At 37.4% G+C, this 144,179-nt stretch overlaps 7 protein-coding genes and 1 pseudogene across 7 annotated transcripts; 2 read left to right on the top strand and 6 right to left on the bottom strand.

The window, feature by feature from the left end:
* Window positions 1–1,058, top strand: part of LOC121369976 — an 11,277-nt pseudogene extending 10,219 nt beyond the window's left edge.
* Window positions 1,059–4,214: 3,156 nt separating this feature from the next.
* LOC121369975 (probable beta-D-xylosidase 2) lies at window positions 4,215–13,451 on the bottom strand. The gene is made up of 7 exons (XM_041495058.1): window positions 13,161–13,451; window positions 11,996–12,146; window positions 8,150–8,314; window positions 7,817–8,000; window positions 6,197–6,286; window positions 5,544–5,755; window positions 4,215–4,765 (listed from the first exon to the last, which is right to left on the bottom strand). The coding sequence occupies exons 1-7, from the start codon at window positions 13,430–13,432 to the stop codon at window positions 4,514–4,516; spliced, it is 1,326 nt and encodes a 441-aa protein (XP_041350992.1). The 5' UTR covers window positions 13,433–13,451; the 3' UTR covers window positions 4,215–4,513.
* Window positions 13,452–16,278: 2,827 nt separating this feature from the next.
* On the bottom strand, window positions 16,279–36,334 carry LOC121371022 (probable beta-D-xylosidase 5). Its single transcript, XM_041496632.1, has 12 exons — window positions 35,936–36,334; window positions 31,829–31,988; window positions 31,085–31,255; window positions 29,852–29,943; window positions 29,227–29,453; window positions 28,347–28,600; window positions 26,940–27,162; window positions 26,225–26,314; window positions 25,506–25,717; window positions 24,416–24,616; window positions 17,100–17,274; window positions 16,279–16,525 (listed from the first exon to the last, which is right to left on the bottom strand). The coding sequence occupies exons 1-12, from the start codon at window positions 36,232–36,234 to the stop codon at window positions 16,410–16,412; spliced, it is 2,220 nt and encodes a 739-aa protein (XP_041352566.1). The 5' UTR covers window positions 36,235–36,334; the 3' UTR covers window positions 16,279–16,409.
* Window positions 36,335–40,475: 4,141 nt separating this feature from the next.
* On the bottom strand, window positions 40,476–61,017 carry LOC121371021 (probable beta-D-xylosidase 5). The gene is made up of 12 exons (XM_041496630.1): window positions 60,593–61,017; window positions 53,678–53,837; window positions 52,498–52,668; window positions 50,581–50,672; window positions 49,952–50,178; window positions 49,003–49,256; window positions 47,687–47,909; window positions 46,824–46,913; window positions 43,679–43,890; window positions 42,901–43,101; window positions 41,412–41,586; window positions 40,476–40,750 (listed from the first exon to the last, which is right to left on the bottom strand). Exons 1-12 carry the CDS (start codon window positions 60,889–60,891, stop codon window positions 40,635–40,637), a joined length of 2,220 nt encoding a protein of 739 aa, XP_041352564.1. The 5' UTR covers window positions 60,892–61,017; the 3' UTR covers window positions 40,476–40,634.
* A 1,989-nt stretch (window positions 61,018–63,006) lies between these two features.
* LOC121371020 (probable beta-D-xylosidase 7) lies at window positions 63,007–85,301 on the bottom strand. The gene is made up of 12 exons (XM_041496629.1): window positions 84,911–85,301; window positions 79,323–79,482; window positions 78,610–78,780; window positions 76,996–77,087; window positions 74,812–75,038; window positions 73,229–73,482; window positions 72,537–72,759; window positions 71,262–71,351; window positions 70,844–71,055; window positions 69,284–69,484; window positions 67,692–67,866; window positions 63,007–63,143 (listed from the first exon to the last, which is right to left on the bottom strand). Exons 1-12 carry the CDS (start codon window positions 85,231–85,233, stop codon window positions 63,028–63,030), a joined length of 2,244 nt encoding a protein of 747 aa, XP_041352563.1. The 5' UTR covers window positions 85,234–85,301; the 3' UTR covers window positions 63,007–63,027.
* A 7,054-nt stretch (window positions 85,302–92,355) lies between these two features.
* On the top strand, window positions 92,356–97,784 carry LOC121371019. The gene is made up of 5 exons (XM_041496628.1): window positions 92,356–92,449; window positions 93,396–93,544; window positions 94,279–94,383; window positions 96,078–96,218; window positions 96,941–97,784. Exons 1-5 carry the CDS (start codon window positions 92,447–92,449, stop codon window positions 97,230–97,232), a joined length of 690 nt encoding a protein of 229 aa, XP_041352562.1. The 5' UTR covers window positions 92,356–92,446; the 3' UTR covers window positions 97,233–97,784.
* A 6,032-nt stretch (window positions 97,785–103,816) lies between these two features.
* LOC121371017 lies at window positions 103,817–107,937 on the bottom strand. The gene is made up of 5 exons (XM_041496626.1): window positions 107,918–107,937; window positions 106,877–107,133; window positions 106,280–106,381; window positions 105,212–105,367; window positions 103,817–104,357 (listed from the first exon to the last, which is right to left on the bottom strand). Exons 2-5 carry the CDS (start codon window positions 107,071–107,073, stop codon window positions 104,177–104,179), a joined length of 636 nt encoding a protein of 211 aa, XP_041352560.1. The 5' UTR covers window positions 107,074–107,133; window positions 107,918–107,937; the 3' UTR covers window positions 103,817–104,176.
* Window positions 107,938–114,905: 6,968 nt separating this feature from the next.
* LOC121369974 (organic cation transporter protein-like) lies at window positions 114,906–132,920 on the bottom strand. Its single transcript, XM_041495057.1, has 9 exons — window positions 132,528–132,920; window positions 123,635–123,738; window positions 122,910–123,064; window positions 120,070–120,238; window positions 119,473–119,697; window positions 119,078–119,301; window positions 118,634–118,742; window positions 117,815–118,021; window positions 114,906–115,275 (listed from the first exon to the last, which is right to left on the bottom strand). Exons 1-9 carry the CDS (start codon window positions 132,918–132,920, stop codon window positions 115,203–115,205), a joined length of 1,659 nt encoding a protein of 552 aa, XP_041350991.1. The 3' UTR covers window positions 114,906–115,202.
* Between the last annotated feature and the right edge of the window lie 11,259 nt (window positions 132,921–144,179).

Genomic DNA, 144,179 nt, shown 5'->3' with positions numbered 1-144,179 from the left:
TTAGGCACAGGCAAGACCATTGTTTACTATGCCTGTGGTACATATATTTAACGAGAGTAGCCTCCCCTCCATTAGCCCATGTGCTTAGGAGTCTGGATAATTGAAATTGCAGGTGGCGAAGTATCAATTTTATTTCCTTAAATCCTGTCACAGAGGCTGTTCTCTTCATGTCAGGTAGTATATAGCACCTACTGTTAATAATTTAGTCAGTGCTTGGCTTTATATTTGTATTGTCACCAATGTATAATCAATAGTGTCAGATACCTACACATCACGTATTATTATATTGTAGGTAGTCCAGGTCTACATCTGGTGGTACAACGCATCTGTGCCTGTTCCCCAGTTACAACTGGTTTAAGTCGATCGAGTCAGAATTACCAGAGGGAAATCTGTCGATGTAGAGTTTACCATCCCAGCTGAGAGACTGGCGGTAAGGCACGATGGAACGGGATGGGTCATAGAAGAAGGTATGTAACGAACTTGATGTGGATGTTTAGGTAGTAGTAGTAGTAACAAAAATATCAATTTGATTCTTTTCATATATAGTTTATTTCATTTAATAATTTCAATGCATACAGAAAACACAACTTTCATACTAGAAGGTTACTTGTAAATATAGGCTTCATGCGCGGTCAGTTTGGGATCGATCCCCGTCGGTGGGCCCATTGGGCTATTTCTCGTCCCAGCCAGTGCTCCCGATTGGCCGTGTTATGTGCTATCCTGTCTTTGGGATGGTACATATAAAACATCTTTTGCTACTAATGGAAAAATTTAGCGGGTGCTTTAGTGATGTCGTTAAACAAATATTTTTTTTATAATAATCATTTTATTTTTGATAAAACATTTTAGGTTCCTATGGAATCTCAGGCGGTGGACAACAACCCAACCAGACGGTGAAAGTCAGTTCTAACGTACTTATCGGAGAGTTCCAAGTGGTTGGAACAGCCATCTTGGGAATGTCCTAAAATGTGGACGAAACCTGTTCAGATGAAGTCCTTCAAAAGCGAGTAGCGAAAGGCCATGAAATCACTTTGTTAACGTCTGGAAAAACATGTAAATATTTTGATTAGGTAACTAAATCAGATGCTAATCAGATTACTTTGGTTTTTGTCTACATGAAGTGTTGAAGGGTTGTGAACAACATGTGCATCCAGCTTCTGAGCCTGTGTTAATAAAACATTTAGAGTCCAGACTCAATCTCTAAAGACGTCACACGCATACAATTTGTATGGCGTTGTCATGCCATGTCATGCTACTAGAGTCTCGAGTCTAGACTCTAAAAGGTTTATAAGCACAAGGCCAGGTATCAAAGCATGCAGCAATAGTGTTCCTTTTGGGTTGTGAAAGAATGTAGCTTGAACGAAACAAAATAGAACTGCGTTTAGATCGGACCGATAATTAAATTCCATAAATTAAACATCATAACGTAGCCCGAGCATGTACACCTTTCTCGTATTGATCTCCACAGATCAGAAGATCAAGCCCTTTGAATCGTTGATCAAATACTGGCACAGAAGCGAAAGGTCGTCGGTGATCTCTTACCTTTTACGTGTCACATCTGAAGTTGAACAATCCACACCTGTCTCTACTGTAACAATATTTGCGTCCCCGTCTCCTATCACAGTCTTTATGCACTTTCTGCTTCAGCAAGCTGATAGACGATTGCATGCCTTTGCTCTGTATGAGGAAATGTTCTTTCTTTGATTTCAAAGGCATGGTAGCAGTAAAAGGCACCAATGGACCAACGGTACCTTGTGTTCTTTTTAGGTGTGTTATATCTTTAATAGAGGTGTCCTAGCATGTATCCATCGAATACTACGACAGGATTTGTTTATCCGTGTATTTAACATATGTGTCACAAGACTTGGTGTCCTCGTATATATGTATCATCTTTCTTCGAGCGTAGCCTGTGCGTCAGTGATCAAACCTGATAAATTGGTTCCTTAATAAATTGCACTGGCTGATTCACTTAGTGATGCCAGTTGTCTTTTCTGTTAACCTTGCTATATGTTTGAAAAGGAGAAACATCTTATCTAAACTTAAGCATCTAAGACAGTATGGAGCTCTTTTTCTCTGGTTAGATTTTGTCCTATTTTGGATATATTACTTGGATGCTTCGGTTGCTTTTTGCCAAACTGTATATTTACTAAACTAATTTATTGGTTTTCAATATCGCCATATACTGATTTGTGGCTTTGCAATTTTTAATATTTGAGAAACATCTTGCTCGTGACGTAATTTATTTGTGCAAATGAATTTTATCTTTAGAGCAGGAGAGGTATCCATCCTTCGAGCGTTAGGTACTCTCTCTCTCTCTCGCTCTCTCTCTCTCTCTCTCTCTCTCTCTCTCTCTCTCTCTCTCTCTCTCTCTCTGCGTATCTCTTGTTTTCTCCCTCGCCCCCCCCCCCCCCTCTCTCTCTCTCTCTCTCTCTCTCTGCGTATCTCTTGTTTTCTCCCTCGCCCCCCCCCCCTCTCTCTCTCTCTGTCTCTCTCTCTCTCTCTCTCTCTCTCTCTCTCTCTCTCTCTCTCTCTCTCTCTCTCTCTCTCTCTCTCTCTCTCTCTCTCTCTCTCTCTCTCTCTCTCAGTAACCCCTGAATATTAACTATTAATCCCTGTCCTAGAGAAACAACCCGGATAGCCGAAGTGTGCTCAGGAGAGCGATCTTGAACCGTGATAAATTCTCAGATATAAACACGAAGATGAAATGAATAATTGAACATGCCAAAACACAAATGCAGATAAACGCTTTTCATACACGATTACTCATATGTCGGACTACATAAACAAGGTCAAGATAACTTTATCATTAGTTTTATTTTGACAATGTTGCTTCATTATTTACAAATTTAAAAGAATATTCGAATGAGTTTACCCAGTACTTACAAAACAACACTTTAGTTCACAATATGCTGATCCTATGTTAGGACATCCCTAGAACTGCTGTTCCGATGACTTTAAACTCTGAAACAATTACATTAGAATCGATCATCACTTTCTGGTTGGGTTGTTGTCCACCGCCTGATATTCCACACATACCTGGAATAAAAATAATAAATAAATAAACGGATGTAGAAGACAAATTTTGTTTGTAGAATTTATTAGACAGTAATGAAACTAGCACAGCCATCATAAATGACCACTTCTTTACTCATAGGATGACCAGACACATGTAAGATTGGCTAAAATGGATAATTTAAGCAACACATTGTAAGTTAATGGGGATTACTGCAATTGCCTAAACTATTTTACACTGCTTAATAACTAGGGCCAGGGGCTTTAAGACAAGGCCACATTCACGGTTGTTAAGATCTTAATTTTATGTAGCCAATAATTACCTATATAAAATATTACGTGCATATGTAGTTCATCGGTTGGCATCAGTCTTAAACGGCAAACTTCATTCTACTCCAGTAATAAGAATATTCACTCCTATGTATTTCATAACTAACATTTTGTACAATATATTTACATACCTTCTTCTATGACCCATCCTGTTCCATCGTGCCACACTGCCAGTCTCTGGGCTGGGAACGTAAACTTTACATTTACATATTTCGCTTTGGTAATTCTGACTCGATCGACATATACCAATTGTAACGGGGGGACAGGGACAGATGCATTGTACAACCAGATGTAGATCTGGACTATCTAAAATATAATACGTGATGTGTCATACGTTGTGTACCTTAAAGAAGAGGCAGCAATACGTGCCACCAAATGTAGATTTGGACTACCTAAAATGATGTCTATGATGTGTACCTTGATGAGGTAGCAATACGTTCTGTGCCACTAGACGCAGATTTGGACTACCTTATATATAATAATAATAGGTGACGTGTCTTTTTTTGTGTGTACCATGATGAGGTAAGGTACATTTTCTGCCACCAGGCCTGGTGCCTATAAAACGTTTAGAGTCTAGACTCGGGACTCTAATAGAGTCTGAGACACTAGTGTCATAACGACGTCATACAAATTGCATGCGTGTGTTATCATTTGAGATTGGAAATGGAAATGTTATATTTAACGACGCACTCAGCACATTTTATTTACGGTTATACGGAGTCGGACATTTGAGATTGAGTCTGGACTCTAAAAAAAGTTTTATAAGCACGGGCCCAGATGTACATTTGGACTACCTGAAATATAATAATACATGACATGTCTTATGTTGTGTACCTTTATGAATTAGCGATACGTTTTGTCCACTGCCTAGGTACAGCTGAGTTTTACCACGGGGTGCAAGTCTGAACTATATAGAATATAACAATAGGTAATATTTACTTTACTATATGTAAGTAAGTTATGATGTATGATGTTCACATAGACAATTTCTTAACAAGTGATTGATTATAGACTGTCAAAACGTAAAGTTTGAAACAACTTCAAGAAACAATTTCTAAACGTGAGCTATGCTACATCAAAATAATAACTAAGGATTATATTTGTCACCATTACGTTGTGAACCTTGTGGATTTCGTGGGATTCTCATTAGAAACATCAGTTTACATTGACGTTATGTTGTACACTTACCACGTGATAAACAAACTCTATTCTCTGTCCTCACCTCGTCAGCGTCATATTTCCCAGAATTCTGAACGACGATCTCTCCAGAAACGTCCTCTCCATCTTTCACTCTAATCGGAGTTATCATCTCGGTGTATTCGAAGCTTGTATAGGACAAACCGAATCCAAATGGGTAGTAGACCTCTCCTTTAAAATAGCGATACGTCTTTCCTTCCATCGTATAGTCTGTCATAAGCGGTACCTGGGGGGAAAGCAATTATAGTCTGTAAGATTGTTTTATACTTTAAGAATGTGAAGTAAAAACAAAACAAACCTTTAAGTCAATCTGTTATGCTTTTACCATAACATCGAAAGTACAATGCTTACACCCTGGGAGATAGAAAGAGACTGAGATGGAAAGCAGAGGGAAGGGATATTGAACAGAGTACACTGAACTAATGGAAACGGGAACCGAGACTCTCTTTAAGTGCTCTTATCAACGTCCGTCCACATCACGACTTTTGATCTACCTGTCATGGGTAATTGGGTTAATGGTGTAAAGGGTAAAATTGGAATCCATCAATGTCGAGTTATCCTACGATTATACTCGACAATTGATCGGTTTCGGTCTACCTATGTGATGATCGATTATAACAATCCATAATCGTTTGTGCGGGAAACTAATTGTTCCTCCAGTTTAAATGATGGAATTGATATAAACATGCTCAAGTTGGTGTTTGTTTTCATATGTACATAAAGAAACATTTTATCAAATATTTACTAAATGTAAAATTAACAACTTGCAGGATCTATTCCGGTAAACACGACAATAGGTGTATGGTGGTTGTAATTCAAATCCTATGTATTTTTAACCAATTGTGTAATCGAACGTTGATTGGTTGGCGCAAACCGATGATAACCAATGGTCGATAATGAAATTTCAACCAATTCCCAAGACTACCTACGATACGTCTTCAAGTTTATTGTAGTTATCTACCAATCGTAAATATGGACTAAAATTACGGAAACCCAGTACTGACGTCATCGATGTATTTGGGCCACGTGTTGGGGAGTCTTCCGGCCGGGACGTCGCCATCTTGTTGGCTGGTGAGAATTCTCCCCATCGCCTCGCCAGTCGCCTGAGCCGGGAAGAACACTTCAAACATGGCGCTGACGTCGTCGTTATTGTAGGCCCAAGTTAAGTTCATAGGTCCGGCGTTGAACAGAAACACGACCAGTGGTGCTCCTTTACCTGTGGTGATAAGTCCATTTTAATAAAGTAACCGAACAAAAATTCGCATACGTTCAATGCATAAAGGCCAGCGATGAACCATATGTGAATTCGCGGAAGACTTTCTGAAGAGGTGGGGGTGGAAAACGCTACGTAGAACCGTTTTTAACGGCTTAAGTCTTTAAGCAAGAAAATCAAAAACAACAACAACAAAAACCCCCAGCAAAAAACCCAGCAAAAAACCCCAAATAAACCTACACGGTAAAGCATACATTTTGACACTAATATTTCTGCTATATATATGCTGTCACCTTTTTGCATCTGTATGTCAATGATGCTATATGCTTTTGATTTTTATCTTTATCCTTCACTCTGAGAAAATCGATTCCTTCTTTATTTTTATTTATTTACTAACTACTTACTTACTTACTTACTTACTTACTTACTTACTTACTTATTTACCGTATTTGACAGCGTATTGAATCACTTGAAGTTGTTTTCCTGGCCATTCTAGATCAGCCCGATCATGTCCTTCTCGTTCCAGAATTGGACCTTAAATGCGTTAATAAATTCACAAAATAAGAATTGTTTTGAGTGACTGACAAAGTGCCACTTAGTTTCAAGCACATCGATTGAAAGAACTGGATATTGTATATAAAACATAACTGAGACATTTTCGTCGAGGAGGGTGTAGATATGACTTAAAACTTAATATACACTTTCAATGACAGAAGATATTTTTATTCCGGTTACTAGTCCTTAAGTTTTCTGTCATAGCGGATACCATAGGACATGACAAGTATAGATATATTGCACTAATTAGAGCAAGATGTTTTGAAGCAAGTCCCATCATTCAGCAACTGTATAATTGTTTTGTCCTTTTAATTGTAAATTCCACCAAATGTTTCTTTTAAATTACCCGAGAAAACCGAAGGCAATATGCATTTAATTGCGTCAATACTTCTGCTTCCTGTAGTTTTGTGACTAAGTATTCGACCCCGTTCGGGTTTATATTTCTTAAAATACGAAACAATTAATAATGTGAATGTAAGAGTTAGCCCCACTAGCCCTGATTCCACTAGCCCTGGTTCCACTAGCCCCAGATTGTCAGTCATATTGGCTGTTACTGCCACCGGTTGTCATCCCCATTATAAACAAACTAAATCAAATAAGTAATTACAAAAATGAATATAGTTAAATAAATGTTTTATTCGATAGTGTTTATGGTAATAGCACTGTAATAGCACTTTAATAATACATTTAAAACATGACATTTCAAAACCATATAAACAATGCAACATACGTCATAGCACTGACACATTTAGCAACTGATTGTTCAACACTTCTTATCCATCACATGACCAATGGCACATTTGCAACATTCATATATAGAGGTCCCTACTAATTATGTATTGACAGTAATAGTGATATTAAAACAACACATGTTTATAGATAACGGAATTGTATGAAGAGGATTAACGCACAGCGAGCATATTAAAACAACACATGTGTATAGATAAAGGAATTGTACGAAGAGGATTAAGTAAGTACTCCACGTTTTCAATTGAGGCATTAAAAGGGTATCTCATCTATTGTGTCTACCTAATCAGTAAAACAAGACATGTTTATTTATTAATAGTTTATATGTACTGGGGAGTAGTCTAAAGAAATGGAACATCCATGGCAGCCATTAATTGGTCATTTTTCAGGGCTAGTGGTACCAGGGCTAGTGAAATCAGGGATAGTGGGATGATCCCGAATGTATGTCCTAGTGATCTAAGCCTTCCAATCACGACCTAATATAGTTTATCAGGAAAGTGTGTTTATCTAATACACATTCACTTGCAATTTGAAAATGAAGAAACGGGAGGTATATTTCCATCCCTGTAATCTAAACCATCAGAGCACTCCCACAAAAGGGTATACATTTGCAAAAGCTAAACCATAAGTGGCCAAATTTACAAATCCTGTATATATCTTACACGCGTGTAACTACATGTATTTACAATGCTTAAATACCTGCGTTAAAAAAAATACAGACTTCATAAATTTAGTCCAAGGTGCATGTATTCATGACCAAACACGCAAATATGACATCAGCTCCAGTAACTGTCTTCTCAATCTCAGCTGAATTGTACTTGGTACAGGCATTAGAGTCACAACCAGGAGCATAGCTGAACTCTTTGCCAAGTTGACCCAAGCTCTGTAAAGGCGTCGTCGTCACCGATGGATCAATAGTCGGCGTTTTTTTCTCCAAATTGCTGTTCTGTGTTATTAACCATTGGACCAATAATCTGTGATACAAACGTACAGGATATTCTAACAGAAAATACAATTCAATCTATCATTGTTTTTCGGATGTAACGGCCTACAAAAGGATCTCCTGGGAATATGTGGTTATTCTATAGATGAAACATCTGTTAGAGTTTCAAGGAAGCATCCAGGACTTCGCCAAAATCTCCTATCGAAGTGTTTACAGCCAGCATTGACCCGGATGAACCTGGAGTTGTTTCCCTGGAGACCCTTCACGAAACTTTGTGCTAACATTCCACTCAGAATAGGATCTTCACCGTAGGTTTCCTCAGAAAGAAAAACACATTCAAATAAATGCATTGAGGCAGTCAATTTTCCTGAGACCCGATCCCTACACATGTGATCCTAGATAATACTTCATGTCAACAGGCCCGGGGATAACCCTGCATACTTGTGCTCATAGAATAATATAGTGCTCTGTGTTTTCCTGTTCTAATATTAATTAATTTGCTGTTCATTTACGTCATATATATATATATATATATATATATATATATATATATATATATATATATATATATATATATATATATATATATATATATATATGTCGATTTTATTGTCTTTATGTAGATTTTTCGAAGTCTTTTGATAATATTAATCATATATTACTTTTGAAAAGTCTTGCTGAAGTTGGAATATGTGGTAAATATTTATTTGTAATTTAATCAGACCGGCCTCGGTGGCGTCGTGGCAGGCCATCGGTCTACAGGCTGGTAGGTACTGGGTTCGGATCCCAGTCGAGGCACGGGATTTTTAATCCAGATACCAACTCCAAACCCTGAGTGAGTGCTCCGCAAGGCTCAATGGGTAGGTGTAAACCACTTGCACCGACCAGTGATCCATAACTGGTTCAACAAAGGCCATGGTTTGTGCTATCCTGCCTGTGGGAAGCGCAAATAAAAGATCCCTTGCTGCCAATCGGAAGAGTAGCCCATGTAGTGGCGACAGTGGGTTTCCTCTCAAAATCTGTGTGGTCCTTAACCATTGTCACGGGGACCCTACAATACCCGTAACTGGATGAAACACGATTATCCAAATATCTCTCCTAACTGTATATCTATTAGATCTCTCTGTATCGAGCAGTATTTACCCGAGTGGCTCGTCTAGGTATGATCAGAGATAAGATCTTATATAAAGTATATGTAATATAGCACGTTTAGTTCACTAAAAAACACAACAAAAACACAATACACTTTGGAATCTGTATTAACCTACGCTGACAAATGTACTGCCGCAGTAGTTAATTAACAACAACAAATAATAACAACCCAGAACTGATCACTTAATTAGTTAATCTCTAGGTGTCTAGTTTACACAATATGCTAATCACTTCACCGTGACACAACACCCACACGTGTGATAATTGAGAAACGCTGCCAGGGGAACTTAATAAATAAAGGAATTTCAACTCTATTCCTAACTGGTTAATTTTTAATTAACCCTTACTACTCGTTCCGTAACGTGTGATAATTGAGAAACGCTTCCAGGAGAACTTAATTAATAAAGGAATTACAACTCTATTCCTGACTGGTTAATTTTTAATTAACCCTTAACTACTCATTTAGTAACCTTGTAACACAGAATTAATACTGGTACCTATCACAATAAAGACAATAACCTACAGTTTACCTAGGTCCTCTAGGATGACTGGTTAAGCTTTTTATAATTATTTAGGACAGTGAGCCTACAGATTACTGCCTCAGATGACCGGCAGCACCGTCTAAATAATATTGGTATAATACAGTATTAAAATATTTAGTCACATCAATCACATCAAGGTTATACACAGAGCAGAAAATATATATTTACCAAAGTCCAGTCTGAACTAATATAGATCGTTCAGTGGACAGACAGCGATCCCCTGGAGCCTTCCTATGTTTCTCCCCGATATATCTAAAATCCTAGCTATTTATTCAAAACTCTCAGAGACAGCGAATATCGCCTGGGGGCACAACGCGGTACCTCACCTATCATGTGGATTTTCCACAGCCACCATGCCGGCATATTTTTCTCTGATCGTCAGACTGGCTGTCGCCATTCCGCGAGCAATCCCCTGGTCATAAACAGCACTAGCGGAGTTATTACGTAACTACTGGCCACATGGCTCCGCACCTGGGCTGGGTGTGTATTAGAAGTACAGCTCGACCCTCTAAAACAATTAATATCGCCACAGGCGAAAATAAATTAAGAGCATGTACCGTCACAACCATGTGTCTGACGCCATATAACCGTAAATAAAATGTGTTGAGTGTGTCGTTAAATAAAACACTTCTTTCTTGTAATTTAATCAATGCATACTAAACTAAGTGCTTGTGTAAGAAAATCAAATGACTTATCAGACTATTTTCATTGTAATATCGGTACCCGGCAAGGATGTATATTGAGTCCACAAATATTCATTATTTTTATTAATAGGCTTGTAAAACTATGGAAGAGTGTGGTGGACAAGGTGTTTTTATTTCAAATGATTTTAAATCATTATATGCTCTTATGTTTGCTGATAATGTATCATCTGTTTCTGACACCCCCTAACAGCTACAAAAGAAAATTAGTGCATTAGAAGTGTTTTGTAAGAAATGGAGATCCTCTCAAGAAATATGCTTTTTAATAGAAACAGTATAGAGGTTGTCTCATATTATAAATATTTAGGTATTGTGTTTACATCAAAACTAATATGGACTAAAACCCAAACTTGTGCTATATATAGATATCAAAAGAAATATGGTGATATTCCCTGTAAATATCAATTTAAGATATTAGATGATATGGTAACTCCAGTTTTATGTTATGGTTCAGAAGTGTGGGGTACTTGTTACTGTAAAATTATTGAAGATGTTCAGATTAAAATGTGTAAATGTTTTGTTGTTTTTTTAATTAGGGAAAAACACCAGTAGTTTTATGGTTTTAGGTAAATATGACAGAGTTCCTTTACAGATTATTTACACTACTATAGCTAATAAGTATTGGTGTAGACTATTACAACTGAATGAAAATCGGCTTCCCCGTAAATGTTATAAAATGTTTCGGACACCGGACTAACATGGGTGTCTTTTTAGATCAGGATTTGGCTATGTTTGGATAGCTGAGAATGTTGGAGATGCAAAATTGTTTATAGTTTAATTTAGACAACGATTATGTAATAATCTTCAACAAAATTGGTGTAGTTCTGTTACTAATCTATCTTATACTTTTTATTATAAGCATTATAAGTCGTTGTTTAATGTAGAACTTTACCTCACTTATCAAATCCCTGTATATCTTAGAATAATATATACAATATTTAGATGTAGTAACTTTAGACTTGCTGTTGACCAAGCAATATATAACAACAAAGTCTACACTGAAAGACTGTTCTTATTGCCTGGATCATAGATTACGTTACACTGAAGATGAAATCCATATTTTTCTTGTATATAAGCGTTATGATGTATTAAGAGATCACCATATTTCTATGGAACAGTTACCTCATCCATCACCCGAGATTCGACGAATCTCTCGGAAAAAGGATGATGTAACGTTTAACGTGCACCACACAATTACGATTTAGCTCGGATCTGAAACCGAGGAGCGTTCACACTGCGACATCTAGACCGAGCTAAACTTAAGTCCGAGATGGATCGATGTTTTCTGGTCGAACTAAATTAGTCCGGGTTAAACTAGTCCTTACCAATTTAGACTTGAAAAACTGTTAGTGTGAACGCGACAATAATGACATCTGAAAATTTGGATGTATTATTTAATGTATGTCTATATCTTTATAATGTGCAAAAAATTTAGAAATACTTCAATATTTAAATATATAGCTATAGTATATCTATAGTAAACTGTCCAAATGTTAGCTACTCAAAAATGTATAACACTTTCTGACAGTATTATGGGCCAATAGCCTTTATACTGAATACATACATACATACATACATACATATATTATATATGTATAAATACCTGGTTTCGACCCCAACTGGGATCTCGCATGATGTTAACAACGGGGCTAATTCCCCTGTGGTCTCCATAAAGCCCGTGTTTCATGTAGTCGTTAAACTTCGCACGGACCTCTATACCGGTAGCTTCAGCCACACTAAATACGATCGAAGGGCTGCAAGACGAAGGTGGAACTCTGTCCGTTTATTTAGTATTTTACTTGGAAGGCGTCTCGGTCGAGATTTGGCGGATGGGAGGATCTGCAGTTTACAGTGTTGCTGCTGATCTCGTCGTCAACGTTTTCACAGTAATGTGTACATTTATATAACTACTGAGAGACTGGCAGATGACATAATATTGAGCGATATGCAACAGAATATATCACTATGCAATACAGATGTTGGTGATGAGTTCCTTATGGTTTTAATTGTCCATCTTTATATGTCTAGAAAACACTATATTATATACCTAGATATTACACACAACGACTAGTTATTTTGTAGAAGTAAAAATATATGCTAATTATACTGTATAAATATACACAAATTGTTATGTTGGGGATGGGTCATATGGATGTTAAATATATAATATATTAATAATGTATTATGTCCAATACTGTATTGGGCATAATATATTATTAATATATTATACCACTACAGAACACAGAAAACATTTTATGAATTGCTTGTTTATATATTTCCTCTTTATATATTTTCAATTCAGTTTTTGAAGAATGAAATTCTTCTGTTGTCTTATTGTTACATTTTATACAAGGTATTGTTTTATTTAACGACGCACTCAACACATTTTATTTACGGTTATATGGCGTCGGACATATGCTTAAGGACCACACAGACATTGAGAGAGGAAACCCGCTGTCAACACTTCATGGGCTACTCTTTTTCGATTGGCAGGAAGAGATTTTTATATGCACCATCCCACAGACAAGATATCACATAACACGGCCTTTGATATACCAGTCGTGGAGCGAGAAATAACCCAATTGGCCCACCGACAGGGATCGACCCCAGACCGACCGCGCATCAAGCGAACGCTTTACCATTGGGCTACGTCCCACCCCTGTTTATGAACCACCAAAATTTACATAGGGTTACGTATCCCCCCCCCCCCCCCCCTCATCCCCCCACTACTAAACCAATAGATCCATGCCTGAACGAAATTAAAATACCTGAACGTTGCCGCTAGACCAATGGCTTGTGGGAAGGAAGTGGCGTTCCCGGCATCTACGTCACCACGTAGACACTCCGTGTTCCAGGAATACGGCTTGATGCCAAGACGAGTGATAGCCGGGGCTGGTCCTCCCTTGGGTCCCCTTCCTCCACAAGACATCTGTTCTTTAATTTCCTCCATGGTGAGTCGACTCACTAAGTCGTCTACTCTGTCGTTCCATGGCAGTGATATATTACGGAATGGGTAGTCAGAGATAGTTGTAGCTGACATCAACGCTGTTGTTATAATTATCTCCATGGAGTTTATAAACTGACGATCAAAAGAAAGTATACCAATTATTTTTTCAAAGTATTAAAAACAACACAAAACACAAGTTGATGCAAATATTATATTTTGAAAGTATACTAATTTGGCGATAAATAAACATGAGTATACTAAATAAAACCCATAACATGATAATATCACAGTTCACAATAGCACTAGGGGTGAAATGTGCGATTTCATAAAGGACCACTCATAACGAAGGTGAATAAATTTGTCCACAAAGAACATGTTTCAATAGCGTTATGTCCACCATGTGCAAGTATGCAAGCATGGACCCGACGTCGGACAGATTTCCGTCAATGACAATAAGGTCTGTCCGCTGCTGGCCACAGATACCGCCCCAAACCATCACAGATCCACCACCAAACGGTTCAGTCTCCTGAACACAGCACGGAGCTGTTCTCTCTCCTGCACGTCGGTATATCCGAGTCCTGCCATCAGCTCTGAATAACTGGAACCTGCTCTCATCAGAAAATAGTACACGTTGCCAGTTCTGATGTTGCCAACGTTGAAACTGACGTGCCCAACGTAAACGTCGAAGTCGATGTTGCCTCGTCAATGTCATCCCTCTGAATGGTCAATAGGCCCTGATACCATGCTGTCGTAGTCGACGACGTACAGTGTGATGACTGATGACATGTCCAAGGCCAGTCGCTGCAGATGGCGTCATAGTGAGGAATCTGTTACGTAAGTGTAAGATGCGGAGATGGCGGTCCTCGTTGACTGTTGTGACGCCGGCTCTTCCACTTCATGGTCTGTCTGCAGTCCTGCCAGTCACCCTGTAACGCTGTATCAACCTGGTGATCGTCAGTTTTGTGCAATTCAGGATTCTTGCCACATGGGCATAATTCGCACCCACCTGCACCATACCAATAGCTCTCTCTCTATCTTTCTTCGGCTGTTAGCCTTGCCATGTTCTCTGGTGTTTTACTGTTGACTGAGGCATGTTCTAAGTAATGGCACCCTTTTTTACACCCTTATGTGCACGAGTATCATGTTTCTCGTACAGTATAAATTTGATGAATAAACTCATTTTGCACGTGCGGCATCGCCCAAACGCAGCAATGTGCGACTATTCGTCATTAATTGCATTATAACGAACAATACTGGCACCTATCTAACCTTCCATAAACGTGTATTGTGTTTATTTATAATAAAAATAATTGGTATGCTTTCTTTTGATCGTCAGTATATGTATGCCGATTACGTGAAACATTCAGTGATATTATTCTCGGCCAACCATTACAATACCAACATACGAGATGTATATTTGAAACGAGAACAGGTGGCGAGTCTCAACCACCATTAGTTCTGACTATAAACGTGAAATGCCATCTGACAACATACAGAGTCGAGACTGAGAAATAGTTCAGATGTGTTGTACTGTGCTTTCAGATAAGATAAACACTGCGACATATTAATTAAGTTCATTCACATAGCGTTAAAACAGTTAAAGTTTGATTTTTGTTCAATGACACCACTAGAGCACATTAAGTAATCAATCATCGGCTATTGGATGTCAAATACTTGATAATTCTGACATATAGTCTTAGATAGGAAACCCGCTACATTTCTCCATTAGTAGCAAGAGATCTTTATATGCACCATCCCACAGACAGGATAACTCCTTTTGGTGAAAATCTTTAACATTTCAACTATGGACTTGATGGTTGTAGATTGTGCTCACCAGTGGAGCAGGATATGCTGACCTTTCGCGAACACCTGATATCATCACTTGTTTACAGTGAGTCATGAGTGCATGCCATCACAACTATATCCTGTGCAAGTTTTATTTGGGTTTGGGAATGGCAGTTCTCTTTCAAGCGATGCAGGAGGGATGAAATATCCTGTTACGGATCTCCTAAGGGAGTGGCGGTCCTCCTAAGGACGAGCAACTGATAGTGGATCATGAAAGAAATCTAGACTTTGCCTTTCGACTCTGCATTGTGCAGGAATACGATTTTGTCACGGAATACGATTTTGTCATTCAGATTTATACATGGCCGGCCCAATAAACATTCTGCAGCATGTCTATACTTGAAGGGCTTATGGTATCAGTTAAAGGGACATTCCTGAGTTTGCTGCAATATGTTATCGACTAACAGAGACTTTTTAACGATTGTAATTACATATCAAACATATTTTTCTGCATAAAATATTAGTGGCTGTATATTAAACGTGTTTCTGATCGTTCTACTATTTGTAATAGGTTAAATTTCATTTTATGTTCTAAAATATATTTTCTCGTACATACGAAATTATTTGAAGACAAATCCAGTTTGGGCTTCTTACAAATATTAAGACGGCCAGAAAAACATTGAATATACAGACACCGATATTCTAAACAAGAAAATATATTTAATATGTAAGCTTAATCGTAGAAATATTTTATTTTTCGGAAACATCTTACAATGCAGCAAACTCAGGAATGTCCCTTTAAATATCAAAGCCCGCCTGAGTTAGGTCACGTCAGTATTAAACTGATCACTTTACACACTTGTTTTTAATATACGTCCACTTGCATGCCAAAGAAATATGTCTACAAACGAAAGCATTTCATACAATATTACCCTTTAGCCTGCATAAATAAAGTTAAAGTTTTGTTTAATGACACCAATAGAGCACTATGATTGATTAATTATCGGCTATTAGATGTCAAACCCGCTACATTGTTTCATTAGCAGTAAGGGATCTTTTATATGCACCATCCTACAGACAGTATAGCACATACCACGATATACAAGTCGTGGTGCACTGGCTTAATGAGACAAATAAAGAAAAAGCAAGACAAATTAATAATTAGTTTTATTTAGACAATATTACATTATTATTTACAAATTCAAAGGAAAGCATGCTTTAGTGAGAACAATAATTATAATATACCCGCACGCGTTTACCTAGCAGTTTGCTGATCTTATGTTAGTTAAGACATGCCTAGAAACGCTGTTCCGATCACTTGAAACTCTGAGGTAAGTACATTAGAATCAACTTTCACTTTCTGGTTGGGTTGTTGTCCACCGCCTGATATTCCATACATACCTGCAATAAAAGACCAACATAGAAGACAAAAGTAATTCTTGTGGAAGTTTAAACAGTCATTTTTGAAACTAGCCCCGGGCATCATAAATGATCACCTATTTACTTAATGTTATGAAACACAAACAAGTTTTATTCATCTCCTCTAAAATCAAGTTGATAGCTTTTCCAAAAGGTAATATTAATAAATAAAATTTATTATAAATAGTTTGAAATATGTGTTCACGTTTTGATGGCAGGTTCACAATCACATGGACATTTAGTATAATTTATTTTTGCCATTAATTAACACACACACTCTCTCTCTCTCTCTCTCTCTCTCTCTCTCTCTCTCTCTCTCTCTCTCTCTCTCTCTCTCTCTCTCTCTCTCTCTCTCTCTCTCTCTCTCTCTCTCTGCGAATGCAGACATGTACCTATATAAAACAATACGTGCATTATTTTGTGTGGTCGTGATATGTTGATCTGTGGTAGAAACCAGACGAAAGCTCACAATGAACTTCTTGTTGATCCAACAATTATTAATGTTCACCAATGCATATATATACATTTGCTAACTAGCATTCAGTACAATGCATACCTTCTTCTATTACCCATCCTGTTCCATCGTGCCACACCGCCAGTCTCTCAGCTGGGACAGTAAACTTGACATTTGCAGATGTCTCTCTAGTGATTCTGACTCGGTCAACATATACCAGTTGTAACTGGGGGACAGGCACAGATGATTTTTGCCACCAGATGTAGATTTGGACAACCTAGAATATAACAATACGTGATGTCTTATGATGGATAACCTGGGTGAGTGGGAGGGGGTGTAGAGGTGCTTTATACCACTAGATGTCGATCTGTCAATATGTGATGTGTCTCAAAATGTATACCAATTTGATTAAAATCAACTCCACTCATCTATAGCTGATTTCAATCAGATTGGAGAAATTATCGGGAGCCTTACTTTGTGCCACAAAATATAGACCTGGGTCCAATTTCAAAAATCGTTTTGCCTAGTTTTGCACGTAAGAATAAATCTACAACTAACCAGATTAGCAGTACAACATATGTAGGTTAGAATTCATATACTAGTATTTCATTTTCATTTGTCCTTGCAGTGTTCCGTATTCTGTAATGATGTCATTTTCTGAGTGAAACAGACGCCAAACACGTGTAAACATAAGACCGATATAATGTTAGCAGCAGACGTAAACTTACGTATGATGCGTTGTGAAATTTGCTCCTTGGTTACCTTTAATCGGTAAGTGTGTGCTAAGCATTAGACTCGTAGCCAATTAGACGTATGGCCTGTTGTGAGTTTTACTCGGCCAATAAAAAAGAACGGAAGTATTATTACTGCTTTTACGTGCGAACATACAAGCTCCATACTCGTACGATGTAACCTGTAAACTATCAACTCAAGTTATAAATACGTGTATGAGGAACGCATCTAGAAACAAACATTCGGAGAGTAAAAAAACCCAATACATATACCAGTCTCAACACATTTTCGTATCTCCTAAATTCAAGGGACATAACTCTGTGAAAAACGGTAAATCGCCATGAAAGTCAAACTTGTTCTGTAACGGAACATGATAAAGCTATACACAAAATATCAGCTTAATATCTTACGGCATTGCAAAAACAAGGTCCGGATAACAAATTTTCGTATCTTCTAAATTCAAGGACCATAACTCCGCGAAAAAATGGGCAAATCGCCTTCAAAGTCAAACTTCATCTGTAATTGTATAGGATAAAGCTATACACAAAATTCCAGCTCAATATCACAAGATATTGGTGACAAAAAACATGCACAAAACTATATGTGGGACAGACGGACAGACAGACAGACAGACAGACAGACGGTGATGAAACCTATAGGAGAAGCCACGGTGACGTCACATGTTTTGATCACGTGGTACCGCGTGAGCGCTGGTAGGCAAGAAACCAGTTGACAATACTGGCATTAGTAGTAATGAACAATCGAATGTTTTTCCGTCAATTAAATCAGTGTAGACTAGTTTTGATGAATGGTATTTTGTCATGGTAATTTCATACGTTGTTGTTAGATGCACAAGTCACTGTAATAAGGATTATGAAATTAGTTTCATCAAATACAGTGGAAGCGAAACGTTGAACAGTTAAAGCTGACAATCAACTTTGCCCATCCAACAACGGAGATCGTCATTTTATACAAGGTTTGTTGTATGTTATTCATTCGTAATACTAATACACGTCAGTATTTATTGAAATGAAAATTGAAAAGATAATAAAATAAAAAATAATAATAATAAAAGCCCCCACCAAACTGACATGGAAACAAAGATAGATACTCTGTGAACAGTAGGCCTACCCAGTCAGTCGACAAACAACGTTTTATGTAACTTTTTGTTTGTATTGACAGATCCATTAGTGGGTAAAACAAAAATCTGAATATATTTTATATTGTATTATGCCATAAAATATGTAGGTGGCTGGAGTATTTATATTTTTAATTAAATAACAGGGAGCTGTGCGTGTGTGTGTGCAATCAAGCATATATATATTGTTTCATATGAAAATGGTTCTGAAATATTTCCATTTATTAATTATATTATATGTTAATTATAATGTTTTACTTTTTTTTTATTGAAGAAGTGATCCACAGGTGTATTTGTAATGTGTAAGTTGATTTTTTAATAATAAAATAAAAGGTATAAACATTTCAGGGTGGGATATCAGATGTATTAAATCATTTGTTTGGGATTAAAAATAAATAAATACTAATAATAAAACTGGATATTGATCCACAAGTTGGTGATAGCCACCATATTTTATTAAAAACATAAATTATGTTACATGCATTTATTATATAAGTTATCTGAATTTGTTTGCAGCAAATAAAGAAAGAAAAGGGGAGCTGATTGTATTTATAAGTATTATTGTCATCAGTGACAGATGTCAATATGTCTTCACAAATACATTTATGTGTATTCAAATATTTCAATAATATTCAATATACACAATATAAAACTTTCATACTTATATATCATAGAAATTTACCAATTTTCTTATTTTTTTCTAGGTATCAGTGATCCCGGTTTATGGACAAAAAGAGAACTGGCAACTCTTGGGTGAAAAATGGGCCTTTCACGATGAATTAAGGGCGTTCAAGTTTTAGGGTGAATTAAGGGATGCTAAGGAGAACACTGGTATTAGATTCAGCGATTCTTTTCTACAGTATCTCCTGTTTCTGTGCATAAGAAGGATACCAGAACCTTTTTCACTGACTTTCCAAAGTACCATATGCAATATTATTGGGGCTATTCAGTATGTGATGATGACATTGATAACACTTGGATTTAATCTTTTTTTACCAGGATCTCTATTTTCTAATAAAAACAGACTTTACAAAATCAATAAAATTATATCGAGAAACAATAGACAACACATATTTATTATTTTCTTTTTCTATTATCATTATAAACCAATGATCAAATGATATTTGCATTGTGTTAATGTGTGTCTTACATTAAAACATTGTATTGTTACCATTTACAGTAATTTGTTGTTTTAACTGGTTTATTAATCAGGTTGAAAGTGATAGCCTTTGAAACTGTGCCTCTTGTCAAAGGTAACTGACACTGTTTTAGATTTGAAAGGAAGGAATCTTTTATTTAACAATGCACTCAAGTCATTTTAATTACGGATATATAGAGTCGGACATGTTTAGGGATCACACAGATAATATTAGGGAGGAAACCTGCTGCTGTCACACAATGGATTACTCTTTCCGATTAACAATAAGGGACCTTTTATATGCATCAGCCCACAGACAGGATAATAAATAGTGTAGCCTTTGTTACACCAGTTGTAGAGCACTGGCTGGAATGAGAAACAGCCCTATAGGACCACCAACAGGAATCAATCCTAGATCGACTGCGTATTAAACTATGTCCTGGCCTGCATGGGATTAGGCAATTAAAATATTAATGACAATTTTTATGTATATATATATATATAAAATAATGCTACAAAATGTTCTGAAGATGGAACCACAAAGGTGAGGGACCAAGTAAATTTGAGATGTATCCAGTTTAAAAGGCTAAGTTCTGTACTAATATTTAAAAAGGGACACTGTAGCTAGAGGGAGCAATGTATGTGTGGTCATGGAACATGTATGGAAACTAAATTTAGGTTCCTCCATTTTAATACAATGTGTTAATATGTATCCGATATCAGCAAGTTTAAGGAATAAAAAAGGACTTGATAAAATTAATAGTTTTAAAGTTTTTGTAAAGTTTTCTAATAAGATACTTGCTTAAATTTATTGTTGATGAAAAGCCTTACAAATGAACCAGTAGACAAGTCTGATGTGTTATATATATATAACTACTGTCTATATATTGTCTACTGGTTGTTCATTTGTAACAAATGTTTATATATATATATATATATATATATATATATATATATATATATATATATATGTGTGTGTGTGTGTGTGTGTATGTGTATGTGTACATATATATGTATATGTATATGTACATACATACATACATATATACATATATATATACATGTATATATACATGTATATATACATGTATATATACACATATATATATATATATGGGTTATTTAAAATTGTTTAAAGAAATAATTTCCTTTAACAAAGTGTAGGCCAATTATTTCTTTTAAACAGTTTTAAATAAAAAATATAGGCCTACTCGTTTTATTTTATTATTTTTATTTGTGTGTGCGCGCGCTCGTTTGTAATGCTTTACTTGAAATATGGACCAGACGCTTTAAAAATACATGGACTAAAAATATTTATTCAGGTGAAAAGAAAAAGAAAAAAAAGGAAGTTTGCTATAGTTTTGAACTCGGTCAATCGTCAAATTTTATGGGTGGAAAGAGTACATGCGTCTCCTCCATACAGGAGCTATGTAGAATAGCGTTCCCGTGCTACAAGCGGTAATTTAAGCACGTGTTGGCCATTCTTTGCTATTCACGCTACGCTAGTTCGCTTTGTTACTAATGGCCATTATGATAGACTTCTGCCTACCAGATGCGCGCGCATGTTGATACATGACGTCACTTCCCTAAACACATGGCTTCTCCTATAGTTGGGCTCTTTACTACGATGCACCTTCTCAAGGCCTATTCCTTAACGAGGTTATGTAGCTTGTTTGTATGAATGACCCAAAGAGCTATACCAGTGAGAGCTTCGCGACCGGCTCCGTGTATGGTTGATCATCCAGTCGGGATTGAGGGGTAGATACTAATCAATGTCAAAGACGGCTCAGCTGGGCCAAACTACTTATTGAGAAGAGTCCAAACCAACTCGAAGCATTCACAAATAGGACAGACCATGATGCATCAAATTGTAAACCAAGTTACCAAGATCCTTTGTCATCCATCTATGAGAAAGATTTGATACGTTTTTAAAGGAAACATGTCACGTAAACCATATTTGGCACCAACCATGTACAATTAATTATAAATTGAATCACCTAAAAAAAAAAATTATAAAAAATTAATTACTTAAAATATCTCCATAAAAGAACCCCAGATACGAGCTCTTAGCGGAAATTGCCGATCTTTAATGAGCAGGGCAATCACGAGGTCCGTGACGTCAGAGACGCGTCGCTTGATCTGAAACCTTACACTTAAAAGCATTAGTCCGTACCACTCATAAAGAATCTAAGACTTGCACAGCTTACCAAAACAATGAGTGTTCGTTCGCAAAACGTTTTGCCGTATCAATATGAGCTGTTAGTAAATGAAGAAAGACACACATTTACTTACAACAGTGATACTGAAGAAAAAACGGATAGCGAGTCGGAGGGTGGAGAAACTGATGGTGCCAGACCAGACCGGTCGACCAATTTACAGCCCGGAGACAAAACCAAAACTCGGATGCTAATGCCGAGGTGTATACTGTTCATATTTAGCATAAAGATACACCTCGATATGATGTATTTAAATATATAAAAAATATAAATGTAGGACAAACATTTTTGGGGTTTTTTAAAAAGAAAATGTCGCATTTTTTATGTTCGGGCTGTACATAATGAAATCTGTATGCACAGTGTAAACAAACGCTCTAATTTACGACAAGGCGCTTCACTTTCATTAACCTGGCTTGTAAAACAACATAAATGACTTGAGAGTATAATCAACTTTTAAACTAAATATATTTCTATTTGCATCAATAGAACGAAATGGGGTTATAGTATTTTTCTCTCATAAAAAAAAGTAGCATATTATTAGGCCTATTGGTAGGGTGCGTTAGAGTAAAAACGACCACTCACGATACCCAAGTGATAATTTTCTTTTCTTTGGTACTACGTAATTGGTCAGTTTTGTAATTTTAGATGGGAAAGTCTACTTAATCAAGGGTTTTACAGCATTATTTACAGTAATGAAGCAGGGCGGCTGATAATGTCTATTAACATTGTACTATAGTCGCGACAGGTTACGCCACAATACCCTGTGATCTTAAAAAAACTGGCACGTATTTTGTACGTATGTCTAGACCGTGGTAATCACTTACCTGGTCGATACCCTGCAATATACACCTGCCAATCAGGAATCACATGTGCAGGCCACGGAAAGAAAGGACCAATTAACTAAAACAACACTCCGATTCTCAAGTCAGCCCGTGGATGAAACATAATAGTTATTTCGACACCGACAGTAGTGGGTTTTTTTTGTATTGAACTTCGTGTTGCTTTGGGGCTTCGGGCGATGAGGAACGTTTTTGTGACGTATTCCGCCCGAAGATTAAAAACATTATTTAAAATTATTATTGTTTTCTACACGTTTTTTAAAAACATATTTAAATACATCGTACTGAGATATATCCTCATGCCAAATCCCATGTTTGTATATGCCATATTTAATTACTTATTGACGTTTCCTTCTTCGGACGGTGAATACAGATTTTGTTATGTAGGCCTACAGCCCTAACATGAAAAATCGTTTTTTTTTCCAAAAAAATAAATAAATAACAAATTCTACATTTTTGTTTTAACATATATAAATACATTATGCTGAGGTGTATCTTTGTGCCAAATATGTACAATGTACACCTCGGCATTCGCAACCGAGTACTGTTTTTGTCTCCGGGTAACGTTCGGGCTCCGGGCTGTACTTAGGCTGACACCAAAGTACTATGCGGTGTTGGTGTCCCATCTTTTCTTTTGCGATAAATATACACGCGTCTTTCTTCGGATACAATCCTTTGGAAAACCATAAAAAGACAATGCCGATCGTTTAAACTGTTTATTTTTACACCCAAAGGCCGCGCAGTACGGCACTGTTGGACTGAAAAGATCGTAAGCCCCTTACTCCATATATAAACAGTTAACAACAATGGAAGAGTACAGCGGCTCTGACGTCACTTCCCTTTTTTTCCGAACGCTCACGAAGAAATATGCATAAATCGTACTTTGATACTGATTAGCGTAATTTCTTCATTTTAAGTTAACTACACGTATTTTATTGTTATAAAGTTATTTGTATATTATTTTTATATCATTTTTCTTTTAAAATGAGCTATAATATGGTCTCGTGTCATGTTTCCTTTAAACAACTCGTTGTAAGATAAATGGAATCATCTAGACATCTTTCTTCGAGTTCAATGTGCTTGGCGAACTCTTGTTTCACTGAATACTTGTTGCTTCTGAAAAAGATGCCTTAGCCCTAGATACATATAGGTTATTTCACTAACACTATACTAGCCTAGCAACTATTAGCAAAGAAACATCTCTCTCTCTCTCTCTCTCTCTCTCTCTCTCTCTCTCTCTCTCTCTCTCTCTCTCTCTCTCTCTCTCTCTCTCTCTCTCTCTCTCTCTCTCTCTCTCTCTCTCTTCTCTCTCTCTCTCTCTCTCTCTCTCTCTCTCTCTCTCTCTCTGTCTTCACCTCGTCAGCGTCATATTTCCCAGAATTCCGAACGACGATCTCTCCAGAAACGTCGTCTCCAGCTTTCACTCTAATCGGAGTTGTCATCTCGGTGTATTCAAAGCTTGTATAGGACAAACCGAATCCAAATGGGTAGTAGACCTCTCCTTTAAAATAGCGATACGTCCTTCCTTCCATCGTATAGTCTGTTATAGGAGGTACCTATTGTGAGTAAAAAAAAGAGGACATTATGTAAGAGTGTTTTATATTCTAAAAATGTAATAATAACTTCGGTCCACTTATTATATGGTGCATATGTGCATGTTCATTAGAATATGGTGTGCCTGTTCAGTTTATTCGGTCTGTTAGGCCAAGTGAACACTATATGAAAGATTTGTTATTGGCGAAAGACTAAGAATGTATCTATAATATGCAATGCAACAGTTTTCAATGCTTCTTCTCCTCTCTTGATCTGCACTGCCGATATCATACCCGTTGGTCCACCTCATGTAGATATTTTTTGCACACGGCGACAGTGAATATAGTCTCGGCTACCGAGAGCTGGCTATATACATGGCGATCCTATTTTGGTAGGAAAGCCCATTATAATGTCACAACATCATATTCAACTTTCCCAGTCCCCAGTGAGGAGTTGGAGATCCTTGACCATGTCTACGTTTCCCAGGATTCTACGATCATGCCCTCTAACCGCACGAGCTACGCCTGTACTGACTCAGGTTGGCACTATTTCGTCTTTATTAATAATATTGAAGCTTGATAGCACGCATGTAAAGCACGTTGATATCAAAATCACACATTCCCTGAGATATGGTAGTGTTTATCACGACTTTTTATATATCACTCTACCACTCTATTGTGGCTATGTCTCCAGTCTTAAATTTATAACTAGGCCCATCTTCACTTGCACGATCACACATGAATAGCTATGGAAATTGATTATCATACAAGACTGCGGTAATGTTCATAACAAATGTATGATGGTATAGCTTTTAACTGCATGTTTTGTCTTCTAAACAAATATATCAAGTTTGTTGTAATAGTCTACCATTCGGAATTATAAAACTACATTTAAACAAAACCCAGTACTGACGTCATCGATGTATTTGGGCCACGTGTTGGGGAGTCTTCCGGCCGGGACGTCGCCATCTTGTTGGTTGGTGAGAATTCTCCTCATCGCCTCGCCAGTCGCCTGAGCCGGGAAGAACACTTCAAACATGGCGTTCACGTCGTTGTTGCTGTAGACCCAAGTTAAGTTCAGAGGTCCGGCGTTGAACAGAAACACGACCAGTGGTGCTCCTTTACCTGTGGTGACAAGTCCACGATAATAAGACAACCGAATAACACTGTTCAGTGGACAACATGTCGTATAATTCCAAGGCATGAAACCACAAAGACCAGCTAGGAACTGTAATGAACGTCCGACGAATGAACAATAGCTTCTAAAATCTTACTTATAGGACTCAGATTTTATCGAGGTATGATTAAAGATTATTACAGATTACACAATACATTTGATGTATCTAGTTTAACAATATTTTATATATTATTTCTGATGTATATTGTTACTCTTCTGTCTTCTTATTTTAACTGATGCTATATGCTTCTGGGTGGGTTTTTTTCATACTTTAAAACTATTTTGTCTTGCAGTCTAAGCTCCCTCTTTCCTGATTTATTAATTTATTCATTCGTTCGTTCCTTCGTTCGTTCGTTCGTTCGTTCATTCATTCATTCATTCATTCATTCATTCATTCATTCATCCATCCATTCATTCATTCATTCATCCATCCATCCATCAATGCATTCGTTTACCGTATTTAACAGCGTCTTGAATGACTTGAAGTTGTTTTCCTGGCCATTCTAAGTCAGCCCGATCATGCCCTTCTCGTTCCAGAATTTGTCCTTAAATAAAGTTTTCAAAAATATTTATATAAATTTCATAGAGTTCATATTTTTTGGAGTGATTTAAAAAAAACACTAATTAATTTCAAGCACATCGATTTACCGAAATTGATATATATTTATAGAACATAACTAGCTGGCTTCCCTCAAAATGGGAATAATATGATTAACTTAAATTAATATACATACATTCTCAATGACACAAGGAATATTTTAATCAGGCTACTAGTTTTTGAGGTGATGTTGGGTTTTTTCATATCGGTTAGGATATGGTCTGTGTTTAATGTATTACAGCTGTTCCACGTTTTTAATTGTAAATACCACGAAATGCGTCACTTAAAATACCGAAAAGAACCAAAGCATTACGAACCACTCATTTTATTTCGTCAATATTTAAGTAGTAAGTGAGCATTTTCGTTTTATTCCGTAAAACAAATTTCTTCTGGTGTATGTCCTTATGGTCTAATCTTTTCTATCATAATTTCACTTGAAAATGAAGACACGGGTGGTAGCTTTCCTTTACAGCAATGCAAATCACTCCCACAAAGGCATATCAATTTGCAAACTTTGTCTGTATTCATCACCTAAAGTGTCTCGTATTTTGTTTTTAAATAGCAGGGCGTACCTGTTCCCAGACATGCAACTATGACATCAGCTCCAGTAACTGTCTTCTCAATCTCGGCTGAATAGTACTTGGTGCAGGCATTAGAGTCACAACCAGGAGCGTAGCTGAACTCTTTGCCAAGTTCCTTCAGTCCTTGTAAAGGCGTCGTTGTCACCGATAGATCGATAGTCGGGGTATAGTCACCAAACAGCTGTTCGGTGTTATTGGCCATTGGACCAATAATCTATGATACAAATGTTATTACAGAAGATAAATATACTAGTTTACTAAAAACAATTATTTACGGGCTATATTAGACATTGTGGTCAGGGTGTTTGCTGTTGTAATATCTTAGCACATTTTAATCACAGATGATTTTTAAATGTCTTAATAAATTTTGATCAATGTTAACAATGAAATAAATGCAAGCTTTGTTTGCGTTGTAAAATTAAAGCAAATGCAACTTGTACCATAAAGAGAAATGCCGAAAATATCTTCTATCTTAATTGATTTTTTTGTTCAGTATCTAAATCGATTTAACCTAACTCCGTAGCAGCTTGATTAAAGTATCTAGTTTAAAGAAGGTGGGTCCTGAAGTGCGTTCACAATTCAGTGGGAAGGTGTAAAACCATTATATACTGACGTCTTGTTTGAATAACTACTAATCATCTAACACTCACTTAGTCCGTGTCCAAATATGTTGAACTACAGTTAACCTGTCTTGAAAATAGGCAATGAAATATTTTAAAAAACCCAGTTTAAAACAAAGTTATTCTACATTATATATCTGCTATCAATTCGCACCAATGCCTTATATGTAGCTCGTGTTACAGATGGTTCTGATTGGATTCTCTCGACGTAATCGTAATCGAAGTCCGTTACAGCAAAAGGGAACCGACGAATTGGCTTATATGTTATAAGATTATATGTCAGAATTGCCAAATGTTTGACATCCAATAGCCGATGATTAATAAATCAATGTGTTCTTGTGGTGTCATTAAACAAAACAAACTTCAACTTTAACTTTATTTATTTATGCAGGCTAAAGGATAATACTGTTTGAAATGCTTTCATTCGTAGACATATTTCGTTGGCATGCAAGTGGACGTATATTAAAACCAAGTGTGTAAAGTGATCTATTTGATACTGACATTACTCGTGCAAACAGAGCCATAAAAGAGCCTTATTTTTGAGTAGGTGGTCACGGAAAGGTAACATTTGTCCTCATGGCTTGAAATAATCATTGGCATGACAGCATCAAAAATGCGTGCGAAAAACAAAAGGGTGCGAAAGTGGTGTCGTTGAACAAAATAAACGTTTTGTTGGGTCATTTCGTAGATAAACACCCGTGCGACTCTATCTTTACAATGATAATATTCTACAAATATAATCAAACTATTTCAAATCCCGATCGCTCGTGATACTCACGGCTATTTTATTATATACGGATTTCTTGAGCGGAAGAAACCCATTCTTGTTTTGCAGTAAGACAAATGACTGCATGGCTGCTTTAAGAGACAGTTCCTGGTGCGCTTTGCTCTGTAAGACTGACAGATCCAGTTTGGTGTATGGATTGTCGTCGGGTGGATCAAACTCCCCCAGCCTCATCCTCGTGTAGAACAGCGGCTTGACGCGATCTCGAACTACGTCTTCAGTCAGCATACCTTGTTTGATGGCGTCAACTGTCATTGAAAAAATAAGTCATCATACACTAACAGTATGTATGGTACATAGGTAAAACAATAATCAAATTTGAGCTGTACATAAGGAAAAAAATCAGTTATCTGGCATCAACTGTACAGAAGAAAACAGTTATTATTCGTCATCCGTACAGGAGAAAATCATTCATCCTACATCAACTGCACATAGGAAATATATTCATCATACTTCAACTGTAGGTAGGAAACGAAAAACACTCATCACATATTAACTCACTGTATGTAGGAAAAACAGTCATTACACGCATTAATGCGTTATATTGTAGATAGGACAGACAGCCATAAACTCAAGACCAAGGAATCAGAAGGCACCAGCTATGAACACGAAACATTGTCCTCAAGGAATGACTACAGATAGGAAATGTAGACTTGAAACATGAACAATAGATTGGAAAAAACAAACATTAATTTATATTTAATTGTACTTTATTACTATTTGTAAATATTTGTTGTTTTTGTTTTGTTTTTATGGGTTTTTTTTATGTTTCTTGTTTTTGTTTAGCTGTTGGTGTCATTGTTTTTGTTGCTTTTGTTTAAAAAAAAAACAATTTTGTTAAATGTACATTAATTTAGTTCACTAATGTATTTACGCATTGCATAGTACACAGGATCCGCAGCATTGGACGACAGCTCGAGGTTGCAGCCAGCTTTGATGCACGCCGCTGCCGTCTCGGCAGATGTGTTCAGGTAGTGGTGCCGGGTGATGATGTTCTCAATGGCTGACTCATCGCTGATGATGTAGCCAGAAAAATTCCATTCGTCTCGCAGAATTTTGGTCAAAAGCTTGTCATTAGCACAGGAAGGTACTCCATTTATTCTGTGTATATAAAAAGAAATGTAAAAATATATTTAGGACATAGAGACAGACATATACATACAGACAAACACACGTACAGTCACACGTATATCTACAGGCATACATGTATAATGAATGAACGAATGAATGAAAGAACTATGTATGTAGAAATTAACAGAAATATAGGTGAACACGTGGAAAGAAAAATATATAATTGTAACCATTATTCATACCGGCCCTGCTATTTAGACGAATGAATTGATACGAGGTCACTACATGAATTAATATTATACAGGTAATTAGAAAGATTATGACGTCTTCTGCCCAAGAAAAATAGGTTACATGCTGTTTCTATTTCTGAAGCAGAAGAAATGGTGTCATTACGTTTTGTAACTTCACACCAGATTGTATGTAATTACCTGTTGTAACTACACATCAGATTGTATGACCCGGCCTTAACACACGCCTTGAACTGTGGTAAGAACGTCATCCTCCAGTCACGTTCAGACACCTGTACATACAAACAGTGGCACGCATAAATCAGCAACATCATCTAACAGAAACAGCAGTACAGATATGTTGATCAATGCGTTAAACTTTAGGGTATTGTAATTGTCATCTACTTTTATACATAAGCATACAAAATGGGGTGGAGTGGGGGGCAGAGGGGCAACTGCCCCCACCCCTGCTGGAGCAAATCTACTCATTCGGGCAAAAATTATAGTGACATTCGGGCAAAAGGATCTGGCCTGAACACTTTTCACCATCATTCTGTCGTATGAATTTTACTTATTGAATGCATGAATTTGCATTTCTAGTTTTCGAAATTTTTTGACCAGGGAGAACTATCAATGCTCATTCCCACCCATGCCGAAACACATCCATACCTGTAAGACTCATTTGTGTAATCACCATTGGTCTTACGTTTCCATGTGTTACCGTATTGGTAAAAGATGTTAAGTGTGTGTTGCAAGTGTGTCGTCCGCGTGTAGCAGGCAAAACAGGCAGATGCCAGCATCCAAAAAGGTGGCGAAATCGCCAATGACAGTGGAATTCAGTACAGTTTTGACTAAGAAGATACGTTTCCAGGTCATTTAAGTAAAGAGAAAATAGAACAGGTGACAAATGTTCACCTTGTCGCACTCCGATGTCATATGAAAAAAAGTTACGAGTGAAAGAATGATACAGGATTAAGAATTATTGGGATACAGAGGAGTATAATAACATTCTATGACTCTTACTGTCCGAGAATGTGCATTAAAGGGACATTCCCGAGTTTGCTGCAATTTTTAAGATGTTATCGATTAACAGAGACTTTTTAACGATTGCAATTACATATCAAGTATATATTTCTGCATAAAATATTAGTGGCTGTATATTAAACGTGTTTCTGATCGTTCTAATATTTGTACTAGGTTAAATTTCATTTTATTTCCTAAAATATAATTTTTCGTACGTATGAAATAATTTGAAGACAAAATCCAGTTTGGTCTTTTTACAAATATTAAGATGTCCAGAAACACATTGAATATACAGACACTGATATTCTAAACAAGAAAATATATTTAATATGTAAGTTTAATCGTAGAACTATTTTATTAGTCGGAAACATCTTACAATGCAGCATACTCAGGAATGTCCCTTTAACAAACCTTGGCATCAAACGAGAACCTAGACACAGGAATATCTTCGGGTCCCCCGTGCACGTCGAAGTGTTTACAGCCGGCATTGGCCCGGATGAACCTGGAGTTGTTTCCCTGGAGACCCTTCACGAAGTGTTCTGCTAATATTCCACTCAGGATAGGATCTTCACCGTACGTTTCCTCAGAAATAACAAAAGATTCAAAATGAATGCTTTGAGACAGTGATCAATGTTGCCAGACCAATTTCCCCCGATAATCAAGCCTACATAAGTGACCCTGGATACATACATGCCTGGAGTCCAGTGTTCGTAGAATAATGAGCCTATGCTCACTTTTATATATTTTGTCTAATTCAAGATTGTGTCCAATTTATTTACGATCATTCAGCCATTAAATATATTGGGAATGTATGACGAAACCATTAAATAACAGTTAACGGACTGTGCTACTAAGACTATATTTTATCCTATTGTTTTATAAATATAATGTTAGCATTGCACATGTATGGATGCTCAATAGTTTCAATACTGATGATAATGGAACACACGAACATAGGCAGTTATTTTTATGGGGTTAGGTTGCATAATATCCAGAATTGGGAAGGACAGTCCCTCCGTACCCACATTCCCTTCCGACGTCGGTGATAAACTAGTTAATTCTATATTTTTTATGTTTTTGTTCGATTTAAAAAATCGAAATTCTCTTAGTCAGAAATACCACACTGTATGGAAAAAGAGGGATTTCTATAAATACCTGGTTGCGACCCCATCTGGGATCCCGCATGATATTGATGACTGGACTGAAGCAGCTAATTCCCCTGTGGTCTCCATATAGCCCGTGTTTCATGTAGTCGTTAAACTTCGCACGGACCTCTATACCGGTGGCTTCAGCCACACTGAAGACTAGCGAAGGGCTGCAAGAAGAAGGCGGAAATATGACCATTGATTTACTTGTATTCTGGGAAGATGTCTCGGATGTGGTGATAGTGAATAGGGAGATCTGTAATTTGTGGTATTGCTGCTGCTGCTGCTGCTGCTACTGCAGCTGCTGCTGTTTATGGTATAGTTATTGCTGTATATTCATGCTAGGCTCGAAAGATCTAATCTCCTCGGTGGATCCATTTCTGTTTTCTTTTCTGAATGTATAATCACATACAGATCCTGCACTCACAGATCTTTTATATTTTCAAATATTAATGGGGATGGGGTGGTGGCGAGTAAATGCGTACGTTTGTTATCAGCTGAACGATTCTGTATTTTGGCACCTCGTGACAATTCAACAGCATGGATTTCTTAAAGGTACTCAAAAATATGTTTCATCAAAATTATGGCCCGCGTACCAAACGATCTCATCAAGCCACTGTTTTGAGCTTCTAAAGATATTAGAACAACCACGAACAAGAGTCCCGTTCTCCCTAACAAATGTTTATTAAAACATTCAGCTTAGGATAAAGAAAGAAAAAGAAAATTTAAAATATGTTTTGGAAGAATGTATTAAATACTAATAGTTGGATTTTATTTCAACAAAAATTAACATTTCAAAATGAAGAAGAAATTCTAAGTTTGAACATTTGGAATAATAGTAATATACTAGAAAACCTATATTATATAAGAATTTCACTGAAAAAGCGTTATATTTTTATATGATTTACTAGATAGCCAAGGGCAGTTTATGGATTATAATACTTTTAATACAAAATATAATATACGATAATTTTTTTTTAGAATATGCCTCTTTAATGTGTGCAATCAAATTATTTATACGAAACAAAACAAATTTAAATAAACAAACATACGAAGTGTCTAAACATCCAGTATTTCCTTCAACAATAAAGCTTCTTGCGAAAAACAAATCGGAAAGTAGAGAAATATATAAAGTACTGAATAATGCTACTGTAGTTCCTACATCACAATTAAAATATTCTCGTGAAGGATGCTGTTTTCCGACTTCAAAACGGGCAAAGTATTATAGTCTGCCATTCATGATTTTGAAAGTCCCAACTCGACTATGGTTTCAGTACCACATTTTACATAGGATTATACCAACAAATTAGTTTTTATATAAAATAAAGTGCATTGCTTCCAGTACTTGTAACTTTTGTAATCAGCAACCAGAAACATTGTAACACTTGTTTTATGATTGTCCTAAGTCAGTGAACTTTAGAAAACTATAGAACAATGGTTACAGCAAAAAGACGAACATATTCAGCTTGATATAAGTATGGTTCTATTCGGAAGCATACATACAAATCATAAATTTGTGAATTGGCTTATTGTCAATGTAAAGCATTATATATATATATATATATATATATATATATATATATATATATATATATATATATATATATATATATATATATATATATATATACTGACACACAATGAAAACGCAAAACATGTTTTTCAATATTTAGTTGTGATTAATGAAAAATATATTTATTGGACTTAAAATAACAATTTATGAGACGAAGTCATTGATTGGTACTTTTGTCTGGGTTTTAATCCTGGTTTTGTTCTCGTTACACATACAATAGCAGAAACACACAAAATGGTGTGAAATGCGTTCACTACATGCTCAATCATGCTACATGCAATGCACGTGAAATGCCAGTATGTGGACACATAAAAGTCACGTAACGGTGTCATATTCCTCGTCACATTAAGAATGCCACGACTCAGAGAAGAACAAAGGGAGCGAGCGTTGGGCATGGTTCAAGGGGGGACTTCGCAAAGCCAAGTTGCTAGGACCTTCAGAGTCCATCCATCAACTATTGGACGACTTGTTGAACGTCATCAACAAACCGGGAGTGTCCGTGATCGACCTCGACCTGGTCAACGTCCCGTTATGACCCCACGCCAAGATCGGCAGATTCGACGACACCACCTCCGTGACCGGTTCAGAACTGAAACGATGACAGCAAGCAACACGATAGGACGTCATGGAAGGCCTATCCATCCGATGACGGTCATCCGTCGACTCAGAACGGCTGCACTCAGATGCAGACGCCCGTACAACGGTAACATCATGACACCGCGACATCGTGCTGCGAGACTACAGTTTGCTCTCCAGAATGGTAATCATCCACCAGCCTTTTACCGGAGCATTGTTTTCTCAGATGGGTCCCGTTTCTCTGTCTCCTTTGCCGATGGAAGAGTACATGTCTACAGGAGACTCCGTGAACGGTACGCTGACGGATGTGAGAGGGAACGTGATCGGTTTGGCGGCGGTTGTCTGATGGTATGGGGGGCAATCAACTGTGATTTCAGGAGTGATCTCATCATTGTCCACGATGCCCTTACAGCCCAGCGTTATGTTGACGTTATTCTAAGACCAGTTCTCCAGCCACTTTTGCGCCGTCAGCGAAGACCAGGAGGTCCCCTTCTCTTTCAACAAGACAATGCCCGTCCACATACTGCAAGAATTACCCAGGCAGTCCTGCAACAAGCCGGTATCACCTTTATGAACTGGCCCGCCGTTTCACCGGATTTGAACCCAATTGAACACATGTGGGATGAGTTAGGACGGCGTGTACGTCACCGCCAGCCACCACCGCGTAACGTCGTTGAGCTTGCACAGACGTTGCAGGAGTGGAGGAACATTCCTGTGGCTTATTTGAGATGTTTGTGCCAATCATTTCCCCGTCGTCTTCATGCATTCTCACGGGCCAATGATGGACACACCAGATACTGACCTTGATATGGGGGGGGGGGGGGGGGGGGTTTGAACTTTTCGATTACGAATGCAACTCGATTACTGATGTCAACTGACCATGTTTCCATGTGAATGTATCTCATGAATACCAGTCATTAATGTCATATTACATTATCCATTAATTCATTAATAGTTTGTCGTTATTTGCAATGAAAAGTTGTTTTTGCAATTTCATTGTGTGTCAGTATATATATATATATATATATATATATATATATATATATATATATATATATATATATATATATCGAAACTTCAAAAGAATATATTTCATATAACTGGAATTTAAAAATGTAATTACAGGTAAATTACATAAAGAGAAATACATACTCTATAAAAACTGTTCACATAAAGAGTTTGATTAAAACTGGGCACCTTGGCAAAGATGTCTAGAAAGTTAAACTTAGCCGTAATATTTAAAAATAACTCCAATATAAGACACATACTGGGTTTTTTTGTAACCTAAAAGCCAATAACGTTTGTTTTCTACATCTGGAATATGGATTTTTCTTTTCTTCTTTTCTCTCTGTCTAGCTGTTTCAATTAACGAGTAATTTTATTGAATGCACTTTATATTTATGTATCTATTGTAACCCTGACATTATTAATATATAAATATTTGGGGCAATAAATATTTAAAATAAAAACGTTTATTAAAACTATTTTATTTATTGTTATAAATATTAGAGTTTCAGGCACGGCGGGACAGTGGGAGGCTAGGGGATCTCTAGCCCCTTCAATATTTCTGTATCAAAAATACTATTGATAGTAAATGTTAAGGAAGAGATGAATTTTACTTATAGAATGCAGGAAATGGCATTTCAGGACATCTAGATTTTACGAAGGAGCATACCCCCAAGCCACCCTGTCAGCATCCCCCCCCCCACCCCTCCACACACACACAATGTCTACTTGCTTCCGCCGTGCCTATATTTTAGGGTCAGAGTTGCGATTAGGTTTCATTCACGATAACCAACATAATTTTCATATTTCAAATATCACAAAGCAAATTCAATACCCCAAAGTGGTGGTGGAGGACGGGAGGAACCTCTAAGCAAGACATATATTAATATTTCAACAAGAAACTTTAATCAAGAACTACCATACAGTGTCTTAGAGGACTACGACTATGTGCCTTTAAAATACCTGAAAGTTGCAGCTAGACCAATGGCTTGTGGGAAGGAAGTAGCGTTTCCGGCTCCTACGTCACCTCGCAAACACTCAGTGTTCCAGGAATACGGCTTGATACCAAGACGAGGGATAGCCGGGGCTGGTCCCCCGTTTGGACCCGCCCCTCCACGCGACATCTGTTCTTTAATTTCCTCCATGGTGAGCCGACTCACTAAGTCATTTACTCTGTCTTTCCATGGCAGTGATGTGTTACGGAATGGGTAGTCAGAGACAGTTGTAGCTGACATCAACGCTATTGTTAAGAAAACCTCCATGGAATTTATAATTGTGTCTTACGTGAAAATGTTTCCGGATATTCTCGGCGAAATGTTACAACACCAACCCACCAACGAGATATAGGCCTATATTGTGAAACTGGAACAGGTGATATGAGTCACGTGACTACTCGATGATATTTTTAACTTGAACTGCTAGCTGCTAGTATACACATCTAGAGTCGAGAAATAACTCAGGTGTAGCTGTATTGTTTGCAGATAAGATAAAATAAACCATACGAAATCTAGATCCATGTACATCGTGTGGCATGCGAGTGATACGTGCGTCCTTGAGTTGTGGTGCGGCCGAACGCAGACGGTCATAAGTTTATTCTAATTCATAAGCGTACGAGACAGGGTGTTCAGGGAACTGCCCCCCCCCCCCCCCCCCTCATCCCTAATACTAGAGTAAAGTCTCAAATTCGGGCAAATATGATAAATATATTCGGGATAAATGTGCTAACCTGAGGCCTTTTCACTATGTATTTTATTTACATCATTGTACCCACAACATTAGTTGTAATTCATGTAAAAATAAAATGCGTAGTGATTGGTAATGATAACATGACAAAATATTGTTATCCACATTCCGGCATTTGCACTGAATCGGGCAAAAACCAGCCTACACCACCACTCCCCACACGTGAGCCTATGACACCCCCGCTCCCACCTGTGCTGGAGCAAATCCTCAAACTGGGGCAAAACCATAGAGATATTCGGCCAAATGAGCTGGCCTGAAAGCTTTTCACCATATAGTGCAATCATTCTACCCTCAATATTAATTGTAGGCCTACATGTATAAATGCGTAATGATTTTTTGTAACCCTGTATAACTGTTATACAGTAATGTTATTATGAATAACCGGCCTCGGTGGTGTCGTTGCTAAGCCATCGGACATAAGTCTGGTAGGTACAGGGTTCGCAGCTCGGTACCGGCTCCCACCCAGAGCGAGTTTTAACGACTCAATGAGTAGGTGTAAGGCAACTACACACTATTTTCTCTCACTAACCACTAACAACTAACACACTGTCCCAGACAGACAGCCATTTTCGTTTGATTCGGGTAAATATCGACCTGCCCCACTACAGTGGGAGCCCGTATGCATATGTTTTCTATACTACATTGGTCATTGCGACATATAGTCTTAGAGCGGAAACCCGGGGGGGGGGGGGGGGGGGGGGGGGGGGGGGGGGCTTGATTGCAAGCTTTGAATCGCTGCTGGAGTTTCGCGTCGCGTACACCGGGTCACGGGCAACCGTGACTTTGGTGTACGGCGACTCGGACTCGCAGAAGAGGAAGGGAAGAGGACGGAGGAAGAAGAAACGTGCGCCAGGAGCGGCTCAGAGGCGAACAAAACTGGCGGCTCAACCGCCAGCGGCGGTCCCTTCTGAGTCGCCGCCCCCGGCTCGGCCCAAGACGAAAGGACCAGCTCATCCGGACCCGCCGTCAAAACCGAGGGATGCTCTCAACGCGCCGATGTGCGAGACGCCCGCAGACGGACCTCCATCTCCCTCTACGCCACCGCCTACACGTAACTGGCCACTGTCACCAGTCTTGCCAGTTCGGAAGGCGGCGGTCCGGGCAGGAGCCGTTGCGAAGAGGAAGGCCGTCGCTCAGCCGAGCGACCAGCCTGACAAGGCAAGGCCTCCGCCTTCACAGGAACCGTCCCCCTTCGACTCGGAAGCCGTCTGGAAAGTTCAGATCGGGAAAATCAGGTCCGGCTTCCTGAAGTTCGTGCAGGGGGACACCTCGGATCCGGCATTACTGATGGGCGGACTAGTGGAACCAGAGCTGAAACAACTGCCTGATGGAAGCGCTTACGAGCTACACACCATCAAGTCTACAGCCGGCAAGACGGGGTTGGTACTAACTCAGCGCCGAGAAGGAGTCTACCGACAAGCGGTCCTAGTTAGAGAGATGGATAGCCATACCATCCACAGGATAGTCAAGGCCCTTTTCGGCAACGACTACCGGAGTGTTATAACCATCCTCGCCGACCAGAGATGGAAGCACTTTATCCCCGCCTTTGACGGTTCTCCGCTCATTAGTTCACCCTAACGGCCTTAACAAGGCCACTCACGTGGACATATAGATTGGACTTTAAACATTTAGACCTTCGTTCAAAATTTTATGTCGAAATTACTTTTTTTTAAAATATTATTAAATAGTCCGATCCCCTCTTCTTTCTCTTATTTATTTTTGGACTGTCCTTCTAAAATGCTCCAAATTATGTAAATATTCGGCCGAGCAGTCAATTCTTCTTTTTTTTTTGGCTTGTAATTTTTTTCTTATTTTTTAAAAATTATTCTATTAACCTTTTTACTAATTGCTATTTTCAAAATTCTGCCCATTTTCAACACTAACCCCCCAAACCCCCCCCCCCCCCCACCACCACACACACATCCAGAGTCAGGCCACCGATCTTATCGGAGGTCGGACTCGGGATGGGCGCGTTCGAAACCCTAGTGGTATATGGGCACGTTAAACTAGTTATCATCATCATCAAACCACTGGCATGATTTTGCAAGTAAGGTTTTGATTGGTCGAACGAAAGGTCATCTGGACATGAGCTCCAACGGGCTGTTGTTAGATCCACATGTAATAGTGGAGCTAATTTTAATTAGATTGGTTCTTCTATTAGTTTGTCCGATATTTGCTTTGCAGATTAGAAACAATTTAAGTTTTGTTCCATCTCTGTCACTGTACCGACAAACTGGTATACCTTAAGTCGTGGTTTGTGCTGTTCTGTCTAAGAAAACCTAGGTATAAAATCCCTTGTTGCTTTTCGGTAGAAGAAATCTATTTGAGTATAAAATCCCTTGTTGCTTTTTGGTAGAAGAAATCTATTTGAGTATAAAATCCTTTGTTGCTTTTTGGTAGAAGAAATCTATTTGAGTATAAAATCCCTTGTTGCTTTTCGGTAGAAGAAATCTATTTGAGTATAAAATCCCTTGTTGCTTTTCGGTAGAAGAAATCTATTTGAGTATAAAATGCCGTGTTGCTTTTTGGTAGAAGAAATCTATTTGAGTATAAAATCCCTTGTTGCTTTTCGGTAGAAGAAATCTATTTGAGTATAAAATGCCGTGTTGCTTTTCGGTAGAAGAAATCTATTTGAGTATAAAATCCCTTGTTGCTTTTTGGTAGAAGAAATCTATTTGAGTATAAAATGCCGTGTTGCTTTTCGGTAGAAGAAATCTATTTGAGTATAAAATCCCTTGTTGCTTTTCGGTAGAAGAAATCTATTTGAGTATAAAATGGCTTGATTACTTTTCGGTAAAAGAAATCTATTTGAGTATAAAATCCCTTGTTGCTTTTCGGTAGAAGAAATCTATTTGAGTATAAAATGGCTTGATTACTTTTCGGTAAAAGAAATCTATTTGAGTATAAAATCCCTTGTTGCTTTTCGGTAGAAGAAATCTATTTGACTATGTTGCGACAGCGTGCTTCCTCTAAAGTGTTGCAAACAACAATTGCAAAACACAACAGACACATCACCACCTGGGTTGCGTTCAGCCAGACCGAACAGAAAAACGTCCGCTACACTGGTTTATACGCTTCCCGTTAAACCAAATGGCTACGTCGGAAACCAATCAAATAGTTCGCGAACATTAGCGAAACGTTCGCTGGCTGAACTTAGGGCTGGTTGTCAACAACCCGTCTTCAATCTATGCAGACAGAAAACAAACAAACAAACAAACAAACAAAGCATTATATTTAGCTTCTGGTTTATTTGACTAACCAAAACATTTCCATTTCCAAAAGAGGGAGACATTAAAATTATATTTTCATACATTTCCAGGATATTTAGTTAATCGTGTATGGAGGACTTCAAGATATTTCGCCATTTGAACAGGTTTCGTTCACATTTTAGGACATTCCCAAGAAGGCTGTTCCAGTAACTATGAACTCTCCGGTAATCACGTTAGAAATGACCTTCACCTTCTGGTTCGGTTGTTGTCCACCACAGGAGATACCATAAGAACCTCATAAAAACCAAAACACCAAACAATGTTCGCAAGCAACCATTGTAAAACACAACAGACACTGGGCTGCATTCAGCCAGACCAAGCGGAAAGACGTCCACTAGACTGGTTTATGCGCTTCACGTTAAACCAAAATGGCCAAGTCGGAAACCAATCAAGTAGTTCGCGAACATTAGCGTTTCGCTGGCTGAACTTAGGGCTGGTTGTCAACAACCCTTCTTCAATCTATGCAGACAAAAAACTAACAAACAAAGCAATATTTTTAGCTTCTGATTTATTTACCTAACAAAAACATTTTCATTTCCACAAGAGGACGACATTAAAGATACATACTCATACAAATTTCAGGATATTTAGCTAATTGTTTATGGAGGTCTTCAAAACGTCTTGTCATTGGACCAGGTTTCGTCCACATTTTAGGACATTCCCAAGAAGGCTGTTCCAGTAACTGTGAACTCTCCGGTAATCACGTTAGAATTGACCTTCACCTTCTGGTTCGGTTGTTGTCCACCACAGGAGATACCATAAGAACCTGATAAAAACCAAAACTAGACATGCTACACCAAACGATTAAAGGTGCATTCTTACACGTCGTTTATTATATACATTGACAAAAAAATATAAACAAAAAAACCAACAGCAACGACAACAAAAACAGACTTTAAAAAACACCTTGAAAACACACACACAAAGAAAAAAAAAACGTATACAAATATTACACCATCTAGTAACACAGAACATGTTGAATTTGAAAAGTATATACTTAGTTTTTCATACCTTTTATATCTAGTTAAAGAATTTATAATTCCTTGAGAAGCTTTTATTAATTTCTGACACACGCAAATACACACAAATACACACACACACTCAAATACACAAAACACGCACACAAACACACACACAAATACACACACACAAATACACGCACACACTCAAATACACAAAACATGCACACAAACACACACACAAATACACACACACTAAAATATACAAAACGCACACAAACACACATACAAATACACACAAAGCACACAAACACAAACATGCACGCGCGCACACACACAGGCACACATACACACACACAAATACACAAAACACACACAAACGCGCACTCACTCACACACACCAAAAACGTTTCCTTTTGCCTTCAAATACTGCCACAGGACCTATTCCCCACCAAGTACGTTACATACCTTCTTCTATGACCCATCCCACTGCATCGTACCACACCGCCAATCTCTCCGCTGGGATGGTAAACTTTACTTCTACATATGTCCATTTGGTAATTCTGACTCGATCGACATAAACCAGTTGTAACTGAGGAACAGTAACAGATACTTTTGGCCACCAGATGTAGACCTGGACTACCTACAATATACCAGCATGTGATGTTCTGCTTACTAAATCGCTATTATCAACTTTAATAAAATATAGCTGTTTATTTTCAAATCGCTGAACACACTGAAGAAGTATTTGCAATAGCCGATTTAATATGTACAAACAATAAGATATTAATTGCTTATCGAAGAACAAGGTTAAGATCAACTAGATTTTCATGGGTAACATCATTAGTTGGTTACTGCCCAAAGTATAACGCTGCATTTAAAAATAGATCACTGACAAAACAAAGATGACCAAAATAAATAAATATAATATAATAATTAAAGTTTGTTTTGTTTAACGACACCACTAGAGCACATTGATTAATTAATCATCGGCTATTGGATGTCAAACATTTGGTAATTCTGACTCGTAATCATCAGAGGAAAGCCGCTACGTATACTACGAAATGCAGTATGTCATACAAAATGGTGGCTTGGCTTCCGAAGACGTGATGACATCTCATGGGCGTACATAGGGGGGGGGGGGGGGGGGGGGGGGTCGAAATCGCTTTTTTTTTTAATTTAATATATCTGACTTTGATATCTGACATTATTATATTTACTCAACATAGAAATATATGCCCAATATCTCTGCAATCTATTTTGGAACCCCCCTTTTCAAAATCCTATGTTTTGGAACCTCCCTTTTCAAAATCCTATGTACGCCCATGCATCTGGGTCCTAATTCACTAAACTCTCGCAACTCTACGATATCGCAGTATGACTTGCAAAGAGGATGCTATGATGCTTAAAAGAGCTTTGTGAATTAGGCCCCTGATTGGCGTAACCTGCTCAGTCAGAGACACCATTCAGGAAAACAGCTTTAATAAAGTTTAATGTATTTTTTTCATCAAAGTCATGAACATATTTATATATAAATGTCAAAATCATAATTTCAGTTATCATTATGTCATAAGTCTGTCGAAATCGTCCCAAGTTAACGAGGCTTAATATGATTGTTAGTAGCGTGCAACGCTTATTGAAGCACGTTTAATATACTTTCGTATACGTGAAAATGCTGTAGTATTTGGTGTGCTCGACGCCGTTTTACCAAAGAATCTTACCACTAAGATCACCTTAAGCGCATAAGGTAGCTACGCACTTACGTTGATCTTAGGACTAAGACTGCTTCGTAAAGCGGGACCCTGTATCGTGTGGTGTGTGTATATCCTGCATTGTGATAGAAACGCCAAATCAGTTGTAAGTTAATTTTTCAACTTTAACAAAAATCCCGAGCGCCATGATTTTCTTATGCTAAGCACTTAAAAGTATCTTTATTAATATTCCTGTCTTTTCTTACCTCATCAGCGTCATAGTCCCCAGTGTTTTCAACCGCGATCTCCACAGACATGTTCTGCCCGGCCTTCACGAGAACGGGATATATCATAGCAACGTATTTAAAGGTTGTATACGACAAGCCGAAGCCAAATGGGTAGTAGACCTCTCCTTTAAAATAGCGATACGTCCTTCCTTCCATCGTGTAGTCTGTGATAGGGGGTACCTGTACCAATTAATAAAGTTAGGTACCGGTAAGTCGAATGATTCGTGGAACCAATAACATACGAATTATATCAATTTTAAGCTGTTTTGTCTTTTACAAATATTGTTTTATAAATACAACAGTGACGTACGAAGGTGCCGGGGGGGGGGGAGGGGGGGGAGGGACACACACACATATACACGCCCCGTTGACCCTTCTCCCCCGCTTCTTACGCCAGTATACAATATGTAAAAATATAATAACTTTTCATTTAACTTTGTCATTGTATATCATATGTAATGTTTATGCAGAAACCAAAGTACCCCCCCCCCCCCCCCATTAAAGTACTACATGATCGATTGCCTATATAGATTCATATAATTTGAATTCTGTTAACGAGAGCAATGATATCATGGACAGAATATTGAATTTTGAATCTGCTGCTTCGTGGTAATCGAGAACATACCAGATTAAAGGTTTGAACAATTTCTAGCCAACCTCTTTTAATTATATGACAAAAACAAACAACAACAACCCACCCCACAAACAAACAAACAACCCCAAACAAATAAACAAACAAACAAAACCCAGTACTGACGTCATCGATGTATTTGGGCCACGTGTTGGGAAGTCTTCCGGCCGGGACATCGCCATCTTGTTGGTTGGTGAGAATTCTCCTCATCGCCTCGCCAGTCGCCTGAGCCGGGAAGAACACTTCAAACATGGCGCTGACGTCGTCGTTATTGTAGGCCCAAGTTAAGTTCATAGGTCCGGCGTTGAACAGAAACACGATCAGTGGTGCTCCTTTACCTGTGGTGAGAAGTCCACTTTAATAAGACAACCGAAGAAAACGTCGTATAAACCCAAGGCATAAAACCACTGATTACAGTTATCTTCCCATTTGGTTGTCCGGAAATTTGTCCGCGCAAGTAGTCTGCTGTTTGACGATGATTATTTCATGGCAGACAGCTTTCAAGTGGCAACTATTTGACTGAAATTGACAGGGGAGAGCATGTAGTTTGTAAACATGTGTAACTTGTTGACATTGAAAACTTGTTTGTGGCAATTCTGGCCCATGCAAAAGTAATGTTTTTTGTGTAAAATGGGTGTACTCAGGCCAGGTGTTTGTTAAAACCAATACCCTGTGAGAAAGAGCTGGACAACAGGGGTTGCCCTTTTCAGGATATGTTTCCCCCAGATATTAATAAAGATGTTATAGCCACTAAGGCTATATAGAAACATATAGTGTAATTAATTTTGGGGTGTGGCCTGATATAGTTCACACATTACACCGGTTAAATGCTTCATTGTGTTGAATGTATTATAGCTAGTGAGGTGAAATTACATAGACTGATTGTGAATGCCACAAGGAATATGAAAACTAATTTATTTATTTTCTAAATATTAGTGTAAATGTTTGTTTTTTTGTTTTTTTTATTAAAAATTAAAATTAAAATGTTTAATTTTTACATTTCAATATCCTCCAAAATAGCATAAAATGACCTCTGATGTTACTACATGTTGTTGCAATATTGTTTAACAGTTTTGAGATAATAAGTTGGTAAAAAAGAGCAAAAGTTGAATTTTGTTGGTCAATATTGAGATTTAATTTCTTTTTTTAATATTGTCTTTTAATAAGTTTCTCAATTATTGCAATTGGACATGTAATAATACTGACTTGGGCATATTTGTATATAATTATTGTTTTATTTAATGCATTGGTTTTATTTGTTTTCATGTAATTAATGATTTTATTTCCACAAACAGGTAATGAATTACAACAGATTGGGTACCTTTCATTATTTTATTCTTGTAATATAATAATAACAAGTTGATTACTATTTTCAGGTATCTTGGCTTGTTATAAATTGCACAAGCATGTATGACACCTTGCACAACTTAGTAACAATGGCACTATCACCCATGCGCCGCTCCTGTCCTATTGTTTCTAGCTTGGGTACAGTGTAAGCTGATGTGGTTTTAGTTTTCTTATCTGAAGTGACAGCTTACTACAGTTTACTGTTTTCTTAAATACTGGTGTACGTCTGGTATTGTGTTCCACATCATATTTTGCTCTTCTAGAGTTAACACTTCATGTTGCTTAATTTATTGAAGATATCCACTGAGAAGATTTAAGGTTAGTTATAGTTAGATTATTTATATTTTGGCTACACTTTAATAACATTTATTTGAATGTATATGTAACTGACTAAATAATGCTTTATAATAAGTAATTATTATATTTTTCTGTATAACTTTATAAACTGTACAGTGTAATATTAATTCTTGTTAATTCAGTAATTTGATTAATCTAAATCTAAATATGTGATAACCATAATTTGGTATGAATGCAATGTGTGCTAGTGTACGTTTGTGGTGGTGAACACTTTGTTGTATTTTATTATATATTTTATGAGACATAACCTGTCTGCGTGGTTTTTTATTATTGTAATTGTTTTATGCAAATACGTCAATCCTTTAAGTGTCAACCAGTTCCATTAAACCCTGGTGTCACATACTTGGTATGTAACACATTTGTACATGTATTTTTATAATATAATTCTTAGTTCAGGACATATGTATGTATTTTACATGATTGAGAATATCTTGTGTATTGTGATTCGTTATAATGAAGACATATGTTAAATCATTTATTTGGACATGTGAGTGATAATATATATTATGTATGTGTGTATTATAACTATGTCTGTTATAATCATAAGACATATTGTGTATTATGCATTAATTATATGTCATGTCATGTTAAATACTATAATTTAAATGATCGAATATTATGTATTGTGTATCCTGAGATTTATATATGCATAATGTATGTACTGTTTAATATGGTGTATACCAAAGTAAAATCTGTAGGGCATATTTATATTAATTGCATTTGTATGGGCTGTTTTGCCTTTTACCAAGTGGCTACATGTCTAACATAGTAAATGAAGTAGATTCAGTAAATATAGCATGTCACAATTGAATCTGAGGCCTATAATGTCTAATTTTTCCTCAAATAAGTGTATAAAATGTTTGCAAATGGCCCAGAGTTTGCTGTTTGACTGTGATTATTTCATGGCAGACAGCTTTTGACTGAAGTTGACAGTGGAGAGCATGTAGTTTGTAAACATTTGTAACTTGTTGACATTGAACACTTGTTTGTGGTAATTCTGGCCCATGCAAAAATAGTGCTTTTTGTGTAAAATGGGTGTACTCCGTCCAAGTTTAGTGGGTGTGTTTATTTAAACCAATATCCTGGGAGAAAGAGCTGTACAACAGGGGTTGTCCTGTTCAGGGTACGTTTCCCCTAGGCAGGCAAAGGTACATACAAAAATCCATGGGCCTGCTAATATTACTAAAAATGTTATAGCCACTAAAGCTATATATAAACATATAGCGTCATTAATTGTTGTCTGTGTAATGGACGTCCACCGAATGAACAATAGCTTGTAAAATCTTCCTTATTGGACTCAGATTTTATCGAGGTATGCTTAAAGATTATTACAGATTACACAATAAATTTAATGTATCTAGTTTAACAATATTTTATATTATTTCTGATGTATATATTGTTACTATATGCTTCTGGGGTTTGTTTCATACTTTAAAACAATTTTGTCTTGCAGCCTAAGCTCCCTCTTTTATAATTCATTAATTTATTCATTCGTTCATCCATTGATCCATTCATTCATTCATTCATTCATCCATCCATCCATTCATCCATCAATGCATTCGTTTACCGTATTTGACAGCGTCTTGAATGACTTGAAGTTGTTTTCCTGGCCATTCTAAGTCAGCCCGATCATGCCCTTCCCGTTCCAGAATTTGTCCTTAAATAAATAGTTTTCAAACAGATTTATATATATATATTTCAAAGAGAAGATATTTTCTGGAATGGTCTACAAAACACTAATGCATTTCAAGCACATCGATTTACCTAAATGTATATATTTTTTGGCAGAACATAACTACTAGCTGGCTTCCCTCGAGAAAGGAGTAATATAACAGTCGTCTAAGCATTTTGTCTTTCATAATTTATTTATTCATAGATCCCCTGTTCACAAAGTCTCACACTCCCAGGGAAGAGCGTTAATGGTGTACAAAATAGAAAACCTGACAGTGTGATCATAACACTGACATGCACTAATGCTTGATCAAAATACAGAGCTTGAAAGGTAGACGTTAAATATTACCAGAACAGCAACATTGAAGTTAAAAAAGGAATGCAGCAATAACGTAATTATTATTACATTTAGAGTATAATAGGGGGAAATACTACTCCAATATACACAAGAACATGTACCTTGAAATAAAACTATCCCTAGTTTAGAGACTATGAATTCTTCAGGTGAGGCAATCTAGGCAGGTCTAAGAATTCTAGCAAGTAACGATGCACCATGCTAACGGCCAATCAAATATAAATGTATTTTAAACAGGAAGTTATATTTATATAATACAAATTCACTTGAAAATGAAGACACGGGTGGTAGCTTTCCTTTAGAGCAAGGTAAACCACTCCCATAAAAGCATATCAATTTGCAAATGATGTCTGTATTCATCACCAAAAGTGTCTCATATTTTGTTTTTAAATAGCAGGGCGTACCTGTTCCCAGACATGCAAATATGACATCAGCTCCAGTAACTGTCTTCTCAATCTCGGCTGAATAGTACTTGGTGCAGGCATTAGAGTCACAACCAGGAGCGTAGCTGAACTCTTTGCCAAGTTCCTTCAGTCCTTGTAAAGGCGTCGTCGTCACTGATGGATCGATAGTCGGGGTATAGTCGCCAAACAGCTGTTCAATGTTATTGGCCATTGGACCAATAATCTATGATACAAATGTTATTACGGAAGATAAATATACACGTATACTCAAAACAATTATTTAAGGGTTATATTAGACATTTTGGTCTGGGTTTTTTATCTTAGCATATTTTAATCACATTTTAATACATTTTGATCAATGTTAACAGTGAAACAATAGCAAGCTTTGTTCGGTTTGTAAAACAAAAAGCAAATGCAACTTGTACCATAAAGAGCAATGCCGAAAATACCTTCTATCTTAATTTTGTTTTTATTCAGTATGTAAATCGATTTAACTTAACTCGGTGGCGTCTTGATTATATCATCTGGTTTAATGAAGGTGGGTCCTCGATTCGTTTACAAATATACCAGCTTGAACTCGAAGTGCGTTCACAATTAAGTTGGAAGGTGTAAAACTATTATATACTGACTTCTTGTTTGAATAACTACTAATCATCTAACACTCACTTAGTCCGTGTCCAAATATGTTGAACTACAGTTAACCTGTCTTGAAAATACGCAATGAAATATTAAAAACCCCCCAGTTTAAAACAAAGTTATTCTGCATTATATATCTGCTATCATTTCAGACCAATGCCTTGTACGTAGTTCGTGTTACAGTCAGTTCCTGTTGGATTCTATCAACGTAATCGTAATCTCCAAAGTCCGTTACGGCAAAAGAGAACCAATGGATTGGCACACACACAAACACATACACATACGCACACGCACACATACGCACACAGACATATATATATATATGTGTGTGTGTGTGTGTGTGTGTGTGTGTGTGTGTGTGTGTGTGTGTGTGAGTGAGTGTGTGTGTGTGTAATTAATGGTTACTGTCTTAAGCTATGCTCTCTAAGACTATATGTCAAAATTACCAAAAGTTTGACATCCAATAGCTGTTGATAAATAAATCAATGTGCTCTAGTGGTGTCATTAAATAAAAACAAACTTCAACTTTAACTTGAGCTTCAACTTTAAGTAGTGTCATTAAATAAAGCAATCGTTTTGTTGGGTCATTCTGTAAATGGACGCCCGTGCGATCCTATCTTTACAATGATAATATTCTACAAATATAACTATTTAAAATCCCGATTGTTGGTGATACTCACGGCTATTTTGTCATACACTGTTTTCTTGAGCGGAAGAAACCCATTCTTGTTTTGCAGTAAGACAAATGACTGCATGGCTGCTTTAAGAGACAGTTCCTGGTGCGCTTTGCTCTGTAAGACTGACAGATCCAGTTTGGTGTATGGATTGTCGTCGGGTGGATCAAACTCCCCCAGCCTCATCCTCGTGTAGAACAGTGGCTTGACGCGATCTCGAACTACGTCTTCAGTCAGCAAACCTTGTTTGATGGCGTCAACTGTACATGGAAAAATAAGTCATCATACACCAACAGTATGTATGGTACATAGGTAAAACAATAATCAAATTTGAGCTGTACATCTGAAAAAAAATCAGTTATTTTACATCATCTGTACAGAAGAACACAGTTATTATGCATCATCCGTGCAGGAGAAAAACATTCATCCTACATCAACTTCACATAGGAAAAATATTCATCATACATCAACTGTAAGTAGGAAACGAATAACAGTCATGACATATCAACTCGCTGTATATAGGAAAAACAGTCATTATACGAATCAATGTATTATGTTGTAGACATGACAGACAGCCATAACCTCAAGATGAAGGAACCAGAAGGCACCAGCTATGGACATGAAACATTGTCCTCAAGGAATGACTACAGATAGGAAATGTAGACTTGAAACAAACATCAACAACAGATTGCAGAAAACAAACATTAATTTATATATTTAATTGTACTTTATTACTATTTGTAAATATTTGTTGTTTTTGTTTTGTTTTGTTTTGTTTTTATGGTTTTTTATGTGTGTTTTTTTATTTGTTTGTTTTTTGGTGTTTTTGTTGTTGTTGTTTTGTTGTTGTTTTTTTGGGGGGAGAGGGGTGTTTAGCTGTTGGTGTCTTTGTTTTGTTGCTGTTGTTTTTGTTTTACAAATAATGTACATTAATTTAGTTCACTAGTGTATTTACGCATTGCATAGTACACAGGATCCGCAGCATTGGACGACAACTCGAGGTTGCAGCCAGCTTTGATGCACGCCGCTGCCGTCTCAGCAGATGTGTTCAGGTAGTGGTGCCAGGTGATGATGTTCTCAATGGCTGACCCATCGCTGATGATGTAGCCAGAAAAATTCCATTCGTCTCGCAGAATTGTGGTCAACAGCTTTTCATTAGCACAGGAAGGTACTCCATTTATTCTGTGTATAAAAAAAGAGTCATATATTTAGGACATAGGGACAGACATATACATACAGACAGACAGACAGACAGACACAAAGTAAATACACACATATATATAAAGACATATATGTATAATGAACAAATGAACGAACAATGTAAGAAGAATTCTTTTGTAAATATAGGTGGACACGTGGAAAGATAAATATAAAAAGTAACCATTATTCCTACCGGCCCTGCTGTTTAGACGAACGAACTGATACGACGACACTACACGAGTTTAATACTATACAGGTAGTTAGAAAGATTATGGCGTCTTCTGCCCGAGAAAAGTATAGGTTACATATTGTTTTTGTTTCTGAAGCAGAAGAAATTGTGTCGTCACTTTTTGTAGCTTCACACTAGATTGTATGTCTGATTACCTGTTGTAACTACACATCAGGTTGTATGACCCGGCCTTAACGCACGCCTTGAACTGTGGTAAGAACGTCATCCTCCAGTCACTTTCAGACACCTGTACATACAAACAGTGTCACAGGTAAAACGGCAACATCATCTAACAGATCAAACAGCAGTACAGATATGTTAATCAATGCGTAAAACGTTAGGGTATTGTAATTATCGTGTACTTTTATACATAAGCATACGAGATGGGGGCAGGGGGCAAACTGCCCCCCCCCCCCCCACACACACACACACAATGCTGGAACACATCTACTCATTCGGAAAAAACTGATGGTGAGATTAGGACAAAATGATATGCCCTGAACACTTTTCACCATGTATTTCATCATTCTGTCGTGGTGAATTTTACTTATTGAATACATGAATTTGCATTTCCAGTTTTCGGTTTTCTGGTGGATGATTCCCCAAATGTGTGTGGAATTGACGTAAGAGTCATTTGAACCATTTCAGCCAAAATAAATAAATAATAGGCCTACAAAATCCTACATAGTAAATTGAAAATAATACATTGCAGACTGATAATTTTTTTATTATTAATATTCATTGTTTGCTATTATTTGCGATTGTAATTGTAAACAATTATTAATTGCATCGTACAGTTGTTCATTATAGGCAATTATATCATCAGACCCAAAACTTTTGTAATGACTGTTTTATATACATGTATATATTTTCTGCGTCAACAAGTATACAAAACTATATCCAGCATTTGTATGGGGTTTTCTTTCTTTCTCTTTAATAGCAGTACACATGTAGACCTAGCAAGTTGCACTTTAAAACAATACGTACTTATAAAACTGTTTTGTAATATATGCAAATAAGAATAAACATCGTTATTGAGATTCAGGCATTTTCTTTTAAAACCTCTAACTTCGGACAAAAATCAGTCTATGTTTTTACAGTGTTATTACTCGATGTACATAACCCATAACAAATAATAGCATGTTATTAGCTTTACATATTAACACAGAAGAGTTTTGTATTATGCAGGCGTTTTGTTTCTTGGATCTGACCATCCATGTCGAGCACTCCCATACTTTTAAGACTCGTTTGTGTAATCACCATCGATATTAAGTTTCCGTGTGTTACAGTATTGGTAAAACATTTTACGTTTTCTGCGTCAACAAGTATACAAAACTATATCCAGCATTTGTATGGGGTTTTCTTTCTTTCTCTTTAATAGCAGTACACATGTAGACCTAGCAAGTTGCACTTTAAAACAATACGTACTTATAAAACTGTTTTGTAATATATGCAAATAAGAATAAACATCGTTATTGAGATTCAGGCATTTTCTTTTAAAACCTCTAACTTCGGACAAAAATCAGTCTATGTTTTTACAGTGTTATTACTCGATGTACATAACCCATAACAAATAATAGCATGTTATTAGCTTTACATATTAACACAGAAGAGTTTTGTATTATGCAGGCGTTTTGTTTCTTGGATCTGACCATCCATGTCGAGCACTCCCATACTTTTAAGACTCGTTTGTGTAATCACCATCGATATTAAGTTTCCGTGTGTTACAGTATTGGTAAAACATTTTACGTCTCGTGCGTTCGTTGCTAGTAGGGCTGTGTTGTCCGCGTATAGCAGGCAAAGCAGACATATGCCAGCATCCAAAAAGGTGGCGAGATCGCCAATGGCAAAGGAAACTCTAGTACAGCTTTGACTAAGAAGATACGTTTCCAAGTCATTTAACTAAAAAGAAAATTGAACAGGTGACAAAGTTTCACCCTGTCGTTCTCCGATATTACATGGAAAATTAGTTGCGAGTGAAAGAATGATACTAGATTAAGAATGATTGGGATACAGAGGAGTATACTAACATTCTATGACTCTTATTGTTCGAGAATGTCCCTTTAACAAACCTTGGCATCAAACGAGAACCTAGATACAGGAATATTCTCGGGTCCCCCATGCACGTCGAAGTGTTTACAGCCGGCATTGGCCCGGATGAACCTGGAGTTGTTTCCCTGGAGACCCTTCACGAAGTGTTCTGCTAACATTCCACTCAGAATAGGATCTTCACCGTACGTTTCCTCAGGAATAATAACACAATCAAAATAAATGCTTTGAGACAGTGATCAATTTGGCCGGAACAATTTCTCCTGAGAATCATTCCTACAAAAGGATAATACTTCACACAGGCCCGGGGTCCAGTGTTCGTAGAAAACTGAGCCTATGCTATATATATATTGTCTAATTTCAACATTGTGCACAATTTATTTACGATCATTCAGCCATTAAAGGGACATTCCTGAGTTTGCTGCAATGTTTAAGATGTTATCGACTAACAGAGACTTTTTGACGACTGTAATTACATATCAAATATATTTTTCTACATAAAATATTAGTGGATGTATATTAAACGTTTTTCTGATCGTCCTAATATTTGTAGTAGGTTAAATTTCATTTTATTTCCTAAAAACTATTTTTTTAAAATTATTTTAAGACAAACTCCAGTTTGGGCTTCTTACAAATATTAAGACGACCAAAAACACATTGAATATACAGACACTGATGTTCTAAACAAGAAAATATATTTAATATGTATGTTTAATCGTAGAACTATTTTTTTTTAGTCGAAAACATCTTACAATGCAGCAAACTCGGGAATGTCCCTTTAAATATATAATGGGACTGTGCTGCTATGACTATTTTAACACATACTGTATTTTGTTTTTATAAATATTGCAAATGCATGAAAGGAAATGTTTTATTTATCGACGCCTTCAACATATTTTATTTACGAATGCAAATGCATGTATGCCAAGTAGCTTTAATACTGATGTTCATGAAAGCATACGCACATAGGCGTCGGAAGGTGCCATCAGCTGGGAGAAGACGGTTATAATAAAGTAATTCGCTGTCAAGAGGTTTCATAATATTCAGAAATGGAAAGGGTGGTACCCTCTATCCACATCTCCTTTCGATGTCTGTGATGAATTAGTTACGTCTGCCTTTTATTTATTTTTTCCATTTCAAAAATCGAAATTCATTTAGTCAGAATCCCACACTGTACAGAAAAAGAGGCTTGTGTATACATACCTGGTTACGACCCCATCTGGGATCCCGCATGATGTTGATGACTGGACTGAAGCAGCTAATTCCCCTGTGGTCTCCATACAATCCATGTTTCATGTAGTCGTTAAACTTCGCACGGACCTCTATACCGGTAGCCTCAGCCACACTGAAGACTAGCGAAGGGCTGCAAGAAGAAGGTGAAAATATGACGATTTCTTTACTCATATTCTGGGAAGATGTCTCGGTTGTGGTGATAGTGAATAGGGAGACCTGCAATTTGTGATATTGCTGCTGCTGTTACTGCTGCTGCTGTTTATGATACAGTTATTGCTGTAAATTCGTGCTAGGCTCGAAAGATCCAACCTCCTCGGTCGACCCATTTCTCTTTTCTTTTCTGAATGTATACAGATTTATCCAGCACTCGCAGATCGTTTATATTTTCAAATCTTAATGGGGGGTGGGGGTGGGGGGGGGATGAATGCTTACGTTTGAGATCAGTTGAACGGTTCTAAATTTTCGCACCTCATGATGATTCTTATAGGTACTAAAAAATACGTTTTATCGAAATCGCGCACCAAACGATCTCACCAAGCCACTGTATTGAGCTTCTAAAGATATTAGAACATCCAAGAACAAGAGTCCCTCCCGTTCTCCCTTAACAAATGTCTATTAAAAATATTTTATTTAATGTTATGAATATGAGAGTTAGTTTCAGGCACGGCGGAGCTGGGGGGGGGGGGGGGGGGGAGGTTGGGGAGCTCTAGCCCCCTGAATATTTCTGAACCAAAATATTATTGGTAATAAATCTTAAGGCAGAGATGAATTTTACTTGTAGAATGCAGGAAATTGCATTTCAGGAAATCTAGTTTTCTACATGTTACGGGGGAGCATAACCCCGAGCCACCTTTAATTTGCTTTGCGCCCTCGATCTTTCAGACCCCCCCCCCCCCCCCCCCCCCCCCCCCCCCCCCCCCCCCCCCCCCCCCACGCAACATCTACTTGCTTCCGTCGTGCCTGTAGTTTAGGGTTAAGGTTGGGATTAGGTTTCATTCACGATAACCAACATAATTTTCATATTTCAAATATCACAAAGCAAATTCAGTAGCCCAAAGTGGTGGTGGAGGACAGGCGGACCTTCTAAGCAAAAAGTAAAGTTTGTTTTATTTAACGACGCCACTTGAGCACATTGATTTTTTTTTATCTTATCATCGGCTATTGGACGTCAAACATATTATCATTCTGACACTGTTTTCTTAGAGGAAACCCGCAGTCGTCAAATAGGCTACTCGTTTACAATTGGCAGCAAGGAATCTTTTATTTGCGCTTCCTATAGGCAGGATAGCACAAACCATGGCCTTTATTAAACCAGTTATGGATCACTGGTCGGTGCAAGTGGTATACACCTACCCATTTAGCCTTGCGGAGCACTCACTCAGGGTTTGGAGTCGGTATCTGGATTAAAAATCCCATGCTTCGACTTGGATCCGAACCCAGTACCTACCAGCCTGTAGTCCGATGGCTTAACTACTGCGCCAACGAGGCCGGTGTAAAAGGAACGCAGGTCCGTATGTCCTAGGAACAGTAGTCCTATCGGACCTCCATAGCTTAGGAACCATAGTCCTACCCGGACTTTCATACCTGATTTATTTTTAAGTTGTTTTTATTCTAGGACTTCTATTCGTACCGGACTTAACTTCCTTCTACAGCAGTGACAGAAATACTAGTCTGGCAAATTAGATGTCCGTTTGTTATACTCTGCAATTTGCACGAGCTGCCAGAAAAACACGATAAAAAAGTGAGGTTTTGGCAGTCTTCCATCGTAGTGTGATGGATAAGTGTACGACCGGCCTCGGTGGCGTCGTGGCAGGCCATCGGTCTACAGGCTGGTGGGTACTGGGTTCGGATCCCAGTCGAGGCATGGGATTTTTAATCGAGATACCGACTCCAAACCCTGAGTGAGTGCTCCGCAAGGCTCAATGGGTAGGTGTAAACCACTTGCACCGACCAGTGATCCATAATTGGTTCAACAAAGGCCATGGTTTGTGCTATCCTGCCTGTGGGAAGCGCAAATAAAAGATCCCTTGCTGCCTGTCGTAAAAAGAGTAGCCTATGTGGCGACAGCGGGTTTCCTCTAAAAACAGTGTCAGAATGACCATATGTTTGACGTCCAATAGCCGATGATAAGATAAAAAATCAATGTGCTCTAGCGGCGTCGTTAAATAAAACAAACTTTACTTTACTTTTTTTTTTGGATAAGTGTCTTAATCTTAAGATTATTGTGGGTTCAAATCTCTATGTCAAAATGTTATTTTTAAGTTTGAGTATCAACTTAATTATTTGTTTACGTCATAGACTTGTGGATCAGATACGTGAGCGAATTTGTGTAATCGTCTTACATTTTTGTCAGCATATTGAAGTATGACGAATATCTAGTTTTTTTCAAAAGTATATAATGCAACTACAGATATAAAGTAGGCTATGTGTTCATGTGTTCAACGCGTAGAAATATATATCTAAAAAACAATATGTAGCCTAAAATTGTTATATATATATATATATATATATATATATATATATATATGAAAACTGGTAACTCCAAAAAACGTAACATTTGGCGAACAGCAAAAGACAATTTCTGTATATACCAACATAATTTTTAATAATATGTTTTATAAGTTTATATTTTGACGGTAAATCACAATCTGATTATTTGTAATTTTCTTAATCTTCGTCCGATTGGACTTATATTCCTTGGAATCCTAGTCTATGGGACAAGGAATGTAAGTCCGTGGGACCTTTATTTCTGGTACTCCTGGTCCACAGGACTTTCAATCCTAGTATTTCTAGTACTCTGGAATTTATTTCCGATATTTTGCTTATTACATACATACATACATATATATATACATATATATATATATACATATACATATACATATACACATACACATACACATACACATACATACATACATACATACATATATATATATAAAGAGAGATTATTACCAGAGTGTTTTTCGGTATCATCAGTATCATATATTAGGAATAAAAATTGTATTATGCGAGCCTCTGGCGAGCATAATACATTATTTTTATTCCTAATATATGATATTGATGATACCGAAATACACGAGGGTAATAATCTCTTTATCATATAAGCTCAAGCTTAATACGTGTTTTTGTAAACTGTACACGCATCTTTAATTCCAATCTAATTAAAATTAGCTCCACTATTACATGTGGATCTAAAGACAGCCAGTTGGAGCTCATGTCCACCAATCAAAACCTTACTTGCAGAATCCTGCCAGTGATTTAAAACTAACAACACTGCGTAGTCCCCAATGTCCAGGTAACATTTCGTCTGTAAATAATAATTTAAATATTGACCAATCACACTTCGCCTTTTATAACGTTATTTGGGAGCATACAAATTCTAAAAATATCGGGCGAGTCTATTTTAGTGGCCGCAGTACAGCGAACCATACCAATACGTACGGGGTGGGTTATCAGTTTTCAATTTTACATTAAAAATTATTTATTTATTTATAAAATTAAAAAAAACTAAATCAGTCTTCAATTTTACATTACAAATTATTTATTTTATAAAATAAAACATGTTTTAAGGCATTCGTAATTCACACGAAACATGTCGTATACCCTCAGGATAATTCGGAATGTTTTCAAATTATTTTTAAATCACTGGCAGGATTCTGCAAGTAAGGTTTTGATTGGTGGACATGAGCTCCAACTGGCTGTCTTTAGATCCACATGTAATAGTGGAGCTAATTTTAATTAGATTGCTTTAATTCCAGTTCGCCATTACTAGATATTCAAATGACGTAAGAATATGTGGCGCGGTGTATTTTTGAATGGACATAACGTCAAACTCGAATGACGTCATTTTGGATGTCCTTACATCAAAATAAAGTTATGCCTAACGTGTTTTGTTTTCTGAACGCTGGACAGCTTTCAGTGTCAAATTGCCATTGAAATGTTTTTATTTGATGACTATGAATGCATACGTCTATCATGAAGTGTCACCCAAGTACGTTTGCTTTAATGTCAATAAACCTAGTGCCGAGACCTCGACTAATTTACATCTAATTTGCAAAGTTATCAAATTCTCAAAGTATGTGATCTGAAAAATATCACATACTTTGATTGCACTGAAAAGTAAGATATTATATGATAAATATATCCTGAAAATCCCTGAAATAAAACTTTGGAAACTGTTCTAGTAGTTAGTACTAATAATTAGTACTATAATGACCAGTTAGGCCCTACTACAATATAAAAATAACAGGAATAATAAGCATGAAAAATTACCTTTTACTGATGAACAATTAAAAATAGCATCAAAAGACTTGAAATTAATTATCATTATGGCAGTTTTGGCCATCATAAGCATAAGAGACGAGTTGGGTAAAGGGTGTCTGTATTGTTATACCTGGCATTTAGGAACATCATAAGCGTTCGAGACTGGGTGGAGGTGGGGTGGGGGGGGGGGGGGGGGGAGAGTCACTCCCCCATTTCTGGGGGTCAATGGACACTTTCGGGCAAAATGAGCTGGCCTGAAATCTTCACCATGCATTTCCATAATTCTACTCACAATATTAGTTGTAATCCATGTAAAAATGCAGACTGATTTGTTTGGAATCCTATTTAGCGTCTTGGTAGTAATGCGAATATTTGGAATCCTATTTAGCGTCTTGGTAGTAATTCGAATATAAATATACGTTGTGTTCCAGATTCGGACATTTTCGTTTCATTCGGGCAATAAAAACCAGCCTGCCTCCACCCCACCCCTACTTCCAAAAAGGGAGCCTGAGTGTCTATTGTGACCAAAACTGTCATGTGTAAAAGTGTCATGAGTAGTTAGTCTGTTTAAAGGTATACACTGTATTTGTAAATTGTGTGTGCATATTATTGACAGTATGATAATTGCTCAGGGGTTACTGTTTTGTCTTAGTCGATGTAGTGGTCCATTGAGCTGCTAAAACCCACTATTTCTATTAATTGATAAATCTTAATGATAACCATTTAACATAATTTGTTATCGATGGTATGGTTGGTTGGGACTAAGATATCATAGAGCCCAGAGTCTGATATGTCATATGTTAGACCAAATTAATTTTTGAAAATGAGCAGAATTGACAAAGCAGGCACATGTTCAGTAAATTATGCAGAGGGGAGGTCTAGACTGTGGCAGGTAGAAATGTGTTTTGAAGAGGGGTATTTAGACCACACCACCCCACCCCACACCCTATGTAAACGCGCCTGCAACATTATTGACAAAAAGGCACAAACATAAAAATTATATAATAAGATAATTTATATAACGCAAATATCACATTTTTTATAGTTGAATTATTATTATTATTTTTTTTTTATTATTATTATTATTATTATTATTATTATTATTATTATTATTATTATTATTATTATTATCAAATACCAGTATATAATGTCTAACAGATAATTGTGTTGGTATATCAGATGGGCAAGTTATACTTATCTGCGAGTACTAATACATGCTTCGAATTATGGAAAATGTTTTCGAGTTACTTTTAAATGTTTAAACATTTATTAGTTGGAACAACACGCAATGAATAAAGACCTTGGTTTTGCTCGTGTAATAAGGTCAACAAAATGTGTACATACTCTTGCAAATGATATAAATGGAAAATATTGGAATAAATAGAAACTATTTAAAGCTGCAGTGTCTGGTTTCAATCGTATACAATCAAGTTCTAAGTTCAAATACAAGCATAACTGCACTTTTAATTCACTCGCGAGTTGTCGTCATTAACGCATATCGTCAAATGCTTACTAGCCAGTTAGAACAATTCTCGCCATTTTGTAATACCGAGCGGATTCTAGCAGCCACTTCCTAGCAGCCAATTACTCTAGCAGCCAATTTCAGCAGACACGCATGGCGACGTTCTAAACATCGGACTCATACGCCTTTTATAATATGTGTTGTGGTGTGGTCTATACGAAACTAGTTGGACATCCTATATTACCGTAGTACAGAATGATTTTTAAAGTGATACTTCAGATATTATAAAAGTGCTTAATAAAACGGTTAAGTTGTATTTATACGGATATTAGTAACAATAAGACTGAAAATGAGTCTTGGTTGTTATTTTGTTTTTGTGTTGTTTTTATATAAAGATGTTCTTTAAAACTCTAAAATTCTTAAGTTGTAGTGAATAATAAACATTAGCATAACAGTGTGTTTAAAAGTGTGAAATACAGGTAACAATCGAAAGGCGTACGAGTCCGATGTTTAGAACGTCAACACGAGTGTCTGCTGAAATTGGCTGCTAGCGTAATTGGCGGCTAGGAATTGACTGCTAGAATCCGCTCGGTTTTTGTAATGCAACAATAGCCGAACCGCACTATTTTTAGCCCAGTGGGCGCCCGCCAAAAGTGTCCCACTTTCAAAATACTGGGTTTATTTTTAACTTGGAAAAGCCAGTGTAGTGAAACCAATTCGGAGTGCGGCGTCTTATATGCACCAAACTTAATGGGATTTTCTGTTCTATATGCTTAAATAATAAAAATATTCCAGGGAATGCCGCTTTAAATAAAGAGAGGCGCCAGTATTCCAAGTTAATAAATCATTTTGTTTACATTTAAAAAAAAAAAATTTATATGTACCACCGGACTTAAATTTTGATTGTCCTGGAATGCAAATCCGACCCGGACTTAATATCCTGGCAGTCAGGCCAGTATTCCTGAGGAACGTAAGTCCTAGGACTTGCATTCCTAGGTATATTAGACCTAGGACCTGCATTCCTAGGAGTCTAAGTCCGGCCAGACAACTTGCATTCCGTTTACACCGGTACATAAACTAATATTTCAACTAGAAACTTTAAACAAGAACTTCTATCCAATGTCTCAGAGGACTATGACTGTGTGCCATTAAAATACCTGAAAGTTGCAGCTAGACCAATGGCTTGTGGGAAGGAAGTAGCGTTTCCGGCTCCTGCGTCACCTCGCAAACACTCAGTGTCCCATGAATATGGCTTGATACCAAGACGAGGGATAGCCGGGGCTGGTCCCCCGTTTGGACCCGCCCCTCCACGCGACATCTGTTCTTTAATTTCCTCCATGGTGAGCCGACTCACTAAGTCATCTACTCTATCTTTCCATGGCAGTGATGTGTTACGGAATGGGTAGTCAGAGACAGTTGTAGCCGACATCAGCGCTATTGTTAAGAAAACCTCCATGGAGTTTATAATTATGCCTTATGTGAAAATGTTTCCAGATATCCTTGGCCAAATGTTACAACACCAACGAGATGTAGGCCTAAAATGTGGAAATAAGAACAGGTGATATGAGTCACGTGACGACTCGGTGATATACAAAGCGACACTATACACATCTAGAGTCGAGACTTGAGAAATAACTAATATGCAGCTGTATTGTGTTTGCAGATAAGATAAGATAAACCATACGAAATCTAGATCCGTGTACATCATGTGACATGCGATTGATACGCGCGTCCTTGAGTTGTGGTGTGGCCGGACGCAGACGGTTATAATTTTATTCAATTCATAAGTGTACGATATTCAGGGAACTGCCTCTCCATTCTACCCACAATATTAGTTGTAATCCATATACAATTGCGCAGTGATTTGTTTGTAACCCTATATAACTGTTTGGCTATAATGTTATTATGAATAAAGGATGTTATTCGGATTCAGCCATTTTCGATTAATTCGGGTAAAGATCGGCCCCTTCAGTTGGAGCCAGTACGACTGTTCTTTGGGAATTTCTTCTTTATTTTTTTTTATTTTTTTGGGGTGGGTGGGTGGGAGGGGGTAGTGATTTATCTTGGGGTGCGTAAAGTGCTATGTGTGTGTAATTAGGAGTGTATTTTTCACACATGGCGCAAAACACGTTGACTCACTTATGATTCATATAAATGCAGCAGTATAAAGCACGCGACTAAAGATGGTGAGAGTGGGGTGGACCCTAAGCAATGTGCCAAAATGTCTCTGTGGATACAGTCCTGGACTGATCGCCCTTGACAAGCAATGCTGGCGTCTTCAGGAATACAACGGAAGCCATCATTTCATTAGTTACAGTATTGAATTACCGTCTTATACAGTCAAATTGGAAAATCAAGTTTAAAAAGTTTGTTTTGTTTAACGACATCACTAGAGCACATTGATTGATTAATAATTCGGTAATTGCGAAATATAGTCTTACATTTTCCATTAATAGCAAGGAATCTTATATATGCACCATCCCACAGACAGGGTAACACATACCACGACCTTTGATATACCAGTCGTTGTGCAATGGCAGGAATGAAAAATAGCCCAATGGGCCCACCGACAGGGATCGATCTCAAAACGGCCGCGCATCAAACAAGCGCTTTACCACTGGCTACGTCCCGCTCTGTCCCATTAGAATCCCAAAATTATGGATATGGCCTTTGTTCACTTCACCATGTCAGACGATGTTAGATATGCTTCCCACCTTTTACAAATACATGTACATACTTTTTGCTGTATTCTAGGGTAATGTAAAGCGGACATTTCGATGACCGAATTTGGCGACATTTCAAGCGGGATTAACAACTCCACGAAGTCTATATTGTTTTTGTTCTTAATTACAAATTAGGCCAAATATTGATCAGGCCCAAGGCTTGTTATAACATCATTTTCTAATTATTATAAAATAAAACACAAATACAGTTTTAATAAACTTGCGCGTTATTGCCATCAACGGTTATTGATGGCGACCTTCATAAAACATAAATCTGTCGCCATGTTCTTTTATTAGTTTGTGCGATATTTGCTGTGCAGATTAGATACAATTTAAGTTTTGTTTCATCTCTGTCACTGTACCGACAAAATGCTATACCTTAAGTCGTGGTTTGTGCTGTTCTGTATATGAAAACCAAGGTATAAAATCCCTTGGTTTTTTGGTATAAGAAATCTATTTGACTATGTTGCGGCAGTGCCGCAAGCAATAATTGTAAAACACAACAGACACTGGGCTGCGTTCAGGCAACCGAACAGAAAAACGTCCACTAGACTGGTTTATGCGCTTCACGTTAAACCAAATGGCCACGTCGGAAACCAATCAAATAGTTCGCGAACATTAGCGAAACGTTCAATGGCTGAACTTAGGGCTGGTTGTCCACATCCCTTCTTCAATCTATGCAGACAAAAAACTAACAAACAAAGCAATATTTTTAGCTTCTGATTTATTTGACTAACCAAAACATTTCCATTTCCACAAGAGGGAGACAATAATCTTTTTTATATTTTCATACAATTCCAGGATATTTAGTTAATCGTGTATGGAGGACTTCAAGATATCTCGCCATCTGAACAGGTTTCGTCCACATTTTAGGACATTCCCAAGAAGGCTGTTCCAGTAACTGTGAACTCTCCGGTAATCACGTTAGAATTGACCTTCACCTTCTGGTTCGGTTGTTGTCCACCACAGGAGATACCATAAGAACCTGATAAAAACCCAAACTAGACATGGTACACCAAACAATTACAAGTGCCTTCTCACACGTCGTTTTATTTATTATATACACTGACAAAAAGATATAAATCGGTAAAACAACAAAAAACCCACTTAAAAAAACAAAACAAAAAAAGCAACAAAAAACCCCAAACAAACAACACACACAAAGAAGACAAGAGTACTGGGGCTTGTAACTCGAAGCAGTCGGAAGGTCCTACTAAACTTACGGTTGTCGGAAAGCAATACTAAAATGTTAGGCGTGTAATACGAACCACTCTTAATTTTACTCCTTATTGTGAGTGATATGTCATGTTCACGTTCTCTTGTGTGTGCTATGTCATAATCATGGTATGTTGTATGTGTGTTCTGTCATGTTCTTCTTCAGGTTCTGTTGTGTGTACTATGTCACGTTCAGGTTCTGTTGTGTGTACTATGTCACGTTCAGGTTCTGTTGTGTGTACTATGTCACGTTCAGTTTCTGTTGTGTGTGCCACGTCATGTTCAGGTTTTGTTGTGAGTTCTCTATTATGTTCATGTTCTGTCGCGAGTGACTGGATAAAGGCCGTGGTATGTGTTGTTCTGTCTGTGAGGAAGTGCATATAAAAGATACCTTGCTGCATTAGGAAAACTAGCGGGTTTCCTCTGATGACTATGAGTCATAATTACCAAATGTTAGACATCCAATAGCCGATGATTAATTAATCAATGTGCTCTAGTGGTGTTGCTAAACAAAACAAACAAATACACTGTCGCAAGTGCTATGTCACGTTCATTTTCTATGGTGATTATTTTCTCATGTTTTTTGCTATGTTATGTTCAGGTCTTGTGCGTGCTATGTTGTGCTAATGTGTTGGTGTGTGTGTGTGTGTGTGTGTGTGTGTGTGTGTGTGTGTGTGTGTGTGTGTGTGTGTGTGTGTGTGTGTGTGTTGTGTCATGTTCACGTTCAACATTATGTTGCTTAGCTTAGCTTAGTAACTGGTTTAACGTGCCCATAGTCCATATACCACTAGGGTTTCAATCACGCCTATCCAGAGTCCGGCCTCCGATAGGATTGGGTGTCTGACTCAGGACAGGGATAATCTGTTGCAAATATTTGTTAACTGTAAAGTTAATCAAAGTACATCGTTTATGTTGAGGCCACTTTATTCGCCTTTTAACCTTACATCTGATTACACTGTCTTTTGTTACTGGACTTTGTCCTGGATAACTTATAATGGCGTTTGTATGTGCAATATTGTTAATCCATAATGCCTATATTAGAGCAATCCTGTAGATCTTCAAAGGCAGCTGAAAGGCGGAACTTGATCACCGTAACATATAATTAAATACACGTACATCCAAAATCAGTGTGATTATGCTTGCACTTTGGTCGTATATGCCACATACAACATTATTATGAATTAAAATTGTATCTAAAAAAAAATTGTAATATATAAAATATCATTAATCAGGTATTCAAAAAAATGTATTGGTTCATAATTAATAGTTTAAAATTTAGAGGAGGAAAGACATCAATAATGCAATATTTGAATTCTGTGACCTGAAAAATATATATCTAGAAAAACAATTTCTTTTTATGATAACCTGGAGCTGAGATATAAGACAATTATATTTAAAATTGCCGCCATTTTGAATTTCAAGATGGTTGCCAAACCATCAATAATGCAGTACATTTATTAGAGTTATCTAACCTCAAAAATGTAAACTCCCCCCCCCCCCCAAAAAAAAAATGTTTCTATGATAATCAGGAGCTGAGATATGTAACAATTATATTAAAATTTCCGCCATTTTGAATTTCAAGATGGTTGCCAAACCATCAATAATGCAGTACATTTATTACAGTTATCTAACCTCAAAAATGTAAAATCAAAAAAAAAAAAAATGTTTCTATGATAATCAGGAGCTGAGATATGTAACAATTATATTAAAATTTCCGCCATTTTGAATTTCAAGATGGCTGCCTTGACATGACTACTACGAAACATATATTTGTGTTCGCCGCATTTTTCGCATTAATTACTTGCTCGCATTAATTTCATGATTTACAGTATTTTCACCTCATAAATGAACACTTTAAAAAAAAAAATTATGTGTCTGTGATAAACAGAAACTGAAATATATGACAGTTGTATTAAAAGAGTCGCCATTTTGAATTTCAAGATGGCTGCCATGATCGGATGACCGAAATTTTTTTTACCAATGGATTTTTATGTCATGACATCCTTACGGAGGTAACTAAATGAAAAAATCCAACTTGAGCAAAACAGGCAGCAAATTTATATAACTAACTGGACTATTACCTAGGACAGGCGTAAATTTCCAGATTTACGACAAAATTTAGTTCTACCCCAGATCAGTCGTAGAATGGACGTAACATTAGTTTGTGTGATTAAAAATGCGAATTGTGGTATGATTCTAACTCTAATCAGGTTAGGTAATAGTATTTAACGTGCGCATTAAAAGAAGTTGTTGTAGCACACGCCTGTCATGGGGACAGTTGTCGGCTCTCGCCTGCTCCTCCATCCAGGACAGGCAAGTGTTGGGAGTGGGCGAGAGGTGGGTTGGGAGAAGAGAACGCCCGCGCTGGCATGTGCAATGGAGTACAAGCAGCCCAACCGGGGCCGGAAGCGGACGAGGGTTGGTTTTGGTGCTGTTGAAGTTGTAGATGTCCCGTGGGATTATAATGAAACTGTTGCGTCATTTCGTAACGGTCATTTGGACGCATAATTTAGAACGGTTCACCGAAATTAAAATGGAGCTAGTTTGTTTGTTTTGACTTATTTGCTCGAATGCTAGCTCGTTGCTGGAACCTTGCCTTCATGGAGGCTGTGGTGGTTTAACTCCCATATGTGCCCTCTTTTAGTCCTTAGAAGGACTCGGTCGTTGGGGGGACATTTTTGAGAGTATCGGGAGAAAGGTACTGTAGATTGGCGGGAAGCACCCTGTGGGAGTATCGTTGAAAGTCCATAGAATGACTATTTGTAATGACACTTAAAAGGGACTTCATGTCTAATTTCTGTCCTCAGTATTGTTGGTCTTGTGCCCCTAATGTTAATTAGATTATTATATTATATAGGCCAAGCATTACTGAATTGTTTGCGATATTAGAAGATGATATTAGACAACATATGCACTGATCGTAATTGTTGTTTTATTTAACGGTTATATGGCGTGAGCGCAATTGTGGTAGGCCTATGCCTCTGCATCTATAATTATAGTATTACATTATTTACGTGATTTGTAATTTATTTAACGACACCTCGGCACATTCGATAAACTACTACTATTTGATGTTTAACATAGATATTTCGACACTTCGGGGCATGATATGGGGAGGGAGGGAGAGTGAGGGGGACCCACTGGACCGCTGCTTTCACACCGGATACTCCTTTCAACAGCAAGCACGCGATTGTTATATGTACCTTCTCATAGATAGGACAGTATATACCACAGTCTTTGACATATCAGTCGTGGGACACTAATTGGAAATGAAAAAAAAGTACACCGAGGGAGATCGATTCTGCGTCGACCCATCGCTCCTCAAGCGAGCACTCTACCACTGAACTACATCCACCTGTCTGTTGTCAGTACGTGTTACAAGCAATGCCCGTTGTCGTAAGTGTATAGGTCTTTCAAGTTACAGTCGTGTTTCTCTAGCTTTACGTTTGGTTTACGCCAAAGCTACGTGTATTTTGGTTTGTACTACTGTTTCCTACGACTGTCGAAGTACTTTCGTGGCGACCACGTAACATCAAAATATTTATGACTGCTTCGAGTTACAAGCCCCTGGTGAGGTACATGATACGCCCATCAGGAGTTTGATGGAAAACCATATCGATATTAATGAATATGTTACGGTTATGATTCCAGTCTAATTATGTGAATTTTTGCAATGGGATGGATGAACAGTTTGTTTTGGACAAACACCATCCCAAATTGTTCCTACATGTGGTTTGGTGGTCCTGTACGTATCTTTATGCAAGATATCGTCCGGACAAGGATTTACTATTATGTGCAGTAGTGAAAAGTAAGTCACGATTAATAGTACGTGACACACCGCCATCCCAAATTGTTCCTACATGTGAGGTTTAATGGTCATATATGCATCTGTATGCAAGATATTGTCCGGACAAGAAAAGGTTAACAGATGGACGGACGGACGGACAACACCATACCATAGTACGACCCATCAAGATGGGCATATAAAAAAACCGTATTCAAATATTAAACCATCTAGTAACACAGATCACGTTGAATCTGAAAAAGTAAAGAATTTATAATTCTTTGACTAGCTTTTATAGATTTCTGAATATGCGGTAATGTAACCTTTTTAACTGGATAATCACACACACGCACGCACGCACGCACGTATACGCACACCCGTGTACACACAAATCACACACACACACACACACACACACACACACACACACACAAAACACACGCACACAAATATACACAAAACACACATCAAAAAGTTTCCTTTTGCTTTTCAATACTGCTAGAGGTCCAATTCTGCATCAAGTTCGTTACATACCTTCTTCTATGACCCATCCCATTGCATCGTGCCACACCGCCAGTCTCTCAGCTGGGATGGTAAACTCTACATCGACAGATTTCCGTCTGGTAATTCTGACTCGATCGACATAAACCAGTTGTAACTGAGGAACAGGTACAGATGCTTTTTGCCACCAGATGTAGACTTGGACTACCTACAATATACCAGCATGTGATGAGCTGTTTACTAAATCGCTGTTATCAACTTTCATAAAATATAGCTATTTATTTTCAAATCGCTGAACACAATGAAGAAGTATTTACTATAGCCGATTTAATATGTAAAAACAATAAGATATTAATTGCTTATCAAAGAAAGAAAGAAATAGTTTATTTAACGACGCACTCGATACATTTTATTTACGGTTATATGGCGTCAGACATATGGTTAAGGACCACACAGATATTGAGAGAGGAAACTCGCTGTCGCACTTCGTGGGCTACTCTTTTCGATTAGCAGCAAGGGATCTTTTATATACAGGATCCCACAGACAGAGTAGTGCACACCACGGCCTTTGGTATACCAGTCGTGGTGCACTGGTTGGAACGAGAAATGGTTTAACGACACCACTAGAGCACACTGATTAATTAATCATCGGCTATTGGATGTCAAACATTTGGTAATTCTGACTCGTAGTCATCAGAGGAATGCCGCTACATTTTTCCTAATGCAGTAAGTTATCTTTTATTATTATGCACTTTCCCACAGACAGGAAAGCACATACCACGGCCGTTGACCATCTGTGGTGCATTGGTTGGAACGAGATAATATAACAGATTACGTACCTGAGTAATGAATTAGCATGAAAACTTGTTAAAACAATGGTGACGTCATGTTTGCAAGTCAAGGTATCATTCCGAACAGTATACTACGAAATGTAGTATGCCATACGGAATGGTGTCTTGGCTTGCGAATATGTGATGACATCTGGGTCCTAATTCACTAAACTCTCGCAACTTTACGATATCGCAGTACAATGCAAAAAGACTTGCAAAGACAGGGCCGTACCCTGATTAAAACTCCCAGGAGGAGGGGGCTACATTTTATAAACAAATGAAACAATATACAAATTAAACCTCGAGATGTGTATGCTATTTTCTGGAGTAAAAAAAAAAGTGAGATTCTCAGGGGGTAACTGCCCCCTCCCCCCCCCCCCTCCGGAGGGCACGGCCCTGAAAGAGGATGCTATGTTCCTTAAGAGAGCCTAAGAGAGTTTTCTGAATTAGGCTCCTGATTGGCGTAACCTGCTCAGTTAGCGACACCATTCACGAGAACTGGTTTAATAAAGTTTAATGTATTTTTGTTTTATCAATCATGAACATATTTATATGTAAATGTCAAAATCATAATTTTAGTTATCATTATGTCATAAGTCTACGCACTTATGTTGATCTTAGCGCTAAGACCGCTTCGTAAAGTAGGACCCTGTATCATGTGGTGTGTGTGTATCCTGCATTGTGCTAGAATAGCCAAATCATTTTACAATTAAAAAAAAAAAAATCCCGAACGCCATGATTTTCATATGCTAAGCACTTAAAAGTACCTTTATTAATATTGCTTTATTTACTTACCTCGTCAGCGTCATAGTTCCCAGTGTTTTTAACCACGATCGACACAGACATGTTCTGCCCGGCCTTCACGAGAACGGGATATATCATAGCAACGTATTTAAAGGTTGTATACGACAAGCCGAAGCCAAATGGGTAGTAGACCTCTCCTTTAAAATAGCGATACGTCCTTCCTTCCATCGTGTAGTCTGTGATAGGGGGTACCTGTACCAATTAATAAAGTTAGGTACCGGTAAGTCCAATGATTCATGGAACCAGTAACATACGAATTATATCAATTTTAAGCTGTTTTGTCTTTTACAAATATTGTTTTATAAATACAGGTGCCAAAGGGGGGGGGGGGGGCGGCATACACACTCACACACACAGACATACACACACACACACACACACACACACACACACACACACACATATATATATATATATATATACATACATATATATATATATATATATATATATATATATATATATATATATATATATATATAAACCATCACCGCTGCTACTGGATCAAGTAAAGTGGGGAGGGGGTGGTGCATATTATAAAAATAAAATAACTTGTCATTTAACTTTTTTCATTGTATATTATATGTAATGCTTGTGCAGAAACCAATGTACCCCCACCCCCCACACACACACACACCATTAAAGTACTACATGATCTAATCCAATCTAATTAAAATTAGCTCCACTATTACATGTGGATCTAACAGCAGCCAGTTGTAGCTCATGTCCACCAATCAAAACCTTACTTGCAGAATCATGCCAGTGATTTAAAAATAATTTGAAAACATTCCGAATTATCCTGAGGGTATACGACATGGTTCGTATGAATTACGAATGCCTTATTTAGACCAGTAGTCTAATTTTAATTAGATTGCGTAGTCTCCAATGTCCAGGTAACATTTCGTCTGTAAATAATAATTTAAATATTGACCAATCACACTTCGCCTTTTATAACGTTATTTGGGAGCATACAAATTCTAAAAATATCGGGCGAGTCTATTTTAGTGGCCGCAGTACAGCGAACCATACCAATACGTACGGGATGGGTTATCAGTCTTCAATTTTACATTATAAATTATTTATTTATTTATAAAATAAAAAACCCCCACCTAAAGCAGTCTTCAGTTTTACATTACAAATTATTTATTTTATAAAATAAAACATGTTTTAAGGCATTCGTAATTCACACGAACCATGTCGTATACCCTCAGGATAATTCGGAATGTTTTCAAATTATTTTTAAATCACTGGCATGATTCTGCAATGTAATAGTGGAGCTAATTTTAATTAGATTGTACATGATCGATTGCCTATATAGATTCATATACTAGTAATTTGAATTCTGTTAACGAGAGCATTGATATCATGGATAGAATATTGAATTTTGAATCTGCTGCTTCGTGTTAATCGAGAACATGCTAGATTAAAAGTTTGAACAATTTCTAGCCAACCTCTTTTAAATACATGACAAAAACAAACAACAACAACTCCCCCCACAAACAAACAAGCAACCCCAAGCAAATAAACCAACAAACAAAACCCAGTACTGACGTCTTCGATGTATTTGGGCCACGTGTTGGGAAGTCTTCCAGCCGGAACGTCGCCATCTTGTTGGTTGATGAGAATTCTCCGCATCGCCTCGCCAGTCGCCTGAGCCGGGAAGAACACTTCAAACATGGCGCTCACGTCATCGTTGTTGTAGGCCCAAGTTAAGTTCAGAGGTCCGGCGTTGAACAGAAACACAACCAGTGGTGCTCCTTTACCTGTGGCGAGATATCCACTTTAGTAAATTTGTGATTTAAATGTTGGGTTTTTCTTAGATACAATTTAAAATACTGTATATCGATTGGACAAAATAATTTAGTTTTACGCTAATAACAAATTGTTTTCACTCTTTGTTTTCTAAGCTGTTCTGTTATGTATGTATGTATTTATTTATTTATTTTATTTTATTTATTTACTTATTTACCGTATTTGACAGCGTCTTGAAGAACTTGAAGTTGTTTTCCTGGCCATTCCAGATCAGCTCGATCGAACTGTTCTCTTTCCAGAATTTCACCTTAAAATGACATTTTAGGGAATTAGAGTCAGTGATAAACCATAAATACAAATGTAATCTTAAAATTATTATTAGTTTTATTTGTTTAAAGTTTTATAAAACCTAAAAATAAGAGTTTGTAAATATATCAATAAGCACGTGTACTCTATTGATAGAAATTTAGTAATTGCTAAAACATACGAATTAAGGTCAACAGTTTTTGAGCCTGACATAAAGTAATTCACCATTCGTAATAACTGTCCTTGGCAAGTAACTAATATGTATGATGTATTTGTCATCCTAGAAGACTGCATCCATTATTTTCGTTTAGTGATCATCCGTGTTTCCACTCTGTATATTCTTGTTGGCTCTCAGGATCAATATGGAAAATACAGGTTTAAATACAGGTTTCATTACAGGTTTCTAATCCCATATTAAAGTCTTGTGGATTTAGATTTGATATGGTATTGCTGCTGTTAAATCGTGTTGGCGCCATTCAATCAATTTGGGAATCCATCTCACGCATACCTTGAACACGTGTAAAGGTTCATGTAAGATGGTCTCAAGCATGTTCAGTACTCTATTCACTGAGTTGACACCCAATAGCCGATGTATTTTTCGTGCTGGGGTGTCGTTAAACATTCATTCATTCATTCATTCATTTACTATTCACTGAGGGAAATGCGTCTATCTTTAAACATGGTTATGTATGCCATCGCTGTTTTCATAAGTGGTAGCTGTTGAATTTGTTTCTACTTTACAAACTCTTCTTTCCAACCTGCAATTATTTAACCCGACGTTTGGAATTCCCAGGTAATGAGGCAGGTTATCAATAATATGTTTGCAAACGTCCATGAATATTTTTGGAAATCTTTCCTTTCAGAGTCAAACCGATATGGCTACTGGATAGTCTGTGTTGAACATCCATTTTGATCCCAAGCATCGCAATAACACCAACGATAAATCAGGCTTCAAAATACAGGTGGCGGGACATACAACGTACCAACTCAACAATACAGAAGAGAAATCATTCGCGTTCAGTATTGAGACGGGACTTGCAAAATCCAAAATACTTTTACAATTGACTTAAAATCCTGTTTTAATCATCCTACTAAATACGACATACCTCAGAATAGATCATTTGACTTTCATATCACTTTATTAATTACTTTCAAACATATTCTTACTAGACGAAGATAGGCGAACCTGTTCCAAGACATGCAAATATCACTTCGACTTCAGTCACCGCCTTTTGGATGTCGCGTGAGTTGTATTGGGTGCAAGCGTTAGAATCACAACCAGCAGCGTAGTGGACGTCCTTCCCAAGTTCACTCAGGCTCTGTAATGGCGTCGTCGTCACCGCTGGGTTAATAGGTGAGGTGTAGTCTCCAAACTGCTGTTTAATATTATTAGCCATCGGGCCAATAATCTGTAGAGAAAATGTTTATTTGAAAACTACAGTTCCGTCAGGAACTCCATGCATTTCATATATATCGTGTACTAAATATTTCGCTTAACTGTAAGCAGAGAGGGAGTGTGTGTGTGTGTGTGTGTGTGTGTGTGTGTGTGTGAGAGAGAGAGAGAGCGAGAGAGAGAGAGAGAGAGAGACAGACAGACAGACAGACAGAGAGAGGAGTAGAGAGCATCACTAATAGAATAGTCCTCAGCATATTATGAACATCTCTCCCCCCCCCCCCCCCCCCCCCCATATTGAACTTGGATTTGTACTAAAGGAGCCAGTGACTTAATAATGATTTCTGTTATTACTTTTACATATAATAATAATACCATAGTTCCTACTTTCATCCTAACTTCTGTCAACATCCTTGTTAATATAAATATTTCACCCCATGTACACTCAGTGGTATCTATTATTATAAGACAATTGTGACACTCACAGCTATTTTGTCATACACTGTTTTCTTGAGCGGAAGAAACCCATTCTTGTTTTTCAGCAAGACAAATGACTGCATGGCTGCTTTAAGAGCCAGTTCCTGATGCGCTTTGCTCTGTACGACTGACAGATCCAGTTTGGTGTATGGATTGTCGTCGGGTGGATCAAACTCCCCCAGCCTCATCCTCGTGTAGAACAGCGGCTTGACGCGATCTCGAACTACGTCTTCAGTCAGAATACCTTGTTTGATGGCGTCAACTGTACACGGAGAAAACAATCATCAAACATCAACAGTACATAGGAAAAATCAGTCATCATGCATGAACTGTACACAGGAAAAACAATCATCGCACATCAACAGTGTATAGGAAAAACCCAGTCATTATACATCAACTGTGTTTAGGAAAAGCACCCATTGTGCATGTATTGTACATAGGATAAACAATCATCATACATTAACAGCACCTAGGATAAAGAGTCGTCTTTCATTAACTGTACACTGGAGACAGAGACATGCATTTACTGTACATAGGAAAGACAGCCATCATAAATCAACCGCACAAAAGAAAAATAGTATGTAAAATAGTCGTCATAATACAGATATAAGTATGAAATATAGACATTCATATATCAATTCTAGCCTACAAAAGGTCCATCACACACCCACAATATATAAATTAAGTAATAAAATAGCCATCATATATCAAACGAAGAGGAAATGCAGTCACAACTGTCAGCATACATTAATTTTTAAAATGTCATTCATTTTAACACATTCGTATGGGAAAAGGAAGACGGTTTTACTATTAATATTTATTCCAAAATGAGTTCTAGACAGACATACGAAAGAGACAGACAGGCAGACAATACAAAGACAGACAGACGAATATTCACTTTAAGTCTCATCCGATATAAACACTGTAAAATATAAAATATACCATTAAAGTATTATACAGTCTGCTTTTTGTTGAGTTATAAAAGACTATGTATACAATAATTCGTTTTGATATTTTCTGATAACACATACTTGTTTACACATGTACGTGTGTTAGCAATTTCAAGACATACGACTGGCTGCTCCTAGGTGATGACCAGGTCACCAATGCCATCCATCCATTGAAAAAGAGGCACGATCGAAATCGATTACACTGTAACGTATAGTTAACCTGACAATCATTTGTTTGTGACGTGTAAGTGCAAGGGTTGTAAATAACTTTTAGATTTTAGTCGAAAAAGATGTTAAAATTTGCTTAAAACTTGCTGTTTAAAAACATATCAAACTCGCTTTCGCTCTTTAAATACATTTTAAAACAACTCGTTGTAAGATAAAAGGTATCTAACGGCCACTCATATATTATTCTCTGTTTAAAGACATACGAATGGGTGCTCCTAGATGACTAAGTCGCCACTGCCATACCATCCAATGAAAAAAGCACAATCGAAATTGATTACTCTGTGACGTATAAGTTAACTTGAAATTGATTTCTCTGTGGCACATAAGTTACCTACAATAGGCGATGATAAATAAATCAATGTGCTCTAGCGGTGTCGTTAAACAAAAGAAACTTTAACTTTTGATCTATTTACTCATTGAATAGAAGACGGGGTCGGCATCGTTGGACGTGACTTCCAGACTACACCCAGCATTGATGCACGCCGCTGCCGTCTCCGCTGCAGTGTTCAGGTAGTGGTGCTGGCTGATGATGTTCTCTACCGCAGACTCGTCGCTGACGACGTAACCAGTGAAATTCCACTCATATCGCAGGATTTTCGTCAGAAGTTCGCTGTTTGCACAGGAAGGCACTCCGTTGATGCTGTGTATTAAAAATAGTCATTTAGATGGATGTTTTGTTTTGAATATATGAATCAATTGATGAACTGAAGAAGCGAACGAATATCCACAGTTTTCAGTCATTGTATCATGTTTCCAAACAATACAGCCCTTTCAGCGAATTTTCAATTCGTTTTCTTGTTTAGCACATCAGTGTCTGTATATCTAACATGTTTCTGCCACCGTGCTTATAAAACGTTTAGAGTCCAGACTCGAGACTAACATAGTCTTAGAATTAAACATCATAGCAACGCTATACAAATTGCATGCATGTGACATCATTAGATATTGAGTCTACAATCTAAAAGTTTTATAAGCACTGTTAGGCAGAAACATCTTAATAAAGGCTGCAAACACAGGACAGTCTATTTAATCTGAATAACAAAACCGGATTCCGTGATCAAAATCACAAGTCACAGTCAAAAGAGCAAAGTCGTGATTGCTTCCATAATTCATCAGGTCATCGTCTTTAGAAGGATGTCTACTCCCTTACGAGATCCTTAACAGGATATTACATCCCTCCTGCACCTCTTGTAGGAGTACTACCACTCCCAAAACGAACTTCAATATCCTAAACTTGCACAAGATTGAGCTTAATGTAATATATAAGCCATCAAGTCCATAGTTAAAATGTTGACGATTTTCACCAAAAAGATAAGAAAGCACCATGGTCAAATAGGGTATTACATCAGACATAATTGTAGGCAGTGATAGATTGAAATGGCCTCTGTGTGTCTACCATAAAACGTTTTGAAAGCTTTCAGGAGTCTTTGGATGTTATAACCGTGGTCAAACAACTTCTCTACCAGAACGATATGTCGGTCTTAAAACTCGGCATATGACAAGCCGGTATCTCAGAGTTGCGAGCGGAAGGAATATTGTTCGACATGAAGGGAAAATTTACTATTGAAAAGCTGAAGTCACCAGTTTTGTATGAAGACCAATGCCATTCTGAATATCTATAAATCAATGTATGAAATAGATTTGTTACTTTTTGTAGTATCTTTTATTTATAACTTTGGTGGGTAAATCAATGGAATGTAATCTGTGTTATTATGTAACATTTAGTGAAATATCTTAAAATATCAGTGAAATAAGTGTTATCAGTCACTCCGTGACGAGAACACATTTTAGAGTGAAATTTTCACTCTAAAACGTGTTATCATCACTGTAGAAAGTGTTATATTCACTGTAAGAAAGCCGGAACTATTTTACTGCTGGCGTTTTAAAAATAAAGGTAAATTGCCACAAGTTATATAATAAATAGAAAGTTTCATATTTTTGTCAAATATGATTTATATCTCATCGAGTGAAGTTTACAATCATATTACACTCGTGGCGCAAGCGCGACTCGTGAGATATGATTGCAAACTTCACTCGATGAGATATAAATCACATTTGACAAAAAAAACTAGAAATATCCTCTATATCTTATTATTATTGAATGATATAAGATCATCAATATATCGAGAGGTGAAACTAAACGTTTTCGCCAGACTCCTTTGTTTTGATTTAGTCAGATTAGTTTAAAAAATTTATCCATAAGCATAGATAAACAAATCGGCGAGTAATGGAATAATTGCACGGATAGTCGGAAGACCAAGACCGAATAATGCTTTAGTCTGCGCATACTTAGAAAAAGAAATTTGAACAGTCAAGGTGAACATATTTTTAATTTTTAAATTAATTGTGTATGTGCCATTTTATGCCGGAGATTACTATTATTTATTAAGTCCATCTTTTGTCCTTTTATTATCGGTTTATACACAAATATAACCCTACAATTTCTCTCTTCGTGCATACCTTTTCTAGACACTTGAATACAATGGAATGCGGGTCTTTCGTTCGAAAAGTTTCAGCATGATATCCTGGTCAAACACCGCAACTACCTGGGATAACTGTCTACGACAAAGGGTTAATGGTTAGTTCTAAGTCATTACCTGTTGTAACTACACATCAGACTGTATGTCCCAGCCTTAACACACGCCTTGAACTGTGGTAAGAACGTCGTCCTCCAGTCACGTTCAGACACCTAACATACAATGTAAAACAGTAACACATCTTCCTATATAGCACACACGATTATGAACCTATAAACATACAAAACGTCAGGGTCCTTAAATGTCAGGGTGTTCTAGTTGTTATACAGTGGTACAGTGTCATTGATTCATGTCACAAACAGTTTCTTATTTTTCTTATGTGTATACTGGAATGGAATGGAAAATTGTTTAACGTGCACATTCAGAGCAAGCTGTTGTAATGCACGCCTGTCCTGGGCACAAGTACCGGCCTCAGTTGGTTCTTCCGTCCAGGACAGGAAAGGGTTGGGGTGGGTGAAGGAAAGACCGCCTGCACTGGCAGGTGCAAGGGAGCACCAGCAGTCCAACCGTACCCGGTAACAGGCGGGAGATGTGTATACTAATCACTTTGATATATAAGCAGCTATACATTTCCACTGTATGCTGGATGTGTCTGTGTGATACAAATGTATTATATAAAGAGCCGTGAAATATATCGATCTACAGAAACCATAAAAATTATATCAGATGAAAAGTCATATTTTCACTGTTAAAAGTCATATTTTGACTGTACAGTTAAAATATTAAAAGTTATATTTATATTAATGCAAGCGAGTTCATGCTTCAGTTACCTCCGTTGTAACTTGTTATGGTCTAATTATTGAGATCACTGTGGCTCTATCACGTTTTAGTCGGATGTCACCAATGCATCCGACTGTATTTGAAAAAAAAGAGTAATTTAAACAACTGTACCTGTAAAACATGTATATGTACAGTGACGGTAAAATGTCTAAACCTGATTGTGTAATATTCAAGCACGGCGAAAGCAAGCAGACATTGGGGCGAGGGCTAACCGAGTGTCTAGGGGTGTTCGGGGCTATGCTTATGAAAATAAGATGTCCTGAAATGCAATTTCCTGCATTCTACAAGCCAAATTCATCTCTGCCTTAAGATATACTACCAACAATATTGTTGATGCAGAATTATTATTGGTGCTACATCCCCCCCCCCCCCCACAACCCACCAGCTCCCTTATTTTTTAATTTATTTTATTTTATTTTAAACTTTTTTGTGCTTTTGTTTTTGTTTTTTGTTTGATTTTATATTTATTGATTTTGTGTTTTTGTTTGATTTGTTGTACTGTGTTGTGTATTTTTTTATATAGTTTCTTTAGGTGTTTTTTTTACGATCGCTTTGTCAGGTATGGTTTCGCAGCAGTATTATTAAATAATTATTAATTCAACTATCATTAAATAAAGGTTAAGTTTGATTGAAATTTCTTTTAAAAATTTATAGTAAAGTAAATTTTCTACAATAGTCCTCTAGAAACTTTGCGTACATTTACCGTGGTGTCACGTGTTTTCAATCGAATAAGCAAAAGATACTAACAAAAAGTGAAAGATATTGCTAAAAATTAGGAAAGATGTATATAATATATATATCATTTTGTGGGGTTTTTTTCGAATACGATTTTAATGTCAACTCGTGATGCGTAATATTAATTTTAACAGTACTTGCGATTACATATTAACAAACCTTGGCATCAAACGAGAACCTAGACACAGGAATATTCTCGGGTCCCCCGTGCACGTCGAAGTGTTTACAGCCGGCATTGGCCCGGATGAACCTGGAGTTGTTTCCCTGGAGACCCTTCACGAAACTTTCTGCTAACATTCCACTCAGAATAGGATCTTCACCGTAGGTTTCCTCACAAAGAACAACACAATCAAAATAAATGCTATGAAGCAATTATGTAGCCAGAACAATTTTCAGAATAACGATGCTTATAGAAGTGACCCTGGATAAGACATCATTTGACCACAGACCCAGGGTCCAATTTGGCTCTTGGTGGCCCTGCATGTATTCGTAGAATAGTTTTCCCCAGAAAGATCAACAGAAGCTATGCCATTTTTACTTTCAAAATCTATTTGGCATTAAAACATGTTTATAATCTTTGTTTACGTTTTGTTTTCGTTTCTGACAATTTCTGGTTTAAAGTCTAGCGGACTTGGCAACTCTTTGGGGGACATGTAAGGTCATTGTATCGCCTTCTCTCACACAAACAACTAACCATATAATCCCTGTTCTGGAGAGACAGCCCAAATATCTGAGGAATGTACTAGAACATCCTGCTGGCAACATGCTTGAATTTAAGCAAGCAATTAAATAAAAGAGAAAAACAAATATGACCAAACTCTAGAAGGTAATGAGTTTTGTATGTACAGTGTATTTGAACATATCACTAATACCTGGTTGCGACCCCACCTGGGATCTCGCATGATGTTGATGACAGGACTGAAGCAGCTAATGCCCATGTAGTCTCCGTACATGCCTCTCTTAACGTAGTCGTTGTTCTTTGCTCGAATCTCGGTACCCACTGCTTTAGCTACACTGAATATCACAGAGGAGCTGCAAGAGGAAACGTTTCGACGTGCTTAACACATACACACGCATGCACGCACGCATGTCCTTTTTGCTCAAGTTGATGAAATTTTGGCAGTATGTTCCCATGACCAGCCTGAATAAAAAATCCATTGGTAAAAAAAAATTCGGTCATCGAATCACGGCAGCCATCTTGAAATTCAAAATGGCGACTATTTGTCAAAAAATTGATAACTTATAGGTAATTGGTTATAACATGGTCAATTGTCATGCTAGAATGATTATTTACCACTCAAATTAAAGCATTTGAAGTCTTCTACATGATCAAATATGAAGTATTTACAAAATCTGAATATACGACCTACCAGGGGGTTCAAATGTTTCAATGGTCCCTTTACCCCCAAAATAAGGCCTTGTTTCAAAATAACCCCTGTATCACATTAATTTTTTCATTTGTGGCCTGTTTTAAGCATTGGTTATTTTGGAGACATAGACAGGTAGTTTTTGAGAAATTTTGAGTATGATAGATTAATTAGGGAGTTAGTACTGGGGGTACCAATATGTACCCTCTTTTTGTCTCACTGCGAAATCAGTCCTTTTTTAACAACACATCTGTCACTAAGAATAAAACCCTTTAAAATGCTCTATATTTGAACTTGATAAATTACCCACCCAAAGTGAAGGAATGTACCTTCTATACAAAATATTAAAAAGGGGGATGGGTGGGGGTAGGGGTGGGGCTATCATGACCTTTCACACTCCCAATTCCATAAGCAATAGAACATCATTGGGTCATTTTGAGGAATCAAACTTTTTAACTTAATTTAGATATGCTGATTCCAAATATATCAGTTTCCAATGTCAATTTTGAATTTTAGACCTTCTAAAATACAACCAAATGGCCGCCAAAACATAGTTATGTAAATTGTTCTTGGTGTTTGCATATCTGTTTTACACAAGTTTGTGAAATTAGGAATGAAGAACAACCTAAATCAAATATATCCATTGGTAACGTTTCTTCTACATCCATCTTGAAATTCAAACACTTATTTAGACATCTGTCTTGAAATTCAAAATGGCTGCTATTTTTATCGATTTGTCATATATCTTTGCTTCTAGAAAACATAAAAACAAACGTTTAGTCTCTACAAGTACCTTTTTGATGTCAAGGAATTCAAATAGTGTATATTTAATGACTTTGTTACTTTAGATTTTGAGCTATTTGTGAAATAAAGGCACATACCTGTACAAATTGGTGTGACTTTTCATTAATGTTGAACTGTTCATAACATTAGGAAAGTTTTTGTGTGTGAATAAACGAACAAAAACACATGTGTTTCAATTGTACATTAGGCATCAACTTCATCAGTAACAGTATGTGTATTACAACAGTCCTCGTCAGCTTCACACTTACACAACTCTGTGCATTCAAGATTGTGTCCCTTACAGGTACATCTACCGGCACATTTGCTCACACCACAGTTGCATCGAAATAGTTCTATTACAGCTTCTGGTGCAGCCTGAATCTCTGACAGTACAGGCACAAATACACCACCCTCCTTGGTCCAGCCTAGTTTGCATGGATCTGGAATTTCAGGGTTTAGAACCAAGTCTTGAGCCCAGATATTTGCTTGAAGATGTGCCCTCCGTGTATGCTGTTTCCATGCACCAGATGTAGGTGGTAGTTTTTCCACACCTTGGCTAGGGGATAGTCTTTTGAATTTTTTCCATCTTAGAGTAGATGCATCAGTTGCCGAAATGTCTTTCGAGCTGAGTAACATACAGTAAAACTCTTCATACTTTTCAATGACCTCTCTGGATGGTTCATTACCAATTCCAAGCTGGCTAAGAGCATCAATGATAGGAGGTGGAGCTTTCATAAAAAATTTCAATCCTCGCTTTTTCCCCACACCACTGATTTGTCCTGTAGTGTCACTTCCAGTTACTGCATGGAACCCTGGTAAGGCTGAGGCTCTTTCAGGACCTAACTCATCATGAATTGGTTGCAATTTCACCTGCTTGTGATTTATACCTGTGCCTGTAATAATTTGTGTATTGGGTCCGAGCATGTGCAACCTTCTCAATATAAGTACCCAACAATCAGTGTCTTTGGTGTAGAAATCAACCTCATTGCCAGGTATCTCATTGACAACTTCAAGTGCATGGAGAATCATGAGCGTGTCTGCTTCTTCTTGTGTACTAACACCAGTGATGGGATGGTAATATGGTACATTTGTTAGAACATCTTTCCTTGTGATTGTGACCACTGGCTTCTTACACAAGAGAATGAGTTTATCTGCAAGATATATTGTCAAACGATCCTTTGTGGTTTTGCTAGCCAAGAATCTTTTGATGTCATTAATTGGAGTGGTGTCATCAATATACAAGTCATCCCCACGACCAAGTTGACTGGAATATCTTATGTCATCTTTGATTGGTACTGATCTATAGTAGTTATCAAATATCAAATATTTTCTGCGTCTGTTGTGAGTGATATGTCATGTTCACGTTCTCTTGTGTGTGCTATGTCATAATCATGGTATGTTGTATGTGTGTTCTGTCATGTTCTTCTTCAGGTTCTGTTGTGTGTACTATGTCACGTTCGGGTTCTGTTGTGTGTACTATGTCACGTTCAGGTTCTGTTGTGTGTACTATGTCACGTTCAGTTTCTGTTGTGTGTGCCACGTCATGTTCAGGTTTTGTTGTGAGTTCTCTATTATGTTCAGGTTCTGTTGTAAGTGCTGTGTCATGTTCAGGTTCTGTCGCAAGTGACTGGATAAAGGCCGTGGTATGTGTTGTTCTGTCTGTGGGGAAGTGCATATAAAAGATACCTTGCTGCATTAGGAAAACTAGCGGGTTTCCTCTGATGACTATGAGTCATAATTACCAACTGTTAGACAACCAATAGCCGATGATTAATTAATCAATGTGCTCTAGTGGTGTTGTTAAACAAAACAAACAAATAAACTGTCGCAAGTGCTATGTCACGTTCATTTTCTATGGTGATTATTTTCTCATGTTTTTTGCTATGTTATGTTCAGGTCTTGTTGTGCGTGCTATGTTGTGCTAATGTTGTGTTGTGTGTGTGTGTGTGTGTGTGTGTGTGTGTGTGTGTGTGTGTGTTGTGTCATGTTCACGTTCAACATTATGTTGCTTAGCTTAGCTTAGTAACTGGTTTAACGTGCCCATAGTCCATATACCACTAGGGTTTCAATCACGCCTATCCAGAGTCCGGCCTCCGATAGGATCGGGTGTCTGACTCAGGACAGGGATAATCTGTTGCAAATATTTGTTAACTGTAAAGTTAATCAAAGTACATCGTTTATGTTGAGGCCACATTCACTTTATTCGCCTTTTAACCTTACATCTGATTACACTGTCTTTTGTTACTGGACTTTGTCCTGGATAACTTATAATGGCGTTTGTATGTGCAATATTGTTAATCCATAATGCCTACATTAGAGCAATCCTGTAGATCTTCAAAGGCAGCTGAAAGGCGGAACTTGATCACCATAACATATAATTAAATACACGTACATCCAAAATCAGTGTGATTATGCTTGCACTTTGGTCGTATATGCCACATACAACATTATTATGAATTAAAATTGTATCTAAAAAAAAAATTGTAATATATAAAATATCATTAATCAGGTATTCAAAAAAATGTATTGGTTCATAATTAATAGTTTAAAATTTAGAGGAGGAAAGACATCAATAATGCAATATTTGAATTCTGTGACCTGAAAAATATATATCAAGAAAAACAAGTTCTTTTTATGATAACCTGAAGCTGAGATATAAGACAATTATATTTAAAATTGCCGCCATTTTGAATTTCAAGATGGTTGCCAAACCATCAATAATGCAGTACATTTATTAGTTATCTAACCTCAAAAATGTAAAATCAAAAAAAAAAAAAATGTTTCTATGATAATCAGGAGCTGAGATATGTAACAATTATATTAAAATTGCCACCATTTTGAATTTCAAGATGGTTGCCAAACCATCAATAATGCAGTACATTTGTTAGTTATCTAACCTCAAAAATGTAAAATCCAAAAAAAATAAAATGTTTCTATGATAATCAGGAGCTGAGATATGTAACAATTATATTAAAATTGCCGCCATTTTGAATTTCAAGATGGCTGCCTTGACATGACTACTACGAAACATATATTTGAATATTCTCACCTCATAAATGAACACTTTTAAAAAAAAATTATGTGTCTGTGATAAACAGAAACTGAAATATATGACAGTTATATTAAAAGAGTCGCCATTTTGAATTTCAAGATGGCTGCCATGATCGGATGACCGAAAAAAATGTTACCAATGGATTTTTATGTCATGACACCCTTACGGAGGTAACTAAATGAAAAAATTCAACTTGAGCAAAAAAGGCAGCAAATTTACATAACTAACTGGACTATATTACATGTGGATCTAACAGCAACTTAACCCATCCCGTACTTATTGGTATGGTTCGCTGTACTGCGGCCACTAAAATAGACTCGCCCGATATTTTTAGAATTTGTAGGCTCCCAAATAACGTTATAACAAGCGAAGTGTGATTGGTCAATATTTAAATTATTATTTACAGACGAAATGTTACCTGGACATTGGAGACTACGCAGTGTTGTTAGCAATCTGATTAAAATTAGTTCTACTGGTCTAAATAAGGCATTCGTAATTCACATGAAACATGTCGTATACCCTCAGGATAATTTGGAATGTTTTCAAATTGTTTTTAAATCACTGGCATGATTCTGCAAGTAAGGTTTTGATTGGTGGACATGAGCTCCAACTGGCTGCAGTTAGATCCACATGTAATAGTGGAGCTAATTTTAATAGATTTTCACAAAGCCAAACACAACCAAAGCATTTCAGTAATAAACTGTTTTGGTAACAAAGGTAAAAATTGGAAAATAATTTAAAATACTGAACTGATCGTAACTCTTCTTTTGTTTTTAAAATTTCCAGTGCAATCAAAACAGTAATAAATACGAAGGAATGGATGTTTCACGACACCACAGTACGGAAAATACATCGACTATTGTGCGACAAACTAAAGTGAATGCGAAAATGAAGTAATGATTAACATCAATATAAAAATTCAAGAGTTAAATTAAAACACAGTGTAAAGAAACTGTGCAAAAACATATAAATATTAGAGATAGGTCAAATTAAAATTTAAAATAAAAGTCAGTATTACCAAGAAATTTTGACAAAAGTTCAGAATGAAATGGAAATAATTCCATCACATTTTGTTCTACCAAATATATGTTTTCTAATTTGCTAAAGATGATTACATTCCAACAAAATGTGACGCACCGTCAGAATACACTGACAATGCTCACATCGATGTACAGGATCCTTCTTGGAGTTCTTCAGAATTAATGGATTAATTAATGAGTCAAGTATGTTTGACCGATACGACAAGACAGTAATATACCTAAACGTCGCAGCTAGACCCAAGGCTTGTGGGAATGCTGTCGCGTTTCCTGCGGCAAAGGCGTCACCTCGTAAGCATTCGGTATCCCAGGAATATGGCTTGATTCCAAGACGAGGAATGGCAGGAGCTGGGCCCCCTTTTGGTCCCTCTCCTGCACGTGACATCTGTTCCTTAATTTCCTCCACAGTGAGCCGACTCACTAAGTCATCTACTCTGTCTTTCCATGGCAATGATGTGTTACGGAATGGATAGTCAGCCACATTTGTCCCCGACATCAATGCTATTGCTATACAGATTTTCACCGAATTACTAATAATGCCCATTTCTTGTGAAAATTATCCGATATTTCACCATGTGTCTACGAAGAACTGTTGCAATATCAGACTATAACGGGGTGGTGTATTTGATACTACACGTATTTGATACATGCACTATCTACATGTACGTTTCAGCCGACAGTTGACTCAAATCAAAGTCGAGACCTTGGACGATAATCAAAACGCAAGCCGATAAGATAACTAATTCAATTTCAGTTAGATATAGACAGACTATTGTAATACACATGCACAGCTACCGGTATTCGGCGGACCCATTTGGATACCCCCACCCCCACCCCACCCCCGTCTTAAATAGTCCTCCTACTGGTATAACAAAGGCCGTGGCCGTTGCTGGGAATGTGCATATAAAATATCCTTCCATTCACCAGTCTGACACCCAATACCGGTGCATTTTTCGTGCTGGGGTGTCATTAAACATTCATTGATTCATTCCTAAAAGATCGTTGCCCAGCCTGTTAAATAACACTAGTACTTCCAAACTTCTCGGGGCGGGACTTAGCCCAGTGGTAAAGCGCCTGCTTGATGCGCGGCTGGTGTGGGATCGATCCCCGTCGGTGGGCCAATTGGGCTATTTCTCGATCCAGCCAGTGCACCACAACTGGTATATCAAAGACCGTGGTACGTACTATCCTGTCTGTGTGATTATGCATATAATAGGTCCCTTGCTACTAATGGAAACGTGCAGCGGGTTTCCTTTCTAAGATTATATGTCCAAATTATGCAATCTTAGACATCCAATGGCCTATGATTAATAAATCAATGTGCTCTAGTGGTGTCTGTAAACAAAACACATGTTTAACAAATGTTTGTATAAATGTGAAAAAAGCATGTCTCCATTTAGATGTCAGCTGTTTGTGAATAAACATCTGATTTGAGTGGTGGAGGAGTCTTTGTATCTGCGAGTCATATTTGATAACAGGCAATCTTTTATGTCGTGTCTAAGCTATTTAAGAAAATAGCGATTTAAGGTTCTTAATATTTTAAAGGTTGTTGGATCTACAGATTGAGGAGGAGAACAAAATGTCATTTACTTAAGTGTTATTTGAAGATGGTCGATGCTATACACAACCATGAATATTGTTTTGTTGCTTTTATATACCATCTGTAGAGTGCCTGTACTTCGAATCAGTTAGCCAAGTCTAGATGCATACCATGCAGTTTTCTATTCAGTAATCAAATTCGATTAATTGATTACCGAAACATCCTAGACATGAAACAGTGTTTGATAATAAATATTTTTTATTTTATTTATTTGATGTGTTCAAGTGATTGGGTTTTTATTGTTCAAACGAGTGCACCACAACTGACCAAAGGCCGTGTTATGTGTATTCCTGTCTGAGAAACAAATGCTTATAAAAGATCTCTCGCTATTAATGGAAACATGTTGCAGGTTTTCTCTGATGACTACAAGTCAAAATGACGAAATGTCTGACATCCAATAGCCGATGATTAATAAATCAATGTGCTGTAGTGGTGTCGTTAAACAAAACAAACGTTAACTTTTGTTTACTTTCAATCCAAATTTCATTTCATATTTTTCAATTGCAGGTTTTTAAGTGTTTGTCTGGTTTTGTATTCTGTCTGTCGATCTGCCTCTATATGTGTACATATCTGTATTGTTCTCTATATCTGTACACATCTGTGTCGTTCTCCGTATGCATGTGTTCATCATTTAATTTCGTTTTCTTTGTCTTTGAGAGGGACACACATAAATATTGGAAGACAAAGAAATTTCGCCTTTTCTGTAATTTACATCAGTCATCTAATGGCCCTTTGGCTTCTCCTTGCAGAAGTAGCTTTGGGACAAGCATGCACCTCAACTACTGCATGCAGTGATCCCAATGCTGAATGCTCTGGAACATGTCAGTGTAAATCAAACTACTACCAAGACGGTACATGTAAAATGAGTAAGTTACACTGGTTTCAATTTTTAGATTACTTTATGTCGTCTCTAGTTCTCCGTTTTTAAATTTGATCAATTATTGTTTCTGTTTGTATTATTGGTTCTTTTGATTGACTTTTCGCTTGTTATCTCTCACCTACTATTTATGTTTTGTCTCTATCTGCTTTCTTTATTGCCAAAGTATAGTAGACTTAATCATGTTGTTAGGTTTTAAACATTTTATAGACAAGCTTTCATGCATACTCAACATTTAATATCTGTTTTCTTTCATTTTGATGAAGCTCGTGATATCACATTGAAGTATGCAGTTTAAAAAAATAACAATGGCATTGGCCTATGTCTTGGCTTTTGAAAGACTGATTTTTCTAAAGATCGGGTTTATGTGAACTTTCTTTGATATTCACCAATGTGAGAAAGTTGTACCTCTAGGCAGTGTCCTGTCAGTTACTCTTATCTGTTGTGAAAACTACCAGTGTCACCCAGTTATTAAAACCTGGATCTGATTGCTCGTTATATGTTGATGATTTCCCAGAGGACACAATTTAGAAATGTTAGGGAATGACAGGTCAGTTCACATAATTTGTTGGTTAGAAGACTTGTATGTTTGGGATCGATCCCTGTCGGTGGGCCCATTGGGCTATTTCTCGATCCAGCCAGTGCACCACAACTGGTATATCAAAGACCGTGGTACGTACTATCCTGTCTGTGTGATTATGCATATAAAAGGTCATTGCTACAAATGGAAACATGTAGCGGTTTCCTTTATTAAATGTAGTAACACAGTTAACTGGATTTACTCTTTTCTTCTTTTAGTTTTTATGTCAGGTGAGGAAGGAAATGTTTTACGTAACGACGCACTCAGCAAATTGTATTTACGGATATATGGCGTCAGACATACGGTTAAGGAGGAGAGAGGAAACCTGCTGTCTCCACCCAATGGGCTACTCTTTTCGAACAGAACAGTACATACCACGGCTTTTGTTGCACCAGTTGTGGATGAGAAATAGCCCAACGGGCGTGAGGTGAGGATTGATGTAGCTCATGTTAGGTGTTATTGATTCCTCGTCCCAAGTAGTGCTTCACTATCCGTCAAAGGTCATGGTAGGTGCTGTGCTGTCTGTTGCGTGAATTCCAGTTATTTGGGAGGAACGAATATATATATATATATAATATATACTCAACAAAATTAATTCAGGTCCAGTTGATATTTTGGTATATGGTTCGAAATATATAATTTTTTGTTTTTGTTTTACACATCATACAAAGCTTGCATTTCTGTTCACTGTTAACACTGGTCAAAATTTATTTAAATAACGTTTTGATTTCATAATTATGTGGTCCTATTTTAAGAAAAAAAACCCGCTTATTTATTAAGAGCCAGTATTTCTTCAGAATTATATCAAACATACTAACCTAAATTGGGGGTGCTGAATAATAACAAATATATATGTTTGGCATCTAGGGATTAAAATGTCAAAAACAAAATGGGAGTGTATATGAAATTAGGATTTTGTTGAAAATATATTTTTTCAAAGTATAATAGTGTGTCACAGACCATGTTTTTATTTATACATTTATTTAATATGTGTGATCATTTCTTTAGGATTGTATCCATTTATGTCTGTACTTACTATGTACTTTTCTTTCTCTTTTTTTTTTTGGGGGGGGGGGGGGGTAATATTAATGTACTGGGGATCGACTGGTTAATATAAGTCTGGATTTGTTGGTGATAAATAATTGATATACTGATGAAAAAACCAAAGGATTGATATTTTAGATATTTATTTCGCATAAGCTTCGGAAGCGGTGATAAAGGGGCACGGTCCACCCAACTCTAAAACTGGATGGGCTAGGGCATGCGTTGCACCCTCCCTCCCATCCCCCGCAGTTGAAAAAGTTAAAGTTTGTTTTGTTTAACACCACGATTAGAGCACATTATTTTATTAATCATCGGCTATTGGACTTCAGAATGTCCCTGTGGCACAGGAACACAAGATCCAGAGCACATACTACAAGTGTGTCCTACATACACCACCGAGAGAACACGCTCTTGGCCAATACCGATGCACTTTAGAGACAAGCTATGGGGAACCAAATGTGAACTGATCAACACCACACAGGAACATACAAATCCTGATCTAAATTTAGAGCCATAACCAACAGTGTTTGAACGCAGAAGAAGAAGAAGGATGTCAGACATTTGATAACTTTGGCACATAGTCTTATATGCACCACCCCACACATAGAATAGCACATACCACGGCTTTTGATATACCAGTCATGGTGCACTAGCTGGAACGAAAAATAGCCTAATGGGTCCACCGAATGGAATCGATCCCAATCCGACCGCGCGCGCACTTTACCACTGGGCTACATCTCGCCCACCCCTCTCCACCCCAGTTAAAGGCAATAATATATATTTATAAAAAATATTTTTTAATACTCATAGACGATTCACTAGAATGTAGCTCATTATTTGTGTTATTAGAAACTGTTTTAGTACGACCAAAATTGATTATGAACAATCTACTAGTATATTGTTTTATAACAATTATATATGTAGATATTTTGTGTATAATAATATGTAACAAATATGTGTGAATGTTTACACACAGACAAACACAAACACAAACAGGGAGAGAGGGGGGTGGGGGGGGGGGGGTGGGGGGAGACACACACACACACACACACACACACACAAACACAACATTTAGTAACTGGTCCCTCTAGTTTGCCCCCAGTTACCGACATATGACAACGCCTATGTTTTGAGACCTGGTTTAGGTAATTCATTTGTGAAGTGTATGACCTGACAGTAGGCAGCGTAGACAAAGTACGAAATGTTCTACCAGGGAAACTGAAAGGTCCCAACATGTGCTGTTTGAAGATGAGCCATCATATACGTGTATAATATTATATATGTTTTGTCATTACCATACAATGCAAGCTTACAAGTATGTGTCTACTCTAAAACATCCACCAACTTTAGCAGTGGATGATGGACTCTTGCTGACGAATAACCTAAGAATGCCATCTCATTTTGCTTCCTGTTTGTGTTAAAGTACATGTAGTTGGGAGGAACGAAGGAATGTTTTAGTTAACGACGCACATTTTAATTACGGTTATATGGTTAAGGACCACACATATAATGATAGAGGAAACCCTCTACAGCAAGGTAATGGGTCACTCTTTTCGATTTGCAGTAAGGGATCTTTTATATGCAGCAACCCACAGACAGTATAATACATACCACGGCCTTTGTTACACCAATTGTGGAGCACTATTTGGAACGAGAAATAGTCCAATGGGCCAACCATCGAGCAGGGCTTCTAGATTATGGCAGCCCCTCTCCCATGGCTAGTGATCTTCAATGTTGGGCTAGTAAATAACAACTATTGTCATGCCCGACGGCTGGTGAAATGTTTTGACCAAATGTTGCAGTTAAGTCTATTTTGTAAATATGAATATCCTGACCCCACCCAACCCCTTTAAAGTTAGTATTTCTAAGCTCCATGTCCCTCTTTGGGTGACATATCCGATTGTTACTATTATTTAGTAAAATTTTATTAACTTAAAGTATAGTAGGGTTAGTGAATTTTTTTTTTATCGTAGCTAGTAAATTTTAAAAATCACTGATCCCATGGCTAGTGGATTTTATTTTTAAAAAATCTAGAAGCCCTGCATCGGGGAACGATCCTAGACAGACTGCTCATCAAACAAGCAGTTTACCACTAGGCTACGTCGCGCCACTAAAGCAGGTGTATTTCACTTTGCTGCTTGTGTTAAACAAGCCTTTCAATAAAGACTGATACAATCATGCTAAAAAAACCCGACTTACTAGCATCTTATTTGGTGTAATAAATAAAATGTACAGTAATGTATTGTTAAACAGACAACGTTTTGAACTAAACTCCCAAAAGGTTTACTGGCTTTAAAGGTTTAATTTTGTTGATTATTTTATACTGCGTTGTTGGTAAGCGAAGGAATCGAGTCTAGAAATGGTTATTCCACAAATGATTCCAGAATGGTCCCTAGGTGTCTGGAGCGAATGTAGGATTTTGTAAAGGGGGAGGCGGCACAAAATTCGAGAAGGAACAATTTCAGTTTGTAGAAGGCACTGGCATAGCCAGAAAGTGTCCATGCACCCCCCTCCCCCAAATAATGCCTCTATTTTGAGGAGGGGGCACAAAATTCGAGAAGGAACAATTTCAGTTTGTAGAAGGCACTGGCATAGCCAGAGCGTGTCCATGCACCCCCTCCAACAAATAATACTTCTATTTTGAGGAGGGGGCACAAAATTCGAGAAGGAACAATTTCAGTTTGTAGAAGGTACTGGCATAGCCAGATAGTGTCCATACACACGGGCGGTGGCGTAGCGTGGGCGGGTCCACCGGGGCGGTTGCCCTGGCGCAAAATTCTGGACTGGTGGCAGGGACTCGGGGAGTGCTAACGGTACACGCAATACTTGCCTTGCCCCGAGCGTTGGCAACACACACTACGTCACTGCACACACATACGCAACCGTAATACCTCTGTTTTCCCCCACCATATTATATATTTTCCTGTCGCCCCATAACATGACTAATATACAGTATGGTTGCCCCAATATAAAATGATGGCTATATACGCTAGTGGTTGCAGGGAAATGAGGCAGCGAGATCTGTATAGAGGGGTTCGGTGGCATGCTCCCCGAAGATTTTTGAAACAAAGATATGTTCAGGATTTTGTTGTTGTTTAACGACACAGCTAGAGCACATTGATTTATTAATCATTGGTTATTGGATATCAAATATTTGGTAATTCTGACATATAGTCTTAGAGAGGAAACCCGCTACATTTGTTCCATTAGTAGCGTCAAAAGCATGCTCGTAGAAAACTCTTTTCTCTTTTTTCCCCGCTTTGTATGTTGGCCCTAAAATGTTTCCGTAGAAATTCATGTAGATAATTTATAAAAATAATTTTAAAAAAAGTAATACATCTACATTAGATATATAAATATATAAACATGTTTTTTGCAGCCGTATGCATAATTTACTTGATTTATCAAAACACACAGCTACCACAGGAAGTGTCACCGTTGATTAATCCTTGGAATTAATATATTAGTTCCTTGTCACTTGTCCGTCATAGCCATTTGTCTTTCTCCGCAAACCTAGCGAGCGTTTCCCTGACAGTGTGACGTCAGTGGAGTTTTGTGGGTCACGTGGTACTGGTGTGCGAGATCCACAGTGTTTATAAAAGAAATGTTGTCGTCTGCTAAAACAGACACCAACGGGATTCCGAAGAAGTATTGCCATGGTAACATTAATTTTCTTACAAAAACTTATATAATTTTAATATTTTAACAACACTAGAAAGTAAATCGTAATAAATTATGTTAATTATAAAGGTGTATATTTGCTTTTATCTAATATTGAAAATTATATTAGTGTGTTTGTAGCAGTTAAATGTTAGGCTAGTTTGGTATTAATACACATATTAGGAGATTCGTTTAATAATAATTATAATAATAAAATAAATAAGGTTAACAATTGTTTTTTGTTGGGTTTTTTTTTACTGCTCCTCACACACACATATATATATATATATATATATATATATATATATATATATATATATATGTATATATGTATGTATGTATGTATGTATGTATGTATGTGTGTGTGTGTGTGTGTGTATGTGTATGTATGTATGTATGTATGTATGTATGTATGTATGTACTTTAATGCTATATGCAATTACTGCTAGTTTTGGTATTAATATTTAAAGTTTAAAGTTTATTTTGTTTAATCATCGGCTATTGGGTGTCTAATAGAAGAAATACACTATTTTTTCGTTTAATAGCAAGGGATCTTTTATATGCACCATCCCACAGACAGGATAACACATATCACGGCCTTTTATACACCAGTCGTGGTGCACTGGCTGGAATGAGAAATAGTCCAATGGGCACGCCGACGGTGATCGAGCCCAAACCAACCGCGCATCAAGCGAGCGCATTACCACTGGGCTACGTCCGTCCCCTTGGTATTAATATATGCGTATTGTTATGCGTTATATAAATATGGAGAGACAAAACCTACTAAATAAATACTGTATAAAGTGTTACTTACGTGTATGAATATAAAAAATCTCTCTCTCTCTCTCTCTCTCTCTCTCTCTCTCTCTCTCTCTCTCTCTCTCTCTCTCTCTCTCTCTCTCTCTCTCTAGATATGACAAGATTTTTTTTCTTTTTTTTCTTCAGGATCGGAGGATTTTGTTTACGTTCATCGCTCTTTGTTTTGCGGTATGCACTGGTTTCTTGGAACCCGATCAATGTTACCAACAGAATCTGCGGATGGACAGGTGGTTTGACAGGCCATGTATATGTAACGACGGCAGAAAATATCCAGAGTACGTTTTACTTCCTTTTCAATTCGCTTTACCTTTTCTGGTAGCATTCTCTCCATTCGCGCAGTTCATATATTTGGTCGCAAATATATCATCTTAAATGGTATCATTATCATTGATTACATATATAATGAGCAACAAAGGAGACGAAAATATTTTAATATAGTTGTTTCTTGATAAAAGTATTTCGGTAAATACTGTCAAAATGGGCCTAAAACGTTCACAAGACATTGATAATTTTAATACAAACAAAAATTAATAAAATTTAAACTGAATAATGTTACATAAAATAAAGAAAACCAAATTATTCGATAAAACTCAAATTTGCACATTGTTCTGGATTGTTACAAAATTCTGGACCCGCCCCAGCCAACACTGGAAAACAGAAAATATCGAGGCATGCAGAATGTAATACCATTTCGAATGAAAGCTCAGCGTTTGTTGTAGTCAGTGGCGGATCCAGAAAATCAATTAAGTGGGGAGGCAAATGGCATATAAGACGTACGGGCAGACCTTTTTATTAGTTTTTTCTAATTTGATTCTCCAACGTAAATTTTTTTATTAAAATATAACTGTTACAAAATGTATGGGGCCGGGCCCCTGGGGCACCCGTTAGATTCGGCACTGGTAATTTGTAAATGTTAAAAACAGTTTTTACCAAAAGAGTAATTGTCATTCTATCGTATATTAGACTAAAACACTTTTGCACTGACTATATGCTTTTTTTTCTATTTTAGGCAAGAGATCGAAGCAGCGCTGGAATATGCGTCCATGTTCAACCATATGTTTCTGTTCACCGTGTCTAAGTACTACAATGAGAACAATTTCTATCTCGACGATTAGTAAGTATATTACAAACACTAACCTCTCTGAACCAGAGACCCGTATTACGAAGCGATCCTGGCACTAAGATTACATTAAGTGCATAACGTAGCTATGTACGTAAGATGATCTTAGCGCTAAGATCACCTTGTAGTCCGTCCCATCATTCTATAAAAATATTTTAGTTTAGTTTGGTTTGATGTAAGAAGAAAAGTAAAAGTGTTTAGGAAACAACACAAAAATACTATTTCTGTGTGCAATTTACAAATTAATCGAATAAATAACTTGTAGTAAATTCCATAGTATGAAAAAAAAGGGCGTCCCCTGCGGGACGGATTATGTAAGGTGATATTAGCGCTAAGATCGCCTTAAGTGCATAAGATAGCTAAGTACGAAAGGTGACCTGTGCGCTAAGATCGCTTCGTACAATGGAGCCCAGGATTACAAAATGCCTGCTACGTGCTCCATTCCAGAATATTCCAGGTTACAGACCTCGACGGAATTAATTACTATCTCAACTTAGATAATGGGGAGCCATTTAAAGTACAGACACGTACCTCCGAGAAGTAACAGTTATGGAGACGAGGTCTAGTCTATTTTTATAGGGTATTTCCCCATTCCAATGTCACAGACTCGTGTCTCACTGTATTGTAACAATATCCAGATGTGTTACAGGTTTGCAGATGTCTATTTTCACGGTGTCCGCGACTTTAAGATATTACTATATTGAACATTCATATTTAACCCTTTTGCAGTTCTATTGTTTTAAATGCACATGCTAAGGGGAGTTAAAAATTACTACCCTTGAACTAGTCTCAAGATAATGATGGGGACCCTTAAAAGACCAGTTTTCGGGGTATGGCTTGTTGAGGTATTTTATGGAAATACTCTTACCCGATTTCAACTTTCAAAAGATCAATTTCTCGGATAATGTTTGATCACTAATTAATAAGTACCAGTAACAGTTACCCAGGACACGTGTGGTGTCTGTCTCGCTGAGTAGGTAATAGTACAAGTAACAGTTACCCAGGACGCGTGTGGTGTCTGTCTCGCTGAGTAGGTAATAGTACAAGTAACAGTTACCCAGGACACGTGTGGTGTCTGTCTCGCTGAGTAGGTAATAGTACAAGTAACAGTTACCCAGGACACGTGTGGTGTCTGTCTCGCTGAGTAGGTAATAGTACAAGTACTAGCTAGTATAGTTGTCATTGTTTCACGAACAAAAGTTATAAAGTTATAGTTTATTTTGTTTAACCACACCACTAGAGCACATTGATTTATTAATCATTGGCTATTGGATATCAAATATTTGGCAATTTTGACATAGAGTCCTAGAGAGGAAATCCGCTACATTTTTTCTATTAGTAGTAGCAAGGGAACTTTTATATGCACCATACCACAGAAAGGATAACACATACCACGGCCTTTGATATACCAGTCGTGGTGCACTGGCTGGAACGAGAAATGGGCCAACCGACGGGGATCGATCTTAGACCGACCGCGCTTCAAGCGAACGCATTACCACTGGGCTACATCCCGCCTCTGTTCCAGAAACAAACAACAAATTGTTTAAGGACACCCTAGTACAAAAAATACATCGGCTACTGGGTGTCAAACTAAGGTAAATGCGACAAAAATTAAAAGAAAAGATGTTTCAGGACAAAGTAAGGTGTCTAAATATATGATAGTATAAACATCGTCGTCTTTCTTTCAGCACTAAAAAAGGCGAGTACAAGTTTAAGTGTCTGTGCAATTCAGAGAGCAAACGTGTACAGATTCTGACGGTGAACAAAGACAATAACGTCTGCTACGTGGTCCGACCTTTCCAACAGAGCGTCTTCTTCACCGAGTGCGGGTAAGTGTCCACAGAGGAACAGTCTTTAAAAGGGTGGCAATAAAATAGCTGTTGTCCCAGGGATATATCACAGAGGGTGGAGATATAGAGCAACTCTCAGTAAATCTTGCTTGAAGTTACATATTAAGCGAAACAGTTTGTTTTGTTTTATCACACTTCTAAAAGCATCTTGTTTTATTAATCATCGGCTGTTGGATGTCAAATATTTGATAATTTGGGCATATAGTCTTGGAGAGGAAACCCGCTATATTTTTCCATTAGTAGCAAAGATGTTTTGTATGCACCATCCCACAGACAAGATAGTGCATACCATTACCTTTAATAAACTAGTTATGGTGTACTAGTGTGTATGTGTGTGTATGTGTCTCTCTCTCTCTCTCTCTCTCTCTCTCTCTCTCTCTCTCTCTCTCTCTCTCTCTCTCTCTCTCTCTATATATATATATATATATATATATATATATATATATATATATATAACGTTATATCTTCATTGATCCGACGAACCCGTGAAAATGAGTGAAAGGACTATTTAGTTGTAAAGATTTACATATTTATATTTAAGACAAGTGGAGTATATAGATATAGATTGTGTTTGTGCGTGCGTGTGTATATACGTGTACGTGTGCGCGTGTGTGTGAATTATATAAAAAGAAAGAAACAGAATACGACTGAGTATATATTTGAAACAGTACAAATAATATAAACAATTGTTTTTCCCACAGCGGTGTGTGCAGACTCGGCTATGGCGGAGTACCCGGATATCACTGCATCCCACGTGGCTTTACCGAGAGAACTGTGCTGCTGTACTGCCCACTGAAAAACCGCCCTTGCGGACCGAAAGCTGCCGTTACTGCTCTGACAGCTCCGCTTACCAACCCTGCCTCGTTTTCACCAGCCGTGTTTTCGGCACAAGAAATCCCCCAGGGACCAAACTACAACGCCATGGGCTACTTCTGCAACATGACGGTGGTATTGCCAACATACTGCGGTTGCCGTGGCTACTTCTGCGTTTAAAAGACGATACGGTTTCACTTGTACTTTCCCGGTTACGATGGTAACAAGACTTTAAATCATCCGAATAGCTGTTAATGTTGATCTCTTTCAATATTCTCACAAATGAAATGCTTATATAAACTATTAGTGCAGGATATTTCAATTAAATGATTTATATTACTTTATCACTTAACATCATGGCTGTTACAGCTTATAACAAAATATAACAATTCAGTAACAATTTAATTTTCTTTCGGGTTTCTTTTTTCTGTGTGTTAATAAACATTATTGTACAAACATAGTTTTTAAAACAGTAGATATGTGTACTACAGCATATAAGTTACAGTTGTGTTCAAATAATTGTATTAAAGTGGTATCTATTATTGCAACCCTGACTGAAAAATGCTGTCTTGTATATTTATTGTATATTTTCTGTAAATCATAATATATTTTGTATAACCGTGTACATATGTAAATACAAACTTACATTCGTGACAATTTGTGTATCATGCGTGCGTTCAAAATATTGTGCAATATTTGATATCATTATTATTAAAGAATGAATGATTGAAATTGTTTTCGTTTTTTTCTGTGCCTTCATATAGCTAATTAGATATATTCCTACAACACAAGATGTATGACATCACAAGGTGATAATATCGAACACAAATATGTTGGTATGGGGTTTACCACAACGGCTATTTGGTGCGTGTTTGATATAAAAACATCTGGCCTGGTGCTTATAAAACGCTTAGAGTCTAGACTCGAGACTCTAATAGAGTGAGACATTATTGTCATGGCAACGCCATACAAATTGTATATGTGTGACGTCATTAGAAATTATAGTTTTATAAGCATGGGCCCAGATTGACTGCTCCATATTGATGACCTTGATGTCAAAAGGTCATATTGTCCATTGGACTGTATTGGCCAACTTTATCTACCATGAGTGGCTGTTAAAGACAGGGAAATCCCAACCCGAGAAATGCAACTGTTTTCTCTGAAAGCCATTGGGTTGAATTTTCCTGTCTTCAACAGCCACGAGTGTTTGATCATTTTTCTTGCATATCTAACTACTTTAAAAAAATAATCGAAACAAAGAATACCGAGGGCCCATATTTTCGAACCTATCTTGGCGCTACGAAATCGTAAAACCATCGTAGTTTGTGACGTCACTACAGCACACGCCATAGTGATGTCATAGCTCACGATGATTTTACGAGTTCATAGGCTAAGAATGCTTCGAAAATATAGGTTTTGGTTGGGCTGCTTGTGCTCCTTTGCACATGACAGCTTGGGTGTTCCCTTCTGCCAAATTCCATCAACAAGCCATTTCCTGTCCTGGACGGAGAAGCCGGCGTATGTCGACACCTGCGCCCATGACAGGCGTGCGCTACAACAGCTTGCTCTGAATATGCACGTAAAACCCTATGTCCATGGCTGGGATATTTTAACTGAAAACTTGAACTACATTGTGATGCTGTCATTAATTACTGTTTGTATTATCATGCTGTTGTTTGCGGCTATACTGTGGTATAAAAGTGCAAACATGTCATGTACTAACATGTCCATTTGTATGCAGCGAGGCTATAACCTGTCTATCATAGCTCAATGGAAATATCTCTGGAATCGTTCACTTTTTAAACAAGCATGAAAATTGGCACAAATATTCTACGCCATTGTTGGGACTGCTTAAAAACGAACTCGGTGGCCGTCATTTTGAATTTCAAAATGGTGGCCTTCAGTATGTCACTATATGTATTGAAAACCTCGATACCATGATACAACATTCTAAACTCATGTTTTATATCGGTGCATATAAGAAGTAATATAATATATTCATATTGGTACTAGATAGATTCATGGAATCAACCACTATTTTGCCAAATACCCATTCAACTCTGCATTGTGCAGAGATGCGGTTTTTATCATGAATAACGGTTTTGTCGTGCAGATATTAAACATTTTTAAGGTCATGTTATTGGGTAAAAGAACAATTTTTTTAACGTTCATGTATCCATTTATGGTTCACGTACATCCATTCAACATATATTATGGTTTCTGATAGTGGTGGACATTGCAAATTTTTTTCGTAATTGCGATATAGTGCGATACATAACAAGTTCAAGTTCTTTATTTGCTTTGAGTTTTATAACTCATCAGCTGAATACATAACATAAATAATACAACATAGTTATACAAAATACACACGTGCAAAACAATGGTGGGTGTGGTTTATATATAATCATGGACAAATAAAATGATATGTTACATTTATTACATTAACTATCACCCTGCATTAACCGATTTCTAATTGTATTCGATTGCACTGACTATTTGCCTAGGTTATTCAATTCCTTTTTGTTACCGGTGGAAAACGATACACACTTGGCCGCTTATAATAATACATTTTTATATATTTACAACGCAAATTTTTGTATTGTGGACACTATTATAAAGTGATATTCATCTTCTATAACATTAGCATTACACAGAGTACATATTCTTTTTGATCGTTCGATATTTCGATACCTGCCAGATTCTACCTTTAATTTATGAGCGCATATTCTAATCTTACATATTTCTTTTATATAACGCGTTTCCAGTTGGCAATCTTAAATATGTTTGTAATCTAAATTCATTTAATAAATGTTGATATAAAGGTCCTTAAGGCGTTGTCATTGTTTTGCTGTAACATAATTGCTTAAAAGTATCTAATAACCTTTCTTTGATTATAATGTAGATATTGTCGTCAACATACGATAAATTCCAAATATAGTTTAATCCAAGTGCTTACAGGAACTTGAAATGCGATATGTACTACGATATATTGCAAAGATCAATTCTCAATTATTAGAATTTATTAAATTTATGTACATTTTGTATATCTTAATAAAATGATACATCAATCAATCAATCAATCAATCAGGATTTAATTGTTTGATTTTTTGAGAAGAAAAAATATGGGATGAAACGACTTGCCACAAATCCTGTGTGGATACTAAATTAGTAAATTACCAAATGGTTAAATTAATATCCAGTAAGGATTGTCATTAGTAAGTATTATTAAATCTTCAAATACTAGCTTGTATATAATTTCGTGTTTTTTTTCAATCTGAAACTATGCCAAATATCGTTCTTTGCACGTAAACATTTTACTACTTCGTAAGGTTCCGCCATTTTGTTAGCTGTTGTTTTGAATAGGTTTGTTAGGTTTGTGTATCAGGATCCCACTTTTGTTCCAAACAAGTGAAGCTATTGTTTATTTGCTTAAACTGGTAGTTTTTTTGTTTGTTTGTTTTTTAAAAATAAAATGCATGTGACTAATAAACGTACAAAATATATAAGAGCAATATACCAGAACGCTATTTATATAGGTATATCTGTTATACTGTGCATCTCTAGTTTCTGATATCGCTAGTGCATTTTCAAGTGTGTGTGTGTGTGTGTGTTGGGGGGGGGGGGGGGTATACATTTGAAGGTTGACTCATTTTGTAATAGAAAATTACTACCTTAACCAAAACGTCATCATCAGAATAAATGAATGAGTTTCGTAAATTCGGCTCAATTTGATTGCTCGGTTCAAAGGTTAAAGAAATGTGAAGAATTTAGATGGGCTGCCGAACTAAAGTATATTGGACTGTTTTTAAGGGTGGCAAGTGGTTGGGAAGGTAAAATGAAGTATAAAGTCGAAGTATAATGTTAAGCAATAAAATGGACAATAATGTGTATAGTGTCAAACTCACGTATTTCTTCAGAGATGAAGTTGCTAGACCAGTGTGACTATATAATAGAGGTTCTACCTTTGGAAATGATAAACCAGTTTGTGTTTTGCTACTACACTTATTATGACAAAACTATTGGCAAAAGTGGTACATGACAATTTGATGACAAAACATTAATTAGTGGTTTGTTTATTACACACAATCGTCAAGTAAGAAAACAAGGCAGTGCAAAAGACTGAAAATAATCATTAATTTGCCTTGTACCATTTAACTGCACGGATATTTTTACGGGGCGGGACGTCGCAATCGGTCTAGGATCGATCCCCGTCTGTAACCCATTGGGCTATTTTCCGTTCCAGTCAGTGCACCACGACTGGTATATAAAAGGCCGTGGTATGTGCTATCCTGTCTGTAGATCCCTGTCTACTAATGGAAAAATTTAGCGGGTTTCCATTCTGTTTGGATGAAGGAAGATAGAGAACCGTGTTCATATTAGTCCAGGTTTCTTGATTTGACGATAAATGTGTGGCTGTTTGCGCTTATTCTACTGGTATCCAACTGTCATAGTCAATTTATTTTAATTAGACCATAAAGGTTTTCTAAATACCACATATGTCCAGATATTCATACCCAATTTGATTTTGGTGAAAATAATGAAATGTGTTGTTTTAGGTCATGGTATGAAATAGAAGAACACTCAAATATTATGAAGAAGGAAGGAAGGAAATGTTTTATTTAACGACGCACTCAACACATTTTATTTACGGTGATACGCCGTCAGACATATAGTTAAGGACCATACAGATATTGAGAGAGGAAACCCGCTGTCGCAACTTTATGGGCTACTCTTTTCGATTAGCAGCAAAGGATCTTTTATATGAACCATTCTATAGACAGGATAGTACATACCACAGCCTTTGATATACCAGTCGTGATGCACTGGCTGGAGCGAGAAATAACCCAAATGGGCCCACCGACGGGGACCGCGCCTCGAGCGAGCGCTTTACCACTGGGCTACATCCCGCCCCAAAATATTATGATTACAAGATACTAGTATCAGAATTGAAAAAGTGTTCTGTTTAATTACTATCACATGATAATTTATTCAGTGAGAAGTACGTACAGGGTTTTCATATAATTAGATACGCTTCGTTTGTTGTTCAGTATATTCATATTTTTGGGCGAACACAATACCTACTTTGTATATGCACCATTTGATTCATAGTTCCTTGAAACATTATAGGTTTTGGAATCATGGCTTTATGATCCTTAAAATCGGACATTTTCAATACAAACTGTAGCTAATGGCGGCCATTTTGAAATTTAAAGTAGCGGTCGCTAGGGAAAGATATTTTTTTTTTTTTAGATCCTGATTTTAATTTGTCCCCACTATGCCATAAAATATCCGTGGCAGATGTTTAGCAGATGAATACAATGATTAAAAAAAACAAAACCCAAAACAATAACAAATTAAAAAAAAAACAATATTAAATATTAAAAAAATAATTCTTAGCGTTTAACGAGGGACATGTAATATTTTTGCCAGCTTGGTATTTCTGTTGAAAATTGCCATATATATCATTCATATACCCTTTTTAAGCATTGCACGCCTTTTTTGCATTATATACTGAAGTTACTGGAGGTATATTTAATTGCACAGTGCACCCTCCCTAAAAACATCCTGCATCCGCTTCTTATAAAGCACATTCATTCATGTCAACTTATTTTCGTGCTTATATCCAATTAAGGTTCAAGCACGCTGTCCTGGGCACACACACACACACACACACACACACACACACACACGCACGCACACACCTCAGCTATCTGAGCTGTCTGTCCAGGACAGTGGGTTAATTGTTACTTGTTAGTGATAGAGAAGAGGATGTAGTGGCTTCTCACCTTCCCATTGAGTCGTTAAAACTCGCTCTAGGTGGGAGCCGGTCTCAATTCATGGGCGTAAGCTGGGGGGGGGGGGGGGGGGGGGGGAGAGAGTACAAACCCCACTGAGGTTCACCTTTTGTTTTACTGTTCAATATTTAGCTGGAAAGTCATCGTGCCCTACAATCGCAGCTCTCCTGTCAACCACCACCAGTGTTTAAATGCTCTTATCATGGCCGTATCTAGACGCGTACAGGGAACGGTTGCCTCCCCACCCCCATCCCCCGAATATCAAATAAAACCATACAACTAAAAATGCCCATTTAGTTTAATATACATGTATCACTTTCGTCGAGTTGGAGAAGACCCCGTATTTCAAAGCACTTTTTTACTACCACCTCTCCCTAGACCCGATTTCCTAGCTGGCTATATCGAATGATCTGCTGACACATACACCCCATCCAAACACACACATAACCGTGTTTCTCGCTGGCTCTATAGAATAATCTATTGACATGTACATCCCATGCAAGCACACGTGTAACCCGAATTACTCGCAGGCTATATGGAATAATCTGTTGACATAATTATATAACCTACACGGCACCCTACCCCAATCCAAGCACACACATAACCGTGTTTCTCGCTGGCTATATCGAATAATCTATTGGCATATTTACTCTACGCAAGCACACACCATAACCCGTGTTTCTCGCTGGCAATATAGATTAATCTATTGACATGTACACCCCATCCAAGCATACATATAACCCGTGTTCCTCGCTCGCTATATCGTAAAATCAATGGACATAGACACCCCACCCAAGCACACCTAACCCGCTTTGTGTCCTTGGTTTGATAACAATATTTCTAGCATTTGAATTTTTATTTTATTTTATTTTATTTCTATTAAACAATCTGTGGTCTGTTCTTCCGTTACTGGAACGATAACATTTTTTTTTTCTTCAATAAATTATTTAAAAAATATAATAATCCCTGTTTGAACAAGACATGTTTATTGCAGAGTTTTATAATAACAATTAACGGATCAGAGCAATACTTTATACTTCACTGTCTTGATAAAACAAAACAGTCATATTCAACATATTCATAAATACATGTTCACATTTGAAACAAACATTATGTACAGGCGCGCGTTCAAAATACTATGTACAACAAATGATATTTACAATGAAAAGTTCTTACAACTATTATTTGCCATGCATTCACTGTCGTTCTCGATATTTTCGACCGATTTCTCATACGGTTTTCACAATTAAAACGTTTAGCTTTTAAAACATTGTCCGCTGGATCATGCTGGATGGTGCGATGAAACAGGTTCCTTGGCGTGGTTTTAAATTATTGATATTTAAGACAGGTATATTTCTTGCAGCTGCATCCACGGGGTACCCTGATCTTGACGAGCTGACACTGGCTCGCAATGTCCCAGGGGCAGAACACCAGGATCGAGCGCTCGACAAAACCATCAGGAATACAGAAGTGGTTGGAAATGGTAGAGGTGTCCATTGTGCAGTTGGTCCTAAAATAAAACAAAATAAAAATAAATTAAAAATAGATTAGATTAGATTTGATTGGATTAATCTAGATTATATTAGATTAGAATATATCAGGTTACATTAGATTACATTAGATTAGATTATAGATGCTATTAAAGATTAGCGTAGCTCAGTGGTACAGCCTCGGCTAATGCGCGATCGATCTAGGATCGATTCCCGTCGGTGGGCCCATTGGGCTATTTCTCGTTCCAGCTAGTGCTCCACAATTGGCGTAACAAAGGCCGTAGTGTATACTATCCTTTCGGTGGGATGGTGCATATAAAAAAAAAAACTTGCTGCTAATCGAAAAGAGTAGCCATGAAGTGGCGTCAGCGGGTTTCCTCTCTCAATAGATGTGTCGTCCTTAACCATATATACGAAGCCATATAACCGTAAATAAAATGTGTTGAGAGAGTCGTTAAATAAAACATTTCCTATTAAAGATTAGATTAGATTATAAATTATATTAAATTTATTAATAAATAAATAGACTAGATTAGATTAGACTAGACTAGATAGTAGATTAGGGTATATTAGATTAGGGTAGATTAGATTAGGGTGGAGCAGAGCAGGGCAGGGCAGGGCAGGGCAGGGCAGGGCAGGGCAGGGCAGGGCAGGGCAGGCAGAATAGAATAGAATAGAGTAGAGTAGAGTAGGGTAGAGTAGATGAGATTAGAGTAGATTAGATTAGAAATTAGATTAAATTTATTAAAAATATTTTTTTTTAAAGTATAATAAAATACATATATAAATAAAATAAATAAATAAATAAATAAAAAATAAAATAAAATAAAATAAAATAAAATAAATAAACAAATAAATAAATAAGGAAACCAACCTGCAGACGGACATCTCGATGTTCTGCTGATCTGGATGCACCACGTAGCAGACGTCCTTGCGAGGAGGGTTGCTGTATTTGTTCATCTTCCAAACCTTGTCTACGAGCACTCTCTCCACTGGGCAGACATCTTGGAAACGGTACATTGCGTATGTTCTGAAATATAACAGCTCATGTTTGTAAGAGTCTTCTATCCAACCGATGTCTATTTTGCAGACGGAATAATTGTTAACATAATTTTCTTCATTATTTAAAAGTGACGTTTCGGTTTTTAATGGATGTCCAAGGTACAATAATCAATACATAAATTGTATTTCCATTAACTGTAATTCAGACTAGTGTACAAGAAAGTCATAAACGATTATTTTAAATCAGTATCGGTGTTTTGCTAGGATTATGCTATCAACTGCCAGCAAAACGTTGGCCAACTCGACGGTTGCGTTGTAATTACTGAAATCTCAGACTTAGATAGGTGCCCTCAGATTAACAATTAATGGGTTATACAACGAAAATCGAGTTGTAAGAGTGCTCAGACTACCAACTGGACAGCTGTAAAAATCGTAGCCAACTTTCTGCTGGCAGTTGGAAATCTGATCCTAGCATTTGACAAGCATTGTTTATTACGGGGTCGGAATCTAGTTGAATGGGATGAGATCTCGCCTGAAGTGATTCAGTTGTTGGATCGAACCTCTTTGGCGGACCCATTATCTGACTTTGGATACGACTGAGATATCAAAGGCTATGGTATGTGCTATCCTGTCTGTGGGATGATGCATATAAAAGATCCCTTACTAATAATGGGAAAATGTAGTGAGTTTTCTCTCTAAGACTATGTCAAAATTACTACATCCAGTAGCCGATCATTAATAAATCAATGTGCTCTAGTGGTGTCGTTAAACAAAACGTTTTCCCTTAATGTATAACTTCAAACAGGATTTACTGGGAGTTGCTCTATAATTCCACCCTCTGTGATATATTCCTGGGACAATAGCTACTTTATTTCTACCCTTGTTCCCATACCCCTGTCTAAAGGACATGCTATGTAAATTAGTTTTGGTTTCTACTCACCCATAGGATGCTATGGTTGGCACGGACTGGGAACACAGTGTCAAAAACTGTAAAATCTGTGCTGCGGGTGCGTCGTTTCTCAGAGCTCTCTCAACCAATTGTCTGTAATAAATAAAAATATATTCATCAGAATTCGTTTTATCCATACTTATGTTTTATGGCATTGAGTCCTTAATCATGGAGATAACCACAGGCGGATCCAAGGGGGAGCCGTCACCCCTAAAAATATTAAAGTGCTCCCTGTTCCCTCTTATTTTGTTTCCTATTAGGATGTCAAGAGGTTTTATTTTAAAGTTTCACAGAAACTGCCGTACAAACAAATTATACAACATCCACGATTGAGGCCAATACACATACCATATATATATATGTAATTCTTTAATACAATCAATCCCCTCGAAATACCCAACTACCTACCAAATTTCAAATACCTACTAAATCGGCACAGAACCTTTCTTACAAAATGATAAAACAGAGGGAACAGAAATCAAAAAAATATTAATTACCCCAACAAAAACAATAGGTTTCCGCCAAAGGCTTGGGAACGTAATAATAGTATATTACTAACATAAAGCAATGATAAACAATAAAACATACCCAGGATAAGGAAACAAGGTTTTGTCCTGCGGCATGCATATATCACTCTTTTCCGGCCAGACGGACATGGGTAACTGACCACTGTAGAAGTTACACATAGGCACGGGCAATTTCTTCTTCAGTGAAGAGAAGAATCCACCGAATCCACCTCTACTAGTTCCCATTCCGCGTCTGGAAAACATGCCGAACTTGCCCATTCCGCCAAGGGCCCAGTTACACGGAACCACCAAGGCAACCAGAAGACAAAGCTGCAGCCACTGAATAACACAAAAACAATAATAATAAATAAATAAATAAATAAATAAATAAATAAATAAATAATAATATAAACAATATTTAAAGTTTTTTTTAAAAACATTATTTTATTCCGTCAGGGCCGGGACGTAGCCCAGTGGTAAAACGCTCGCTTGATGCGCAGTCGATCTAGGATCGATTATCGTCGGTGGACCCCATTGAGCTATTTCTCGTCCAGCCAGTGCACCACGACTGGTATATCAAAGGCCGTGGTATGTGCTGTTCTGTCTGTGGGGTGGTGCATATAAGATACCTTGATACTAATGGAAAAAAATTGTAGCTGGTTTCCTCTCTAGGACTATATGTCAAAATTACCAACTGTTTGACATCGAAAAGCCGATGATTAATAAATCAGTGTGCTCTAGTGGTGTCGTTAAACAAATAAAACTTTAACTTTGAGACACACACACACACACACACACACACACACACACACACACGCGCGCGCGCGCGCAAACCGTACAACACGTCGAAATAGTCCTGAACTGATTTGAAAACAAATGTCTATATTTTCCCGTGTTGTTAATTAAAGATCACCAAATAGTAAAATATTATAGTTAAGACCTAACTATTTCTGCAAATGGGTAATGCGGTGCACCCTGAAAAGTGAACAATGCCGTAGGACATGTTCTGCGTCTTCAATAGGATGTCCACAAGCACATCAAATCTTTGATTGTCTTCAATATGATGTATAAAGTTATGGTCACTTAGGTTGCTGTTACCCATTCTCAGTCGACAGTGCAGTACCGTATCTGTTGCCTCCTGTTTCCATGGTCAAGATTTGGACTTAAATATTTAGTATCAATATTCCAGTCAACTGGATCTGCGCCTGGTCGCAAACTAGTGCACAGTCTTGATTAAAAATACAGTGTCTTTTGAATAATATTTATTTACTCATTAATTTAATAACCTTTTTAAAATATTTATTTACTAATTAAATGAATAAACGTTTGTTCTGACGTAACGAGATGAATTCAATACTGAAATGAAATTATACTACTTGCATGCGTATATGTATTTAAAAACAGCAAACCAAATTCTCAATATTCAGAAGATACTATTAAGCATAAAAAGTCGACTCACCATGTTGTACGATAGAGTTAAACAGTACAGACGTTCGCGGACAGAACTAGTTATATAGTTGTTCGCGGGTCAGTAACCTTCACCCTTGGAACCAATCGACGTACTCCATTATTGTGACTTTAGGATTGTGACGTCACGGCTGTATAATACATAGCGCGAGGATTTCCGTGTACTTCTGCAACCATTAATCTTCTGTACCGAAAAGGAAATACTCTGACGTACATCGTTAACATGAGTGCAAGTCAGATATTCATTCACATTCTGACAGGTGGGACATATTACAAGAATTAATATGGTGTAATTTTGAAGAAACAAGAAATTCATTGTTTAATTTTAAAAAATTTAAAAATAGGTTGTTTTTTTCAGCCTGTTTGTATGGATAATAAAACGCTGAATAAACATGAACTGATGAACAGAGAAGACCCACTTTTTACAAAAATACAACGACCGAACAGGGAAATAAAAAGCTAAATAAACGAAGAGAAAAAATATACACATCCGACCACACACATCGCCCGGTTCCTACGAACACACACACACACACGCACACGCGCACGCGCGCACACACACACACACACACACACACACACACACACACACACACACACACACACACACACACACACACACGCACGCACCCCCCCCCACACACACACGCACGCACGCACACAGTGCGAGGTTTGTTTTGTGTAACGACACCACTAGAGCACATTGATTCATCGGCTGCTGGATGTCAAACATTTGGTAATTTTGACATACAGTCTTAGAGAGGAAATCTGCTACATTTATCCATTAGTAGCTAGGGATCTTTTATATGCACCATCTCACAGACAGAACACATACCACGGCCTTTGATATACCAGTCGTGGTGCACTGGCTGGAACGAGAAATAGCCTACTGGGCAGAGAGAGAGAGAGAGAGAGAGAGAGAGAGAGAGAGAGAGAGAGAGAGAGAGAGAGAGAGAGAGAGAGAGAGAGAGAGAGAGAGAGAGAGAGAGATACACGTACGCATGCACACACAAGATACACGCACACATACACACACATATGCCCGCGCGCAAGCCGGTAAGAACCGATGGGGCCAGGGAAGGGGAGGGTCCCCCACACTTGAGGACGAAAATGTACGCTCTGTTTTTCAGTCCTACTCCATATACAAATTTGCTTTTGACCTCCCACCCCATCCCATTCTTCTACAAACTGTGTCCCCTGCATTAGAGATTGTGTTCCCCAATCTGCACAATCTGACTAAAATCAGTTTTTAAAAAGTTAAAGTTCGTTTTGTTTAACGACACCACTAGAGTACATTGATTTATTAATCATTAGCTATTGGATGTCAAACATTTGGTAATTTTGAAATATAGCCATATAAAGGAAACCTGATACATTTCCATTAGTAGCATGGGGTCTTTATATGCACCATCCCACAGACAGGCCCTTGATATATCAGTCGTGGTGCACTGACTGGAACGAGAAATAGCCCAATGGGACCATCGACGGGAATCAAGCGAACGTCTTACCACTGAGCTACGTTCCGCCCCGACTAAAATCAGATCACACTGGACTGCAGACCAGTTGATCTGATTTTTCGATAAACTGTTTGTGGTATAAACCTCATGAGTGGTATCAACCTCCGAGTGGTATAAACCTCTGATCTAATACTTTAGTTAGAGATCCAAGGAAGTGAGAAAAGGGAGCTTGTCTCCCCCTAAAAAATATCTTGTTCCTTTTATAATAATTTGTTTAAACTTTTCACTGAAATGCCATTTTCAGGAAGTTGGCTGATGTACCTTCATACTCTAAACTATTTTCTGGATTCGCCCTTAGTTCTTGCACTACGATTTAATTTCTACATTCCTGTCTGTGGGATGGTGCATATAAACAATCCCTTGCTACTTGTGGAAAAATGTCACAGGTTTCCTCTCTAAGACTATATGTCAAAATTACAAAATGTTTGACATCCAATAGTCGTTGTTGTTTGACATCCAATAGCCGATGATTACTAAATCAGTGTACTCTAGTGGTGTCGTTAAACAAAATAAATGTTAACTTTAATTTGTACACTGAAAATCCGTTGTCGTTGTTGTTGTTGTTTGTTTTTGTTGTGTGTGGGGTTTTTTTAAGAATCGTTAATGCTAAGTTAGCTGAATTGTGGAATGTGTTAAGTTTTGTTTTTCCATCATTTTAAAACTTTGGTTGGGTAAATTGACAAACGTTCGCACCCCATTTCGCTCTCTACTTCATCTTAAGCCCGAATGTAGTTCTACACACACACACACAAATAAAAATTAAAAACAAACCTGCTTTCAAACGTATGACATTTTTTTTCTCTCATAATCTGTCATTTTGTTTTATTTTTCAATAAATGTTTCTAAATGTGCATACAGCCAACGTAAACTTAATAACATGCTGCCATTTACTGTCAGAAAAAACCCCCAATAATATAAATTACATAACATCACACAAAAGATAATTAATAGGCTAGGTATGTTGAAGAATGCGGTCAAATGCATGATCGATTCATCCATTTTCCAACCACCATCATGGCGAAGATAAACAAGTCAACAGTTGCGGGGGAAAAAAATGTCACAAATCTACGGTAGGCCATATGCGTCTCTTTCAAAGTGTGTTTTTTTTTTCTCGTGGGGTTTTTCTTCTATTTTGTATGTATTGTTTGATTGTTAACTTGTTTTTTTCCCCATTTTAATTTCCATTCTGAATGCTTTGTCCCACTTTACTTATTATTTATTTCACTATGTACTAAAGCATTTGATACGATTAGTAGGTGGTGCTAATACGTGAAATCTGCATATCTGCAAGTAGTGGTGTTGTTTTTGTTTGTTTGTTTTGGGGTGGGTTTTTTGTTTTGTTTTGGGGGGGGGGTGTTTGGCTTTGGGGTCGTTGTTTTATTGGGAGGGGGGGGGGTAGGTGGGGTGAGAGTTAACAAATCGTACTGGTGTACTTACAAAACAAAAGACAAGACAACAAACGAGGAAACATCATTTGAAAGTGAAGTACGTTAATAAAAGCAAATACGTCAAACAGAACTGGGGTAAGTTCAGTCAACGGCATGTCGCTAACGTTCGCTAAACTGGTTTTTTACGCTAGACAGTAAACCGAATGACCACTTTGGACACCAGTCAAAATAGTTTGCAAACGTTAGCGAAAAACGGCTGGCTGAACTTGAGGCTGGTTACCATGGCAATAAACAATAATGAGAATTAAAATAAACACAAAGCAATACTAACGATTATAGGCTACACCAGTTCATTTCTTACTCCATCAATTTGGAGATATCTTTGCTGTTACTAGTATTGCAAAACGAAATGGCCAAAATAAGATGAAGTTGTGTTTCAATTATAAAAAAATAAAATAATAATAATAAATAATATAAAACCCACACAAACAAAAAAAAAAATTCACACAAACAACAAACAAACAACAACAACAGCATCATAGTGTTTAAAAGCTTCCTTTAAATGTCAACTATGATAATATACTGTAGGTGTGTTGCAATTTTATTGATTTGACAAATACATTTTATCATGAAATGATTATACACAAATATAAATATAAAATAAACAGTAAAGGGTATACTTTCAGTAATAAATGGTCACAACATGTAATAGCTATAGTATACACAATGTATACATTAATAAATTATCATTTATAGGATATACAATGTATAAATGAATAAATGATCAGCTACAGGATATATAATGTATAAATTAACAAATGGTCACATGTAATAGCTATAACAGACACACTATATAAATTAATAAATAAAACAGGGAGAAACATGGATTTGATATTAAAGCCTGACGACTTTGCATAGAGAAATAACTAAACTAGTCAAAATGTTTCGTGTTTGGATTTCAGTAAAATGGACAGATCCATTGGGTTTGGTTTTGTCGTTGTTTGGTTGCAAAATGTGCTCCACTACTGGTGTACACATTAAAAAAACACCATTCAATTATCGACAGTAACAGTAGCCCACTGTTAGTCTCCATAGCAACCGCTTAGTAAGTAAGTTTAAACAAATATGTTGGTTTAAACAAATTTAAATCAGTTATCTGTCGGTCACCTGGCCATCCACAAGATTGCTTGACTCATAACGACAGGGAATGTAGCTCAGTGATAGTTTGTTTGTTTTGTTTAACGACAAGACAAGAGCACATGGATGTATTAATCATCAGTTACTGGATGTCAAACATTTGGTAATTTTGACATATAATCTTAGAGAGGAAACCCGCTACATTTTGTCCATTAGTTGCAAGGGATATTTTATATGTGCCATCCCACAGACAGGGTAGCACATACCACGGACTAATATACCAGTCATGGTGCACTGGCTGGAACGAGAAATAGCCCAATGGGCCTACCGACGGGGATCGATCCCAGACCGACCGCGCATCAAGCGAACGCCTTACCACTGGGCTACGTCCCGCCCCTCAGTGATAGAGACCTCCCATGATGTACGATGTGTCCTGCTGATAGAGACCTCCCATGATGTACGATGTGTCCTGCTGAAGCCCCCGTCCAAAGTAGTGCCCTTCGACTGATACATCTAAGGATTTGACATACACTGTCTTGTCTACCATTTTTCGTTCAGCCAGTGCACCACGACTTGTGCGTAGATTCCGACCACTATCAACGCCTTCTTCCGAGACAGGAAACTTTCGATCAACGGCAAAATAGACAGAAACGGCCTTTATTGCACCACGTAGAGCACTGGCTGGAACGAGAAATAACCAAATGGGCCCCACCATCATAAACAATCCGTTGCTGCTTTTTCGGTTGGAGTAGCCTGTTTTATAGCAGCGGGTTTCTTCTAATATATCTCTGGACAAATATAATAAGCGTACGAGACAGGGGGCGGGGAGGAGGAGAGAAACCTTTTTTAACATGTATTTCCACTATTCTACCCTCAAAATTAGCTGTAATCCATGTAAAAATGTGTAGTGATTCTTTTGCAACCCTATATGGCGGTTTGGCAGTAATGCTAATATGAAATAATGTTGTTATCCACAGATTCGGACATTTTCGTTTAATTCGGGCAAAAGCCAGCCTGCACCTACAAAAAAAGGCTGCCCGTACGGCTATAACAAAGTGTAGACACCAAATCCCCGGAAAGACTAGTCCAATGCATGGCGGCAGCGGGTTTCCTCTCATCATGCCTGTGTGATCCGACGTCATATAACTGAATTTAAAATGTGTCGATTGCGTTGTTAAATAAAACATTCCTTCAGTCCTTCCTTTCTTCTAAAAAACCGTAGTTTAAAACTGCTGAGTTGTCGTTAAACAGCTATTCATTTCCTTTTTTGTTTGTATCATAAAAAATTCCTTGCCATTAGCCTACTTGAGATTTGAAGCAAGGGAACTAACTTAGTGTGATGTTTTCAGTAGACCCCAGGAGTTATCTTTCATTGACAACCGTCGACGACCAAATATTTTTTTTTTTTATTATTTTTTTTTTTTATTGTCCCCAGAAACATAAGCAAGGTCAAGGTTGGGGCCTTGAATCATTGCTGTACATGGTATTATTGTATATACATAAACGATACATAATTAAAGCTATACACTCGTATATAAAGCACTTATTAAACAATATGTGTATACATATGCATGTGCGTGTGTGTGTGTGTGAGAGAGAGAGAGAGAGAGAGAGAGAGAGGGGGAGAGGGGGGGGGGGGGGGGGGGGGGACAGACAGACAGACAGACACGGACGTGTGGAGTAACAGGGATGAAGCCGAAGATAGACAAAAGGAAACACAAACTTCGCGAGCCGTATGCACACATACATAGTATTCAATATTAAGATGAAACAGATAGGCTTAACATGATATTGTAAAACAGGATATTAGCAAAGCAAAAGACTTACATAACTGAAGAGGAAATATTCTGGAGACTAGGAAGAAGAGTACTAGAAATAGAAACAAAGAGTGAGAGAAAAAGAAAAGAAGAAGAAGAAGAAGAAGAAGAAGAAGAAGAAAAAAACTTTCTTGAAAGATAAATAAGATCAATGCGATCTTAAAAAAAAGAAATTATAGAAAGTCGAGATACGTTTTCCGATCTGGCGATATTTTACATAAAAGTATGTTTATTAGCTTATTCGTATATTTTGCTATTAATAAGTTTATACATTAATTTATACAATTTGTTTGAGGAACTGCTGCCAAGGTTCCCACTGATCATCAAAGTCTTTATACAGGCAATTTTTATAAAATACGACCAAATATTAGTCAGCTGCTGTGTCTAAAATACACTCTTTTTTTTCTGTAACCACAGAGCTTTAATTTGATTAATCCAGTCATAACATTAAAATTACATGTTGTTAACCTGTACCAACGTGTAACTTGAGCACACACTTTGCTCTAGGAGCGAGATTTAGATCAGTCGGTTGAGTGCTCGCTTGCGGTGCTTGCGTTACAGGATCGAACCACCTTGGTGAATCCATTCAACTGAATGGGTTTTTTCTCGTTCCAGCCAGTGCACCATAACTGGTCAAAGGTCGTGGTATGTGTTTTCCTGTCTGTTGAAAAATGCATATAAAAGATCCCTTGCTGCATAAGGCAAACATGTAGCGGGTTTCCTCTGACGACTATGTGTCATAATTATCCAATAGCCGATGATTACTTAATCAATATGCTCTCTAGTGGTGTTGCTAAACGAAACAAACTTGTTTTTACAAAGTGGCTGATATTGCACGGAATTCTTGCACGCAACTGTTATTTCCAAACACTCTTCATTATAAATGAAATGTAGCGGGTTTCCTCTCTAAGACTATATGTCAAAATTACCAAATGATTGACATTCAATTAATAAATTAATGTGTTCAAGTGGTGTCGTTAAACAAAACAAACTTCTTCATCATCATAAATGACTGGTGCTGAGTGGTCACATACTGTAGAGTGCAGACAGGACAGCGGATCAATGCACACGACACTTCTATTTTACAAATCAGATAGTTCCACAATCGACTGAGACCCATCCCGTACTTCCAGTTTATTGTGGGCCCAGGGCCACCTGTAACATCAAAGAAATTAACACAGGGTTGTTGTACAGCATTGCGCAGTTTATACAGAACGACACTATAATATGTACACTGGTGGCACCTAAGACTGCGCACCTAATCATTTGTGTTATATTTTAAAGTTAAAATCTTTCTTTAAAAATATTTGTTTCACCGCCACTTTTTCGGCCGAGCACTCTAATTTTTGGACTTTAACTTTTTTTGCCAGACATGGTACAGTGGATCAGCTATCTCATTTTTGGCCTTAGGTCTTTGACCTAGCTACTAAATTCTTATTCCAAATTCCTGGCCCGGACTTAGTCACTGGCGAGGTTAAGCCCGAGTCAGGTGTGCGAGAAACTTTCGTGGTATATGCACACGTTAAAAGAGTTGCTCACTGACTCAGCACCACTGTACAATAGAACAATAAACGTGTTAATACGAAAGTTAAAAATTAATTTTTTTTTTTTATTTAATTTAAGTAATTAGCGCTTTTTAGAGGCACCCCCTATATGTACCGGCCTGCATGACAGCATATAAATCTGCGCAGCAAACATTAAAAGAACCATTTCTGTCGCAACAAACAGGTAATGGATCCGACTTTTCGTAAGTTCTGGACAACAAAGACTTCCTTCCTATTATAGGTTGTTTTAGGTTCATTTAGATTATGCAAATAAGATAAATATAAATGGTGCTCCATGCTCCTTAGTTTGGATAACACAAAATTGCAATCTTTAAAAAAAAGCCAATGTCAAAATGTATTAGCATTATTCAACAAACGTTGTCTGTTATTAACTGTGTAAATGAGCACGAATAGTGTCCGTTAGCCATATAGGACAACCAGTGGTAATTATGAAACAGACTATAGCTAAAAATAGGCCATACTGTAAGCTTTATAGCCTGAGCAGCCATATTGGTTTTGTTGTGTCACTCAGAGGGAAATTCAAAGTAGCCTATGCTTGGATGTTTACGTTAACAGATAAAACTATAACATTTATTTCATTTATGAATTAATAAATTACGATAAGGTATCAGACCGGGTATGTATTGAAGCTTCTATGTAAATGTGTACGTTGATATACAAGATTGATCATTACAGAGGTGAAAAACACGTGTTCACAGATAATACAAAAACACGTTGATCGAGGCTGGCAAAGGTATACTTTTAATGCATTAACTGGGTTTTTAAAAATCAAATTGTTTTCTAGCAGTTTTATACATATATTCACTATCAAGATGTGTTGTTTTGACAACCATTTATGTACAAAATTACGTTGTTTGTTTGTTTACAAGCATACCCCAGCACTTGTTTCAACACATAATGTAACATAATTAGCATGTGCAGTCTGTTCTGCCGCGCAGACTAATGTGACATGAGAGTATTTATTTAAATGTGTATTTTTTAAATTAAATATGACACGAATATATATACTAAGATTTATACTTTTCATTTGCAGTCATTTGTCATTGACAGGATGTAATGTGCAAAATGAAAAGACAGATAGACAGTCAGACAAACTGTCAGATAGGTAGGCTCATAGATTGTGTGTGTGCGTGTGTGTGTGTGTGTGTGTGTGTGTGTATGTGTCTGTGTGTGTGTGTGTTTGTCTGAGAGAGATACAGACACACACGGAGAGATAGAGACCGGCAGAGCAGAGAGAGAGAGAGAGAGAGAGAGAGAGAGAGAGAGAGAGAGAGAGAGAGAGAGAGAGAGAGAGAGAGAGAGAGAGAGAGAGAGACACACACAGAGAACAGGAGGAGAGACAGAGAGGACATGAGGACAGACAGAGAGAGAGAGAGACAGAAACGAGAGAAGAGAGGAAGAGAGAGAGAGAGACAGAAACACAGAGAGAGAGAGACAGAGAGACAGACAGACACACGCACACACAGAGAGAGAGAGAGAGAGAGAGAGAGAGAGAGAGAGAGAGAGAGAGAGAGAGACAGAAACAGAGAGAGAGAGACAGACAGACAGACACACACACACACAGAGAGAGAGAGAGAGAGAGAGAGAGAGAGAGAGAGAGAGAGAGAGAGAGAGAGAGAGAGAGAGAGAGAGAGAGAGAGAGAGAGAGAGAGAGAGAGAGAGAGAGAGAGAGAGAGAGAGAGAGAGAGAGAGAATTACGGGGCCCAACACAGTTTCGTATCTCCTAAGTTCAAGAGCCATACCTCTGTCAAAAAATGGGTCACTCCACATAAAAGACAAACTTGATCTGTAACTGTGTGATAAATACAAAAAACCTTACGAAGAAAAGTCCTGAAAACTATATATGGGACAGACAGACGGACAAATAGAGATACGGATGGACGGAGACGAAACCTAGTCCCCTCTGGTTGGACCAGTAGGTGACTAATAAAAGGAGGAATCTAGTTAATAGCTGTAGCTCAGGGAACATTTTGTTTTTTTAAATCGTGATTAGCGATATTTCTAGACAAATAAAATTTGATTAGCAACTGCTGTTTAATTTTTAAAATTGTGTAGCGATCTCTGAAATTTGCGTAGTGAATTGCGACGCGATACTGAACAAAATGTTCCCTGTAGCTGTATATTTATACCTTGTCTCTTGAACATCTTCCAAACGCTCCGGTAGAGGGCGCCCTTTAGTTTCTGGTAGCAGCAAGGCGAGAAGTCCAGACGCGACAGCAAACCCACCAAACAGAATGATGGGTAGCGGTTGTGCTACACTCTTCAGATCTATGAATAATGGCGCCAAAATTCCCCCGATCCTGGCAGACATTGAAGAAATACCCATGCCTGTATTCCTATTTTTAAAAAGTACCAACAGTGATGTTTCAAATGCATTTTTAATCAAAGGTATAATGAAACCATGTCATCCTGCACCAACAAAACCAGTTTAGTGTAAAAACGGTAAAAACAAATGTACGAAAATAGAACATAACAGTATTGCAACTGCACAATGTTACTGATTAAAGTCATATTACTATGCAAGAGAAAATCCATGATGTATTTTCACAAAAAAGATAACAGTATGCAGACCTATTAGCGAATTAATGGAACAATGATACCATGTGTTAGTCAGGTTTTTGCGGGGTTTTTTTTTGTCATTCACACTAGTTTGATCGCACTGTTAACAGGATTCCTGTCTGTGAGCCCATTGGGCTTTTTCTCTATGTACTACCCTGTCTGTGGGATGGTGTATATAAAAGATCCCTTGCTGCTAATCGAAAAGAATATCCCATGAAGTGGCGACAGCGGGTTTCCTCTCTCAATATATGTGTGGTCCTTAACTATATGTCTGACGCCACACAACCGTAAATAAAATGTGTTGAGTGCGTCGTTAAATAAAACATGTCTTTCTTTCTGTTAACAGGAGCCACAATCAAGAGGGTGCAATGATAAAAACATTAACAAACCTGACAACTGTTGGGAAGAGTTCGGCTGCCATTAGATAGATGATGGCATATGAGCCAGTTATACAGAACTTGCCAACCATAGCTAACACAATTGATGTTATCTGCATTCCTGAAATAAAACAGTTTTACCTAAAACTAAAACTAAAAATAATACTAGTAATTAAAATTATATATTAAAAAAAAAAAACTCTAGCAACAACAATACGAACAGGAATCAATATCATACTTCACTGCAATGTAATGTTACCATTAGGGAAATACACTTTTTTTTATAAGATGTAACTTTTAAATTACAAACACAATTTTACTAATAATTTATTGAAGAAAAAAAAGGCACAAACCTCTATAATATTTTTTGGAACAGTAGATATTATATATATATATTAACTTAAATGCATTTCTAAGTTTTTCAAACGATTTATTTTCTTAATTTATACAAACCACTATTGCCCTCTGTCGGCAGATTTCCTGACACGATGCAAGCAACGCCACCTATGCACATGGCTGCCACCAGAGGGATTCGTCGCCCAACTGTATTCAAGAGGAAAATACAAACGAGATATGCAGGTATCTCTACCGCGCCTGCAATACAAAAATTTACGTAGGGATTTCCGCCTAGGTTTTCTGTATTTAACGACAAGCCGTAGTAGACTAGGGCATTCACCAACCTACAAATAGAGAGAGAGAGACAAGATATGTGCAATGTTTTTAAAATGTGACTGAAATTTGTATGTAAAGGTTTGCGACAAGGATTATTGTTACAATATTCACAACATACGGAATCTTTATAGATATGTTTACGGTTGGTACACATATTTTGACGAAATAAATAAACATACCAGTTAAACCAAATATTTAGAGAGAGTTTTAGTATTCTCCAATGTCTGATAAAATCCATAAAGGTGTACTTCCGGGTCAGTTGATCAGATTGGCTTTTCTTAAGGGATTCTATGATGTCTGGGCTCAACGTCACCTTGTTTGCCTTGGCAACATCCTCTATGATTTTCTCTGCCTCTTTATCTCTGTTCTGAGACAGTAGCCAGCGAACAGACTCTGGTAGAAACCTAAAAAAAATGATTTTGTATTCAGTTACATATAAACGGAACTGTCAGTATTACTGAAACCGTCATTGAAAATGAGTATAAAAAATATAAAGATCTGTATGTTGAAAACCAATAAACAGTAATAGTAATATTGCCCTTAAGCGGTTTGGGTGTGTGTGTGTGTTGGGTTTTTTTGTTTGTTTGGGTGTGTTTTGGGTGGGTTGTTTTTTTTGTGTGTGGGTTTTTTTTTTGGGGGGGGGGTTGGGGGCTTGGGTTTTTGGGGGGGGGGGGGGGTTTGTTGTTTTTTTGGGTGTGTGTGTGTGTATTTATTGTTGTTCTTTTTGTTTTCAATCGGTTGATGGCTTATTATTAAGCAAACAATTCAAAACTCACCACCAATATATGACAAACAATACACATGGTGCTGTAATGGCCGCCTCCAGATAGCGCCACTCTTGAAGAAAGTAGGCGATTGCAGCCAGAGACATATAACCAATACTGTAAAATATCTGAATGACGAATCCTGTTACAACTCTGTAGTTGGGTCCCACCAGTTCAGTTGCTGCAAAAAATAAATAAACTTTGCTTTGTTTAACGACACCACTAGAGCACATTGATTTATAAATCATCGGCTATTGGATGTCAAACACTTGGTAATTTTGACATATATTCTTAGAGAGGAAACCCGCTAGTAGCAAGGTATCTTTTATATGCACCATCCCACAGACAGAATAGCTCATACCACGGCCTCTGATATACCAGTCGTGGAGCACTGGCTGGAACGAGAAATAGTCCAATTGGCCCACCGACAGGGATCGATACTAGACCGACCACATATCAGGTGATCGTTTTACCACTGGGCTACGTCCCGCCATTTTGCTGCAAAAACGAAACCTCAAACATCGTTACGATTTGGCCATTTGATCCGCATAAGTGGTGACATAATATGTTATTAATTTCACAAATTAGTAAATAACATTGCAGGCATGGTATTATTGGATGGTATTTATTATATAACAATTAGTGAAATATCTTAAAATATCAGTGAAATAAAAGTGTTATCAGTCATTCGGTGACGATAATACATTTTAGAGTGAAAATTTCACTGTTTCACTCTAAAATGTGTTATCGTCACTGTAGAAAGTGTTACCTTCACTGTAAGAAAGCCGGAACTATTTTGCTGCTGGCATTTAAAAAATAAAGGTAAATTGCCAAATATGATTTATATCTTATCTCGTGAAGTTTGCAATCATATTACACTCGTCGCGCAAGCGCGACTCATGAGGTATAATTGCAAACTTCACTCGATGAGATATAAATCATATTTGATAAAAAAAGAAAAGAAATATCCTCTATTTATCAAGTTAATATTTAAAGTTTTATTTAAATATTTCATGTGTACACACTTTCAGTCTATTAAAGTTCGGTTATTTATCGCAGCAAGTTTGAGTTATACTTTCTTTTATTATGGTTAAGTGTACGAAGTGACGCTATTTTATTGCACTGCGTACAGTTGTTATCGTCGCCATCGGGAAACTGAATGAATATCAAATCACAGCATTTCATTCTATGACTTTTTTCTCTCTATCTTATCCTGTTAAATGTTATTGAACTATGTGCAGATGCGGGCACAGTTTCAAGTTGCCATGAAAACCCGTTGACTGTACATATGAACCCGTACGAAGTTGAAATATCTTAGCCGACTAGATAGGTCTATCGCTGTTTCTGGAGAAAGATTACCTTGAGATGATCTATCTTAAAGTCCGAACCAAATTGTTAACAACTACAATAAATTACTCTCCTACCTTTAATTACCTTTACATTTCCCTCATATTTTGTCCAGACACAAGTTACGAAAAACAAAAATATTACAGTGACACAGATTCTACATATGAGACTGTAACGATGTCACCAATATCGACTTTGTTGAGATCGCATAGGACAAAATACATGCAGTTTTCTGCCGTCTGCCATTTTACTTTTTATGGAATACTCTTCAATAGGGGTGAAAGCCTCCAAGGTATGTGAAATAATTAATATGAAATCAATGTACTCTAGTGGTGTCTTTAAACAAACCAAACTTTAAAAAAGATTTAATATGACGTCATCACGTTTGCTTTTATATAATAACATGTTATGACGTTGTTAGGTAAAGTCGTATCCTTCCACCCCTCTTGGAAAGTATTCCATAAAAAGGCAAAATGGCAGCCAGCACAAAATTACATGTTTTTTGCCCTATGCGATCTCAGCGAAGTCGATATAGGTGACATAGTTATCATCTAGTATGTGGAATCTGTGTCATTGTAATGGTTGTTTCAAGATTTCTGTCTTTACAAAATGTGGGTGAAATCTAACGACAAATAAAAGTAGGGCAGCAATTTATCCTAGTTGTTAACAATTTGGTTCGGACTTTAGTGTTCTTTTGAATACTAAAGGAGCACTTGTTTAATGTTGTATCCCTTCTAGAGGGAAGCAACAGTCGCTTCCGATGTGGTAAATCGTTTGTGTGTAAATATTTAAGAAAACAGCTGTACGATATACACCGCTGTCGAATACATTTAAATATCAGGCCCGTAGCATGGTGGACATTATTGGGGTGGGTGGGGGACAATTGAACGAACGCCGAAGGCTCGAGTTATTTATTTGGGGGGGGGGGGGGGGGGTCCGGGGGCACGATTCAAAGGTTATTTGCCCGTTACTGTAACTCTTGCCGTTAATCTCGATCCGTTAGTCTCGCTACAACTTTCACATTCAGTCGAGATATAAAGGTTATTAAAAAAAAACCCCAGACAAAATTATGGGAGGGGGGAGCCCCCCCCCCCCCCCCCCCCCCCTCTCCCGCTACCTGCTACGGCCTTGAATATATGCACACGAATAAGACGAATCACAATACTGTGTAAGTGTATTTTGGACATTGACAATCAGAATTAGTTATGTCCACAATTTTGATTCTTCCGGGTTTGAAATGTACGTTTGTTGTTGATGTGATCTTTTTATTATGTTATTTTATCTCTTTATTTATTGATTGTGGATGAGAGTGATGAAAATTGTTTCAATTTCTGATTCTTTTTTTAAAAATAATTTTTCAACTTTTTCTGAAAACCTTGATTCTGGACATATATCTAATTCTAGTTGCCGGCCGTCGATTTATCACTGTTAGAAGTATTATTGCATTCACAATCTAACCTATATACACGAAACAGAGGGTATTTTAACAGTAGTGTCTTACTAACATAAAGTAAAGGCTATGAGGAATGCCCCTGTTTGTGCCGCTCCTTGTAGAAAGTAGAGGGGAAGAAACATAAAAATGTTCTGCGACGCTGCCGTCACACCCCCGGAGACCACCAGCAAGACAATTGCAACGAAGAACATAGGACGACGACCGAAACTGCAATACAATCAGGAGTTAAACAATAGAAATCTCATAGAAAATAATAGGTGTGTGTCTTCATACAACTGACACACATCGGGATATGATTTTTCATTTGATACAAAATTCAAAGTGTTGTTACTATTCATGCTATAGAATTATAAAATGTATTAATGTTATACAGAGATACTGTACACCATACTAAAATTAAGAAAGGAGTTTACGAATTGTTAATTTTTAAAGCACAATTTTGGAAAATGACAACAAGTGGAGTCCAATAATATTGTAATCTGCCTTTCAGCTGGGTGTGAAGTGATGCATTATCAGGGCCGTAGCTAGGATTTTTGTTGAGGGGGGGGGGGGGGGAGCAACTGAGTAGTTAATAGTCTTAAACAGTTAAGATAATTTTCTTTAGGTTTCGGATTTTTTCTGGGGGGGGACTGCCCCCCCCCCCCCCCCAGCTACGGCCCTGATTATTCTGAGTGTTGGAAGGGGGAGTGCCCTTGGTCCCCCTTCTATAAACTTTTATGTAAAAGTATCTGTATTCCGTATATATATTTATGTATATGTAACCATTCGACATATGACCTGTCAGATAGGTGACCAAACACCGCTGCTCCAAGCAGTCGACCCGCAAAGTAAACAGACTTGGACGTCTTCACCCAGAATTTCCTGTCACAAACGAGTTCAAACTGAAAACATAAAGTTAGAACACAAATCGCACATGTACGTCCATTTGGTACAGTTAAAATACTACAATGTTTAACTAATGCCTAAAACCGTCCAAAGCGTCAGACTGACGGGCGGGACTTAGCTCAATCGGTTGTGTGCTCGCTTAAGGTGCTTGCGTTGCATCATCGGACCACCTCGATGGATCCATTCAACTGATTGGTTTTTTCTCGTTCCAACCAGTGCACCACAGCTGGTCAAAGGTCGTGGTATGTGTTTTCCTGTCTGTGGGAAAGTACATATAAAAGATCCCTTTCTGCATTAAAAACAATGTTTCCTCTTATGACTTCGAGTTAGAAATACAAAATTTTTAACATCCAATAGCCGATGATTAATTAATCAATGTGCTCTAGTGGTGTCGTTAATCAAAACACTTTATACTTTGTAAGACAGCTAACCTTGAATGGAAATTAATGGCCTTAATAGCAGTAAGATCGGAATAGCTACAAAGTAATAATACAGTTAAATATTGTGTTCTAATTGATTCGATTTTGTTCCTAGTATCTTCATGAACATTATAGGCTAAGAATGCTTGAATTTAACAGTATGTGAAATAAAAAATAAAAAACCAACATACACACACTTTTAAAAAACATACTGGGCTCCAAGGGCCCCGAGTCAGAATTAACATTTGGCTTAACATTAATATTAAAGAGACATTCCCGAGTTTGTTGCAATGTAAGATGTTTCCGAGTAATAAAATATTTCCACGATTTAACTTACATATTAAATATATTTTCTTGTTTGGAATATCAGTTTCTGTATATTCAATGTGTTTCTGGTCGTCTTAATATTTGTAAAAAGCCCAAACTGGATTTTGTCTTCAAATAATTTCGTACGTACAAAAAAAAAATATATATTTAAGGAATAAAATTAAATTTAACCTAGTACAAATATTAGAAGGATCAGAAACATGTTTAATATACAGCCACTAATATTTTATGCAGAAAAATATATTTGATATGTAATTACAGTCGTCAAAAAGTCTCTGTTAGTCGATAATATCTTAAACATTGCAGCAAACTCAGGAATGTCCCTTTAAATTATAGGTTTAACAAGAGGATTACATAAAACAAAGTCTAGCTTTATAACCAGGGTACAAAATGGAACAATGGACCCGGCGTGCTGTAAAATGTTGCCGCCTAATATCTACGTATATCTAGGATCACAACCTTGCCAACAAGCTACTGAAATTATTTTATTCGCTGTTAAATATGATGCCCCTCTGTGAAATTTGCGCAATGTTTTCCATTTGACCAGTAGTCCGTCTCTAATTTGTTTTCTTTTTGGAAAGTGTTGACTTTATGTTTGAACTTGATTCTATATGGATTTTTCCGGAATCCGATGGTGCAAACCGATTTTTGATAAATTGTGTCCAACATGACCCTTCGGACCCCCAATTGTTTGCTGGGGGTCAACATGAAAACGTACCGATATATGTAAATCTTGATCGATTTGGATACTTTTAGCATCGATTTAGATTAATTCAAGGATTGCCAATTCAATCAAATAATTTTCAAAATCCAAGATGGCCGCCATTATGCTCAACATTCAAAATAACCTCGAAAAAGGTCACATTTTCTAATGTTTTCACCAAATCCATTTCAAATCTCGTTAATATCATTATCTTATATATTTATTGCCACAGTATTGTTGCAGTTATCTGAAAACACATAAAACAATGACTGAAAATGGCTACCACATGAACATTGTTGTCTTTTGTCGGTAATTTTCAGTTTGATTTTACTTAAGAAGAAAAGTAAAAGTATTTTGGAAATAACAAAAAACCACACTATTTTTGTGTCAATTTAGAAAACAGCCGTCCCAGAAATATATAACTTGTAGTATATACCATAGTAAGAAAATGGCGTTCCCTGCGGTAAGGACTATAGACTTAACAGTATGGATCATATAAATGTTATCTTAATCTCAACGACAAAACTGATATCATGCTTCAAAAAGTATCTCAGTCGAAAGGGCATTTTGGCACTTGTGAATCACTCTCGGATGGGTGATGTATCCAGAATACCTAAAATAATGTGATAATATGGAACAATGTTGTAAACATAAATGTCATCTACATCCATCACTGGACTGAACATTGTCTTCCGATTTCGAGCTATCATCATCGGTATTAAACTGGAATCATTATCATCATAGCTGATCTAGTATGTGATGGTCAGCAGTGTTGGCCAACTGTGTATTCTAGGCAGGTGTTTCATAAGTGTGAATCGCATCTTTTCCCTTTTGTCAGGGATTAGCATGATGCCCCGACTTTCCCCAGGTGTTTCATAAGTGTGAATCGCATCTTTTCCCTTTTGTCAGGGATTAGCATGATGCCCCGACTTTCCCCAGGTGTTTCATAAGTGTGAATCGCATCTTTTTCTCTTTGTCAGGGATTAGCATGATGCCCCGACTTTCCCCAGGTGTTTCATAAGTGTGAATCGCATCTTTTCCCTTTTGTCAGGGATTAGCATGATGCCCCGACTTTCCCCAGGTGTTTCATAGTGTGTGAAATCTTTGTCAGGGATTAGAATGATGCCCCGACTTTCCCCAGGTGTTTCATAAGTGTGAATCGCATCTTTTTCCCTTTGTCAGGGATTAGCATGATGCCCCGACTTTCTCTAGGTGTTTCATAAGTGTGAATCGCATCTTTTTCCTTTTGTCATGGATTAGCATGATGCGCCGACTTTCCCCGGGTGTTTCCTTTTTCCCTTTGTCAGGGATTAGCATGATGCCCCGACTTTCCCCAGGTGTTTCCTTTTTCCCTTTGTCAGGGATTAGCATGATGCCCCGACTTTCCGCAGGTGTTTCCTTTTTCCTTTTGGGCCCATTGTCAGTAAGAATGTTGCGTCATGACGTTTCTGCATCATGAAAATCTGAAAATTGGAAAGCACAAATAATGGATGGGTGTAGTCACCCCCCCCCCCCCCCCCCCCCCCCCCAGTTGCCACTGGAAAAGCTAGTAGGCATTCACGAGGTGTTCCGCCAATGCCTTAACATTGTGGTAAATTATCCCTCTTTTCAATGTTGATGGTCCTTGCACTTAATACCAATAAGAAACATGAGTACCAATATATCCGTATAATCAGCTATGAGATATGCGCCTGCATGCCTCGACGAAGCATAGATAATATGAAGTGCAAGCCTTGGGTCAGCCTATTTGTGAATTTAACTAATGTCAGAGACGTCTGTATCTGGACTGCACGTATTTGCAAATATATGTCTACACTGGCATAGGCGTACGGGCTCGAATTTTTGTAGGTGGGAAGGCGGTTTTTATTTCCGAATTAAACGAACAACATTTATTCATATTAGCAATGCTACTAAGCCGCTATATAGGGTTGCAAACGAATCACTACGCATTTGTTTATGTATTACAACTAATTTTGAAGGTAAAATGATGGAAATACATGGTAAAAAGGTCTTAGGTTAGCACATTTTTCCGAATATCTCTATTATTGTAGCCTGAATTTGAGGTTTTGCTCCAACACTAGGGGACAGTTGCCTCTCTACCTCCGTGCCCCGCTGTCTCGTACGCTTATGTATGCTGGGTATTTTTTGTGATAATATAGATGTACTGTCGACATGTACAAGACCAGACAGCAAGTAGTTCGGTCTTGTTTTCGGTTGTTTGTCAGTATCATTTGTAAATAAAACTCATCCCATTCCCACAGCTTTAGTGAGATTTGATTGAGATAAAAGATTATCTGTTTTCTACTTTTGTCTGGCCATTCTTTGGACAAGTTCAGCTGTACACTTTCTGAGCGATAACCATCACAACCGAGATGAAAAAGAAATGTTTTATTTAACGACGCTCTCAACACATTTTATTTATGGTTATATGGCGTCAGACATATGGTTAAGGACCACACAGATTTTGAGAGGAAACCCGCTGTCGCCACTACATGGGCTACTCTTTCCGATTAGCAGCAAGGGATCTTTTATTTGCGTTTCCCACAGGCAGGATAGCACAAACCATGGCCTTTGTTGAACCAGTTATGGATCACTGGTCGGTGCAAGAGGTTTACACCTGCCCATTGAGCCTTGCGGAGCACTCACTCAGGGTTTGGAGTAGGTATCTGGATTAAAAATACCATGCCTCGACTGGGATCCGAACCCAGTACCTACCAGCCTGTAGTCCGATGGCCTAATCACGACGCCACCGAGGCCGGTCAACCGAGATGAAGTGTAGTATTTAGCAGTGACTTAAATGGGCATGCTTTAGTTTTTAAACACCGAGGCATGTTTTTGACTATTACAGCCGTTTTTGATGACTGAAATCATACTTTACTTACATTTTATTGTTTAGATTATCCATTTCCGTACATTCGAAGTGTTTTTGGTCATCCTGGTGTTTTTAATATCACAAAATGCATTTCTCATATTTTTAAAAACGCACGTGCGTCTGAGAAGTAACAATAATGAAGTCGAGTTTTAGTCTATTTTAGAGTGTATTTAACCGTTTCAAAGTCACAGACTCACGTTTCACTCAATTGTAACTTTATCCAAATTATTTGAGGTTTGTAGATTAACTAAACTTAGTGTCCATTTTTACGGGCTGAAACTAGGGTTTGTCCCTTTAAGGTACTTCACAATCATGAGTACCTAGGATTTGAAAGTTGGAGTGGCAAGATCATTGATGGGAATTATTTATACAACTCGCATATCATCTACTGTCTTTTCCTGGATGGAACCGATGTTGGTGGTTGTGAGAAAAGAAGCTGGATATTGTTTCTTAACAAAGACTTTGATGATGTTCTGCTGACACCTCACTTATTATAAGTAGCACGTGGCTTTTTGTGATCACCCACGTCATATTAAATACCGGTAGGTCACATCCAGTGTTTTTCTCATCAAAATCAGCACTAATTGCAATAAACAATTATCCCTTTGTCTTTGTGTTTTTTCCCTGTACATTTGTAAAATGTGATTTGTTATTTCGTAACATGATCACTGTATTTGTGGCATCTGTTTCTGATGCAGTTACAGATGGTTGTTAGGGCTCAGAAGTGATATCCTTCGTGATTCGCATCTTTCTGCATTCGATTTACAGTAGCCTTTGTGCATTTCTCGAAATATTGAGTGCTTTGTGTACACCCGTCGCTCAGTAGCACAAGATGGGTCAACTCTCTTCTTGAAGAATCTGTTGATGGGTACTTCCATGATCTGATCCAGTGGTATTCATTTTTAGTGTGTTTTTCACCATGCAGGGATCCATTAAAACCTTTCGTTCAAGAGACGCTAATAAACAGCAGGGATCTGAGATTGTAAATATGTTTCATGTTTTCATAGATATAAGACATGTTTTTTGTCAAACGTTTGGAAGAGGAACTAGGAAACTGTTTCATATACGTTGGAAATGGACCATATTTAAGAAAACCACATATCATCTATCCATCTGGTTATTCCTCCAGGGTGTGGCGGTGCAAATTTTAGTGTTTTATTGTTTACTACTTTATCAAGTGTATCTGATGCCAGATTTTAAACGGAAATTTCTGTAGAAAAATCTTACTTCCCATATTGCTGAATTATCCTAGTTTGCTGACAAGGTGACAGAGCAGGTTTGTATATTATCAGGATAAGGGTTTTCGCATGTAATCTATGCAATCTATCTAAAATTGACCTTAGGAGTGTTTTAAACAATTGCTTGTTGTACCTTAAACCCTGTTTTACATTTTCCCCATATCAAATTTGCAAAGAAAAAAGAAAAACGTAACGGTAACAACATTAATATTTTTTTCATAATTTATTAATGGAATAGTCGATCAGTCTCTCTCCCTCCCAAAAAAAGAAAAGAAAAGAAAGACAAAAAAATCCCAAAAAAATAATTCATTGTTCAGACCTTGTTTTTTAAGGTGAGCGGGTGCGATCGCGCTCGTACAGCACACGTAATTTCAATCTAGCGAGTGTGAAAAATAACGCACGTTACACTTAACAAACAGCGCATGTAAAATAATTTTGTATATTGATTGCCACTATTTACCTTATGTAGCTGATAGAAAGATCCGTTTAATAATACCCCCAATTTTTTTTCGAGAACGATAGTGTCCATGCAATATTTTAATATATGACTGGTACTTATCGAAACATCGAACGATCAGAAAGAATATGTACTCTGTGTAACGCTAATGTTATAGAAGATGAATATCACTTTATAATAGAGTGTCCACAATACAAAGATTTGCGATGTAAATATAAAAAAAAAAAGTATTATTATAAGCGGCCAAGTGTGTATCGTTTTATACAATTAACCACCGGTAACAATAAGGAATTGAATAACCTAGGGAAATATTTAGTGCAAGCGAATACAATTAGAGATTGGTTAATGCAGGATGATAGTTAATGTAATAAATGTAACTTATATCACTTTATTTGTCCGTGATTATACATAAACCACACCCACCATTGTTTTGCACGTGTGTATTTAGTATAACTATGTTGTATTATTTATGTTATGTATTCAGCTGATGAGTTGTGAAACTCAAAGCAAATAAAGAACTTGAACATTATCTTTGCTATACAAATCGGAAAACACTGGTTTAATAGACATCTTCCGATCAAAACCTTTTTGCCTATTTAATGTATTATTAATTAGAAAAAGTCCACGTTTGTAAGGTAATACATTACAACGTCTGATAACAATTCATTTATACTGTTCATATAGTTATGACAAAAAGGGATTGAATTAAATAGTGGCTTCTGTAGCCTACACAAATGAACTCGTTACGGAAATCAGCGAAGTCGGTAAAATTGTCTCGATTAGTTCACAACTGTTAGCCTACAAAGCTTAGGTGAGGTCTCGAAAATGGCAATCGTGTAATTTTATACTTTGTTTAAACATAATTAAATGAAATTTAGACGGAATAATAAAAAGAAGGAAAATAATTGATAATAGGTATGTAGGAATAGTTTGTACGTCTATTATTACGTCTAAAAATCAAATAAAACTTCATTTAAATATTTGTATTTCAGCCAGAGGTTAATGAATGTGCATATGCTATTTATATAGGTATATATGTACACACTATTGTAACAGTAATCAATGGTCATTGCCGACTATTTAATTTTTGTTTCGTTTGCTAGAACGTCACAGACTATGTGACTGGAACATGATTTGATGCACAGTACTCTGTGGCATATTGACCAATCAGAGCTATCGGGGTCAGATTATTTTTACTCTTGGAATTCTGCGCGCACACCCATACGCACACGCTGGTCTACTTGACAACGTATTACGCATTGGTGATGGTGTCTTTTTTTATTATCTTTATTATGGCATCCCACGTTTGGAATAAAATTCTTTGTTATGACAGATTTTGTCAGAGTTTGTATATTTTTTATCAACAACACTGAGGCCGTTCTAGATCAATAACGTAACGCAGACTTGACAGATGTCAGAGCCGTTCGTAACTTGTAGCAGTAGATCAAATGACGTGTTACAAAATGTGGAGAGAGGGAGACTTGTTGCATAATTGTTAAATTAAAAATGTCACGTGAATGTCAATGCCCTAACCAAAACTATCAATTGAAGTAATTGTAGGCCTGTGTTTCACAAGTTATTTTATTTTTTAAATGTTTTAATAATGTGAGTCGGTAGTGCACACCTGAGATGCTTAGGTCGTAGTTCATGAACCACCTCCTCGGAACCAGTGGGGTTTTCCCATCTCAACTATCCTAATCATGTTCGTTGTACATAATAATGAAATTCAAGACACGTTGTTTCCTATATATGTTTAGCTATACGTATATTATATATATATATATATATATATATATATACACACATAGGATTGATTGTTAATTACTTGTGAACTTGTTTTACAAAGTCTGTAAATTAGATGCCATATCTGATACCATTTCTCTATTTGTGACGGTCATTTCAGGTCATTTTTTTTATTTGAATATCAATCTGCTGCAAAGCTGTGGCAATAAATACTGTATATAAGATAAAAACATTAAAGGAATTTGAAATATATTTGGTGAACCCATTAGAACATTTCACCATTTTGGCGGCCATTTTGAATGTTGAGCATAATGGTGGCCATCTTGGATTTTGAAAATTATTTCACTGAATTGGCCATCCTTGAAATGATATAAATCGATGCAAAAAGTATCCAAATCGATCAACATTTACATGTATAAGTAAGTTTTCATGTTGACCCTCCCTCCACCCCACCCCCCAGCAAACAGTTATGGGAGGGGGTCCGAGGGGTCATGCTGGACACACTTTACCAAACTTCGGCTAGCGCCATCGTATTCCTTGGGAAAAATCCATTTGGAATCACGTTCAAACAAAGTAAACACTTTTCTAAAAGAGACCAAATCAGAGACTGACTACTGAGCAAGTGAAAAACACTGCGTGAATATCGCAGAAGGAGCGGAGCGGATAATTTTGACATGCTCATATGCCACGAAGGTTTTGAGCATGTCTGTCCTGGGTCCCGTCTCTGGATAGCCAGGGGCCCGACCCGGGACAGACTCGCAGAAGGGCATCATATTTAACAGCGAATAACAAATTTGCAGTAACTTGTTGGCAAGTTTGTCCACCTAGGTTGTGATCCTAGATATATTTAGAAATGATTTTAGGTGGCAAACCTTTTACAGCATGCCCGGTCCATTTTTCGAGAAAGAAAAAAAGTGTTTTGCCCCTTGGGTATTAGCCAGTATATATACTTCCCGACATGTTGTTGTTGTTGTTGTTTTGTTGTTTTTATGGGGGGGGGGGGGGGTGTTACAGTTAATTACAAACCTCTGAAACAATCGTCGATTTATACTTTTCAGTAGAGAAAGTAGAACCCAATGGACACTTGACAATACTTCTGTTGACACCAAGAATAACCATAGACGTAATGTTGTTCCCTGCGGCATTCCATATTTCCAACGTCTGTGAAATGTTGTACATGCGGCATTCTTCACCTGGCGGGATAAAAAAAATCGTTGCCAAGTCTTGTACCGTTAAGGACCGCGGTGTGAAATTCGATACATCTGGAAACCGACAATGATTCTCCGGTTTGGCACCAACAAACACCATATTCAGACTGTGCCATGCAGCAACGACAGAGAAAAGGCACAGAAGAAAGTATCGAACACGCTGATATTTACCAAACTGGCCAACGTAGTCGAGAAATTCGTCAAAACCCATCCTCGTCTGAAAAACACAAAGTCGTTATCCGTATCAGTACTCAAGGTTTCTGCCAGAAGGTGAAACGGGTATAGCGCCAAACTCTTCTTTTTTTCAGATTTTATTATTTTAAGTTGACCTTTTGACAAAAGTAATGACACTTATCATTACTGTATGATTTTCTTAACCCTGACCCTAAACATAACCCATTCATTTTCTTGGTGAGCCCCCCCCCCCCCCCCCCCCCCCCCCCCACACACACACACACACTCCCTGTCGACTCTTGATTGCATTGAGCACACACATTGTAAATATTCAATTCCATAGCGTCATACCCAAACAATGTCTTTCTGGCAGAAACCCTGTTACTGTATTTCACAACGGAGTAAGTGCAGCTGACGGGTAATGTCCGACAGAAGAGAGCAACCTACACACTAAAACATCTCGAACTCTTACTGTAACGGTTTTAGTAGCGTGTCCAGCTAAACTCTGAGAAACACAGCAGCTACTGCTGTCACGTGAGGTGAATGGAATGGTTATCCACCTCAGTCGGTAGAATCATCACACAAAATATGATATACAGAGGTTATTATACGAGCTTGTGTGTCGTACTGGTTTTACGAGTGTCAGTGTATTCTGGTAATATATGAATCCTGACACGAGTTTCGTCGAGGTAGGTACAGATTTCGCAGTCCAGTACCGGCTCCCACCCAGAGCGAGTTTTAACGACTCAATGGACAGGTGTAAGACCACTACACCCTCTTCTCTCTCATTAACCACTAACCACTAACAACTGACAGCGCGCTTGAACCTTAATTGGATATAAGCACAACAATAAGTTGAAATGAAAATGAAAATGAATTACCCGGTTAATACAACTTTTTAACGATTAAAATTACATATTTAATTGTTGCTTACAAAATCATCATTATCTGGTCTGACATTATATTTTATTATTTTCACCATCAACACCAAAGTGTATTAGTTGAGACGCTGGTTGGAAAATGGAAATACGTGGTTTTTCAGACCAATTTTTAAAAATTCACTTTTAGTGTAGACATGTAATGTGAGATTGAATATCAGTACTGCCAGTAACACAGATAACTTCCACGAGTTGAAGCTTGTTTTGTTTAACTACATTACTTGACAACATTGATTTATTAATCATCAGCTATTGGATGTCAAACATTTGGTAATTTCGACAAATAGACTTAGAGAGAAAATCCGCTACTTGTTTTCATTAATAGCGAGATCTTTTGTATGCACGTTCCCACAGACAGGATAGCACATACCACTGTCTGTGATATACCAATCGTGGTGCACTGGTTGCGAATGGAAAAATCCTAATCAGAGAATGGACCCGCTTAGGTGATTCGATCGTACGATGCAAGCATCTCACGCGAACGCTCTACCACCTGAGCTACATCCCGCTCTCCACCTCCCCTTGCACGAAGGTTTTGGTTATAATCAATATTAAATTTACTGTTATTATTTATGCGCTCTCTAATTTCTTTCCATCTGTATATATCTTGCGAAGTGATCAGAAATACGGGTACAAAACAAATTTGCACTGGTTTAGTCATGTCACATCTTTGAGTACTTAACATAACAGCTCACTGACTCTGCGTTGTAGGGCTTTGTATGCATACATTATGCTAATAAGACGTGGGCTATATAAGGTCCACATGCACTCTCCCTCCCTCCCTCCCTCCCCCAACTATGTCACATTATATTTGGGATTCTTTTTTTTCTTTCTTTTTTGTAGAAACTAGTATGTCTTGAACATGAAACAAACGTAATTTTAAAGTTAAAAGTTTGTTTTGTTTAACTACACTACTAGAGCACATTGATTAATTAATCATCGGCTAATGAATCTCAAACATTTGGTAATTGTGACACGTAGTCGTCAGAGGAAATCCGCTACATTTGTCCTAATGCAGAAAGGGATCTTTTATATGTACTTTCCCACAGGCAGGAAAGCACATACCACGGCCTTTAACCAGTTGTGGTAAACTGGTTGAAACTAGAAAAACCCAATCAGTCGAATGGATCCACCGAGATGGTTCGATCCTGCGACGCAAGCACCTCAAGCGAGCGCTCAACCGACTGAGCTAAATCCCGGCCGTAATGTATTAAATTAGTGTATTAAATAGAGTAAAAAGTAAAGTTTGTTTTATTTAACGACGCCACTAGAGCACATTGATTTTTTATCTTATTATCGGCTATTGGACGTCAAACATATGGTCATTCTGACACTGTGTTTTTTTTACAGAAAACCCGCTGTCGCCACATAGGCTACTCTTTTACGACAGGCAGCAAAGGATCTTTTATTTGCGCTTCCCACAGACAGGATAGCACATTTCATTTCAACTTATTTTCGTGCTTATATCCAATTAAGGTTCAAGCACGCTATCCTGGGCACACAGACCTCAGTTAGCTGGGCTGTCTGTCCAGGACAGTGGGTTAGTTGTTAGTTGGTTAGTGGTTAGTGAGAGAGAAGAGGGTGTAGTGGCCTTACACCTACCCACTGAGCCCTTAAGAACTCGCTCTGGGTTGGAGCCGGTACCGGGCTGTGAACCCTGTACCTACCAGCCTGTAGTCCGATGGCTTAACCACTGCGCCACCGAGGCCGGTCGGATAGCACAAACCATAGCCTTTGTTGAACCAGTTATGGATCACTGGTCGGTGCAAATGGTTTACACCTACCCATTGAGCCTTGCGGAGCACTTACTCAGGGTTTGGAGTCTGTATCTGGATTAAAAATCCCATGCCTCGACCCAGTGCCTACCAGCCTGTAGACCGATGGCCTAACCACGACGCCACCGAGGCCGGTATTAAACAGAGATGCCGTACTGATTTTACGAAACGTGTGTCAGGATTTTTGTATTACCGAGCGAGAGCGGGGGTAATACATGGATCCTGACACGTGTTTCGTAAAATCAGTACGACTCACACGTGAGTGTAATAATTTCTTTATTATTCATACTATTATTGTTTTGTTGGGTTTGTTTTGTTTTGGGTTTTTTTTTTTTTTTTTTTTTTGGGTGTTTTTTGGTTGTTGTTTTTTGGTGGTTTTGTTTAATGAATAACAACAACCGTCTCAAAATGTTTTAACCATAACTACGTCATATTTCTCATGTAAAGTCTGAGCTAGGACTGGGGGAAAAACGTCATGTTGTGACGTCGCTTCCCAAAATTACGTCATTACACTTGTTATTACACGTGTGCTATGTATGTTTTTTTATTAAGTCTGTTATGTTGAACCATGTGGATAATAAAGAAATAACTTCAATGGCGTAGCCAGCATGAGGCATTTCCCCAGATTTATTTTATTTTCCCATGACACTGATATTTATTTTACAGGTCTTGGTTTGCCTCAGCGGGGTTTTTTTCCTCTTTGGCTACGCCGCAGAACTTGTTTACAGAGATAAATCTGCCACTTTAAATTGAATATGCATTGTACACAGAGCGCACTAGATCTACTTATTTGTTTTTAAATGTAGTTATCTTGATCACGTGGCCTCAAAACTTAATAAATATCTTGTCTTGTCTTGTCCCATGGTGGATTCATGACTTTACGACACTGCATATTTATGGATTTTTGAAAGTTCAAACGGTACTATGTATGATATGATCAGTGACATAATTATGCAAATTGACTCTCGGGACTTTTTTCTAATGAACTTTAGTTTGTGTCTCTTATTATTGATTCTATTCCGTTACACATTAAATAAACAAAGTCCGTACAAATCTAGAGAGTTTTTGTGCAGGAATATTAGCAGGTGGTCTATACTGTACGGCGAGTGAAATTTATATGTGGGAGTGGAGTCGAGTCATCCTCCCATACATTTTGGTGGGAATTTTTGCATAGCTGACAGAAGACAAATGCCACATTTTTTAACAGAAAACGAAGAAAGCAATGATTAAGATGCCACAGGTAAGTGAGTACGTTTGATCAACCCAGTGAGCTCCGTGGTCTAGTGGATAAGCTGCTGGACAATCAAGCTGACGACAGTGGTTCAAATCCCGTCAAAACTGGCTCACACATTCATATATATATATATATATATATATATATATATATATATATATATATATATATATATATATATATAAACTTTCCAATTTCTCCTACGATTTCAATGTGTTTCGACCCTTTATGTCAGTTTCCTATCTTCTGAGCTGTCCACCTGTCTTAACTTCCTCCACGGGTGCAGTCTTTGTGTATTTCCCTGCACCAACCTGGAATCCTCGTCCTCTGCCGCTAATAAAGCTGGTTAAACCCATGGCATTAACTAACGACCGCTAGTAGTAAGAGTGCATAGTAGGTGGTTACAAATGCCTCTTAACAATGCCAGAAATAACTACTGAACACTCCCCGAAATGGTCAGACTAAGCCCACAGCAAAAGCTGATGAAGAATGGTAGGTGTGTGTTACAGATAGCCACAAGAGACAAGTATCTGTTGCGGTTGGAGAGACAAGGACTGGGGATATGGAGGTGAACAGCGAAAGAAGTTGAAAGATAAGAGGAGTTGCCAGATCGGGAAGAAATGAGATGGAATTCAAAGGAGAGAAACGAAAGGGGGCAGCAGGATAAACAAGAAAACAAGGGTTGATCACGCTTAACTCCGTTTCACTTATTTTAAAATCTTTTCAAATATTAATGAAAGTCGCAGACCTTAGTTTGAACCGTGAAAATAGACATTAAGTTAGGTTACAAACCAGTAACATATCTGGATAAAGTTACAAAAGAGTGAGACTCGTAAGAGTCTGTGTCGCTGAACCGTGAAAATAGACATTAAGTTAAGTTACAAACCAGTAACATATCTGGATAAAGTTACAAAAGAGTGAGACTCGTAAGAGTCTGTGACGAGGAACCGTGAAAATAGACATTAAGTTAGGTTACAAACCAGTAACATATCTGGATAAAGTTACAAAAGAGTGAGACTCGTAAGAGTCTGTGACGCTGAACCGTGAAAATAGACATTAAGTTAGGATACAAACCAGTAACATATCTGGATAAAGTTACAAAAGAGTGAGACCCGTAAGAGTCTGTGACGAGGAACCGTGAAAACAGACATTAGGTTAGGTTACAAACCAGTAACATATCTGGATAAAGTTACAAAAGAGTGAGACTCGTAAGAGTCTGTAACGAGGAACCGTGAAAACAAACATTAAGTTAGGTTACAAACCAGCAACATATCTGGATAAAGTTACAAAAGAGTGAGACTCGTAAGAGTCTGTAACGCTGAAACGGGAGACTAGAGCTCGTATCCATAACCTTTACTTCTCAGAGATACGATTTTATTTATATTTAAAAAATGGCTCTAATAGTGAAAAATACGCGGAAGTATTTAACAACATGGGTCTGTCACTTTAACACACATTCCACACCCTCACAAGGTTGAATAATCAACTATTTTTTCAATAGAAAGGAAAGAAAAAGTTTCATTTAACGACGCACTCAACACATTTTATTTACGGTTATATGGTGTCAGTTGTCAATAGAATTACTACTATAAGTTATTTCTTCATCAACTCCGTTACCTCAACATTCTTACAATGCTTACTAAGCATTGTGAGAATGTTGGGGGGCGGGGGGGGGGGAGGGATTTAACTCAGTCGGTTGAGTGCTCACTTGAGGTGCTTCCATCGCAGGATCGAATCATCCATTCAACTGATTGGACTTTATATGCTTTCCTGTCTGTGGGAAAGTGCATATAAAAGATCCCTTGCTGCATTAGGAACAATGTAGCGGGCTTCCTCTGATAACTACGTGTCATAATTACCAAATGTTTAACATCCAATAGCCGATGATTAAGTAATCAATGTGCTCCAGTGGTGTCGTTAAACAAAACAAACTTTTAGTAAATTTGAATACGAAAGAGCACATCATTACATTTTAATAGTTATTTTTAACTTTAATCTATAGCCTGCATTTAGACTATGTGTTGAAATACATAGAGGATAATAAACGAGGTACCAGTTATTATCATATTTGTACCCTCAGTGAAATAATGAATGAATGAATGTTTAACGACACCCCAGCACGAAAAATACATCGGCTATTGGGTGTCAAACTATGGTAATGCAAACAAATAAAGTGATGATCAACATCAATATAAAAATTCAAGATTTAAATAAAAACAGTGTAAAGAACTGTGCAAAAATACAAATATCATAGATAGATACAGACTTTTACTCTAAATTTCAATTTGTGCTGTATTGGCCATTCTCAAAGAGAATATTACACCACTGCACCACGGTGAGGTTACAGCACGCGCAGGGGCCTCAGTGAAATAATATGTACTTAACACAAGCTTCAGCGAATGATAAATGAAAATTATTTCACAACATAAACGTACAAACTCCCAGGGCGGAGATGGGTGGTGGCAAACTGCGAAAATGCCCGAATCTGGATAACAACGTTTATTCATATTAGCATTAGTACCAAACAGCTATATAGGGTGGCAATCACTGCACATTTTTACATGGATTATTAGGCCTACAACTAATACTTGTGAGTGATGGAAACTATACGGAACAAAAGTGTTCAGACCATTCATCTTGCTCAAATATTTCCATCGTTTATGTCCCAATTCGAGGGTTTGCTCCAGCACTGGGGGTAGGGACGTATTTGCCCCACCTCTCCCGCCTCATACGCTCAAGTTTCACGATGAAAATACATTTGATAATACCTGGTACCAAGTTTGTTATGTTTATTACCTCAGATATGTTTTTCTCTCTAGCAATAATACGTATATGTATAGGCCTATAGAAAGGTATAAACCACTTTACATTCTGTTCTGAGTATTACTTTAACTTTGTATTTTATTCACGTTCACATATAATTTTTTTTTTAAAAGCAACAAAGTTCTGTTTATTCAGTTTAAAAAAAAAAAAAGTGTAATAAATTGTACTAAAATATTGTATTGCAAATTTAACACACACACACACACGCACGTACGCACGCACGTACACACACACACACACACACACACACACACACACACACATACACACACACACATACACGACCAAACAAAAGCAACAAAAAACAAACCCCCCAAAAAGTAACAAAATAAAAATTGCGTGATCATGTGACCGTGATGCCACTCGTGCTGACGTCCTATATAAATAGTATCGACAGTCATTGGTTTGTAATCATGTCATGTCATGTCATAGGGTTTTACGTGCACATTCAGAGCAAGCTGTTGTAGCGCACGCCTGTCGAGGCATCACCAAGTACCAAGTTATTACCAGCAGCAAGTATTGGGGGTATGGGTGGGGGAGGCCGATATTCTTTTGTTCAGCTTCCCCCGGGTGCATTGCAATTGTGTACTCGGAACGGTATTCTTAAGTCCGGTTCCTTATTAGAGCACGTGCTGGGCCATTAAATGGGGGGCGGATGCATTGTTATCATTAGTCAGTGCATCCTGTGTACTGTTGCAGTGAGCGTGTAGTCTGTATGTAAATCCTAGTTTGGTGTTAAGGTTGTACTTATTGTGTTACGTCCCTACTCTAGTGAATTCAATGGTCATCATGACCACCCATCCCCCTCCGTCTTTATATAGCATTGAACACAATGACGGAGGGGGAGTTAGACTAATCTGGCTATCTAATTTGAAGGGTGGAACCCTTATAGCGTAGGTATTGATTTAAAAAGCCTAATGCTTGACATACTTAACTTTATTACCAATCAATGAAAGAAAGAAAGAAAAAGAAAGAAAAATAGGGCTAAAGTATCTAGTAGCAGTTATATAGTTGACAGCTAAGTAATTAAGATTTTTTTTTTCCCCGCCCCTGAATAATTATTTTATAAAGAAATGAAATGATTGAGGCGAAATGAACGGTATCTATATGTTGGTAACTGTTAGTAATGTAGAATAATATAGTAGGCTTACTTGGTTAGTCTTTTAAGCCAATCTTGTTTTTCCTGCTTGCTATTTCCTCAGTTGCCCTAGTTGACTTACCTTAGTCAATCATGGTTTCATGCATCAGTAATAAAGACATGGTGCGAGTGCAAAACACAATTGTGCAGTTTATTTACTTGTGAGGTTCCTTGTTCGCGATTGGCTGGATTGGACCAGTGAGAATGCTGCAAGAGAAAGTGGTAATTAGTGGTATCCTATCTTGTTTGTTTTAAGGGCCACAAAAACATTTGGGAGTGGTATACACCAATTGCAACACACGAGTTTCAGAACCTGAATAAATATTTACAGTAAGGTTAACAATGGTTATTAATTATTCGCTACCGTCCCGCCGTTGAACCCCGGGGTTGGAGTGCTTGTCGGTCGTGTGCTTAAGGTCGCTCTTCCCTCCCGGAGTTGTACAGGCGAGTGGTTTTGAATAATTGTTGATTAATAATTTTATTTTATGCCAGCTATCTAGTTTAAGTATATGCTTTTACTTGTGTCGTTTCACCGTTCTCCCCTCGGATTGGAATACATAGTCTGGTCGAGTGCGAAGGGTGGATGTTCCGCCAAGGGGTCACAGGTGTCACGATTTAAGTATCGTCATATCTAGTAGTTATTAATCACTCGCTACCGTCCCGCCGTTGATCTCTCTGGTTGGAGTGCTTGTTGGTCGAGTGCTTAAGGTCGCTCTTCCATTCAAGAGATGTACAGGCGGGATGTTTTGAGCCATTGTTAATTTATAGCTGCATTTATATCAGCTAACTAGTTTAGGCATATGGTTGTACTTTTGTCGTTTCACCGTTCTCTCTCCTGGTTGGAATACCTAGTCTGTTCGAGTGCGTAGGGTGGATGTTCCTTCCAGGGAGTCAAAGGTGTCACGAGTTAAGTAGAATACTAATTATTTATCTTAGTTATAGATCGCCACCTTCCATCCGTTGGTCTCCCAGATTGGAGTGCGTGTCGGTTGAGTGTAGAAGGTCGCTCTTCCCTCCAGGAGACGTACAGGCGGGTGGTTGCGATCTTTTTCAAATTGTTTAGCTTTTAACTAAATGACTTGCCAGGAGCCCAGTGGGTGCGCTACGGCTTCCCATCCTGCCTGCGATCGGTCGAGTTGGTGGTTCGCGCCGATCGAATGCTGGCACGGTGAGTTGCACGTGGCTTTTATAATTTTAATTTGGTGGACAAGACGAATTGGTATACTGCTTTGAAGGTTTTGAGTTTGAGGAATTTATCAAGGTTAAGTAAAGAAATTAGGAGTAATTGTTTTATTTTGGTTGGCTTCGGTTATTGATTCTATCATTAGTTTTCTCTGGCTGTTGTGTAGCGTGCAATCCAGGAGGTAGTGTTCCATATCCTCCCGGGTGCCACATTCGCAGTCAGGATTTAGTTTGGTGAAAGAGCAGCTGTTGAGCTGTGAAGATTTACCTATGCGTAGTTTAGTGATTAGTTTATCCACATAAGTGTTTGGGTGTTTAGGTCGGATAGAGTTGACCAGTGGCTTGATGTTATAGTGCCATGTATTGGTTGATAGGTCCCAGTTTGCCTGCCATTGATTAATGTAGTGTTTTCTTGCTTTTGACATTAGTTCTGATATTCCTAAAGGTAGTGCTGTAATTGTACTAGTGATTGAAAGTGCAGTTTTGGCTCCATAGTCAGCTATTTCATTGCCAATTATACCTACATGGGCTGGGACCCATTCGAATACTATTGTTAGATTAAGCTGGTTTATTTCTTGAAGTTTATTATGGATAGCTGCGAGGATATCTGGCCTGGTAGATTTATTAGTTTGAAGTGATTGGAGACTATCTGAAAAGATAACGCTTTTAGGGTATTGTTTATTTTTAATCCAGATTAGCGCTTTGTCAGTTCTGCTGTATAGACTGATAGATTATCTGACAGCCTGGCATATTTAACTAGTTTAGAGTGTTTTGATATTTTTTCTTCAACTACTGCGAAGCCAACCCTACCGTTATCTGGATTTGTTTAGCCATCCGTATAGATATAGATATGTTCAGGGTAGTTTTCATTAGCTGCGGCTTCAAACAGGACTTTCTTAAATGGTGGAAAGGGGGTTTGATCAGTTGCTTTTTTGATTAGGTATGGAGTGTGGCATTCAATTGGCTGGTTGAGTTGGTATAGAGCCACAGGTGTGTTATCAATTCCTACCTCTATTTCAAGTTTACTAGCCCTAGTGGCAAATGAATCATTAAGTTTTTTTTATTAGTTTTAAATTCTAGCCCTGGTTTTGCTATTATGGGGGTAAGTTCCTGAACTGGGTGATCTAATTTAAGCGAATGGATTTTAAGATGGTAGTTGAGATGTTGAAGATTACGTCGGTATTTAAGTGGCATAATGTTAAATTCAACTTCTAGGCTTTTGCCACTAGTATTAGCTGGAACTTTAGCTATTGTTCTAAGAGCTTGGTTTTGGATGATATCTAGTTTTTGCAGTAGCTTTGGGGAGGCGCAACTGTAGGCTTGGGCTCCATAGTCTATCCTGGAGAGTAAATGTAGTAGCATCATCGTTTTGGAACAAATGACAACTGCATTGTTTTGGGTTAAAGGATCTTTAATGGCTGACAAGTTTCCATTCTTATATCACCCTGTAACAATATAATTAAAATACAATATAACAATACATTCATTATACATATATAAATCTCAGGATACACAATACATAATATTCCATCATTTAAATAATAGTATTTAACATGACATGACATATTAAAGTAATTATTGCATAATACAAAATATGTCTTATGATTACAACAGACATAGTTATAATACATACATACATAATATACATTATCACTCACATGTCCAAATAATGATTTAACATATGTCTCCATTATCACAAATACACAAGATATTATCAATCATGTGAAATACATACATGTCCTGAAATAAGAATTATATTATAAAAATACATATACAAATATATTACATACCAAGTATGTGACACCAGGGCAAATGGAACTGGTCACACTTAAAAGGATTGACGTATCTGCATAAAAGAATTACAATAATAAATAACTACACAGACACGTTATGTTTCATAAAATATATAATAAAATACAACAATCTCTAAAGTGTTCATCACCACAAACATACACACTGCATTCATACTAAATTATGTTTATCACATATTTAGATATAGATTAATCAAATTACTGAATTAATAAGAATTAATATTACACTGTACAGTTTATAACGTTATACAGAAATATATAATAATTACTTGTTGTAAAGCATGATTTAGTCAATTACATTTACATTAAAGTATATGTTATTATAGTGTAGCCGAACAATAAATAACCTAACTATAACTAACCTTAAATCTTCTCTAGAAATATCTTCCAATAAA

This window comes from Gigantopelta aegis, chromosome 4 (assembly GCF_016097555.1).
Source record: "Gigantopelta aegis isolate Gae_Host chromosome 4, Gae_host_genome, whole genome shotgun sequence".
Classification (NCBI taxonomy): Eukaryota; Metazoa; Mollusca; class Gastropoda; order Neomphalida; family Peltospiridae; genus Gigantopelta; species Gigantopelta aegis.
This window is presented reverse-complemented; position numbering and strand designations above follow the sequence as displayed.

Bases quoted from the DNA above. Each gene is read 5' to 3' on its own strand.
- LOC121371021 (XM_041496630.1), bottom strand. From the start codon at position 60,891: ATGGAGGTTTTCTTAACAATAGCGCTGATGTCGGCTACAACTGTCTCT. The intron at 46,914-47,686 runs GTACGCCCTGCT...TATTTATTTAAG, and splicing joins ATTTGCATGTCTGGGAACAG to GACAAATTCTGGAACGGGAA. The intron at 43,102-43,678 runs GTCAGTACTGGG...TAATTGGTACAG, and splicing joins GGCCCAAATACATCGATGAC to GTACCCCCTATCACAGACTA.
- LOC121371017 (XM_041496626.1), bottom strand. From the start codon at position 107,073: ATGGGCAAGTTCGGCATGTTTTCCAGACGCGGAATGGGAACTAGTAGA. The intron at 106,382-106,876 runs GTATGTTTTATT...TATTTATTACAG, and splicing joins ACCTTGTTTCCTTATCCTGG to ACAATTGGTTGAGAGAGCTC. The intron at 105,368-106,279 runs GTGAGTAGAAAC...GTTATATTTCAG, and splicing joins CCAACCATAGCATCCTATGG to AACATACGCAATGTACCGTT.
- LOC121369974 (XM_041495057.1), bottom strand. From the start codon at position 132,920: ATGGGTTTTGACGAATTTCTCGACTACGTTGGCCAGTTTGGTAAATAT. The intron at 119,302-119,472 runs GTATGTTTATTT...CTCTATTTGTAG, and splicing joins CTAAATATTTGGTTTAACTG to GTTGGTGAATGCCCTAGTCT. The intron at 115,276-117,814 runs GTATAAATATAC...TTGATGTTACAG, and splicing joins GAAGATGTTCAAGAGACAAG to GTGGCCCTGGGCCCACAATA.
- LOC121371022 (XM_041496632.1), bottom strand. From the start codon at position 36,234: ATGGAGGTTTTCTTAACAATAGCGTTGATGTCAGCTACAACTGTCTCT. The intron at 29,944-31,084 runs GTTTGTTAAAGG...TTGTATGTACAG, and splicing joins GGTTCTCGTTTGATGCCAAG to GTGTCTGAACGTGACTGGAG. The intron at 17,275-24,415 runs GTGAAGACAGAG...GTTATATTCTAG, and splicing joins GGAAATATGACGCTGACGAG to GTTGTCCAAATCTACATCTG.
- LOC121369975 (XM_041495058.1), bottom strand. From the start codon at position 13,432: ATGTCAGCTACAACTATCTCTGACTACCCATTCCGTAATATATCACTG. The intron at 12,147-13,160 runs GTATTTTAATTT...TTCGTCTTGCAG, and splicing joins GGTCTAGCGGCAACGTTCAG to CCCTTCGATCGTATTTAGTG. The intron at 6,287-7,816 runs GTTTGGTCATGA...AACGCATTTAAG, and splicing joins AGCTGATGTCATATTTGCGT to GTCCAATTCTGGAACGAGAA.
- LOC121371019 (XM_041496628.1), top strand. The intron at 94,384-96,077 runs GTAAGTATATTA...TCTTTCTTTCAG, and splicing joins AATTTCTATCTCGACGATTA to CACTAAAAAAGGCGAGTACA. The intron at 96,219-96,940 runs GTAAGTGTCCAC...TTTTTCCCACAG, and splicing joins GTCTTCTTCACCGAGTGCGG to CGGTGTGTGCAGACTCGGCT.
- LOC121371020 (XM_041496629.1), bottom strand. From the start codon at position 85,233: ATGGGCATTATTAGTAATTCGGTGAAAATCTGTATAGCAATAGCATTG. The intron at 78,781-79,322 runs GTATTAGTGATA...GTTCTTTGTGAG, and splicing joins CCAGGTGGGGTCGCAACCAG to GAAACCTACGGTGAAGATCC. The intron at 63,144-67,691 runs GTATGTAACGAA...GGTTTTTATCAG, and splicing joins GGGATGGGTCATAGAAGAAG to GTTCTTATGGTATCTCCTGT.